Source organism: Diadema antillarum, unplaced genomic scaffold (assembly GCF_040938485.1).
Source record: "Diadema antillarum isolate AM-2024a unplaced genomic scaffold, OU_Dant_1.0 scf00000155, whole genome shotgun sequence".
Classification (NCBI taxonomy): Eukaryota; Metazoa; Echinodermata; class Echinoidea; order Diadematoida; family Diadematidae; genus Diadema; species Diadema antillarum.
Genome location: NW_027271044.1, coordinates 409,015 through 512,695, shown reverse-complemented (window position 1 = coordinate 512,695; position 103,681 = coordinate 409,015). Strand labels below are relative to the sequence as shown.

Sequence of the window (103,681 nt, the reverse complement as noted above, 5' to 3'; positions counted from 1 at the left end):
AACAACAAACATGGAGCATTTCCTTTATAAAAAGAAATAATGACGAACCAATGAACAAAACAAATCATATGTAGGGTACTATAATTCACGTAATAAATGTCAATATTCTTAATATGTACTCTGCTTGAAGGATGAGATTTACATCAAAGATCCATTCAAAAAGGAGTGATAAACATGCACTAGTCCAAGGGGATTACTTCCATAAGTATACCACAGATAGTCACATTAGATCCCCACAGAATGATTTGGGTGTTTTTTGTGGGGTTTTTTGTGTGTTTTTTTTGGGGGGGGGGCGGTGGGGAAACCAAATTTGCATATAACTATAGCAAAGGGCATGCATTGCACAAGGCTTTCATATTACAGCCAGATCAATTATGTTTCGACGATTATCTGTCTGGAGACTTTTCTCATTTTTAATCGTTCAGTATCACAAATCTAATCGTTATGAATTCAATTGGTTGCGTGATAGTCTTGCATCCCACATAACTTACCTCCATGTGGATTACTAGTACGTGTACATCGTTCTGTTGACCTATCATTATTATAAGCCCCTACAAACCTCTTTATTACGTAAGTGCTTAAAAAAATGTAATTTGATATTATGATATCTTGTTATCACTGTTATCATAGTCTTTATGAGGTGTTTATCATTAGAAATGGAGCAACTGTATGTTGATTGATTGATACCAACATGAGGTACAACCGTAACCTCTGATATTCTTTATAAAATAATGGCTTTCAGACCGTTTTGACCTCCAGTAAAAACTCCACCAGGAGTATTTTTGGAAGGAAAACTACCAAGTACCAAGTACCAAGTGAATCCGGACAGAATATGGTCTTTCACTCATGTGATGTAACATGACCTTGTGATGTATTCATACAGGGTTGCCCAGTGCATCTACAACCGTAGACGTAGATGTGGATAGAGCGGCTACAGGGTTGCCCATTGCATCTACAACCATAGACGTAGATGTGGATAGAGCGACTACAGGGTTGCCCAGTCCATCTACAACCGTAGACGTAGACGTGGATAGAGCGACTACAGGGTTGCCCATTGCATCTACAACCATAGACGTAGACGTGGATAGAGCGACTACAGGGTTGCCCAGTCCATCTACAACCGTAGACGTAGACGTGGATAGAGCGACTACAGGGTTGCCCAGTCCATCTACAACCGTAGACGTAGACGTGGATAGAACGACAGAAGCTGCAGAAGGGTCTTCTAATATGTCAAGCTCCGAGAGCCCTAATCACAATATATCGTCATATTCATATTATGACTATATTCCACCAGTCAACGACTCAGCCCTATTCAATTTCACGGGAGATAACTCATGGCAAGAGTTTGACACAGATTATCTTGATGTACCAGGTTTGCATACTGGTTATACCTCTTTGACTGATATTATATAAATATACCGGCTTGAGAGCTGTAGGTTCTGGTTAAAAACGATTTGCATGAGGTGACGTCTAGGGCGCATCCCGGAAAAAAAAAAATAATAATAATTTTTAAAAATCCAAACAAAGAGTGACATCATCTGTCAATAGCTGGTAAAGTAGCTAGGTCCTGACTAACATTTAACATTTTCCCTTTGGCCGAAAATAACATTGGTATTTCCTTGCAATGTCGTTTGTTAATCATAATAAGTAACATGGAAACATGCAAGTTATGTCCATCACACTCTTTATAGGGAAAAGAGCACTCCAGCGATTGCTTGTTTATCATATTAAAGAACATTTGCATTAATTGACAGATAATGCCACTGGCAGATACTTGTTTTGGCAGAGTTTTGTGGGCGTATCCAAATAATCAGAAGAAAAATAGCAGAAAAGTGTGATGAAATATATAACACATGTTCAGATATTCATTTTGCAACATAAGTGATGTTGAGGGTATCATGAATCAACACAAGTCAACATGCATTTGCATTGCAGTGGTCCTTTTTAAGTCGCCGCGATCCCATTGTTTCTTGCGAAAACAGACACTCATCTGTTCCTTAGTTGCCACGTTAAACAAATCAATTGTTTAAACAACTCTATGAAACAGAAATTTGGGTTCGAGGCAGTTCTATATTCTTTACCTAGAAATTGACAAGGTTTACACAGTGTAACATATGTGTCGGGGACGCTGGGATGCTTTTTTAAAAAGGTATTTCATGCTAGTAAAAATTAAGTCTTGAAAGAAAGAGTAAAATATAGCAGGCACAACAGTGACAATGGGAGTAGTACAGTCACGCACTTTGACTTACTTTTTGAAGTTATTCAACAAGCATGACCAGGAATAACATTAAATTTTACACTTTGGAAACAGAAAAATGAATTTTAGCCCCCCCCCCTTTTTTTTTCAAATTGTATGGAAAATGTGAAGAGACGACATCATCAGCTCACTCATTAAAGGGATAGTACAGTTTTGGTGGAGGTGAGAATTGGGCTTTTAACTTTTTGCGAGATACCAGGGAGGGTCACCTCCCTGGAGATACCAAGAAAACACTTATGAAATAGTACAGAGCATACCATTTTAAGAGGAATTCAAAGTTTACTTGATGGAAATCGGGTTTGGAATGACGGAAACATCCAAAAACAAGGTAAAACAAAGCGATCGTGTCAAAGTGTGGGTCCCACACGTTATCAGAATCGCTCTTTTTGGATATCTCAGCTTTTTCAAAACCAATTTTCATCAAATAAACGTTGAATTCCTCATAAAATTACATGCTCTTTCATATTTCATAAGAGGTTTTTCATTATCTCACCAAAAAATGTTAGAAATCTGAAGTTAGGTCTTAACCGAAACTGTACAATCCCGTTAACATATCAATATTGATTGTTCAAGAAATGTTTTGGAAAAGTTAGTGACACTTTATAATTTTATAACTTCTTTAATTTTCATCCGATTTTGTTCAAAATTTCATTGTTTTGCTCGTTATATTTTACTCTTTCTTTCCAGACAAACTATTTACTGGCCTGCATGGAATTATATCCTTTAACAGTTTTCTGAGGAGAGGGTGAGGAGGGGATGTTCGTTGCATTGTATTAATTTCTTTGAATAAAATTATCATTTCTTGTTCTAGCCATGTTCATCTTATTCGTCAACTAGATCTATCTCACAACCCCTGCAAGAAGACATTCTGGCAAGCACATCGCTACTGTCAGGAATCTGGCAAACATCTACCCGTCCCTTACAACGAGTCGTATGTCAAGTCGCTGGTCCAGGAGGCCGCGGATCTGTGGGATCAGTGTGGGAACAGCTCCAGGAAGTTTTTTATCTGGCTGTCCTGCTCCTGCAAAGTCGGGCTTTTCGAAAAGCGGCAAGGTGTTTGGGGATGTGCGAAGAACTACTGGGTGTGTCAATCAGCGCATAGAAAAAGTACGTGCATTCAACACTCTGTACTTAAAGGGAAAGTAAACCCAAAGAGCAATGTGGATTGAGTGAAAGCAATAATATCAGTAGAACACATCAGTGAAAATTTGAGGAAAATTGGGCAATCGATGCAAAAGTTATGAATTTTTAAAGTGTTGGTGTTACAACTGCTGGGTAAGGAGACTACTAGAGGTTATGACGTATGAGTGGACTACAATATAAGAAAATAAAAAGGGAATTCAATGAAAATTCATTTTTCATGAAAATTACACATTCCATCAACTTGATACTGACATATGTTAGGGGTAGCACTTATTCCCCCTGCTTTCTGAAAGCGGTTAGTCAAGAACTCTTTCTTTTTGCTAGAAAAGTGAATTTTTGTGGAATTCCTTTTATATTTTCTTATATTGTGGTCCTCTCATACGTCATAACCTCTAGTAGTCTCCTCATCCAGCGGTTCCAACACCAAAACTTTAAAAATTCGTAACTTTTGCATTGATTGTCCGATTTTCCTCAAACTTTCACTGATGTGTTCTACTAATGTTACTGCTTTTACTCAATCCACATTACTCTTTGGGTTTGTGTTCCCTTTAAGGCCCTATCTTACGGAAGCTGATAAGCACCCCACAGAGGTCGCGATTATTCCTCGCCCTCAATTCAAATCAAAGAGATGGTATAGCGGCAAACGCCTGGGGCTCTTGTTTTACTCTTCTATAGTATGTGTTTTGTTTTCTTTTTGTTAGTGCTTTGATAGGCTAATGATGATCTACTTTAAATGTATATCGACATGTACTCTGCAGACTAAACTAAAATGAATTTCATTGATTCTATGGATATACCTCTGTCATCCCATCGTCCCATTTTATTATTTTTGAATGTGTACTGTAAGATGGTGATGGGAAATATTGCTCGAAATTAGGAGGCATTAAATTGCAATTCCACTCCAAAATTAAGTTAGCTGAAATTATATCGAACATGACATCTTCCATCGTCATTCAAGACATTTCCCTCGCTCTATTACCCTAGTTTTGGGAATTACATTATTTGTTTAGTCCAAGTACAATTAATACATTTTTTCATTATATATTTCATCAAAATTCTTTTTCAATTCAAAGTGGATTTGAGTCTTATACTTCGACAAAACTGCCTCTTTCCCCCTGTACCAACCCCTTCCCACCGTCATGCCCCTGTACACTCCACGTCACGAGCTCAACACCTACGAGTCATACAGCCCACGAGTTACATAGTCTATACGAGTCATACTGCCCACGCGTTATACAGTAAGTGAACAAGCCCATGAGCTCGACTTTAACTAAAATATAGGCCCACGAACTATACAGTTCACGAGCTAGACACTATAGGCAACGAGCTCCACATGAAGTAAAATATACATACGAGCTATAGACACTTGGCAAGGAGCTCGACACGTGGCACAAAAAAAGGCCCACGAGACCGACATCGTACATCATGGAAGTATCGAACTCGTCCCCATGATAGTGGGTTTTATTTGCCTCGTATAGAGTCGAGCTCGTGAGCTCGTTTTACTCGGTGTCTGTAGCGCGTGGGCCTATATTTCAGTTGGTGATTAGGTCGTTGGCTGCAATGATGCATGACCCATAGACCGTTATTAAATGTCTGCCTCATGGGTTGTTTGACTCGTGGGTGTCTAACTCGTGGGATGACTCCCTTACTATTTGATTTTCTGATACTATTTCGGTTTCAGAGTGGGAGAACAAGAACAAGCGCTTTAAATACGGTTGCATGGCAGCGAGGGTGAATAACAAGGGCAAACTGAAGTTCCGTGCATTTTGGTGCAAACTGCGTTGGGTAGGAGCTGCAATGTGCACCAGCGACTGACGACGAGAAACACACGCAATCTACCAGCTAGACCGTCAGCAAAGTCTTTGCGACACATCTATGGTAAACCTTGTGTTCACTGAAGTTATTAAACATTTACCATGCTAATCTCTTGTTAGGAAAGAAAATGACAAAGAAATATCCCCCCTCCGAAAAAAAAAAGTGAATTACAAATTTCAGATTTCTCTGGTACGTTGTACCACGTTTTGGTAACTAGGCAAGCTAGTTAATTGTTTCACTTCTCTTGAAATTTATTAGCAAAACACTCTGTGCTCAAACTTTTCATAGAGGTAGGTTTGGAGACAGACCAAATAATAATCATCACTTAAAATTGCATATGGTATTATAATGTCAAAGGTAAACATGTCAATGGTAAAAATGTCAGAAGTAAAAATGCTAGGAGTTTAAAATGTCAGGGGCAAAATTGTCAGACGTGAAAATGTCAGAGGTAAGAAATGTCAGAGGTAATAACGTCAGGAGTATAATGTCAGAAGTGTAATCAATTATTGTCAGAGATAAAATGTAATGTCAGAGGGTTTCGTACAAATATACGGGATTGTCTCCGTCATGAATATCATTTTCACGCGACATTAAGCAGTGGCGGATAAAACAAAAGAAATAAAAAGAAAACATGGGGGGTGCGAGCGCCCCCTTTAATTTTGCAAAGGCGCCTCCCCTTTACGAAATTCCTGGATCCGCCCCTGTTAAGTGAATGCGATGACTTCCATGTCATTTTCTTTTTCTTTTTTATACGTAACTGGAAATCACCTTTGGGGTTTGGCAGTAGTGATCACCGATCACGACGTCGTTCACGTGATCACGTTCTGCATCAAAAATATTGTAAACTACAAGAGACCCGAACCCTCTACAAAGCACGCACTTCTCTGGAATGTGCGGTTACCCTTTGCGTATCTGTAGCATGTTGGGCTGCTGGTTCCTCGACGCGTTTTGTCACTCGATAGCGTCGAAAATCTCATGGTGATATTATGTTGCTTTGTATGAAAACATAAATATCACAGAAGTAGATAAGTGAAGATTTGTGGAAAAAACTCAGACGTACAGAGAAATTAACAAACATGTCGGAAAAAACAGAAACAATCTACAGATCAGCATTTGCGATCTTAACAATTTCAATTTGTAGAGGGAGACAACGTGAAGAACTCGCACCTGAATCTTCACCCCTCTGAATAATATCTTTCTTTCATTAATACATAAGGTCTTCGTAAGTTTTCTGTCTTCTTCTTTATTCAGGGTAGCCTCTTCAGTGTTGCCACTATTCATACCAGAGGGCCCTGTCATTTTTTACCCTAGCGTTGCCAGGTACCACACCTGGGTTGAGAGGACATTGTGTATAAAGTAAACAGGCAGCTCTGTGTGACGTGGTAGTTAAGCAGCTCTCCGTTCATTTTTTAATTTTTTTTTTTTTACACAGAAATTCACCAATTTTCATCTTTGTCCCTTAAAATGTTTCTTCAGACCTTTTGTTGAAATAGGAGTAAAGCGTCTTTGCATGTCCTCATCAACGAATAAGTACTGTCTATATATCCAAATATTTGAGAGAAATGAAATTAGAGAATTTCTTTGTACAAACCAGAGGGAGAACTGCATAACAACTTCATCACACAGAGTTGTCGATTTAACCTGCTCTCCACACGTAAACAATTCATAAGTAGTTTCTTTGTGTGTTTGATTTTTCCAAAATATTTACTGATTTACTTCTTTGATTTTTCTATGTTCGTGCAATGCAACAAATATGAGAATGGATTTTCCTTGACATGACTTTTTTATGGCTTGCCCCATAATAACCGAACTTCAAAGAAAGAGACAAAAACGGGAGAGGGCGGATGGGCGTATCGCACTCGATACTGTTTGAGGTTTGATCGTATACTCAACCCATGGAAATTCAGCCAGGCATTTTATGGCTAAACTTACAGCTAGAAGTCCGGGTCTGAAATTAATCCACCAAACGTTAGTCCATGAGTAATAAGAACAAGCATTGAACATGATTGGTATCTTTTGCTCTAATGGCCAATGATTTGGGTATTAAGCATAACTTTGCAGTGGAATCAACTCTCACTTTCTTAAAAATATATTCATTGTCATTCTATATACAATAATAAATAGGGGTCATCGCACGAGACCGACACCCACGAGTCATACAGCCCACGAGTTCGACATAGGCCTATAAAAAATGTCCATGAGTCATACAGCCCACGAGTCATACAACCCATGAGTACGACACTATAGGTAGAAACAGCCCACGAGTTCGACAGACACAACACGGGGCTTAACGTGTCGGTCTCGTGGACCTTGTTTGCTCAGTGTCGAACTCATGGGCTGTATGACTCGTGGCCTGTATGACTCATGGGCTGTATGACTCGTGGGCTGTACGATTCGTGGTTGTCAGTCTCGTGACGTGCACCCCATAAATATACGCATTATATGATAGGAATATGTAAAAAGATTGAGAGATGACAGAGCAATTGAGAAACAATTGCGAGGAGCTAGGAACTTTAAATTCTGACTGATTATCAACTTTCCAGGTTATTGTCATTATCATTATTATTATTATCATTATTATCAATGTTATTGTTATTGTTATCATTATCATCATCATTATTATCTCATGCAAGGGAGCGAAATGAGTTAATAAAACACTTTGAGCCTTTTTTTGTGTGAAAAAGGAAAAAAATGAGATATTCCGGCATATTATGTACACAAACCAGTATCCATAAATTCGGACCCCTATTATATAGCTATCATGACGCGGCGGCTTCCGAATACCCCCATTTTCACATGGGATGGATGGGGGAAGGGGTGGCTGCAGCCCCCACCGTCACACACCTCCTCCTTTTCCTATATATTTGTTTTACATCGTATTTTGATCGTATTTCCGGGATCGTATTTCAGTACTAATTTCTTTATTATTTTTTCATACCGGAAACAACGGTGAAGATGATATTACGTAAATAATTATATAGGTAATTAATCATACATGAATGAAAGAATAGATAAATAAATAATAAACAAATCGATAGATAACAGCTTTTTCATTTTTGCCTATGACATTTTTTACCTGGCACCTATTAGGCCAAAACTCTCATGACAATACCTTTTTTTTAATTTATTTTTTTATTTTAAAGAAAGGTATATTGAACCGGGACTTTTTTTTCTCGTTTTCGTCAGCAATATTCATTCATAAGAGCAATTCTAATCCCCCAAAGTTTTTTGGGAAAATATATGTGTATATCCTGTGTTATGTTGTTATCTAAGAATTAACGCCATTCACTGCAATGCAAGGTACTATATTTAACGCTACTATATAGTAATTTAGAATACAAATAATATCTCTATATTATACAATCAATGTTACTTGAGTGAGGTGTGGAGATGTTATAGATGAGCGGATAAGACCACGCACTCTGTCTTCAGGTCCCTGGTTAAAAGAAATTGGTTGCTTCCCTATATGGGTCGTGTAAAACAAATCCAACCAACTGTTAAAAAAGAAGAAGTTTTAATTATGATTTGTTGTCAAACAAAGCTGGTGATGGAAAAGCTAATTCATGTCTATCATTCATCATCCTATAGCCCTCATTACTTGTGCTTTATCTGGAAACATGTACACAAGAATTAGAATAGACATTCTAGTCGCCATTGTTTCATAATTCTAGTTCGGAGCAAGCCCAAATGGTATTCCACCCAGTCTATACACTTTGGCAATAAAAGCACGTTACAAGTCATCAAAATTTGAGTTATTAATGCGTGTATAGATTGAACATAGCAGCTTCTATATATAGATGGGAAGTTTTGAGCAAAACACTCATTTTATGAGGGTAATATAGTCTCAAATATAGGACCTTATAATTTTGCCCTGCTGTCATTTCAAAAGACGGGTACATTTTGCTCATTCATCGGAAAAGGCTCCTTTGTCGCGTCTGCCTCTTAGATATTGTCATTTTGCAGTATAGGGTAGTGCTGAAAATGCAATAACTTACTGACATATTCAGTTTTTCATATGCATGCCTTTCTGACAATGGTTCTTCTTGGCAACCTGAAATCTTGCTCGAGGTTTGCCTGACTATGTATAGCAACAACTAACGTTTTCAAACTGGATTCGAAGTATCAACAAGTACTTTTGAGATGTAAGTTGATGTAACCTGCTTTCCAGTAGAATTGTACATTACATCATTTCTTATTTTTCATTATCATTGTTCCATTTACGTTCATGCACATGTGTGTGTAATGATTTTTGTATTTCATAATTCACTTTTTCTCACTGCGCCTTGTGGAATACATTGGCGCATTAAAGTACCCTGCATTATCATCTATAACCCAGTACTATACGTCAGGACGGTTATATCTATAAATTCAAATATGTTAGTTAACCAGTCGTTCTCAGAAAGTGTATCGTCTCTTCTCGGTGTAATGGTGTGAATATTTGAATTATATTTAGAGAAAACTCTTAAAATCATCGTAGAAAACTTGTAATAAACGACATATAGGAAGGCGTAGGCGTACAATAACCCTATTTTCGAGAGGGGGTCTACTGCATGTGGTATCGTCATGATGTTTCTTCACTATTCTGACGTCTAAACGCAAAGCTATGACAGTCGAATAGTTTTCAAGAGAAATTCACCCCAAACATAACCATTGTGTGTAAATGCTTTTAATTGCTGTTGAAAATCACTGCAACACAATATTGAGGTGGGAGGAAATTTGATTACGAATCCTTCAAAAGTGATGATTTTGTAAAATCTTGGTTAAATCCTTGTGTCGCCATGGCTGGGTGGGAGGACGACAATCAGATATTACAATAATGATGTCACGATAGTAATAGGATACAAAGAAAATAATATATATTATAGAAAATCTCACAAAACTTCATTCTTCATATGACAAGTACATATCCACTCGACTTCTAACGTTAAACTATGTTAAGCGTGATATTATTCCCCCTAACCTTCTGAAGTGTACATGCGCCATTCTAAGTGGTGTCAACTATAGCTATGTGTATATATATGTTTATGTATATTCCACACTAGTCCTTGCCATTCTAATGAGAATAGCAATACAACGGTATACTATGCATTCTTATAACCTATACTGTTCATGCCTGCCAACATATTCAATTTTCTCTCTTTGTTTTAGGCTCAGTCAATGTTTTGCGTATTTTGAGAGACATGTCATCTTCTAAGATAGGCTACTTTAAATTGAATTGAATGTAAGATACTATCACTAAAAAATTCATAACATCTTTTTTTTTTCTGTGTAGGGCAAAATAACCTACTTTTGATTCAACATTTTCGTTTCAAATACTCACAGTGTAATTTGGTTTATACCAAACAATAGTGATATCTACCTACATTCATTAAGTCCTTTTCATCGTGTATTGGTGACTATAGATATCTATAGCAGTGATTACAGTAGTAGCTCATTTTTTTAAAGATTATAATAAATTGTTGACTTTCATTTTGTGTGGAATAAATTAAATTGCACCTGAATGATTTAATGTTCCTATATAATGTGTTTCATATTGCATGTAAGATTAAATTCATTGGTATAGTAAACTTTATCCATAGAACAGATGCATTTCATAATCACGCCAGGTCACACACACACATACACACACACACACACACACACACACACACACACACACACACACATACACACACACACTCACGAACACAAACAAGCACATACATAAAAAGATGTATACCCACTCAATACAATATTTGATGCAAACAAAATCAAGACATACAGGAATAGATGTGCTCATCAAAACTGAGGAAAAGTAAAGGTGTGTAAAGTTGCCACCATAAACGTAAGAAGACAAACAATAGGCCTACACAAAGTATACTCACTTGATACATACGCAACAATATGACATTTAGAAAGTTAACGTTCACACAGTGATAGTGCCTATGCATTATTCGGCGTCTGTGAGCAGACACAACGGTAATGCCTTCGAAGGGGCTCAGCAAAAATATGAAAATAAATAAAATAAAAATGTGTGTGTATATATCAATTATATTATTGAGCCTCGCCTGCTTCTTACACGAAGTTTATTGATGCGGGCGTCAAAATATTCAAATTTGAATATCAAAATCTGTATTCAATATAGATGGATTTCTATAATGGCTGTGCAGTTACTTCATTATCTATGACGGAAACTATCACAGAAATAGTGACGTCACCTTTTTCTGCATCGTATATTTAATGTGTGTATACTATAGGCCTAATTGTATACGTATTGTATATATATATATATAATTATATATTCATTTATATATATATGTATACATAATATATATATAAATAAATAAATAAAAAAATATATATATATATACATTTCTCGTGCTATAAATGATAAGAGTGCCGACATCATCTGTGATCGATGCTTTGCAATTATATGAACATTTTATAGAAGGCCGATGTAAAGGAGTTTTGAACTTAAGACCCATTTTTCCAACAACTTTGTGAATGATGTGTGACACATATTGTGGGAGACAGGTCGTGCCTTTAGATGTTTACAGATAAATGGCGCTATATAAGGTTTCGTCATTTTTTCTTTAAAAAAAAAAGATTCAGTGGCACAACCCTGTTGGGGGAAAGTGAGTGATCAATAAGTGGATGCAATATACTGTTGCATGTGTGGGTGCAGAATGCAGTTGAATGATAAAGAATGAAAATAGAAATAACTACTTTCGTACATCATTCCCATAATTCAATCATTATTTTTTTGTGACTAGTAACTTATTGTAGAAAAGAGCTATGTATCCCCGAAGTATAATCCCCAGTGCAAATTCATTTCAGCCAAAGGAAACTAAGTGATTGGTTTGTGTCCAGGTCCATAAGCGGATCCAGAGGGGGACGCCCCGAGCGCGCCCCTATTTTTTATAAGACAAAAGAAATAAAAAGAAAAAAAATGAAAGGTGGGTGGGCGCCCCCCTTAAATTTTTGAAGAAATCATCTTTGTCAGCCTATTGTAGTGGAAGCAGAAAATTGCCCTGAAGCCTTTTTCTTTTCTTCTTTTTTTTTGATTATCAGCTGATGAAACCCGGAAGTGGCACCAGAAATATTCTTGGCGCCCCCCCCCCCCCCTTTCGGAATTCCTGGATCCGCTCCCGAGGTCCATAAGGATGTACATATTGTATTTGTGAGATGGAGATATGTACGTCCCGTATGAATGATGGCATCCCCCTCGGGTATAGTGCAGTGCCGTATATACGGCACTTGTATATAAATAGTGACCCCAAACCAAGCAGTAACAGCAGGGCTTTTCTGATAATTTCAACCATCCCATATTTCTGACACTATTCGTGTAGAATGACTCAGACGGTGCATGTTTCAGCAAAATATTCATCAACAGGCTATGGGACCGTTGCCTCCTGTATCAGATTTGCTTTCAGTTCGTTATTCAGGTTTGTTTGAATGTGGCTTTTTTTCTATGTGTTTTGGATTGACGAACCTTCTGAATAGTGAAGCTTATTTCATTTTCGTATGAACAAATCTTGGGAATAACAAACCGCATGTCACTTTCGGATATCAAGCAAACTTTCGTTATAGTCCTATATTTATATAACTCCACAAATGTTCATATTAACGAATCCTATTCATTTTTTCTCATATGAACATCGATTAAAAAAAGAATGTATGTTTCTGAGTAGCGAATCTTCCGAATAACCAACGTCACCTTTTGATTCATAGAGGAAATTATTTGTATCCTGTTTGATTCTGGGCCTTACACTCTCTACACAATAGCAGAAGAGATGATGACATCACAGTTCTTTTTTTTTTAAAGTAAGATCCTCAAAGGAATAGTGAGACTCAAACCATTCCATTGAATAACACCCATACTCGAGTCATGGGCATTCCTTTAAGATTTTGAAGGAGAGGACTCGTCTTTTTTTCAAAGAAATGCTTTTCAGCTGCCGAGAAGACAGTGTCTGATTGGAACAGCTTTCCAAAAGAAGTGATTGATTCTTAATTTCTCCATTGATATGTTTAAGATCACTGGTGGCCTGACAAATTATATTTCCCTGATCAAACGTCCAAATCAAACTGTGTCTATGGGGCCACCCTGCTGAGTCCAGGTATTTTGAAGTGAGTGAACCGCTTGTCATAGAGAATAGACCGAGGAACAGAAGGGTGTTTCACAAAAGAATTTAAGTAGAACTTAGAATTTAAGATTGACTAAAAATCATGGTATGCTCTGAGTGTTTTCAATGTTCCTCAACTTTTTGATAAAAATAAAAATGAAAAAATGAAAGTAAATAAAAATGAAGATTTTGCAGACTTTTTTTCATGTAGCCATTGATAATATAAGATAAAATAAATAACAATGCAATTATTCTGTAAACATGAAGTGGGTGGTGATTAGGCTAATAAAATTGAACAGGGAACCCCAGTGCCATACCACAATTTTTAGTCAATCTGAAATTAAGTTCGACTTCATGAAACACCCGGTGATGAACTAGGCCCTAAGAAACTTTCCTCGTGTTACCCAGCAGTCCCGATGCGGAGGATTCAGAGCCTTGTAAGGCTCTGTGAGAAGTGTGATGATAGCGCCACCTCCTGAATGAATTATCATCATGACCTGTACTGAGTAAGCCCACGTCACTGCTGAGGCACGGAATTTGCTAGGCTGCTTGGATTTGACCATTCAGCTGTCGTCTGAGCCGTTACACCCACGTAGGATCCCGTACGTTGTCCCGTCGACGTAATGTTTGTAGACGTAGCACTGTACTGTGCATGCGTAGCTACATGTGTGTGAGAAGATCAAGAAAGCTCGTCTGCTAGCCGTTTTCATGCGTTGTATATTCGTTGGAGACGTCGCTGTTATTTGGGGCCGGGAAGAGTGACCGTAAATTACCTGATTTGTATTTCCCTTCGAAGTATGGTCACTTAGGCAAGTCAACATGACGGCTCTGAGTTGTCTTATCACATGGCTGTTTCTCTACCTCTTTGCTGTGTCCTCGTAAGTGTTGCGTAGAAATTATGTGGTATATCTTGCTGATTGGCGTGACGTTTTTATATGCGTGGATTTGTATGTGGGTGGTGTTGCGTAGTCCCTTACATTAGAATCTGTGATGTGACATTGGTCTGTGTGCATTGCCGTTATAGTGATGTAGGCCCTACTGTTCAGTGATAGCTGATGGTGTGTGATGCTGATATAGAATATTGAGATTGTAGCTAGGACTGTAGACACCGACTCCGAAGTCCAAGACCTAGGCTCTAGCAGGTTAGTATCGGTAATCATGTAGAAATGAAATGCACACCTACCGTTCGCTTTGCCGTTTGTCAATTAAATTTGGTGCAGCTGAGTGTTGGAGATGCTAAATTGAACCGTATCAAAGAGTTTTCATGGAATCAGAAAGCCGAAAAGGGAAGAAAAATGAAAAATCGGATTTGAAAAGTATATCGGTCATGAGCTGTCTCGGCATAGAACTAGTACATGCTGTCGTAGTGCATCGATTTCACACAGAACGATTCTGATAGTCTCTAATTAGCCGCTTATCAACAATATCGAAAATGACTCGTGGAATATGTGTACTTTTTCCCGACACATCTTAGGAATTCTTGTTTTTTCTCATTAATTTCTTCGCCACTATCATGATTATCACTATTCCAATTGATAGAACATATACCAGGATTTAGACGTTCATTTTTTTATTAAATTGTGTCAAGTATTGATTTTATCATGACAAAAGTTGATAATGTTTGTTAATTTGAATAGTGTTGTAGGGAATAGAAGGAGGTTGAAGGAGAAGAAGTGGAAGAAAAGGTAAAGGCTAAGGAGGGAAAGGGGAGGGAGAGAGAAAAGAAGAAAATGAGAATGAAGTTAAAATCAAGGGGATTTGTTTTTTCACTTTTTGCTGCCGTGGTTAATTATTGTGGTTAAACGCCGAACAAGCGGCTGTATCACAGGCTATAACGATCGATTATAATTTTTATATCGCTCTTCTAGATAATTGGTCATCCATCGTGCTACGCTGACACAAGTCGATCAGCGTACTTTTTAGTCAAAATTAGCTACTATTCTTCTTTAATTGGCTATGAAATTTCATAAAACCGTCACATATGGTCCATCTTGACATTTGTGATAGCCGCAAGAAGTTTTCATTTACAAATAAAGGAAGAAAATGGTAGGTGTGCATGATGTGCATTTCTACATGATTACCCTAATATCGATCATATATGGCCATCATGTTGTAATTTAGTATTCAGATAAATTGACATTCAAGGGATGTCTCAAATAGTCATCTCTGATCTTCTTTAAATCTTAAATTCACTAGTCTATGTTCTAACTTCTAGACTAGTTATATCAGCACTCCTTCTTGCGCTTGCAAAATTGAATGAGAACTAGACCTAGACTAGGGCAGCAGCTAGGGTCTATCTAGTATCTGGGTTTACTACTCCAGGTCTTCTACTAAGTGTTTAACTACTAAACCTAGTCAGTAGCCATACACTGTATAGAAAGTCTACTACTCATCGACCACCTATTTTTAGATCGACCACCTTCATGCAATTGCAATGTCATTCTTGCATATACTATGAAATAAAAAATATGCATGAAACAGGGTGCCCGATACATATGTGCTAGAATATTAGAACCCTAATACAAATCAAGAGAAATGAGGAGGGAATAGGTAAATAACCCGAGAAAACAGGACGAAGAGAATTGAAGAAAATCCTCATTAGTCAATATGTATATTTGGGGGGGGGGGGGGTTGATGGATAGCTGCCACTAAAAAGAAAGTCCTCCTCATGGCTGTCCCAAACACATTATTGATGTGTTGCGGTGTCACACTGTACCAGTAGATGCTGACATGTGCTGGTTTGTGTGCATCTTTGATGGTTGCAAAAGAATCAGAACATACAACTTTATTTCCTTTGATTTGAGTTATTGCTCAGCGGCCACAACTGTCTATTAATTCTTGTCTTCCTGTCTATTTCTGTACTATTTCAATATTTTGCAAACTTAGAAATTTTATACTTGCACATTGTAATATAATTTATGCGTTCAATTTCTGTAAAAAGTTTATATGTTTCTGTTAGAAAGGAAAACAAAGGTATGAATGAAAATGAATCTCATGTATAATACCTTTCATCCTCAAGTTAATCTTTTATTAGTGCATTGCTCTCATGTCTTTCTCGATTCATTTTGAATGTTGCTACCCTCTCTGCATCTGACGATTTCTCCCCTCTCCTTCTTTTACTCCTCCCCTCTACCCCTCCCCTTTCACTCTTCATCTCTCACTCATTCAATTTTTTTATTCCCTCACCTTTGAACTCCTCCAGGCTGTCCCTGTGCAGTAACAACGGCAAGCAGCAGGAGGAGTCGGTTGGTGGACGTGCAATCACGCAGGAGCATGCTGAGGTATGATCCAAGCTTTAAAGAAGGCATTGTCCCGATCATTTGTCACACTTTTCATCATCGACATCAGTCATCACACACACACACACACACCTGTGAATAATACACTTTTTTTTTCAATTGCCTTTATTCATTACCATTCAAATAATATTTATGCAATACAACTGGTACCACTGAACAAAATAACAAAAGAATCACATATTTTCGACTCAAGTCATTAAAGTGATTGCATTATATACCTTTCCAGTGTACACATATGTGACCCGCTACAACAAAAGGATCCTAAAGTCGGGGGAGAACAATTTTCTGAAAATTGCATGACGTTATTCCCTTACTCTTCTACTTTAATTTCATATATAGCACAACCCATAAAAGTACTCGGTTGCGGAGATATCGACGATCTTGTTAGCGCATGTCAAGTGGTTGAGGAAATCAGAGTTTCGAGAAAAACGCCTTCAAAGTTTTCCTTCCGACGCTATCATGATCAATGGGAGGCGAGACAGTTTTCACCACTTGACAATAGAAGGCATGCTCCTAGCGACCTCCGCAATGTTCATTCAAGCTTAGCGCCAGCGGTCTACATTGTACGCACGGCCAATCAGTAATCAGGATTCCACGTACTGACCAATGAGATCACTCCCTCGTTGCTAGGGGCGGAGTCTAGCTGCGGCGCTAAATCCAAATCTTTGGACACGTTTCTGTTACATGTTGTACGTTAAAAGTTGGAAAATCATTGCCTAGAAAAATGCTGATTTCTTGCCTTTCCTATTATCATTTAGCTTCGAAATTTCGGCAGATGATAGACAAAACATCAGACTACAGAATTATGCCAAAAACAGAAATCCGATTGTTTTGACCAATTTTGATGATGTGACTTCAAACTCGATTTTCTCTGCTCAGCCGTCAGCGACTTTAGGATCCTTTTGTTGTAGCGGGTCACATATTTGTAGCAATTGTTTTTGCACTCTATCAAGGCTTCCTACAAGAAGGTCATTACTGAATCTGGTAGGTCATTACAGTGGTAGCTTTTCTGTAGGGATGCAAGAAATTATGAATGGTCTGTTGAAACATTGTGAAGGGCTGCCTTTAATCAGCACGATTACTTCAGAAGTATTGTCAGGAACATTTTGGCAGAGATAAAACAAAAGCAAACAAACATGAATTTGTATTCAGTGAGCAGTGCAAAGTAGTGGTCGTAGAATCTAAAAGTTGCATTGATACATTGTTATTGACTCCTGCAGAGAAGAAAGTGAACATAGTTTTGGTTGAGGTCGGGATTCAGACATTAACTTTTTTCGAGAAAATTATGAACTACTTGTGTAATTCTAAGAGCAATTTTGAATGTTTATTTGATGAAAATTGGTTTTGAAATGGTTGAGATATCAAAAAACAAAGTGGAACAAAGTTGTCCTGATAAAAGGTGACACCCACCTTTTATTAGGACCACTTTGTTTCGCTTTGTACTAGAATATCTCTCCCTTTGCAAAACCAATTTTTATCGAATAAACTTTTAATTCCTCTCAGAATTGTATGCTCTTTGATATTTAATGTTTGTGAGTTGTTTCTAATTATCAAGCAAAAAGTTAAAACCTGAATCCCCATCTCAACCAAAACTATACTGACCCAATATAGTGCATATAGTGAGGATAGTAGTCTGGCATACATTGAATTGAGTCATGGAATACAGTTGTTTTTGTTTGAGGAGAAATAATTCAAAGACATGTTCAAAATTGAAACAACAAGTACTGAGATTGAGATTTCATAATGTAGTCACTTGGAAGGATAATTAAGGAAAAATTGTGAGATAGGATGCTATACATTCATTGAGATACACTCTTGACATTCAAATGATAATGGAAATTGTTAAAACCATGCTCAAACTCATCTTTACTCTGTTGCTTTTATATCACGTAACAGATTGGATGACATGGTCTTTAGCTAAAATTTCCAAATAGAATTTGATATAGAAGAGAAATGTTTAAGGCTATATTCACTTTGACATAGATTTACTTTCCTTTTTTTTCATTGATTGCAGAAAAATATTGATGTCAGACAGGGGAGTGCAGAGACCATTGATAGTGCACAGGGCAATAAAGAGGAGCAGTTTATGATACAAGGCCTAGGGAGTCATGGAAAGGTTTGTCTTTTCTTTTGTAGTACATTGAGCTGGAATAAAAGCTCATTCTTGTCTCTTGTGCATTAATATTTTGTGTGAGGATTTTAAAAGCCTCCCCAAACAATACTGAATTTCATACAATGAATGATAACTGCAGATACCATGAACATTATCTTTTGAATGGATGTATTTACCTCTCCACCCCCCCCCCCCCAATCCCCTTTTACCAGAGGCAGAATATTTTTGGTTCATCAATGTCATGTATTGTAATTTAAAATAGAAATATTCTGTGGACTTTTTTTTTTGAAATACCAGGCCCAGGTATGGTATATGAGATGTACAATGTAGATATATGCGCTGCTTCGGTAAGGTCAAAGATCAAAGCTGTGTGTCATCTATAGTGATATTTTCAGCAGTAACTTCATGTAGAAATAAATTTGTGTCAAAGTCATATATTTTGGTAGGAAGCATGGAAATGAAAAGACAATTATTTACACAAAATGAAATTACTTAGTCAAAGGTAAAGGGTTACTGTACTCTTTCCCAAGAAAAAATCATTTCAAATCAGTACTTTGACTAAAAATGCCCAGTGGTGATATTATATGCAGGTAGGCAAGGAAGAAATAACTTGACTGATATTTATCCAATATGTACAGTGTAGGTCTACATGATAATGGTAATAGGGCAAAGGTTGAGGTCAAGGCTTACTGTAATCTGGTGAAAATGTCATTTCCAGAGCTACCAAGTCTCACGCATTCTGCGTGAGACTCAAGCATTTAGAGTACGTCTCACGATCTCACGCATGGCGCCCATTATTCTCACGCACCGGGCGATGTCTGCAACTTGGGCCTATAAAAATGAGCATAGCTCCAAGGATTAAAATGATAGTTGCAATTGGAGGTATATATTTCCCTTTTGTCTTTCAAAATAAGTGAAAAATATAGTCACTTAGGTATGCACCTGATCTAAAAATTGAAAAAGCTCCCTAACGGGCCGTGGGATGGGGGAAAACCCCTCCCACATCCTTGCTGGCGCGCATATTCGCGCGCCGAGATGCCGAGTCATGAAAATCTCACTCGTAAAATTTTTTTGAACTTGGCATCCCTGCATTTCTAACCATTACCTCGGTTAGGAATGTTCAGTGGTGATACAGCATGGTAAAGAGAATAGAAATGATATACCTAGTTGTTCTAAGCATCATGGATGAAAGGTCAAGGGCCAAGGTCAGAGGTCTCCTAGAATTCTATAGTTAATCTTTCATTTGTGGCCATGCTGCGCCTGTGGGTGCCTTTGAATGTTTCTACAACAGATATATGGCGCTACACAAATGCTGTGCATCATCATCATCATCATCATCATCATCATCATCATCATCATCATCATCATCATCATCATACAAAGTATATTCCTCAAGATAGGTCCACTAAATACATCCTCTGTGATGAAAGGTTTAAAGGTCAATCCTCAGTCAGTGAGTCAAGATCAGTGAACTTCATCATAATGTGAATGAAAGGCCATGCGCAGTATGGAAGATTATTGATTGCATGGGATGTGCAGTTGTCAGTTGGAAATACTGAGAATGGTTTATTTGGTTATCCAGAAGTTTTTACTTTTTTGAGTCATTTAGCATTTATTTAACCCTGCACTGTATATTCTCATGGCTTCATATCTGGACACTATTGGGAATTCTAGTAGCACATAGGACAGTGACGCTCAGATTTTTCAAACTGGAAGCATTGTTCGACAACATCTTCAAGGTCCAGAGTATTAAAGTCACTTCATGTGAGTCGCTCAGTCCTGAACTGTCGTCAACTTTCCCAAATGTAGCCAAACACACTGTACACCCAGGATCAGACAACAGACACACATACAGGGGATTACCTCCTTTGTCTGACCTAGGAGGATGAACTTGACATTAGTGAAATAGGGTGTGTTTACGCTCAATTTGCGAAGGCAGAATCAGCGTTTTGAAACGTTGATATAAAAAGCTGATTCAAAACGCCGTTCATGGGAGCACTGTTTATGCTCACTTTCTTCGAGCCTTGGAAAGAGCGTTTGCGATTGCTTCGCTGACCTCAGCAGAGGCAGGTCAAATTGGGGCGGGCGCTGCGATTAATGGCCCGGCCTGGGAGAGCAGCTGGGAAAGACATGCGTATACACAGTACATGGGAAAATTGCACAGGCCAGGGTAGCTGGCTGGCTGGGCGCGCGCTTTTTCACGTGAACCGGAAAGGCGTTTAGATGACGTCACTCTAAACGCTTTTAGAAATGCTGTTGCGTTTATGCTTCCCTGTCAAACGTGATTAGTCAGAAACGCTGATCGTAAACACACCTTTTTGTGCATTTTGGATCGGTGTTTTAAATCAGTGTTTCTATCGAAGTGAGCATGAACGCAACAGCGTTTTGCACTAATCACGTTTCAAAACGCTGATTCTGGCCCGAAAAGGGGAAGCATGAACACGGCCTAAGTCTAGAAGGAACTCACACACACACACACACACACACACACACACACACACACACACACACACACACACAATCATGCCAATTGCTCTCGAGATCATGCTTGCAATTAAAGGAGATGTCTAAACCTCCGATGAGAGAAGTCTGGTGTTGATTACTTGATGCAGCAGCAGCAGGACAACAAATTGATGGCAATGGAGAATTGCTGATCATTTGAATGTTAGTTATAAATGCAGCATACACAGTACTCACATCGTAGGTCTTGAGCACAGCCTTGAGAGGTATGATTTTTGTTTTTTTCTCGCCTACATAGTGGAAGTGAGACATAGCCATCACTTTTTCCGTCATTGGCGTCGGAGTTGTCAACGATTTGGTGTACTCTCTATAACTTTTCACAACTTTGAACTGTGACCACCAAACTCCCACCACAGGTAGATAACCTAAAAATGCCTGTCAAGTTCGAATGTGGGTGAAATCTGGCAAGGTGGAAGGTCAAAAGGTCAATGAACTCAATTAGCCTATAGTGGTGTACTCTCAATGACTTCCCACAGATTGCTACACTGTATGACCACCAAATTCACACCACCTGCTCAAAAACTATGTTTTTCTTGTTTTTTCACCTCATTTGAATTTACAGCTTGCCTTCTCTGTAATGCTGCATGTGGTATTGGTATGATTCACTGACATCAGTAGTGAAAACTTGCATTTAGTACACGATGTGAGAAGACATAACTTGTAGATTTTCTGTTCTGCAGTACTGAGTTACATGGAAGACCAACAACAGTTTGAGTCTGCCTTTATCATCTTTCCCCTTGTTTGAAACATGTTTCAGTACCCCCTATCAAAACATGTTTGCAAACGCCTTTGGGATCATGTTTCCTGAGTTGTTGCATTTATCATCTTTATAATCTCTGTCGTGCTTCTAAACAACTTTACGTTTGTCAGCTCCACAGAAAAGCATTTCTGGGTCAAACACATTTGCATTAGCAGTTTTTTGGTGTTTCTGAAATTATGCATTTCTATTCTAACCCCATAATCAAAACAGCTTTGCGTTAATCAACTGCCCTTCTCCATGAAAGTTGTATGGATGCTAATAATTCTGAACCAGAAGTGAGTTGATAAAGGCTTCCAGAAATAAACATTTCTGCATTCAAATCTGATACCTGACATTGCTTTCAGACAAACTTATGTAGAAAGTGAACATGGCTTGCAGAAGAGGACTTTCAACTATTTCAATAGAGATTCTCCATTTACCAAGGATAGGTAACATTGTCATAGATTTGACCAGTGTAGAGGCAGAAGGGCATTTTAATATCCGTATCACTGATGATTTTAGATGTGCATGCTGTATAGCAGATGACCATGAGTGCCTGCCTGCAGGGAAAGCAATGGAATCATATATTTCCTGTTTCAATTTTTGAACTTAATATGACCTGGAAGTAACCAGTTCCTATTTTGGTCTGTTTGCTTTGTCATTATTTATTCATATTTCTGAGTTCGTCTACATGTACCTCCCCTTTGGCAATCAATATTGGTGTTGTTGTTGGTTTGTTTGTTTTTTGTCTTGAGTGATCTTCTTGACCTTGTTCAAATAAAATCACCCAATTTGTCATGCAAAAATTACCAAGAAACCCTGAAACATTTAAACCAAGTATTCCAATTTATTGATAATCTTGATACTGAGGTAATGCAAATAATGAGATTTATCATGGACTTCTCTCAGTGATCATTATAACTGCATTTTATGAAAAATGAATTTGTGCAGCAAGTAATGTGTGAAATCTCACTTGAGAGACAGTATTGCACAAATCATATTTTGTTTTCAGCTGCAAACTCAAACCTCCAAGATTCAATGAATGTAACCAAGTGCAGAGGTTTTCATGCCAAAGTTTGTGACGACATGTTCTGCTCTGGCTTATCGTTTTATTATTATGGAACTCATGATATTTTGTTGTCATTGTCGTTGAAAATATGGTCACACGAATTGAAATTCGCATAAATGATTTATATTCATACAAAACAAATAATACTTCATGAAGTATTATTTGTTTTGTATTGCCATTAAGAAAACAACTTATAAATGCCTGTATAACAGTATGAAGAAACCACGGGACCAGCAGGGCTGCCTTTAATGAGCTGCATGTATTTTGATGTAATTTCTGAATGCTATCCTATTCTATGATCAGTTGATATCCAATCAATTTACTCTTCACCACAAGCAGAACTTTGGTTTGTACATGTAGAAATACAACTCTAGACTCAGACACTTTGTCGACATATTACAATTACATAATATGAGATAATTTTGTTAAATGTCTGTAAACCAAGGATGGCCAAGGAAACAAAGCAATTTAATGAGACCCCAAAAAGATTTGTTTTATCACAAGTACCAGTACATGTAGACGTACGTACAATCAGGGAGGTGAGACAAAAACCTCCCTGGTACAATGTATGTCATTACATCAAGCCTCTCCATACTCAAAGTTTTTACGGAACATTCATTTCGTACCCTGAGTTGGGAACTTGCTCTTAAGAAGGAGAGCGATCAGGGAAGTGAGAGGCAGTTCGCCTTGATGCCAGCATTCATTTCCTGATCGGGAAGATGTGTCCTCTCTTCCTACGCTTTCTTGTAGGTGTTGGCCGGCACGCCATCCATTTTGTTTTGTTTTGTTTTGTTTTGTTTTGTTTTGTTTTGTTTTTAATATGCCAAGACGCCTGGCAAGCAACTTTATTGGCAAATCTTGAAAAATTCCGACCAAGAGTGTGTCAGCTCTGTCCTTGTGCTAGGCTTTACATAGTTCTATGTAGTACATAGTTTATATACATGTAGAGAAAAACAGAATTAGAATTTTGAAGTAAGCGTTGAGATCTTTTCGTTTGTAAACTTTATCTGTTACTTTTAGCGAGTATTGCAGACTGAGGATATTTTACAAAGTACTTTAAATAACAGTTTGCTACTAAGTAAAGGGATATGACATGCAACAATGCTCTAAATAGTTCCCACAAAGGCATCCTTTCTTTGCTACAAAAATCAAGAATACTATGGAAAAGAGTTTAATTGTCATGCCCACATGTTGCGCTGCTAATGTGGTCATAATCTGTATGACATAAATGAATCCATCCCCCCCCCCAAAAAAAAAAAAAGGAGGGGATAGAACATGGGTCAGAGATTCAATGAACAGACAAATCAAAACATGTTTTAGAATTTAAAAAAAAAAGGAACCTTAACAAATGGAAGAAACTGTGCATTTGCCAGTATTTTTTTATCTGAAAATGCATGAATTTGGTATCATAGACTATAAATCTGTACATATCTTAGGATCTATATGAGGACAAGAGGTTACAGTAATGCAATAACTGTCATTGAGTTACATACATGTGGAGGTGCAATAGGGGTCATGGTAGCAGCTGTTGGAAAGCACCTCAACATTAATGCACCGTGACACGAGATGCTAAAAAAGTAATTTTACCTGATTCCTTCTCCTCCAATGGGGGGGGGGGGGGGGGGGGGGGGAATCACAACAGTGTGCTTGCTGTGCGTAAATGTTCCGAAGAATCTGTTCACACAGATTAGCCGGTAAATGATTATTCAACAGTTCTGTGAGTGAGTTTTCTGTGGGTAATCACTTTGCTTTGATTCTCAAGCAATCTTGCCATTTTTCACCATATAAATCAATCAGTGATCTTTTTTTTGTGTTATGGAGATTAAAATAATTTTATACCCTGTTGCAGTTGTACACCATATCATTTGAGTGACTCCGTGGGCAGGTTTATGTTTGCTGGTGGGCCATACGGCAATGCTGCACATTCGTCACTGGCACTGGTCCAACCATGGAGCTACTGTAGCTCCATGGTCCAACGGTCCAGGACCAGTAAAAATCACTGTCAGACCAGTGACTTTTTCAGGAATGGACCAGTAAAAAATTGAAAAACTGAGTACCTACTGGTCCGACAGAAAGGTCAGACCAGTAGAAAAAATGGGTTATTGTGCAGCCCTGCATACGGGCATGTGGGCTCATCGTGTCCTTTGTTGACATGTTGGGGAAATCAGGTAGTTGGTCGTACTCTATACATAAACTTCCCGATTCATGAGATTACTAAGGTAGACTCCCGTCTGGACAGGATGCAGGAGATTTTGCACTCACAGGTTTCCCAATGCGTACAGGAATGGCAGCACAGATTATGCAATGCTAGCACAAATGTGATTCACTCGAGGCTTTATGTGTGCATGCAGCCCGTCACACGCTGTATTACATTAAGGCTACACCAGGACAAGATTGACAACATAGCACTCATACTCTCTGATGTACACTGTAGACTGGTAGATTAACCTTGCAGATTGCTACTACCAAGTATCTACCAAGTATCTCTTCACTCATTAAGCCACTCTATGTGTGAGGACTACCACTAGTACCAGTGATTGACTGTGAAGGAAGAGAAAGATGAAGACGAGGGACAAAAGAGGGAAGGAACAAAGTGATACATGTAGATGGAGGAGGAAAAGAAGTGAATGAAGGTGGAGATGCAGAATTATATTGCCCCCCTCCACAATGAATGTGATTACATTATGATGTGAAACTGTAATTATTGTTGTTTTTAATGTGGAAATAAATAATACTATTACTGTATATGCTATTATTTTCACGTACAGATATTTTCGCGAATGAGGAGGTCATGGAAATTTTTGTGAGAGGTTTTCGCTTTGACACAGACGCCTTCATATTAAGTGCACTATCACTCTAGCGCGTGGTGACATTTTTGTGTGTTGTGAAATTTGCGGGGCAACTGTGATTCGCGAAATTCACGAAAATTAAACCCTCGCGAAAATAACAGCTCATACAATAACCTGTTGAAGACAGACTGATTTTGCTACAACATGCATTTCCCATAGACACCTGCCCGAATATGCTCGGGACTCGTCCTCAACGGGTTAAATTAATAAAAGGAGATGAAAAAGAGGAGGAAAAGAGAATAGCAAAAACATTTATAGGCCTAGAGTTTAAAGAGGGAGAAAAATTGAATGAATTAAGAAGAATAAATTGAAGAAGATGAATAGAAGGTGAAAGTGGGATAAGAGGGATGAGAAGAGTGAGAGAAAATACCAGGCACTGTTTTTTTTTTTTTAAAGCAATGACAAAACTGCCAAGTACCCCCACCCCCCACCCCCCTCTCCCATTCTACTGATGGAAGCTCCTTGAAAACTTGATCGTGATATGTCTGACATGAAAATGTCACAGCCTCTCAGATTTGGGATTTTTTTTTTTTTTTGCCACTGGTGGAGACCCATGTTCAACACATGTTTCTTCCAGATGGCTCTTTGGATTTCCCTGAATTTGGTGTTTTCTAGAGTGTTGGCAGCCCCATAATGATTAATTGTCATTATCAAGCGTTGTGATGCTTTTGTTTAAAATACATTTTTTAGTACCTTTTGAGTGATTGCCCTTTGAAAACAAAATTGACAGATGAGTTTATCGTACACTTATTTGTTCAGGAAATTATGCACTCTAGTGTCATGTCCTTAAGCCACGATAGGCGTGCACAGGAATATTTGCCTTCCGATAATTCGTGTTCGGGTCCCTGTGCATCGAGGGAAGAAGAGAGGATTTTATTTGGTAGGATGTTACACAAACATAAGGCAGCTGAGTGCTATTTGGCGTAATCAAAAACTTGATGGAATCTGAAAAATAATTATGAAGTTATTGTAGGCCACTGAAATAGGTACATTTTCCACTTGCCCAAATTGTCCTCAGGTTGAAGGTCCCATATTTTTGGCAGGCAGGTACCCATTCATTTTATTTGCCTCACAGCAAAGTGTTAGTTGCCCCTGGGCAAGCGGGCAAGTGAGTTTGTCGTGCCCTGTAGTTTGTGTGTGTGTGCTCTTCCACTTTTCTGTGGCTGGATCCTGATCTATGGATCAAGTCCTGTGCCAAGACACTCACACATTTTGCCAAATCATGTATTCAAGGCTACTATCCATCACAGTTATGTAGACCTGTGTTGGTATGTCATTTACAACAGTGAAATATTGCAACATTGGAAAAATCGTGGCATTTGAGCGAACCCTGCCAGGCGAGTGTGCCAAAAGCCAGTGGGAACATCGCCAGAAAAATTGCACAGCAGAGTATGATTGTCCCCAAACTTAATGCAAAGTTTTCCATCACGATTTCAAGCTCAACCCAGAAAACTTGCAGATTTTGTCCAGTGGTTTCTTCATGCACTCTGCATGACCACACACAAAATGCATAGAGCTCTTCAACCTGACCAGGCTCTTGTTATGAATACCATATGTACGACAGACTGCTGAGACAACTGCATATGGGCGTTAAGGTTGCAAAAAATAACAATTTTTCTCAAATTCCATTTCAACATCACAATACTTCGTTACACTGCAGCATGGAAGCGAATGTTAAAATGGTTCCATGACATTTGCTCAGGACTGCGACAATAGCTCCCATGAAATTTCTGCACGCGAGGCCAATCATAAATTCTACCCACAATCCGTGAATGTCGAACTAAACCTAAGATCCTGTCACAATCCTAACCCAAACCCTGAGTCCTTGGAGAAAATAAGACCGAAGCAATCGTCGCAGGAGCAAATGTCATGTTAAAACATCACAATTTTTTTGATATCACAGTATTCTCCAATGAGAATGGGCCTAGTTCTGTGAGTTACTTGTTGCATCTGTTTCTTGCTATTGCCAAGCTCTCTTCACCTGAGTGAAATAAAACTAGAGCCACATGTTTCTGCTAGGAATCATGCTGAGCCTCTATAAATAGGTTGACATCTTTCACACAGACACTACTGTGGTCGACCCTGTCTAACCTGCAATAGTTCGGTGTCATGGATCCCCTGTGCTCACCAGTTTGTGTGTGAAGCGTGTGTTAAACATAAAGTTTATGTTGTGTATTAAAGCAGGTATGTAGAAATGTAAACCAAAGGATATTGACTCTGTACTCCATTTATACATGTACATGTCAACCACAATCTTATTTCCATGAAACATATCACAATAGAGCACAGACAGATATATTGACAATGAGAAGGCTGGAAGAATAAATATTTGTGAAAAGGAGGATGTCTTTGTTGGTTCATGATACCTGTAACTCTACCTGTTTAACCCTCCTGGAGCCAGCACTACTATGATAATTTCTACATTCTACTAGATTCCTTGTGGTGCTTAGAATTTTAAAGCTAAAACACCAATTCGAATTTGCTTGCAATATACAGTATCGGATCAAAGATCTACCAAGAAACTTGTCTTGCTGATGCGACTTACCAGAATAATGAGTCATTTTTGTGACATTGTGATGTTAAAAGTGTGAAATAAGGAAAGTCAGTATACAGACTTTTATTCCAGAAGAATGATATTTCTGAGCCATTTTTTTTTTCATCATGTAAAGAAGACGCAAGCACTGTATAATCACGAAATATTTCCTGATGAGAAAGGGCCGATGATATTTTTTCTAGGCGGAAGAATGCTCACTTAGAGGTGGAAGCACTTTACTTTTTGCAGGGCATGAGGAGGGGATTTAATTTCATATTATGTTAATTTCAGCTGTAAAGAATGGTTTCTCCAATAGAACATCACTCCGTTTTATTCATATTAATGCGTTGAATGTTTACATGAAGTGCAACAGTGTCTGCAGAGTATGATAAATTGACATTGCAGGTGGTACAAGCTTTCAAAGAAAATGACTGTAAATACAGCAATATTTTGGTGATGCTCTGGTCATTTTTATGCCTCTGCCAGGAAGTGGTGCCAGGAGGCTTTATTTTTCTCATGTTTAATTCCCATTCTGAAATGTGTAAGAATATCGAGTGTTGATAGAAAGAAAAAGAAATTATTAGGGAGGGAGATCTCCAGTCAGATAAAGGAAAGATCATTAATTGATTGATTAATGATCAAACTGAACTTCCTCTGATATTGAGGGGAAATTAATGCAATTTTTATCTTCCTCATGAAGACTTAAATGTTGAAAGGGAAGGTGCTTCCTGATGTCAGAAAGCGACTCGAGATACAGATTCGGAAATATGAGAGAAATAAGAGCATGAAAATCAGACATTATTTGAAGTTGATTGTGTTCTGTTTGATGGCATCCTATGGAACCACCAACTGAGGATAAGTTACTGTCTTTGAGGGGAAACTGTCCATTAACCTTGGGTACTTCCCTTTCACTATCGAGAAAATCCTGTGGAACATTTTGCTGAACTGAGCGAGTCTTCCCTTCTTTCAGGCACAGAAAAGGTCAGAACTACACAGGTAAAACAGATGTCTTCATCTGTGAAAGGGGTGGGGCAGCTTCAGGGTTTGATACCCAACATTCAACAGGTTTCTAGTGTCGAAGTGAAGAAGGTGGAAGGGACAGTGGACCCTTGTAGCATCTTGTTTTCATCCACAGCTAGTCTGCGTAAACAAACCCTTGAATCTGTCGTACTCAACAGTACCAATCGCTCGCCATTCTAGTCACTGATAATCAGAGCATGTAGTCCCATCATGGCGGCAAAAGAGCTGTGAATTGTGTTCCTTGTGGCAGAAACTCATCACAAGAACCAAAGTCCCTCAAGAAAATGGGAACGTCATACTTGGAGGAGGTCTGTAGAAATGCTTGATCACAACTATCCCTTCTACTTAGGGGAGTTATCAACACTATTGACTTGTGAGGCATCCTCATAGAAATCGCTAGCTGTGTGTGTACTCGCTTGAATTACAAAAGGATTGTAAAGAAGACACGTACATGTACATACACGTGCTGTGCTGTACAAGCCACAAGCCAGACTGATGATGCAGGAAAGCAGAGATTACATTGTGTAGCTTTGTACAGTGTTGATAAGGAAGAAAATACACAACTTGAATAATCTGACTGGACATGAACCAGTTGTATTGGTCATTTCTGCTGACCTCTTCACATGCTGATGACTGCATTCAATAACCCTCCTGTACATATATGATATTAGTTTCTGGCACCCCCTTATAATCTCCTTCTAGTTTATTGTAATGCCAGAGGTGTTCTTTTTAGGGAACCACCATCATCAGCTGAAAATTGAGATCATGGCTTGAATAAAGCTATATTTTTCAACCATTTATTTTTTAAGGGGGTGTCAAGTTTCAATCAAAAATCATTGTAAGACCACTGTTCAATCATATCAAATGGGTTTATTTTCGTTTTCTGTGCGAAAAGAACTATCTCGCTCATAAAATGTTATTCCACCTACAAAACTCTGTGCGTTTTTTATTACATGGCCTTTTGTCGAGAAGGCATGTATTGTCAAAGTCTCATGGCTTACCCATACCACTCATGTTCTCTAGCAGATTCATGGATCTGGTACAAAACCCTTTGTTCATGGCAAAGCTCATGTAATTTCCTATCAAGTTCACACTCAGCTGGATATGAAAGGAAATGCCAGAAACTGAACAAAACCATTTATTCTCCTGTGTACTTGGTTCATACATGTGTGCGTTTTGTTACTTATATATAACAGGAAGCAAGCGCACATGCATACATCAGTGGAAACTTTGGAGAAAATCCGAATGAGGCCTAGCTAAGATATTACCTATTAAGATGTCGTGTCTTTATGTTGGTGTCATACTGTATCTAGCCTCGGTACAAACTTAAATTAATTAGCCTCTCCCCCACCCCCTCACCCCCCCCCCCCCCCCCCCACCTCCATCAGTTGCATGATAGAAATGACGCAGTGCATCATAACCGATGTTTTGGGAGAAGATATTACACGCTCAGAGAGCCAGGGTAAACATCATTGACAGAAATCTGTGGGCAATGAACAAACATTAGATGGAGTAAATGAGTCAGGCAGTAGAAGCTCCACCACGTACAGTATACAATAAGCAGTGATGGAGATCTACACTCTGTGCATCCAGGGTTGTGAGATCGACTCGTGATTGGGGGTGGGAGGACTCTCCCAGGCAGGAGTCTGTGGGTCGTGGCATTTATTCATCAGATCAGCGTTATTGCATCATCCCCTCCTCCCCTTGTCTGTTTGTGTGTGTGTGTGTGTGTGTGTGTGCGCTATTTAGTGTTCTTTTTGGAGCTATTTCAGAGGCACAGTAGATTTAGTGGGTCTAGGGTATATAGCAGAAGATGGAGAAAGCATCACATAGCTGTTGCATCTACCTGATTCTGCAGTCCGAGACTCCCAACATGTCCCATGCAAAATCAGAGAACAGAAATAGGAAGGGAATGGAGTGTCAAAGTTCGCTTTAAAATAGTCATCCCACAAACTAAGTTTTGTACACAGTCATGTATTATTGTATGCAGTTTCATTTTCCTATGGAGGACTCATAACTACATTTCCATATGAAATAAATTCATGCAGCAAGTACATCCATTTATTATGCACACCATGTTCTCTTGCCTTCCATATGCCATGTTGGTTGAGTATCAATGTCAATGAAAGTCTATCCCAAGAACCACATGGTCTTGTCATACCATTTTTGATCACATGATTTATAACCAGAGAGTAGGGCTTGGTGAAATGGAGTGGAGATGGATACCCAGTCCACAGTGTTGGAGATAGTTCTAAGTCATTACATTTTTTTTTTAATTTGCTTGCATGAAAAATATCTTATTTTGCAGAGTTTTGACTCCATTCTTGCTGATGTCTTGAAGGGAAGCCCTCTGTAGAGATGTTTTATAAATATCTCTCTGATGACTGGTATCAAAATATCAGGCTATATGTGTTTCATTCATTGATAGAATAGTAAAGTTAATATCTATAATGAATTTTCTAGGAAATTGAGACATGTTGTTTCACCTTGTACTTTAAAACAACAACAACAAAGATTATTTAATATATGCCATGCTATGAACGTATATCTATTTAGTACCATTATTGCCTTGCCGAATATTAAATCAACATCTCGAGTTGAAGGATGTGGTTCGTACCCATTAGAAACCAAGGTACTGCCACGTACTGGTAAGTGAAACAAATTTTCTATAACAGTTCCAATGTGTGTCAAGAACGAGGAAAAGTCACGTTAGTCCTCAATTGTTGTTTTTTTTCCTCTTGTTTTCATTCATTCATCCCAATGCAGAGTGAAGAAGGCACAGATGTGGAAAAGAGGACAGCTTCAGTTTCTGAACTCATGGGAGATGGAGAACAGATGACCTCAAGTGACCCTTCACCTTCCTCTAACAAGAATGAGGCTCAGACAGATAAAAAGAGGTGGGAAAAAAAGAGAGATTTTGGACCATTTCCCTCTCACTCTTGCTACTCTTTTGTTTTTATAGTCAGTGCTGTCAAATCATCGAGACTTTTTCTTTTCAGTCTAAATCCAAACAGAATACCAGCAGATTTCACGCAGAGTATGTCATAATTCATCATAAAACATAAATATTAACTTATCATTATATCATGCTTATTCTCATATTTATGTTTGTACATGTATGTTTGTATGTACACTCAACTCCAAGAAAAGTCAATCTTGATGGGACTTGGGAAAATGCATTACACTTGGCTAATTATTTGGCATATGCACCATCGACTTTAATACACAGAGTTGACTGAATGTGAAATAGGCATCATACATGCACGTGGAAGTTTTGACATGCATTACCTATGACATAGATTCCTCACTAAATATTGTGTAATACTTTGTGACCATATTATCAGTAAATGCTACTCTGAATTTACAATACCATAATTTTTAGTCTCATCAAGATGTTGCCGTTTAACAAAAGAATTGGTTGTTTGTCCATCATACAAGGTCAAAGGTTGGAAGCCAGAATGCAGCTGGGAAGAAGGAAGAAGGCGTAGATGCTGAGAAGGATTCCATGCCCCAGTCAGCATCCAAGACCAGGCAAGTGTTCTGTGTAATTCAGTAACTCATCAAGTTTTGGGAAATTTTGCTGTAGAAATTAAGCATCTTGCCATCATTAAATTGGCAACACTGAATTTCTCTGCACATCTTTCTTTGGAGAAAGGCTAGATGGAACTGGTTAAAATCATTCAATCTGCACACAATCAGAAAAAAAGAGTTCACTAAGATTTACTTATCTGGGAAAGGAATGGGAATTGTAATCTTTTTTTACAAGCATTGCCAATTTTAAGGATCAGTTATCAATTTTAGCGATTTTGAGGCTTTCAACAATTCTTCAATGGACAGTAAAAACAAAAAAGAAAAAACAAACAATGCAATGTTATATGACCAAAAATCATGCTACAATGAAAGAGAAACATCAATTCAGCTATTTAGGAAGTACTTATAGGGTCAATCCACGTCAAATCATCCAATTTTCAGAAAAGTTGTCACCCGACCCCTCCGATTTTCTTTAAAATCGCACCAAATGTTCCCCAAAGTGTCTGACGGAAAATCCAAAAATATTTTGCCCCAAGGTCAATTGGTTGCTAAGATACAGCCTCACATAGCAACCAGTGCACATTCCAAAATATTAGTTAAAAGAAAATTATGCATTTTTGATCGATTGTGGTAGCATGGATATTTATGCAAAAGTGTTCATTATCTGGAAATTGAGAGAACTTTATAGTCTTTGCAAGAAAAAGTGACTGTGACACGAAATTGACTTTTCGTTAACGTGCACGAGGTCACCGAAAATGGTGTTAAATGTTAATTTTGAAAATTTCAAAGCATATTAAGAGGCTAATATCTTCCACATTTCATCACCTCAGGTTCTAAGATATTATGCTGTTGAAGGCTTTGACTTGCTCAGTAATTTTGAAAAAAATCAGCGGATTCGTGCTCATCGTTTTTACGGAGAGCGCCCTCAAAGTTGACAAAAATGAAAAATGTGTCAAATTCAAGGTCACGGATCACCCTTCGTCCCACCTAGGAATGGCATCAATTTTTGTGTATTGATAGACATTTACCTATATTATCGTGGGTTACGAAAGAAATTTTGCTACCGAAATGTTAAATGGTAAATTTACCCCACTGAAAATGGTCGTAAACGGCCAAATTTCCATGTAATATCACATATTGGGTTTAGAGGACATTTCAAATGTCCATGCTTTCAAGATGAAAAGCCGTAGCCCTGTGATATTTGCTGTAGGGGTAGTCTGTAATACATATTTTAGTAATATATACCACAAAACACTTTCATTACATAATCATGACCTTGAAATTTAATCCAAAATTTGATAAAAACAATAAGTCGCTCTATTTTCCTCATTGCACTGCATGTAATATGTGTTTTGAATGACTTTTCACAGAGCAATATTTCAAGAATTATGAAAGCTGACAGCCTGCCATAATATGGTTCTAAACTATTTGTGCTCTTCTTTCTGATTTGGTGTCAATTTGATTATGAATGTTATACCCTTGACCTTGAAGTGCTTCTAAAAATAGCTGTAAATTTGTTAACTACAAATTACACACAAAACAGGTGTTTTATGGCATAACATACTAGTGATTCTTTCACAAACACAAAAGTTTTTATGGTGTAATTAATGTTATATACTGGAATAACTATAGGTTCTTGCAAGATATATCCGATTAATTACTTTGTTCTGACAATGACCCTGAATTTATGACCTTCAAAATCAGGAGAAATGTCTATTCCTGCCCATAAAGACCTGTATTTACACTGTAAGTACATGATATATATGGACATTGTACCCTACACAAGATTCTTATTCTAGCCTGTGAAAAGCAAATTTAAAGCACTGAGAGTCTTCTTTTTTTGGGGGGGGGGGGGGATTTGTTCTGTAACTTATGACAATTCAAAAATCATTTCCATTCCTATATATTTTCTTGTTTTTGGTAAATTTGTTATGTATTTCTTTGTTTTTTATTTTCTACAGCATTTTTTTTTATTGGAAATTGTCACAGTCCACTTTTTCTACCATAATTTAAATAGAATTAATCAATCAAAGTGATAGATAGTGAAAATGGTCAAGTTTTTATGACTGTTACCAAAAAGCACTGTTTTCCATAGGAAATGCACACGAAATCACAAAATATTACTGTACCCTTTTGTGACTGAAATTGAGGGTCATTGTCAGAACAAAGTAATTAATTGTAACATATCTTGCAAGCACATACAGTGTATAGATTAATTCCAGTATATAACATTTACACCATAAAAACTTTTGTGTTTGTGAAAGAATCACTAGTATGTTATGCCATAAAACACCTGTTGTGTGTGTAATTTGTAGTTAACAAATTTACAGCTATTTTTAGAAGCACTTCAAGGTCAAGGGTATAATATTCATGATCAAATTGATACTAAATCTGAAAGAAGAGCACAAATAGTTTAGAACCTTAATATGGTAGGCTGTCAGCTTTCATAGTTCTTGAAATATTGCTCTGTGAAAAGTCATTCAAAACACATATTACATGCAGTGAAACGAGGAAAATAGAGCGACATATTGTTTTTATCAAATTTTGGATTAAATTTCAAGGTCATGATTATGTAATGAAAGTGTTTTGTGGTATATATTACTAAAATATGTATTACAGACTACCCCTACAGCAAATATCACAGGGCTACGGCTTTTCATCTTGAAAGCATGGACATTTGAAATGTCCTCTAAACCCAATATGTGATATTACATGGAAATTTGGTCGTTTACGACCATTTTCAGTGGGGTAAATTTACCATTTAACATTTCGGTAGCAAAATTACTTTGGTAACCCAAGATAATATAGGTAAATGTCTATCAATACACAAAAATTGATGCCATTCCTAGGTGGGACGAAGGGTGATCCGTGACCTTGAATTTGACACATTTTTCATTTTTGTCAACTTTGAGGGCGCTCTCCGTAAAAACGGTGAGCACTAATCCGCTGATTTTTTTCAAAATTACTGAGCAAGTCAAAGCCTTCAACAGCATAATATCTTAGAACTTGAGGTGATGAAATGTGGAAGATATTAGCCTCTAAATATGCTTTAAAATTTTCAAAATTAACATTTAACACCATTTTCGGTGACCTCGTGCACGTTAACGAAAAGTCAATTTCGCGTCACAGTCACTTTTTCTTGCAAAGACTATAAAGTTCTCTCAATTTCTAGATAATGAACACTTTTGCATAAATATCCATGCTACCACAATCGATCAAAAATGCATAATTTTCTTTTAACTAATATTTTGGAATGCGCATTGGTTGCTATGTGAGGCTGTATCTTAGCAACCAATTGACCTTGGGGCAAAATATTTTTGGATTTTCCGTCAGACACTTTGGGGAACATTTGGTGCGATTTTAAAGAAAATCGGAGGGGGTCGGGTGACAAGCACTGGATGATTTGACGTGGATTGACCCTATAGTGAATTGTCCAAATTATGATACCTATACAAAGATTCAGCCATAAACTAGTAAATGGTTTCAGGGACTTGATAGGGTTTAAATCCCCTCTGCCATTGGCTTTGTACACAGGTGTGGTCAGTGTGGGATGGGAGTGAAGGGGTTTCAACAGGATACTTCATGTTCTGGTGACAATGCAGTACGGGTTGCTATGTGGTTGTGTGTATGGTATGTATTTGCATGAGTTTGAATGGAGGAGGGACGGTTGCTGCTCGCGGACTATTTTGTTGTATATCTGAGGAACCTCGGGACAGTGCAGTAGAGGTTTGCTTTTTCTTGTTTCTCGCTCTATACACCATCTTGATTCATTGGATTACTGTAGTGTGACTTCCAACAGAGTCGCTCTCAGAAAGGCAAGCAGTTGTTTAGTGGTGGGATACAGTATGCGTCATATATCATTCTGTGGTTTTCTGTTTTGTGCACTTTACAAGACAGCTGATATTTGCCAAAGGAACAATGCACCAAAATGTTGCCTCATGTTACACAAATGCAAACTTTATTGTCTCCAAGGAGGGAAATCGCAGAACTTTACATCTCAGATGGGGATGGTACAATTCATTATCAATCATTCCATCAATGTGGTTCTTGATTGCAAACTTATATATTCAGAAAATTGTCTAAGCAAGTCGTAAATCACTAGATTTTTCTGCATTGCAGAATGGATGGGATGATTTTATACAGTAATTCCTCTTGTATCCAAGGACATGTAATTATGTAGGCTTTTAACGGTTGTCCTCCTGGGTGTGATTTTGTTAGTGTAAATGAGCATGTGCCTGTATGTGTGCATAATATTGCTTTTTTTGTGTGTAGGTGTGTATTAGTATGTATGTTGTACAGTCATATTAAAGTGTATTTTGAAATGTATGTGAAAATGTGTGTCATTGTTCATGTGTGAGTGTATATACTTGTATCCTTGAGAAGTGTCGCATCTTGGTTTATCTTTTCTTTCTTTCTTTTCTTTTTTTTTTGCTTCTTTTTTTTTCCTTGTTTTCTTTGTTTTGTTTTATTGTCTACACCAGGCAATGTGGGCTGCAAGAAAAGTGTAACTTCAAATTTCGATAATGACCCAACATGATGCTGGTTGAAAATCAAAACTCAAACTGTTCCCACAGTCTAATTTACTACTGAATCAATCTACTACTGAATCAATTTATCAAGGCCATATGCTCAGACCAATGTGCATGCATAACAGGTTCTTTTCATACCCTTGTACAACTGGGTGCTTTTCACAATTTCTTTCAGTATGCATCTTAGGTCCAAGTGAACTTGTATTGAGGTGTTGAGGGAAAAAAAAGAAGTGGGAGTTACAGTGAAGTCTTTCCATTTAGTCATGCTACTTTTAAAGTGGCCATTTTTCTGTGCTCAGATAAAGACTTCCATGCTGAAGCTGTGACTTGGAAAGGTCATTTGTAGAACTTGCTGATTTGTGATGCAATAGCATGAAGGATGTGGTCAGTGGTCACTCTGGTCAGTGGCTGTACAGCATTAGATGGCAGGTCAGGTATTTATTGTGGTGTGTCATTCATATTTATTGTTCAATATTCTTTTCTTTTTTTTTATAGCTGTACTTGCCCGTGATACTGAGCAAAAGTTACAGAGCCCTAAAGCTATTTTTTTTTTTCCGAAGGGGGGGGGGGGGGGCATAGTTATTTTTTCCGGTCCAGGAACTTCTTCACTCTCTTGGGGTGTGTTTATGCTCAATTTGCGAAGGCAGAATCAGCGTTTTGAAATGCTGATTTAAAACGCTGATTCAAAACACCATTCACGGGAGCACTGTTTATGCTCACTTCCTTCGAGCCTTGGAAAGAGCGTTTGCGATTGCTTCGCTGACCTCAGCAGAGGCAGGTCAAATTGGGGCGCGCACTGCGATTAATGGCCTGGCCTGGGAGAGCAGCTGGGAAAGACATGCGTATGCACAGTACATGGGAAAATTGCACAGGCCAGGGTAGCTGGCTGGCCGGGCGCGCGCTTTTTCACGTGAACCAGAAAGGCATTTAGATGACGTCACTCTAAACGCGTATAGAAACGCTGTTGCGTTTATGCTTCCCCGTCAAACGTGATTAGTCAGAAACGCTGATCGTAAACGCACCTTTTTGTGTGTTTTGGATCGGCGTTTTGAATCAGCGTTTCTATGGAAATGGGCATGAACGCAACGGCGTTTTGCACTAATCACGTTTCAAAAGCCTGATTTTGGCCCCCAAAATGGAAGCATAAACGCACCCTTGGTTGGCTGCTCTGTGTATCTTATCTCACTGCATGTATGTAGACGACGGTATTTGCCAGGGGATAAAGCTTTGCCTGATAAGGGGTTTATCGTCATTCATAGATTCCCCCTTTAAAGTTTAAAGTTGCACTCCTTTTTTTATCTCCCCTTAGATGTATTTCAGTCAGTCCGCAGCGTGTGCGATAATGAGGCACGAACGACAATTTTATTCAGAATCACGTTTACGCAGTTTGTGCCCTTGAGACTGACGAGATTTCGCGATACTTTGCGAGAGTTTTTGCAGAGGTCGCAACAACAGCTTTCATAGCTTTCGCAGTGCATTGTTTGACCCAGGATGGTTAGTTAAGTTATAGAGCTGATTATGCTCATTAATTTGATACCTAATTTCCCTATTTTTGATGTCAATATAGTAGTCCATTTTAGCATCAAAGTAAACGATTATTTTGCCAATGTTCAAGAAGCTTTTAGATCATAGTTTGATGTTTTGCTAGTTCCTGACTGGTATTGAAAATAGATCTCCGTAATTTCTTCGATTTCACAATCGTGAAACTTGAGCGAGTATGATCAATTAAAAAACGAAGAGGGGCACCATTTTTAAGGTTGTGAATTTTCCTGTTGAAAACAAGGCAAATTATGTTTTCTTAGGGCGGACGTCCACTTGGGTGCGGACAAGCCCCGGAAGGGTTGCGGAAGCAAATTTTGTTATTTCGGCATCCTGTCCGCGACAGACGCGGAATAACTTTGTGAATCGGCTTGTCCTGGGACATTCCTAGGACTGTCCGCGGACTGTCCGCGGACTGTCCGCGGACTGACTGCGGACATTCCTAGGAATCTCTCCGGAAGAGCGCGAAATACCTCGGAATATGCTAATCGTAGCCGGGCAGCGCGGAAACATCTAGGATTACACCAGGAATGAACGCGGACAATCAGGATGCCTTCCGGACAACACAAGTTAGGCATGCGGACAAACTGCGGACAATACCAGGAAAATGGAAAGGTATAAATTTGGCGCTGACTTTGACTTTTCCTCATTTGACTGCTAGCCGTCGTTGATGCTCCTTGTTGTGCTTCCGCAGTAGCGGCTGATATTATATTAATATGATTGGTCAATATCATTTGATAAATGTGACCACCAAAAGTCGAAGAATAGGATTGTCTGCATGTCGGCTGACGACTCATTTTTTTCTTTTATTTGTCTCATCTGGGAGAACAATTTTTTCTCTGCCTATAGTCACCTGGATGATATTCGCAAACTTTTTGAACCATATATATATATATATATACATAAAGATGTAAATGTATATACATATATATATATATATATATATATATATATATGTATATATAATCATGCTGATAAGGTAGTCCACGTGTGGGCAAGATAAAAAGATAAGTAACAAAACTGCAACAAAGTCCATGCTGTATTCACCAACGATTTATTTCTTCACAAGAAATAAACCGTTGGTGAATACAGCATGAACTTTGTAAAGTTCATGCTGTATTCACCAACGGTTTATTTCTTCACAAGAAATAAACCGTTGGTGAATACAGCATGAACTTTGTTGCAGTTTTGTTACTTATTATATATATATATATATATATTCTTTATTCCCTTTTTTTAAGACATGTGCTTTATCCATCGTGAAGTATACACATGTTTTGTCTGATACTTCTGTAGAGCATGCCAAAATGATCCTAATAATTACATTTTTTTTTCTTTCTCTGATATTTACCCTTGTGCATCTCTAACCCTCTCTTATTTTGATCACTTTTGAACATTTTCAAGTCCGAGAATTTTTTTTTCATGCTTAGAGCTTACTTGCCTATTGTCAATGAAGTGTAAAAATAGGGAAATATTTTTAACCTACTTTAATTTACTTTTTTTTGTGGGGGGGGGGGGGTTCAGCTGGGCTGTCAAATTGGACAATCGAGTTTATTTGCAACTAAAACAAAAAGAGAAGAAAAAATATTAGATAATAACAACTACGAAAATCATTCAGGTAAAGAATATTTCTGAAATGATTTGTGATGCTTAATGTGTACTTAAATATATACACTCAGCAAAAAAAAATAAGACAGAAATTTAACACTTTTTCGAGTTCATGATTTATTGCTTTTTCTCTCATTTCACTTGAATTTTGAAGTGACAGAAAATTCTTCATTTTCCTCAATCATCTTTATCTTTCATTGTTATTTTGGGCTTCAAAGATATTACATTGTAATGAGACCACAGGTATATCTTTGCAACTGAATTCATGCTTTTCAGTGTGATGAATTTGTCTTTTGTTCTAATATGTTGTATCATTAGAAAGCATTTACGTATGAATAACAACTTGTTCATTCAAATTCATGATTTTCTTCCGTCGAGATGTTTTCATTGCAACTGATTGACAAATTGCCCTACATCGACGTATATAATACATTAACATTTGGCCAAAAATTCTATGCTTTTTTTCTGAGTGTACTTCCACCTACTTTTGTGATTTTTCAGCTGGGCTGTCACATGGGACAACCTAGTTTGTTTGCAAATAAGATACGAAAACAACATAAAGGAAAATGTACTATAGTAAGTAATAGGAACCAGGAAAGTCACCCAGATGAAAAATAATGTCTGAAAAGATCAAATCAAAACAAACTTACTAGGAAGTTAGGGGGCTGATTTCACTTCTTTCTGGTTGCTTTTGGCACAGTCTCTACTACCTTATTCTTTGCCTTCTGGGACCGGAAATTCCTTAGATTTAACTGTTCTTCATCACTAGACGAAAGGTGTGCCTGTGATGGGGATATTTGCATGGGGGCCTCGCCTCCCTTCTTACTCATTTTACGTTTCATTGGCATGACGCTCGCGGAAAGTGTCGACATTTTCGAGTCTGGATCACAAAATTTCCGCATCGGTTCCGGACACTTGCATATATAGATCCGCATCGGCTCCGCGCTGTCCTAAAACATTCCTGGTGTCTTCCGCTTTCATTCGGGAAGCTTCCCCACACCGCGGGATTCTTTCCGGAGCGTGTGCGGAAGGAGCGGAAGGGTTCCGGACAAGCGGGACATCCTCAGGACATCGTCAGGACAAGTCGCCGAAGGTGTCAGGAAGTTCATTTCCGCGTCCAAATTTTGGTCTCGATCAAAATTTGGACGCGGAAATTTTTCTCTCTCCCGAAGGTGCGGAAACGCCCGGACATGTTTAGGACAGTGAGCGGACACGTTCAGGAACGTGCGGACAGGTTCCCGAAGGAGTGCGGAATACCAAATTTGCATTCCGGAGCTTGTCCGCGTCTTGTCCGCGCCCTAGTGGACGCCTGGTCTTACTGGAAGTGGGGTAGTGAATGAACGCGCGTGGAGTGTGTTGTTGATACCCAGACAATGGTCGTGGACAATGGCCAGGATTAGAATGTTTCATGAGGAATTCCACTATCGCAGCTAGTCTTTGTTCATTCTGAAATGTGGTGTGTGCAAGCACATGGAAACATGTGCTTACTTCTTTCATGTGCATGCATTTCACCCTGTGTCAAGAATTCAGACTAGCAGTGCTCGGGGCAATCCACATGAATAATTGATTAAGCATTCATGTGCCTTGCAGCAGAGCTCAGGACAGGTGGCAGCCAGGTCCATTGTTCAGGGTCATTGTAAGTGCACACTCACATACACATCATTGGTTCCTGTGTAAAGTTCAAGTTTTGTATAGAGAGTGAAAATTCGATCACGATCTGGAACCTAACATTTAAAACTCACAGCATTGAGTCAGCAGCCAATGGATACTACGCAATGCGACACGCCGCGTCTTGCGACAGATTTCGACCAATCACAGACCCGGAATCCCGGTGCGAATGCGAGGATAATCTTTTTAAACTCGACGCTAGACATGTCTCCGAATTTTGCTAGTTCCTGACCCGTATTGAAATGAAGATGGGAAAACGTGCCCTTATTGTGATACTATATACTTTAGCGGACATAGTCTTCACCATATTTTAGAGGGGCATGAAAGATTTCAGGTTAGTTTTTTGGCGTCAAACGTGAAGGAATATTTTTGAATACAATACCGAACTTCGAGAGGGATTTTGATATTCTATATTCTTCTTTTCCGTTTATTTTGATCATGAGCATATTTGCTTATGTTTTCTCTTTCAGTCGATACTAAAAGTGTCGAAAATTGACGAGAAATACTCGTTCTACACGGATTTATTCATGACCATGTATCTGCTCATTACGTATGCAAGCACCGCTCAGCCGTGCATACGACTTGAATAAATACGTGCGTTTTCGCTCGCGCTGCGGACTGACTGATTTAGTAAACAGGATTTCTGTTGTCTTTTGTACATATGACATTTCCCTTTTACCTTCTCTCATTGCAGAGGTACTTGTATATAGAAGTAACAGTCTGCACGGAGAAAAGATATAAATCAAAATGCACAGTAAAAACAACATTTATCGGGGGGGGGGGGGAGGACGGGATGTAAAGGCACTTACGGAAGAGAAGCAGTGAAGCATTCCTAATGGTAAGCCTTCAGACCGATCACTATTTGATCTGTTTAGATTTCAACTCGTGACCTTTTACGGGCCCTTTTTTAAAAGTCAAGTGCTCAAACCTTTCAACACAGTGGTGCTAGTGGAAAGTCAAGGATGCTGCTATACACATAGATGACAAAGCCCCCTTTCACCCACACCCACCCATTGAACTCAGCCCCTTTGCAGTGGGAGAAACTTTGTCTTGTTCTCAAAAGAAGGAAAGAAAAAAAAACTTCAGTGTGCCCAGACAAACAAAGGTTCAGTTTACTTCAGTAAACTTTCTCATTCGTGGTATCGAGGTGATCTCCCGTACCATTTGAAGATGATGAATTCAAACCCAGGAGAAGTGAAGGTCCGGAGTAAGAATTCACTCTAATGAATCCAGTACACTCAAATAAACAGAAGAGTAGAGGTGTCACTGAAATAAGATATGAAAATAAGATATGCGTATAATAATTGATATCAAAGTTTCAAATATTCTCACAAAACAGTGATATTGTTGGCAGTCATATATGCAAACTAAACAATGTGATGTCATTGTATCACCAGTCTCACATTAACCTGCTCACAGATTTTTACTAGTGTATAATTTCCTTTTTTGAAATGGAATATAAAGATAAATCATTTCCATCCTGTCCAGAGATTTAGAGTTTTATTGACAGCTTTGATGATTCTTGCAGGGTGAGAAGTTTTACCGACAAAAAACCAAAAAATGGCAGTTTTGGTCATAGTGAAGTTCAGTTCAGATTATTCTATAAATCACCGAACATGATTTGAGGATAGACACCCAAGTTATCGTAATCTATTCATATCCTCCACCAGGGAGATTATGTTTTTGTGTTTGTTTGTTTGTTTGTTTCTCTGTCTGTCATATCTTGATAAGTTGTGAATGGATTTGGATGAAACTTACAAGAAAAGTTGATAATGACACAATGAATAGATAAATGGATAATCCTCTGGATCCCAGATACTTTAAAAAAAATATTTTTTGAGGGATTATCATTGACAAATAGGGCCTACAGACGAGGGAGTTCACGTTGCACGTATTTGAAGTGTGCATATGTGCACTGAGTGCGCGTTCGAGATGCAGCATTGTAGTAAGCTGCTAATGAGGTACACAGGTAGATGCAACAGACAGGCTTCTGTACCATTGGGAAATAGGTATTTAAATTTTCAGCATGCGTGTACAAGAGTATGAGTGGAAATGAGCTGCTTGGTGGAGGTCTGCGCTCCCTGAGTACTTTTCTAGTGTATGTCTGTTTTTGGTCTTATTCCAGTGTTTATAAATATCCCCCCTCTTTCTCTTTCTTCTGTCTGTCTGTCTGTCTCCCATTCATGCACACACACACACACACACACATACACATCTCTGTTATCTCCAGATGTATAAATCTCATCAGACTAGGAATATGATTCGAGAATCAATTACTTTTTAAGGATGTGCTGGTTAACAAACTCATCAAGTAGGCTGTTCTTCTTTGTATTTGACTTGACTGTTCCTTTTTATATCCATGGAGGATAGAAAAAGGTATTGATGTCTCAGTAGAAGTAATCAATTACTTTATGTTAAGATTTATCTTTCTTCTTGTTACTGAGATGAAGACATGATATGAGATAAGTGAAAGAAGTGAGGAAGAAACTGATACTTTCTATTTTCGTACCTACCAGTATTATTTTCAGGAAGAGATATATGTGAATATTGAAACTTTTGCTGGTAGGTCTCATAGGAAATATGTTTCCAGTGTGCTTAAAATGATTAAAACACAGAGACACACACATGCATAATTATACACATTCATTACTCTCTCTCTCTCTCTCTCTCTCTCTCTCTCTCTCTCACGTTCTCTCTTTATATACCGTGATATGTGTCTATGTATTATATGTGTGCATATGTATATATATTATTTGCATATATTGACTAAACATGCACATATTTACCTATTACACCTAGAAATGTTACATTCTTTAATTGTAGCACAATCTGTCAAGCAAATTGAGATGTACATGTATGTATATTGGAATTGAATGAAAATGTAACCAATGAAATCAATGAAGCAAGTCAACACTATTAATGTGTTACATTCATGTGCTTTGTGAGCCATCTATGCTGTTCAGCAAGGGCAATTACTTTTCAAAACAGTTATGGCTTTGTGAAATCGTCACTTCATATTCTTTGTGAAGGTGTAGTGTTGTAAATGGGGAAAATTTATGCGAAGGTTGAGTTTTCAGATGAAAGTCTACAAATCATAAAGATACTCTAGTACAATGTACTGTACATCAGTTGCCCGCAGAAATGTGCCATATGGATATTCCATACCATTGGTAAAACAAGCCCCAAAAGTAGATTTCATAGCGAAAAAATTGTCAATATTGCAGCACCTATTTTTCGAGTCATTTTCACCCATTTGGCTTTCTTATTAAAAATCAAGATGAATTTTCAGACAAGATTGCGTTGTGGAATGACTGTGCTTCTCAGATTTCAGTGATGCAGTAAATAAACCAATCAGACAACAACAAAAAAAAAAACATAATTGCAGAGCTTATGGCACCCACAAAAAAAAAAATAGTAATAATAGTAATGAAAACACAAAAGAGAAGAAACAGCTGATCTGTAGCTCCATGTCTGGTTGCGGCAATTACACATGTGGAATGGATTTGAGGGTCTGTCTTTGTGAGCAGCTGGTGAGGAATTTTCAGCCACGCCCACCTGTTGCACTGTTTATATCCGCCATAGGCGGAGTTTCCAGCGAAGGTGTGAAGTGTTCCATTGACATGTGTGCCGACAAGTGGAATGCTCGACAGGTTTCCGGTAAGACCTTCCTGCAGATCCAAAAATAGGTATTCCCATCACTTGGAATTCAACCGTCACTTTGAGCGCTTTCACACTTGCGGAAGAACTTGTGTTTCATGATCCGCAATTCTGAAACGTGTTTCTAACCATGTTTTGAGTTTTGGGATGCTTGGACACTGAAAGGAATCTCCTCACTGACTACTGACTGCATTTGGCATTCCATACGTCGGCTGCATTACCGGGCTCACATGGGTAAACAATTCCCCATAGAGAAGTGTGTTAAAATTCAAATTTCAAAAAAACTATGTAAAATAGCTAGGAGAAATGAGGTGTTTCATCTTCACTAACCTGGATAAGTGAGATATATCCTTTCAGACATCAAATTTCCAGGGTGGGTTCTTCTGCTCAAATTCTGTCCAAGCGTCCGCAAAGCCAGAGTACGAGTTCTTGTCACTCAAAAAATCACCTACATGTATTTTCCGTACACGTACCCAATGAAATATAGTCCCCTCAAATTCCATTAGAAGAGCTTTCATCTTCCAACCAAAATGCAGTTTGTAGAGGAATTCATACTCAATATCTACAGCTATTCGGTTTTTTGCCAAACTACATCATTGACTTTAATCAATTTTTTTCTTCATTTATTTTGGTATCTTTGGTACGAATTTGTGAAGGGGTCTGGGACAGTCCATTTTATTTACAGGTGTGAGCCCTATACCAGTACATCTCCCTGCAAGGGGCCTACATTCTACAAGCTTTGCCTTTTTAGTGGGTCCCTCCATTTTTCAAAGTTTGCATATTGTTATTTCATCTTTGTCAACCTGCAGTTTTCATGACGTGTTATTACTACAAGGTTCCACAATTACATTCTTCTCAGTTTACTTTGTTATGCTTATTTACCTTATTCTCTGTTTAATACCAAAGGAAGTGAAATGTCTATGTTCTTTTCGAAAAAATGAAATGAAATTTGAATTTGAATTGAATTCCTAACCTGTCAATCATTCACACAGCTCTCTATGCATTTATACTTCTGAGGTAATGCCTATACAAGGTCTAGTCAAGCTTCATCCCTTGCATCGTTGTACATGTTGGATGGTTCAGGTTACAAATTTGTGCCCCAAATTGAGCAAAATTAGGTAGGCAAATGCCTCCAAACCACAATTGCACAAATGCAATTTCTAGAATAAGAAATGCACTTGGTAGGAACATGATTTATAAAATGGGTTCAAGAATGTAGCCAATTGGAGGCGCTGAAATGAGTCACGTGTGCGTGCATTATTTTTTACGATCATGCACGGCCTGACGTCACAATGTTTACACTAGCAGTGCGCAATCAATCATTTGTTACAAGTGCATCACGCGCTACTATAAGCGCTGTCAATCCTGTAAACAACTTCTAGTTCGGGCTGCCAGCCAGCCTTTCTTGTGCATAACATGTGGCGTACGTATACTCTTATACGTACAGTACTTATATGTGCGGGATTTCCGAGTGCGACGCGTGTAAATGTTTGGGACGAACATCTTCGGACATCTTGACTTTTGAACGAGTGCTACATGTACTGATGTAGCTGACTGGTATTGACCCACAAAGGTACGTGAAAAATGCTGTTAGTTTTCGACCCATTTTATAAAACAAATGATGCACAGGATTATTTCGTGGCGTTAGTGAATGTGCGGTGCACTCTCGAGTATTGAGCATCATTTGTATATCATTCAACGAGTTTGCTTGCAGACTTAGAAGAAAAACCTGACAAGTGTGAAACGTGGTTCAATATTGTCTATGTGGAAAGATTGGTTTATGCTGTTATGTACCTGGTCCTGGTAAACAAAACAACCACCAAACGAACAAACATACCAAACACACACACACACACACACAATGTTTATAATGTGACCATTACTGCCTTCTAAAGCATACAATTTTTTCATTGTCGCTGTTATTATTTCTCTTCTGCCAAACTTGATATGGAGAGGGATATCTGGTGTGGCAATAGAAAAAAACAAACAAACTTTTAACCAGAGCTCTGTTGCATAAAAGTTGAGATCAAACATAAGTTAGAAGATGAAACGTAAGTCTCTGAATACTTGCTTTTGATCGGCCGACACCTGAGCTATATTTGATTTTCTGACTTATGCTTGATTGCATCTTTTTATGCAACAGGGCCTTGTCACCAGAATTGAGAAAGTAATTCTGTACATTTCCAGCCAACCTGACGATGTTGACACGTAACTCAGCTTTGCCACAGAGACAGAGCCATCACTCTCGGTGCATTAATCATGTCCCATTTGACCCCATTACACTAATTAATTGGCGTCATGCTTCTTTCCCTTTTTTTTTCACTATTGAGTTACCCTGCTCTGTTTGTTTGGTGTTGTTTTATTTTGTTTTGTTTTTTAACACAAGGAGCTACTGTTGATGATGAGCATAATATCAATGAATTGTAACTGATAACATTGGCACCAAGTCAAATATTGGATGTGTAGAAAAATGGTGCGTTTCTAGAGGCAATTCTCAATGTACTTCAACTTTATCCATACCAGTCTTGAAACAAGGAAATGAAAGAGAAAAAAAAAGAAGTAAAGGAAACCATGATTGATGCATTGCATACATAGTAGTTAATGTTAGCTTGTCATCTCAAGCAGCTGTTGTGAAATGGAGGTCTCATGTGTGAGAGATATGCAACTCTGCAGACTTATACAGGATCCTACTCCATTCATTCATCGCAAAGAGCAGGGTGCGTGACCCCGATTAAGTGGTCTCGCCTCACATCATACTGGACCCCATGGAAGACCAGCTAGTGTAGTCGAATATATGCTATCCAACCATCTTGTCAGATGGAAAATGAAACAAAACATTCTTCAGGCCACTAGAAGACAATTTTGAATGTTCCAACCAAAAAATAAAGGACATTTGTCAGTAGTTTATGTCTGTCTTGAAAGCTTATATGCAGAGAAAGAATACCGGTATGCAGAAATTTGTGCATTTAGTCAGTTTGCCTCAAATCATTTTGAGCATACTTCCAACTAAAAAAAAAAGGACCTATGTCATTAGTTTATGTTTATCTTGAAAGATTTTACGCAGAAAAAGAATATGCAGAAATACAACCATTTAGTCAGTTTGCCTCGATATTCTAGTGTTCGCTGTCAACACAACTAATAGCAACAGAAGGAAATAGAGAGTAGCATGTCCATTTCCTTCTGTGAAGATGAGGATATTTAAGCCAAAGCCTGACAGAAACTATCCTGATGCTCCCTAACTAATCAAGTATGTTTCGATGGATTTGTGTGAGGCATAGATGCTTTGGCATACATCCTGATCCACAAGCGGTGATGTCTCCATAGTATAATGTTGGCTCTTCAGATTTCAGCGAAAGCATAATAGTAGCAGCAGTGGAAAGTGCCATCAGAAGCTCGTAGATATGCCTTTACCAAAATAGTCTGCATTGGCTAGGGTGGAAAGGTGAGACGATGATTGTCACAATGGAATGCCTGTGAAGTGTCGAGGGGGAAACTCAAGACCCGGGGTCCCCTTAACCCTTCCAGTGCCAAGAATGGTATCTAATTCTCCCTTGGAGGTGAGCTGGAGGATGGGTGTGTGGCATTGTTGTAGTTAGTGCCGAGATAACCTGGCTGCCATCGTTGATGGCATCAACGGAACTTAAAGCGGAGCTGCCAAGTCTCCCTGATTCTGTAGGAGTCTCCCTGAAAATGTCTCAAAATCTGTGCACGTGTTAATAAGAGAATATCAAAATCTCCCTGATTTGGGAATTATTTTCGCCCATTGAAATGCATGTAACACACAGATATCTCCCTGATTGTGGTACGGAATCTCCCTGATTTGGATGTGGGAATGTTGGCAGACCTGCTTAAAGCAGGCTGTCTAGCTCCAAATAATATTTGTTTGTTGTTGATTTTTTTCGGGGGGGGGGGGGGAAGGTTGGTTGTTGGCAAGTTTTCTTCATCCCAGCAAAGTAATCTTTGGATGCCATGTTTCCTGTGTATGCGAGGAACACTCTGGGTATGATCAATAATCAGTGTTTTAAGATCTCGATCATAAACTTTTTTTTTCTAAATTTCTTTTAAAGTCGTGTCTGGATTGCCCATGAAAAGATTCAAACCTCTGCATAGATATTATAATAATCTTTTGATAATGTACTGTTCCTGATCTGAGTAGACACCTGAAGTTAACATGCTATACAGGCGAGTAATTTTTGTCTCGCCCACCGGAGGTGAAGGCGAGACTAAGGGATCCAAATGGCGTCCGTCCGTCGTCCGTCTGTCGTCCGTCACAAATGTTAAAGTTTACCTGCAAGACTCTCTTATGATGCATAACTTGGCAACTGTTACAGCAATGGCAGCCACACTTGGGTGATAGAAGCACTAGGGGTACCTTCATGTTATGGTGTTGTCAGAGGTCATGTGATGATGTCAAAGGTCATTTGAGGTCATATATTAAAGAGTATGTGCAAGACTCTCTTTTCTATGTTAAAGTTTACCTGCAAGACTCTCTTTTGACAAATAACTTCACATAAGTTGCTTGGATTACAACCTAACTTGGGTCATAGATGCACTGGGGGTACCTTCATGTTATGGTGCCGTTGGAGGTCACAGGATAAGGTCAAAGGTCATTTGAGGTCATACGTTAAAGTTTACTTGCAAGACTCTCTTATCACATGTAACTCGACACATGTTGCTACAATGGCAATCAAACTTGGATGATGGATGCACTGGGGGTACCTTCATGTTATAGTGCCGTAAGAGGTCACATGATAAGGTCAAAGGTCATTTGATGTCATACATTAAAGTTTACTTGCAAGACTCTCTTATCACACGTAACTCAGCACATGTTGCTACAATGGCAATCAAACTTGGGTGATGGTAGATGTCTCTTGGGAAATTGAAGGTAACCACAAGGTCAACGGTTACAGACAGGGGTCAACGAACTTTTAGGGCCCAATGTTAAGTTTTTAGGGCGCATTTCGTTTATGGCTCAAAACTTTTGATCCCTTTGTCCGTTTGTGACCAAACTTGGATGGAAGATGTCCCTTGGGGAGGTGAAGGTCGTCACAAGGTCAAAGGTCACAGACAGGGGTCAACAAACTTTTAGGGCCCAATGTTATGTTTTTATGGTGCGTTTTGATTGTGGCTCATAACTTTTGATCCCTATGTCCGCTTGTGACCAAACTTGGACGGTAGATGTCCCTTGGGGAGTTAAAGGTCATCACAAGGTCAAAGGTCACAGAAAGGGGTCAACAAATTTTAAAGGCCCAATGTTAAGTTTTTATGGCGCGTTTCGATTATGGCTCATTACTTTTGATCCCTTTGTCCGTTTGTGACCAAACTTGGATGGTAAATGTCCCTTAGGGTGTTGAAGGTCACCACAAGGTCAAAGGTCATTAGCAGGTCAATTAACTTCTGGGAGTTATAAAAGATAATAATTCCTTGTACGCGAATGGGCGAGACACAATTTGGCGATTGCCTTGTTAATCTTCTGTTTCTTTTCTCACTTTTTTGTGTGTCTGTACAAAAATATGAATATTTTTCATATAATGTTCTGAGCATCATGGTTTGTATTTGTAAAGTTTTGGCACAAATTGTTTGCTAGTGTGAGAAGCAAAAGCTGAAGCCTATCCCAGAAGAGAACGTATTGCACGTCCAGCCAAGAACTCTAATTATGTACTGGTATGTTCGACATGAAAATAGTTAGTTTGTTCTTTTTGCCCCACGTGATGGCATGCTGTTAAAAGAATGTGATAAGTGTCTATGAGTGCAGTTTTGTCCTTAGATGTGTGTCTTGCATGCTGAGTGTTGAAGTGAGCTATTGGAAAGCAAAGAGTTGTCCTACGAAGTGTCAGAGTGCTGAGACATGGAACAGCTGTCTCCTCACATTAAAGGACAAGTCCACCTTCATAAACATAAGGATTGAGAGAATGCAGCAACGTTAGTGGAACACATCAGTGAAATTTTGAGGAAAATCAGACAATCTGTTCAAAAGTTATGAATTCTTCAAGTATCTGCGCAGTCACTGCTGGATGAGAAGACTACTACAGTGTATGATGTCACATGAGTAGAACGATATGAGGAAAATATAAAGAGAATTCCACAAATTGTCTTTTTTGTTAAAGTACACATTCCCTTGACTCGCTACTGACATATGTTAAGGGTCTGAAAGAGGCAAGTCAAGTGCTCTATTATTATGCAAGAAAAGTTAAAATATGTTTTCATCCAGCATTGACTGAGCAGAAGCTTCAAAATTCATAACTTTTGAATGGATTGTGTGATTTCCCCCAAAATTTCACTGATGTGTTCTACTGATATTGCTGCAGACTCTCTATCCACATGTTTATGAAGGTGGACTTGTCCTTTAAGTTATGGATAAGAGCTGAGGTACATAATTAGCCTTTGATGCCGTGGCTTTGCCCCGTGTATATACGGATTGGTTCGTTGTCGCAGCATTCTGATTGTGCCAGTCACGACCATCGCCAGGAGGGCAGGTAATGTCTCATTATGTTCGCATTACGGGGTGCAGACGATGAAGTATGTGCCGCCGCCATCACCGCTGCTGTCCCCGCCACTGCCGCTGCCTCCCTGCATAGGTTTCAGCACGTGGGTTATGCTCTCATTAGCACCAATGTCACGTTTCCGTGTCTGGCCTGGGAGTGAGGGAGATTAACCACCCCACCCCTCCCCTCCCCCCCCCCCCCCCCCCCCACATGCAGTATTCATGTTCACTGTGTAAAAGGAATGTGCACTTTTTATGGGGGCATTTACATTTAAAGGGGGCAACCTGGATGAGGATGAAGGGATATTACAGTACATGAGTGTTGATAAAATAGTAATGATGTTGCTGCTTAATATACCCTAGAATTAAAATGATGGTAGTGATTGATTATGGATAAAATGGTAGTGATAATGATATTCAGGCCAGTAATGATAGTAATGCTGATGATTTCTGTGATCTAATCATAATGATGGTGATGTTGATGACGGTGATGGTAATGATCATCAGCAATAAAGTTTGTTGATTAATGATGATAAGGATCATGATGACAATAGTAGTGATGATAACGATGATGTAGAAAATTATTGTTTTGTTATAATGATGCCCTATGATAGTATGAATAGTAGTGGTGATGATGATGCAAAGTAGTAAAAGACTTTGTTGTGCTTGTGCCCATGTATAGTGTGAGTTTGCAGACAATTGTTGATTATTATGGGAGATTTGGACTCAGCCATCATTTTTGCCAGACAAATTAGAATATCAAGTGCACTACCAGCATAGCATTTAGTGCCATCCACTGTTGCTAAATTTACAAATTAATCATTAATGGCTTATATAATGTATGCATACAAAGAATTCAGTGTTTCCTTATTAACTTATATTCATTCATATATTTTTTATTTATTTTTATTTATTTATTTCTAATCTTTTGTCAGGGTAGTCCATTCACCAATAAATAGTGGTCTTCCATGGAGCCCTGAATAATATTGATAATATTAATAATATTAATAATATTGACCATATTAAAAGTTATAAGCATCGTTATCATATTAATATTATTAATATTTTTAATATTAATAATATTGATAATATTGATATATCTCTTTATCAAACCATGTATTCATATTAATCTCATATTGCAAGTACCTTTTTATAAAGAAAACTGCAGATACACTACCGGTACTTCTCTCATTTTGGTGTGTGAACAACAAACAAGATATTCAATAACATGAAATGACAGATTGACTAATGCAAATGGTATTTCTTTTTCTACCTAATGTGATAATATCAACAAATGTTATGATACAACACACAATTCCATATGGTCATTAGTGAGTGAAGAAACGCAAGTATAAAGAGGAACAAGAAATTTGATAATGTGAGGATGTTCATATCTTTCTGGAGGATAAAATGTTTATAGAGTGGGGGAAAAGTAAAAATATGATATAAAAGGTAGAAGGAAGCAACATAGGGAAGTATCCCAAAAGTTTTCACTTCTCATGTGTGTATTTATGTGAGAGTGTTTGTGTTCCTGTGTACACGTCTGTGCTTGTGCAAATGTGTTTGAATGTTATTTGTATGTATTTTTCTATCTTCATGTGCATCATACATGTGTGTGTAAGTGTGTATTATATATGTCAGTGTGAATGCCACTGATTCCCAGCATGTAGTATATAAGTGACGTCGTATTTCACTGCAACATATGGTATCATGCTGTATAGGTTATTCCCATCAACCCCTCTCTCTTCATGTCAACTCTTCTTTCCCTCTCTCTCTCTCGCCTTTTCTCCTTCTCTCTCCTTCCTCTCGTACAGACATATATACATTCTCTCTTCTACCGCACATAGGATGCATAAAAATCAACTCACTTCTGGCATGGAATTAAGGTTTCCAAACAACTCTCAGGAAAATATGGGCATTTATGGGGTTAGAAACACTTTTCTGAAATGCCCCAAAAAGTGCAATTGCAAAAGTGCAATTGCAAACGTGTTTGAGCCAGAACTGTATTTCGCTGCTCCTCGGGTCAAACTGCGCAATAAAGCTGTGCAGTGACAAGACCTCCCTCTCGACTTACAATAGAGATGATAAACTCAGCAACTTGAGAAATACAATCCGAAAGGCCTTCGCAATCGCGTTTTTGATAGTGGGTATTAAAACGTGTTTCAAGCATTGGAAAGATGATAAGACCAGCCATATACTGTATACACCATATATCTAGTGAGTCTTAGGGTGTGTTTATGCTCAATTTGCGAAGGCAGAATCAGCGTTGATCAACGCTGATTCAAAACGCTGACTCAAAACGCCATTCACGGGAGCACTGTTTATGCTCACTTTCTTCAAGCCTTGGAAAGAGTGTTTGCGATTGCTTCGCTGACCTCAGCAGAGTCAGGTCAAATAGGGGCACGCGCTGCGATCGGTGGCCTGGCCTGAGAGAGCAGCTGGGAAAGACATGCGTATGCACAGTACATGGGAAAACTGCACAGGCCAGGGTAGCTGGCTGGCCAGGCGCGCGCTTTTTCACGTGAACCGGAAAGGCGTTTAGATTACGTCACTCTAAACGCGTTTAGAAACGCTGTTGCGTTTATGCTTCCCCGTCAAACGTGATTATTCAGAAATGCCGATTGTAAACACACCTTTTTGTGCATTTTGGATCGGCGTTTTGAATCAGCGTTTCTGTCGAAGTGAGCATGAACGCAACAGCGTTTTGCACTAATCACGTTTCAAAATGCTGATTCTGGCCCGAAAAAGGGAAGCACAAACAGGGCCTAATTCTTCGCAAATCGAGACTTCCCGACAATTTCGCAAGTGGTTAAATTCGCAATAGTGGAGTACAGCACTGAATGGAAAAATTATACACTTCACCACATTCATGTCGGGATCAGAGTTAATAGAATTCGCATATTTTTGAATTTGCAAATAGCACCTGACTCACGAAATTTGCGAAAATAAAAACCTCGCGAAATATTCGGCGTATACAGCACACATGTACTCTTCTCGTCCTGTGTGCAACAGGGCCTCTCCCTCTAACACATTTCTCTCTCTCTTTCTCCCTGTTTCTGTCTCTGCTTGCAGGGGTGGTGAGACAGACCCCAGGGATGCAGTCCAGGGTGGGGCTCGGTCCAAATCAACCTCCAGCAGCGACCTCACACTCTCGAAGGTCGATGGTGAGAAGGAGGTGGAGGAGGAGGAGGAGGAGGAGAAGGAGGAGAAGGAAGAGGAGGACAAAAAGGACGAGAGGTCACCAGAGGTCAATGCCGATGTTTCACTGGATGCGGCATCTGGGTAGGCCCTATTTATCGAAGTTCTAATGTTCTACTTTTTCTCTCAATACCTGTCGTCCTCTCTTTCATGAGAAAAAGAGCAATCTTTAAGTTTGTATGTCTGCATAGATGTCCATCTGTCTTGTATATCAGCTTTCTGTGTGTGCATCTGTCCTTGTAATCATAAGAGGAAACTCTACCCCACATTCAAGATGTGTATGTATGATAGAAGTGCCATAGTCAAAACTAAAGGGATAATGTAAGTTTCCTCATGAAAGCTATTTTGCATGCTGCATATTTAATACAAAATAGTTAACTTGGACACAGTTACATATATGCAAATTAGATTTGGCAATGATGTAAGTGCAAAGAGATTCTACGGTCTACCCATCATGACCTTCTTTACCCAGATGTGTAAATGGGTACCTGTCTCTGCTGGGGGTAGTAAAAGTTGCACGAGTATGTGAGGAAAATTGTACACTTCACAGGGTGCCTCAGGTAAATAACTTTTAAGTAATATTATTAGTGGTAATATGTTAAATGCTGCTTGAACTTTTCAAACTTTCATTGTGTATGTGTGTGCTTGTTTTTTTTATCAATATTGCAGAAAAATAATGAATAATACCAGGCCAAGTTTGAAGAAAGGAAAAAACCTGTCCAAACACCCAGAGATGAAGGATGTTGGAGATCCGGAAGACATAAATGATAAACAGGGTAAAGAAAGAACTAAAAGGGAATCGAGTTCCGTGAGAGATGCGTCGATCTCACCGCCTCCACCAGAGGAAGATGGCAAAGATGACAAACTGGGGCGAGTAAATGTTGAGGGTGAGGGGGAGATTAAGGTACCAGTAGGAAATATTAAGGAGGAGAATGATACCAAAGATGAAGACTCCCATGACATCATCAAGACGGGAGGGGCAAGCGATGCTGATGGCAGTGTCAGCTCAGACGGGGATAATGCTGGAGGAGCGCGAGAACATCCGACAAAAGAAGATGCAGAGAGAATTTCCCCGCAGGCAGATAGAACCGAAAGGAAAGATGAAGTCCAGAGACCAGAGACGGGAGAGGCTACCGGTGGAAGCGTGGTAGAGAGGATAGATGACACACGGGATGTTGAGAAGGAGGTCGCAAGCATCCCAGGAGCGACAGAACCTCGGGAGGAGAAGGCAGTGGAACAGAAGGAAGGCAAAGGTTCTGATCAGGCAAGGGATGGAGTGGATGGACCGGCAAAAGAAGGAGAACAAAAGAAGGAAGAGGAGCAGAAGAAAGAAGATGAGGCGAAGAAAGCGGTGGAGGAAGATGAGCCAAAGAAGATTAAGGAGACCAACGAGACAGTGCCCACGGATGTCGCGGCAGTTCCCACGGATATCACGGCAGAAGATGGCGCCAGGCTCGAGAAGAAAGATGAGGAAAAGGCTGCTGAGAGCGTTGAGGGGCAAGTTCCCAAGCCGGAGGAGGAGGTGGATGATGAAGAGGGGAAGGGGGAGGAGAAGATGCCCTCCTTTGACGAGTGGAAGAAGAAGAAGCTGGAGGAAACTCAAAGTCTTGACAAAGAACTAAGTGAGTATTCGTACCAATTTTGTAGGCACAGTTGTATCTTCTCTCAATCTTTCCTTCTCTATCCGACCATTCCTCTTTTATTCTCTCCCTTTTCTCCATCCTTTTCACTCTCCTTCTTTCTCTCCATTTGCTCTGTCTCTCTCATTTCCTGTGTCTCTTTCACTTCCTGTGCTTCTCTCTTGCCCTCCCTCTCTCTGTTCCCGTTTTCCTTGTCCTTTCCTCTCAGTATGTAAGTTTGTAGCCACGTTTATCCACAACCAAATCATGAACTGCACTGGTCCACTACTTTGTAGGTCACAGTGGGCAGAGCACGCAGCAGAAGTTCAACCTGAATGAGAACAGCAAGAACCATGCCTCGGCAGATTGCGGGGCCAAGATCCTAGGCACCAACCCCGAGGCCCAGAGCGCCTCGGCCATCCTCAACATTAACCGGGACCTCTACATGCTGAATCCATGCCATGCGAGCAGCATCTGGTCAGTACTTTCTTGTAATAATTTTTCTCATGTTGCTGCATTCACTCAATCCACATATATTTTTTTTTGATATCATTCCCTTTAAACTTCACATGAGTCAAAGTCACATGAGACCAAAATTGACTCATTCAAAGCCCCCCTTCCACCCCCCCCCCCCCCACAAAAAAGGTCCTGATCTTCTGAAATGCATTCATGTTCACTAAATTCCCGCTGAGTCAAAGTCACAGAGATGAATGTCAGAAAAGTTGAAGGAAAAATCCAGCCTTGCAGTGATGGCATGAACTGTTGTTGTCTTCTCATCCAACAATGGCAACATCAAAATATTAAAAATCATAACTTTTGGACGGATTGTCCAATTTTCCTCAAACTTCACTGATATGTTTTACTAATATTGTAGCACTTACTCAATCCATATGTGTATTTGGTTATCATTTTCCCTTTAACTGTATTTAAGTTATTCATATATTCAGCTATTTACAAAATAATATTGGGCCTTTTTGGAAGATCTCCAAAAGTCCTGCCAGATCTTTCTGGATGTATGTTGTGCATTAACTGTATGTACCAGTCCTGAATTGTGAGCATGTTCAAGACGAGTTAAGTGAATGGATAAAATTATCATAGAAGCTGAAGGAGAAGTGAGAAGGGGTTGAAAGAGTCGTGTGAACACACTCCTGTTTTGATACTGAATAGTTGACTATTGTTAGATTATGACTGATTCAGACCAGGATCACAATAGAATGATGTCTTTCTGTTTTCATTGTTTGATGGGGAGATCTTTTGGGGAAAAGTAGCAACCAAATAATGTTGCTAGCCACTGTCAGTGAAATGACGCACTTGGTGTGAAATGGTGAAATGACTGCTGACTTTTGATGCGATCTGAATACATCATCTTTCTTTACAAATTTTGTTTTGTTTTGTCTGACCTACAGGTTTGTTGTGGAGCTGTGTGAACCCATCCAGGTTAAGCTACTTGAGCTGGCCAACTTTGAGCTGTTCTCAAACGTGCCAGAGAGTTTCAAGGTTTCCATCAGCGACAGGTCAGTGACTCCATCCAGGATGGAGAAAATCAAACAGCTTTTGTGCACTGGGGCATAGAATAAGAATTGAAGTTGAATATGATATATTCTCTCATCTGTAAAGAGGTGCATAGCAGGAGACATACTTGTACTTGTAATGCCTCACTAAAAACAACAACAACAAAAATTGTTTGAAAAGAAAGAGCATTATTTTTTAGAACTAATATTGTGTTTTGGAGTAGAATGGTCTCCATTGTACAAATATCAATATTTCTGTGCACTAATGCATTGAGGTTGTGGTTTATTGTCAAGTGGTTAATGATTTGTGGATATTGATACTTTAGTTTACAAATGCTGACTCAGCCCGCAAGCGCCAGCTGAACAAAAAAGAAAATGAAATGAAGTACATATATGGCAGTAGAAGCATCTCATTTTTAATGCACTTGATGGAACATATGTCACAAACAGGTCTAATACATAGAGTGTAGCTCATTTTATAATAGAATCATATATAATCTCATGGATGTCAAGGAACCTGTGTTATTGGACATTAATGTCTCTGCCATTCATACCTAGGAGCTGTGTGAATGAGATAGAGTCATTATATAAGTACACAATATATAATCGGCATGTTATATTATACCAATAATATTCTCTGTCCTTCTCTTTCCCCCCTCTCTCTCTCATTATTACCTCCAAGGAAGGAGGTTATGTTTTCACTGGTGTTGGTTTGTTTGTTTATTTGTCTGTCTGTCTGTGTGCAAAATACTGGTAATTCAACAAGTTATGGACGGATTTAAATGAAACTTGCAGGAAAAATTGATAATTACACAAAGAACGGATGTTTCAGTTTTGGTAGTGATCCAGGGATTTCTATGGAATTTTAAAGGATTTTTTTTTTCATTTTTTCAGATAGGTACAGTGAATTGGGGAGTTCAAGCTGTGCGTATTTGAGGTTTGCATACATGTCAGGCGAGCACTGCACAGCTGGAAACAAAAGATTTCTATATTGGGAAATTGGACGATTTTCAGCATGTGTGTATGGGTGGAAATGAGCTGTTTGGTGGAGGTCTGCGCTCTACAAGTGCTTTTCTAGTTGTCTGTCTATCCCTGTCTATCTCTCTCTGTCTGATTTTTCTCTGCACGCAGTGTATCTCTGGCAATGATTTTTTCTTCTCTCTCCCTCATTTTGTGTCCTGCTAGGTACCCAGTGAGGGAGTGGCATCTCCTTGGGACGTTCCTGGCTAGGGATGAGCGAGCCCTCCAGAGTTTCCCCATCAGCGAGGAGATCATGTTTGCCAAGTACATGAAGGTTGAGATGCTGACCTTCTTCGGCTCGGAGCACTTTTGTCCCCTCAGCGTTCTCAGGTGAGAACCCTGTCGTTTGAAGTGTCCTAGAAGGCTGTACTGTGTCACCCCTTTCACACTGTGTCACACTCTTGTCACGCAGTATGTATCCCACTTCTTGATACTGGATTCCATTTCTTTCACACTGTGTCTTACTCTGCATAGCGTGTGCTTTACTTTACTGTTTATCTGTCTTGCCTCCGTCACATAATTTTACTTCTTTCATGTTCTACCCTTTTCGTGTGTCCAACTTTATTTAAAGTGTGTCGCAGTCCTGTCCCACTTTGTTCCACACCTTTCACCCTGTGTCCCACTCCATTCACACTGTGTCCAACTCCATCACACTGTGTCCTACTCCATTCACCCTGTGTCCCACTCCATTCACACTGTGTCCCACTCCGTTCACACTGTGTCCCACTCCTTTCACACTGTGTCCCACTCCTTTCACACTGTGTCCCATTCCTTTCACGCTGTGTCTCGCTCCTTTCATACTGTGTCCCACTCCATTCACACTGTGTCCAACTCCATCACACTGTGTCCTACTCCTTTCACCCTGTGTCCCACTCCGTTCACACTGTGTCCCACTCCTTTCACACTGTGTGTCCCCACTCTGATATCTGACATACTGTACTTTAGATCAAACATTTGCATTTGCACTGTGCAGTTAGCACTAAAATTATGTAATGCTGTCAAGTCATTGAAATCATATAAAAGTTTTCAGCACACTACATATGCACCCACTTGGGAGTGTAAATCCACAAGATTTAACCTCCCATTTGCTGCTGGCATCCATGTTTTGTCTTTATTTGACATCTGCCTGTTTTGTGTCCCTCCATGGGCCTTCTAACAGAGTCTTTGGTACGAGCATGGTGGAGGAGATTGATGAGGCAGAGGGAGACAACAGCAACCATGGTGCTGCATCACTAGAACAAGGTGAGAAGCCCAAATAAATTTGTATATTTGGGGGGTCTAGGGCAATTACCCCCTGGGCAATTACCCCAGACCCTTCCCCTGACCCTAACCCTAACCCTAATCCTAATCCTGAAGCTTATCCTAACCTTAACCCAAACTCTAACCCGAAAACCTAACCCTAAGCTTTACTCTAACCTCATCACTAACCAGTATTTAGCCGGGGGGTAATAGTCCTTAGGGGGTAATTGCCCTGACACGATGTTTAGCACAAAGTCTAACCTGTCTTTCACCTAGCAGGGTTTTTGTTGCTGTTGTTGTTGTTATCTTTGTTTCTCTGAAATGCAGCAAAGACCAAGGCTTTTATGACGAGTATACACAGTAACTCGACAAACGATGTAGAGATAATGAAATAAAAGAAGCAGTGGATATTATTCTCAAATTGACAAATATTCACTAAAATGAGACTAAAGTGTGGAAATTCACTTCAGTTAAAAAGAAGATATTCCTAGTTTTGTGTTGGATTCACAAAATTGTCAGATATACAAAGTAAAAATCCGTAAATTCCTTAAGGTTTTAAGTTTGAAAACTTCATCCTGTGTGGTGCCAATAGACGTACTCCCTGTTCACCCGACGCCACTGGCTGAGGACATCAAGGGGAATGGAATACTGGACCATGCCAAGGATGCTGTCTTTAAGCTGGTGGAGAAGGCTGCCAAGGTGTTCACAGGCACCCAGACAGATGAGGAGACGTTCGTGGACAATGTCACAAAAGAAGACGCCACAGCTGTCCCTGGGTAAGGCTCCTCCCCCTTTGATAAAGTCATGGGCAAGGTCAAAGTTGAAGGAAGCTGGATGAAACCTTTGGTGGTTTTTTAGCTCACCTGAGACAAAGGCTCAAGTGAGCTATTGCGATCGCTCTTCGTCCGGCGTGCGTCGTGCGTAAACTTTTTACATTTTCATCTTCTTCTTGAGAACCCCAAGACCGATTTTCACCGAACTTGGCAGGTAGCATCCCTAGGGGGATAGGATGTCAATTTGTACAAATGGGCACCATGGCCCACCTGGGGGGCCCCAGGGGGGCCCAAACACCCTAAAATTAAGGAATCTTTAAAAATCTTCTTCTCTAGAACCAGAAGTGGTAGGGCTTAGTTGATACTATGAGTAAGTACATTGATGACTGTAGTTTCAAGTTTGTTCATGGGGAATCAGGGGTGCCCCCCTTGGGACCCAGGGGAGGGGGGGGTGGGGAGGAGTCCTAATGGGGCCTAAATTGTACATTTTCATCTTCACTTTGAGATTGCCATGTCTGATTTTCACCAAACTTGGTAGGTAGCATCCCTAGGGGGACAGGATCTCAATTTGTTCAAATGGGCACCATGGCCCGCCTGGGGGACCCCCAGGGGGGCCCAAACCCCCTAAAATTAAAGAATCTTTAAAAATCTTCTCCAGAACCAGAAGTGATAAGGCTTAGATAATACTATGAGTTAGTACATTGATTACTGAAGTTTCAAGTTTGTTCACGGGGTTAGTGGAATCAGGGGTGCCCCCTCCCCCCCCCCCCCCCCCCCCCCCCCTTGGGACCCAGGAGAGGTAATGGGGCCTGAATTGTACATGTTCACCTTCTTTTTGAAAACCTCATGATGAATTTTGACCAAACTTAGCAGGTAGCATCCCGAGAGGGATAGAATCTCAATTCCTTCAAATGGGCACCATGTCCCTTTTGGGGGGCCCCTAGGGCCCCCCCCCCCCCACCACATTAAGGAACATTTAAAATCTTCTACTCTAGAACCAGAAATGATAAAGCAAAGTTAATACCATGAGTTTGTACACTGATGACTTTAGTTCCAAGTTTGTTCATTGCAGATCCAGGGCTGCCTGCCCCCCCCCCCCCCCCCCCCCCCCCCCCCCCCGGAGTTGAAGGGGGGGGGGGGATCCATATGCAGACCTAAATTTCCAATGTTCTCAGGTAAGAGTGTGCAAGAATGCATGGAAGGTGAAATTGCGATACTCAGGTGAGCGCGTGACCCCCGGGTCTCTTGTTTGTTTTGTTTTTCGTAAATTTGTATGCAATTTTGTGATTGTTGCGCAGTCATGTTAACTGAATATGATGAAGAAGCTGATAAATCTTGCTGAAGGCTGTAACTGTTCCTGCACAGATTATGGGGTGTGTGGGACCAGTGCGCACATCATCTGGTTAAAAGTAGACACATAGTTTTCATGTCAGTTGTGCAATAATCCGGGATCATTCGACAATACATATTTTGCATGATATGTTGCACATATGGTCTGCAAAATTGCGAAATATTCCAAGTTATTCCACTTATTTGACATAGGACTTCTAGTCCACATTTTTTTGAGGACATTAGCTTTGCCTGTCAATAATAAAGTACCACTACTGTAAGCCATATATGATTTTGTTCAATGAAAAATTATCTGATTTAATTTGATAAGTAGTTTTAACTTCTAAAGAATGTGTTTGTGAGGTAGTGAATATGTGAAAATTTTTATGTTACTTTGTTGTCCTGTATATTCAATTTACACAATTGTCACATGGATTAGTTCAAGCTCCATTGGGATGTTTATATTGAATTCATTGCCACACAAAGCTGAAAATAGACCTTGTGATGCGTCTACAAGCAGTCCAATTCCAATATTCTTTCATCTCTCCTTATCGCTCCAATATCTCTCCTTGACCACAGTGATCTCCCAAAAGAGGAGTCATCAGGAAAAGCAGCAACCCGTTCGAGGAGTTTGAAGATGCCTTCTCTGCTGGTGGCAATGATAGCTTCAAGGAGACACGCGATGGGTGCAACGGACAGGGCCGTCTGCTTTCAGGAGAACTACTCCACCCACTTCCAGCACTGCTGTCTCAGCCTGTTTGCCCACACCGCCGGGTCCATCCTCATCTGCTGCAAGGCCATACGGAGGGCTACAAAGCCGCTGGAAGAAGGCGAGGAGTCAGTGGAGGGGAAGAGCAAGCTCGTGTTGCCGGGGGAACCCGGGGAGATGCCCTCGTCCATCCGCGCCCACGGCAACGACAATGATGCGCACAGAGACCGATACTGAGATGCGCTTACCACCATCGGTGGTCCTAGAGCCGACGCCCTACGACAGCCTCATGGGAGGGGGAATGGTGGACAAGATGGAAATAAGCTCTCCTCCATCTCTCACCCCTCTATACGAAAACATCATCCACAAGCAAGACGGTGGAAGATACTGCTCCTCGGGATGTACTGGCCACAAGCTCGGATTCGCACGGGATGTTAAAGACGGCAGCACCCTTACAGGATGTCGAGAAGGGGATACCAATCAGAAGGATGCAGCAGGGGATAAACCCATTGCATCATTGCAGTCTTCCAGTGAGGGAAATATGGATACCAGTCATGATCCCGACATCAAAGTTCTACCCATCCCACCTCCTCCAACAGAGGATCTTGGAGGAAAGGCAGTGTCAGCTGACGAGGATGCTATTGTGGTTTCTAAGGAAGAAGAATTCAAGATAGAAGACCCGGGTCAGAAAAAGGAAACCAAAGTTAGTAAGCCACAGGGGGACTCCTCTGCTCCCTTGAGTGAAAAATCAGATTCATCCACTTCCTCAGATAAACTCATCCCACCAACTGAGTCAACCAGAATAGCAGAGAAAGACTCCAGCTCACCTCAAGTAGATGCCAAGAGCAAGGGATGCAACTGGCAAGAACAAGGATGCAGCTCCCAAGAAGTTCTCAATAGCTGAAAATGCGAGTGACCAATCGGACAAGAGACGGTGGACAAGGCATCTCAGGATGACTCGACAGTAGCCAAAGACAAAACCCCTCCAACTCAGACTGCCTCAAACAAAACCATCTCACCAAAGACCCAGAAAGAGGAGGAGGTGGCGGCCGACCCGCCAAAGTCCTCCACCCGCCTCGGGGTCGACAGCCACGCTGGCAACGGCAGCATCAACAACAAGTCCGCGGCGGAGGCCGGCAACGAGCGGCACTCAGCGGGAGTGCATCTGGATCTTTCTCCCCCAGCGCTTCTAGCCTCTCGGTCCCCCATGGGGCCCAGAAGGAGTCTGTGCTGATGAGGCTTAACAACCGCATCAAGACCCTGGAGATCAACATGTCGCTAAGCAGTCTATACCTGGAAGAACTGAGCCAGAGGTAGGCAGATCCTGCTTACAAGTACAGGCAAAATTTGGTTATATTAGCACAGATGGAATTAACCCAAATTATAACACACGCAATTGTTTTTCTTTTCTTTTCGTTAACACAAAGAAATTGGGATATGAGAATATGATCATCTCTGCTCACATTTCCTCTAGTCAAGGAATTCAGCCCAAAGGTCCCATTATTGTGGGGAGGTTCCTCACAGTAACTTTTCAGAAATTGCTCTAAATTCTACATGATTCCATAGCATATCCATGCAACAACCTCAAATTATCAGTGTGTAGAAACTGCTGACAAGTTCAATAGTATATTAGTAACATAGTACATCATTAGTTTAATCAGAGCACTCTGTGTATCTCACAAGTGTATGCTCAAGTGCAAGCAAATGCACACATGGAGGTCATGTGAAAAAGTCAAATAAACATAGTCATTAAGGAGAAACACAAGCAGATCTACTCGCGTATTTATCAACCAAATTATGATTTGTTTATATTGGGAATTATGTTGGAATGTTGGTGTATTACAAAAAATTCTCAGTCATACTATCCAAATCCGCCTCTTCAATTTACTTGGTAGGTGGTTCAACCACTGCACTGATTTTGTATGTTGATCAGAATGTGAGTCTGAACGCTCTTAATGTGAATTGTATGCTTTGCTGATTTTCAAAATATTGAAACATGGATGGACGGGAGAATGATTATGGTCAAAATAAGCTGAAATGGTAATGATGATCAGAAAAAAAGAAGAAGAAAGAAATGGTGTAGGCAGGGAACGTCATTGTGTGAAACAAGGAGAAAACTCCTTACCTCGGACAACATCTTCAAGAGATAATGGCGGAATTTCATGTCTTCTCTCTCCCAACCCCACCCCCAAACCAGGTATCGCAAACAGATGGATGAGATGCAGAAGGCATTCAACAAGAAAGTCAAGACCGTCCAGGAAGGGGCGCAGAAGGCCCAGGAAGTGGTAAGTAGGACTGAGAGCCACACCCATCTCCCCCCATCCCACCCCCATCCCCATTCTCCCCCTCCCCTCCCAAACCCAGACGAGGGACGGTTGTGATTGCACTACAAGTCTGGTAACTACTCCAATGCATTAAGGAATCAGATCCACAGGTTTAATTGATCCATATGAAACTACTACTGTAAGTCTGTATACCAGGTATTTATAATATGTGGGATTGACCTGGCATGGTTGGACTGGTTGACACATAATTTGTCATGAAAAGATTGCCCAACTGACTTTCAGGATCAGATTTTTTTGTTTCCGTGCTTTAACTTCCATCTTTACATAGAGAGCGGCAGGTGAGACTTCATGTGGCTGTTAGTTACATTGAATTCTTGGTGACCAAATTCGGAATAAACAAATATCTTCAGTGCCATTTCTTATCAATGACATATAATAGCACTGATATTGTGGCCTCATGCACCAATGTAATTTGTGTTTACAGCACTAAAAGTACCCTCATGTATGGTCTTTACAAGTTTTGTCATTTAAGCTCACTTCTCACCGATTTACTAAATACTGCACAGTCTTGAAATTCATTTTATTTGCATAACTAATCACTTCAATCAAGACTGCAACTCTTTCTCCCAAAAGTACACCTCTCTAGCAAAACTATACTAGTGATTTTAGACCACATCAAATTGTATGGGATCATTGCAGTATTTGGGTGGGATGGATTCCAAAACACGTGACTCCCACGGAGATTAGGGGTATTCGAGCAGAATGTGATGTATGCACATATCGTTTAAGGTGAATGAAACCTGAATGTGTAGCTTTGGATCGAGTGAATGCAGAAATATTAGTAGAACACTTCAGTTAAGTCCAAGAGAAATCAGACAGTCAGTTCAAAAGTTGTGGAAATGTAAATGAAGTTTGATTTTTGAACTACAGAGACAGCAGCAGGCGGACCATATAGAGCGGCTGGAAGCGGAACTGAAGAACCTGACGGTGGCGATGAAGAATATGACCTCGAGGATGGATGGCATCCTAAGAGAGGTAAATGGTCTATGATGCCCCTCACACTTTTCTCCCTTTGCACTTTTCATGCAATGCATCAGGGCAAACATACAGGGACATCTTTGTCTGCACTACTACTGTAGCAAGCAATTGGGTTGTATATATTTCTCTTTGTCTGCCATAGATTGTCATTGCAATATTGATTGCAGAACCATGCCAGAATTGCATGATGGGTAAATTTTTTTAAGTGTTTTCATCACACGTGGCTGGCAATTAGTTTGTGCGATATACATGAGTTTTGTGGATTCTGTAGGAAAAAGAAAGAAAGGTCCTTGCTGACCCTTCTCTAAAAGAGAAATGAGAAAAATATCGACATGGTATTGAGTATGGTGATAATGTAGTGTTGATGTGCACAGCATCCTTTTCTGAGTAGGCACTACTTTCGTTACTCAGCTGAAATTGTATTATCACAGCATTATTTTGCACATTTCTTATGCATATGTCTCCATTTTAGAGCTAAAACAACAAATTCTTCAGTTGTTTGGAAACATTTTTACCTTAATTTCCTCCTCGATCCCACAGGTTGTGGAGCGCCACTTCTTCCTCATGGTGTGTGAGGTGGTCGTCATGCTCCTTCTCTTCACCTACTGCCTCAAGCGGACGAGGAGAGGCGGTGGTGCCGTTGGCATGGAGACCGTCTCCAGCCGCGCCCACAAGCCGGTGGAGGCCGGGGAGTCCGGCCGTGGCGCTGCTGCCGCGGCGAGCAGCAGTCAGAAGCGGCCGGTGGAAGAGGTGGGCAGGAGAAACTCGGACGGCCTGCTGCACGTCCCCGTGAGGGACCGGCTGGGGCTGAGTCCGGGGCTAAGCGCTGGACTGGGCATGCTGAAGACGGACCCAAACATCAAGACAGGTACGGTTCATTGTCACTGATGATAGTAACTACCCTGTTGCACCATGCCTTGTGAGGATTGTCAGCATTCTCTCTCAAGCTCTCTCTGAAAAGATCAGAGCAAATTCTCTTGGTGCTTAAAGGGATGATATAGTATTGGTTGAGATGGGGCTTCGGGTTTGGTTTGTCTGTTTGCAAAATAACTCAAAAAATTGTGAACAGATTTGAACAAAACTTGCAGGAAAAGTCGATAATGACACAAGGAACACATGAATAAATTTTGGCAGTGATCCGGGAATGTCTATGGATTTTTTGAAGGATTTTTGATATTTTGGTGTGTAAGGTCAATAAACTTGAGAGTTCTAGCTGCGCATACTGGAGGTTTACATACGCGCACTAAAGCGCCTACTCTGCTGATGACATAAACAAAAGGCTTCTATATTGGGAAATTGCATGCATGTCGGTGTATGGGTGGAAATGAGTTGCTGGCTTGGTGGAGGTTTGCACTGTCCGAGTGCTTTTCTAGTTTTACTTTGTTTTACCGTACCAAAATACCCTTAACCTAACCCCAAACCCGAAACTCTAACCCCTTAAAAAAAAATCATAAAACCCTAAGTGAGCCTTTGCCAAACCGTGAACCCTGAGCCTAATCCAGAAGTCATATCGTGATGGCTACGAAAATGCACTAGTGCCGCAGAATTTGCCCAGGACTTGATGGCTAAAGCACTGATTTCCCTTTTCATACACACACAGGCAGCTTGGATGATCTTCTCATCATTGGACCCACCACACCCCTGAGAGAGGCCCTTCGACAGGTGAGCTAGTTTGAGTTAGTCACGTGACCAAGGTAGAGTTTAGTAGTCACGTGACCAAGTTAGAGTTAGTCCTGTGACCAAATTAGAGTTAGTCACATGGCCAAGCTAGATGTAGTTACATGACCAAGTTTGACTTAGTTACGTGACCAAGTTAGAGTTAGTCATGTGACAAAGCTAGAGTTGGTCATGTGATTGATTGTAGAGCAAGAGCAAGTGGCTCAGGGAGGTTTTAAGTCCCAGAGGCAGACAGAAAAGGTCCTCGGTTCCAAACTCAGTGGGAGCCATCAATGTTACATGAATGTGAGGGCAGGTGTTCCTCTTCTCACAAAACTCTCTTTCCCTTGGGGTAAGAACATGTTATTAATGGAGAGGTCCTCCCCCCCCCCCCCCCTTCCTCCCGTTCCATCAGGTAGCACTAGAAAGGGATGGAAGAAAGAATGAGATTTACCTGTACTACATATACGTATATAGCATAAAGCACTGCCTCTTAACCCTCTGTGTGCTTTGAGTGGTGAATGACACAGAAAACCCCATAACATTGTACACACTGTCCAAAGTCTATGACACAGAAAGGGTTACCAGTAAAGAGGAGATTCTTGATTAAAAACCTTTGCCTACTGTAAAAGTGGAAATTTTCGCGCATTTCGCACAACCAGAAACTAGCGCGAAAACTAAAGCGCGCGAAATTTTTGATTACCATAATATGTTCCAGTAGTTGATGTCTTGATTCTGCGGAATTAAGAGCAACGCGAAACTCTTCTTACCCTATCGAATGCGAAAAATTAGTCATTCGAATATATTCAGTTTTACAGTATTACACCAATACTGGTTTGTTCAATGATTGCATTGCAGGCATCAGAGCCATCCAAGCAGAAACATAAAAACAAGAACAAAGGGCGGCATAAAAACAACCAGCAGTCTCAACAACGACCAGCATCGGCGTCCTCAGCATATGACCACCAGCCCTCCGGTGCCTTGGCCACATCGGCTTCATCGTCGTCATCATTATCGTCCAGTTCATCCCTCGCATCTCTCTTCTCACTGTCATCGTCCTCCTCGTCATTGGCGAAGACGGGTGCGGCAGCGGCAAAGCATTCCACCGCGGGGCTTCTCTTCCGCGGACCAGCGGGAACAAAGAAGAAGGGGCAGGGAGGAGGAGAGGGCGTGTCCAAACAGGGTACCGGCGGTGGAGCAGAGGGGCGGAAGCGCCCCCCAGAGGTGCTGGGGGAGATGAATGGGGCTCAGCAGGGGAGCAGAGGCACAAAGGTCAATGGCTGGAATGGAGGAGGCAATGGTGGCAGTGGCAGTGGTGGTGGCAGGCAGAGTGGTGGCAACATGGCTGGTGGCAGCGGCGCCAGTGGTGGAGGAGCCGGTAAAAAACAAAACCAACATGTGAACGGATACAGTAGAAGATGATTGTTATATAAACTATGACATTATACAGTATTTCTGCTCACCTTGCACCTCTTTCTATTCCTCCGGTTTTCGTCAAAAGCGGGACAATGTACCGTCCTTTGTATATAGCCCACTTTGTTGCAAGAACAGTAACGAGCATCTGCAATTATTAGTCCTGCTACTTTGTTTTAAAATATTTTCATGTGATTGATGTACACCATTAAATCATGCCAGCACATTGACAAATGCATGCGATATGTGCAAGTGGAGTGTGTATGTTCCCGGAACGTGATTTGTGTGATGGTAGATGAGGGCCAAGAAAATGAAATTGCTACTCACCAAACTTTCTCACACCCTGATGCCATGCTCTCGCTACATCAACCTTTCCCAACCGGTAGCCTTGTGAGATTGCCAAATTGTTAGAAAGAGATGGACATGTTTCGTGGTGATACCCTACTGAAAGCAGACCAAAGTTTACAATTGAGAATAAATTTTGTTTTGCTTGACTGCTACTTATAAGCAGGTAATTGTGGGACTGACGACTTTGAGTCCCATCAGAAGCACTAGGCGTTGAGAATAGAGTACCTTGCATAGGGGCACAACTGCTGCAACCATGGGATACAAACCAGATACGTGATGATTGATAATCAGTGGTCTTATCCACTAATCTACATTGTAAATCACCTCCTCGACAGTGTGTGTATGTCTACAGCATATATGTCATGGATACAAAGCCTTATTGTGGCGGTGTGGCATTATGTTGTTTGCAATAAAGTGTAGTCACGCCCTAGATTCCATAGCAACGGATATGGGGACTGCTCTTGTTAAGCAAGCTGTTTGCATTTATTGCAAATTGCAAATAGTAGTATTTTCTGTGGCAACGATTAAAATATTCATGACAATGATTAAGATATTTATGACTTGAGTAGTCATAACAGGGTAAACTCTCCAGTTGAGAGAATTATACACTGTATGATCTTTCGAAAAGTGCATATAATTTGTAGTTGTCTCTTTTTTTTTTTGCTTTTCCAAATCTAACTCTCTGACATCTATTAGAGAAACCCTATTGTATGCAGTCGCATTTGTCTTTTGATCACACATAATCAGACCTTCAGGGCTTATTTCATATCTGCAAATCACTGTGTCCCGGGCGCAGATTGTTTGAGAATAGTCGCTTAAACAGTTGATTTAATTTCTGCTGATAGCACTGTGTGATATATCTTATAGTATGTCCTTATGATGCACTCAAGTTATGATATGACGCATAATCAGCAACTGTTTGAGAAGTGTCCTTGTGCTATTCCTATTGGATGTATTCTTGTCATCGGTGAATGGCTGAATGTGCATACTGTAAAAGTGGAAATTTGTGCGGTGTTGAATTTTCGCCCATTTCGCGCAAACAGAAACAAGCGCGAAAATAAAAACACGCAAATATTTTTGCTTGCCATATGTACCATCAGTTGATGTCTTGATTTCACGGAATTAAAAACATGTGAAAGTCATTTTACCTGGCGGAGCGCGAACTCACTTAAAAATATCCACTTTTACAGTACTTGTGCAGACACTGATACATTTGTCAGTGGAAGAATCCCAAACCTCTCTAAACCGTAGTTATCTTGTCTGGACTGGCCCTTTAAATATAGTTTCCTTATGCAAAACTTAACACTAAAAGACTAAATGTATGACAACATAGAAACAGAAGACCAGTGAAAATCAGTACTACTTTATGGAAATTGATGAATGTGCCATGTGATACACTCTTACATGTATCATTTTCAGTTGTGATGTGGATACCATTTGCTCAGTACTCACCCTTAAGCAATGACAATCACTTACTGTATACGCCAAGTATTTCGCGAGGTTTTTATTTTCGCGAATTTCGCAAGTCAGGTACTATTCGCGAAATTAAGGACACGCGAAAATAATGACTCTGAGCCCGATGTGAATGTGATGTATGCGTGTGCACTTCTCCGTTCAGTACAGGACTCCACGATCGCGAATTTAACCACTCTTGAAATCGTTGGGAATTCCTGATTCGTGAAAATTTAGACTCGCGAAATATATGGCGTATGCAGTATCATAGTATCATATTTGTACATGTGTGCCCCAACCAATTGTGAATGTGGGATGGAGAGGGCGAGGGGGGCAAATGAAGATTCAACCTAGCCTGTTTAAAAAAAAAAAAAAAATTATGTATGATTATTGTTAAGAGTAAGAGCATATCCAGGGGAGAATAGACATTACATATCATATTAAGCAGCTGCTTTGCCAAATTTTCTTGTAGGCTATGAATGTAGCTCACTTTTGTTCTGCTTTGAAGTCAGAGTATGATTGTACCAAAAAAAAAAAAAATAATAAGGCTGCAAATTAACTCAAATACTCTCTTGTGGTGCTTTACATTGCCTCAGATTGAGTCGAGAGGAGAGTATTTTATTTGGACAAAAACTGACTGTAATTGCTGTATTGTAAGTTAGTGTATTCAATAAAATGTTGAATGATAACCTCTGGACATTGTTAAATAAGAATATCGGCACTAAAATCTCCTTACGCAGATATGAGTATGCTGGACAGTGTATTGTGATGGATGCCTTTTTTTTTCATGAATTAATAAAAATTGATGTGATGACTGAACTGAATCTTGAAACAGTTCTGTGAATTTTAGTCTCTTACAAGTGTTCTTTATTGTCTTGTGTCGGTCGGTTATGAGGTCAAACAGAAATATTTTTCTTCCCTTCACCTCTTTTTCTTTGTCTTTTATTCTTTCTTTTTCTTTGAGGGGGATAAAAGTAAGGGAGAGAGGGCTGTGTACTTGTTTCTTTGTTTTGTTTTTATTCCATCAGCTCTAAATGGTGTCAGACGATATGTTCTACAGATGGTGTGTTTGTCTGTTCGCCCAAGATCTGGTTGATTCAGAAGACCCTTCACAGGAGTTTCTTAATATGAGGTCCAGTTTCCCATACAAGATGTAGATGCGTCAATCAGATTTGGGCAATAAGCCCTCAAGGTCAAAGGTCAAAGGTCAAAGGGCAGTGTCTTTAAACTGGGTACAAGTTCAATTCTACTGCTATAACTCCAGCAAGACCTGTCAAATGGTAGTACAATATTCCAAGAAGGATAGGTGTATTTAGGTAAATATTTGCATGAAATGACACAGGTCAAGGTCAAAGGTCAAATGTCACTGTACTTTGGCTTGTCCTTTTGCATTTGGGTCTTAACTTCAGTAAGGATTTCCACCTGTCTGAGGACAAAGAGAAATGAATTAACAATTATCCTAATAAAAGGATGAAAGGTCAAAGGTCAGTGTCTGTAGTCACTGAAGCTAAGCTAAAACTGTGAGTGCAAAGCCATAACTTCAGCAGTGGAAGTCCAGTGGGAATGTAATTTGGTGTGATGAAAATAGACTGGGAAACAAACAAATAAACAGACCAATTTTTATTGTGCATTCATTTTTTATGGAAAGTGAACCAAAAGGTCAATCTGTCAGGTCAGTGGTCAAGATCAGCAAAATTTCAGCATAACATAAATTAAAGGGATAGTATAGTGTTGGGGGAAATGAGGATAGGGCTTTAAACTTTTTGCAAGATACCAAGAAACCACTAATAAAGTACTGTACTGTAATACAGAGCATACCATTCTAAGGGGAATTCAAATTTTATTTGAGGAAAATTGCTTTTTGAGTGGCTGAGACATCCGAAAACAAAGTAAAACAAAGCGATCCTAATATAAGGTGGGTCCCACCTTTATAGTAGAATTACTCTATTTTGGATGTCTCAGCCATTTTTCAAAACCAATTTTCATCAAATAAACATTGAATCCCTCTTGGATTTACATGCTCTTTCATATTTCATAAGAGGTTTCTCTCACTATCTCACTAAAAATGATGGAAACTTGAAGTTAGGTCTCAACCGAAACTATACAAACCCTTTAAGGTCTGTTACCTGTGGCAGAATATAGCACCTGGGTGAGAAAGGAGTGCCAAGTTTCCTGGAATTCTACAGGAATGACTTGTAAGTTTACATACTGTATCTCATTATCCTGACAAGGGAATTAAAAAACAAAAACAAAAACAAGTCGACCTTCATATGCATGTGAAATGAGTGAACGCAGCAATATTATTAGAACACATCAGTGAAAGTTTGGGGGAAATCGGACAATCAATTCACAAGTTATGAATTTTTAAAGTGTCTGCGCAGTCACTGCTGGATGAGAAGACTACTAAAGCGTATGATGTCACATGCGTACAACGATATAAGGAAAATATAAAGAGAATTTCCCAAATTTTTATCTTTTTTTAAAACTTGACTTGTCGCTGACGTATATTAAGGGTAATATCCCTCCTGCCTTCTGAAAGAGGAAAGTCAAGCATTCTTTTCTGATGCGAGAAAAGTGAAAATTGAAAATATGTTGAATTTTCTTTATGTTTTCTTTATAATTATTGTTGTACACATATGACATCACAAGCTGTAGTAGTCTTCTCGTCCAGCAGTGACTGAGTAGAAACTTCAAAAATTCATAACTTTTGAACGGGATGTCCAATTTTCCTCAAACCCTTACTGATGTGTTCTACTGATATTGCTGCTTCACTCAATCTACATGTCTATGACGGTGGACTTGTCCATTAACCCTAAAAAGGCCGGGGGGGGGGTTGAATCAACCCCTCCCCCTCGACATTTTTCGCGAATACTCCGCCGCGCGAAATTTGTTGACCGCGCCGTTCGCTGACTTTTTACTTTCAAGTCTCGCGCATCTTTTGACACCATTTTCGCGAAAATCGTGCATACCGTTACGACGCTGCATAACGTTTTATACATGCCTGTCAGACCGAAAATGGCTCAAAAACGTGATTTTGTGTATAAAGTCTATGCAAATGGAGTTTTCTCTTCTTATTCATAAAGATATGATTATTTTCACTTTTATAGGCTGAAACTAATTAATTTTAGCATAATTATGCTTGATATAGGTTCTGTCATAAATTTCGCGGAAAAAAATGATAAAACAAAAGGTCGAAAAAACAATGAAATACATAAGAAATTCATAAAACAATAAAATGCATAAGAAATTGATTTTGATATCAAATTTTTTTTTGAAGTACATTGTTACGAATGCTACAAAGAATGTTTTCACCAAAAATTAGGATTCTAGGAGCTTTAATTTCTGATTTACAGCAAAATGTATGATTTTATGCATATATTAGCATAATTAATCATTATGACGAAAATTTCCATTTCTTTTTGAATAGCTTGGTAGATTACGCCACAGGTAATGCACGTGCCAAATTTCATGGCGATTGCGCGATCGACGGCCGAGATCTCAGGGGGGGGGGGGGGGGGGGGTTGAATCAACCCCTCCCTGGCCACAGAACACCCAAAAAAGCCCGGCCTGGTTAGGGTTAAAGGACAAGTTCACCTTCATAGACAGTGGGTTGAGTGAATGCAGCAATATTAGTAGAACACATCAGTGAGAGTTTGAGCAAAATCGGACAATCCGTTAAAAAGTTATGAATTTTTGAAGTTTCTGCTCAGTCACGGCTGGATGAAAAGACTACTATAGCTTGTGATGTCACATGAGTACAACGATATAAATAAAGAATAAAGAAAATTCAACATATTTCCATTTTTCTCGCATAACAAAAGAACACTCGACTTCTCTCTTTCAGAAGGCAGGGGGAATAATATTACCCTTAACATACGTCAGTAGCAAGTCGAAGAAATGTGCACTTTATTCAAAAAGTAAAGTTTTGTGAAATTCTCTTTTTATTTTCCTTACTAGTATATAGTTGTACGCATGTGACATCATACACTGTAGTAGTCTTCTCTTCCAGCAGTGACTGCGCAGATACTTAAAATATTCGTAACTTTTGAACGGATTGTCCAATTTTCCTCAAACTTTCACTGATGTGTTCTACTAATATTGCTGCGTTCACTCAATCCACATGTCTATGAAGGTGGACTTGTCCTTTAAAAAACATTCCTGACAGGAATTATTTGTGCATGTAGAGATCCACACATAAAGACACGAGCATTTTCCAGATTCCTCTCTTGACTCTCCTTGATTTTGTTGTGTGAATGTTTACCATTTGTTAACCATTCCCGAGTATAGTCAGACAGGCGTCTTTGGGAAATGTGTGCTACAGCAAGATAAGCTCGCCCTCAATGGGTTAAAGGACAATTTCACCTTCATAGACATGTGAATTGAGAAAATGTAGCAATGTTGATAGAACACATCACTGAAAGTTTGAGGATAATTAGACAATCCATTAAAAAGTTAGGCATTTTTGAAGTTTCAGTGCCGCCATCACTGGATGAGAAGACTACTACAGCTTGTGATACGTCACATGTGCAGAACAACATAAAGAAAACATAGAAAATTCAACATATTTTCACTTTTCTGGCATATTAAAAGAACACTTGACACACCTTTTGTAGAAGACAGGGGAGATAATATTACCTTTAACTTATGTCAGTGGCAAGTCAAGGGAATGTGTACTTCTTTCAACAACAAAAAAGAAAGGAAATTTTGTGAAATTCTCTTTATATTTTCATTATATCATTCACTGCATGGAACATCGTCAATTGTAGTAGTCTTCTCATCCAGCAATGACTGTGCAGAAACTAAAGAGATTAATAACTTTTGAACGGATTGTCTGATTTTCCTCAAACTTTCACTGATGTATTCTACTAACATTGCTGCATTCACTCAGTCCACACGTATTTATAAAGGTGAGCTTGTCCTTTAAGTGACTCTGAAGAAGGCAGAGGGACATCCCAATTGACTTGCCAGAAGTCCTTCCTCTCCACTTCCCTGAACTTCACCCCAATTTTATGTCATCGACATGCTCACAAACTTCCTGTAATCAGATCGAACATAGTTTTTGATTTGATGGCGCAATCAGCCATGCAGTGGTCTGCACTGACTTTGAAACTTCAGACTTTTCAAAACATTTGTTAATCTTTCAATAAGAAGAGCAGGAAAAAACAAAACAAAAAACAGCCAAGCAGAACTAGCTTATTTGGATAGCACGTTCATGCCAGCACAAAATTTATATGAACCTTCCATGATACCGGTGGGTCCCATGCCGTCGTATCAGTCAAAAATAGAGGCAGAACATGTGACAATACATGGAATCCTCAGAATCGTTTTCTCACACAGGCTCATCCTTGACAAACCTTGCCGTATGTTCTCTCGGGGGTCAAAATAATGTGAATTTCCAGTACGTGGCAAGTGTTTCGTGAAAGAAGAATCCTTTGTCAGTCTGAATCTTAATTTTGGAAGTCTAAAAACTATACTGTTGTTTTTCGGCTTTACTGTTTTGCAAGACCCATATTGTTTTGGTCAATGAATTCCCCCCTTTTTTGTGTATGAGGCAATAAAGTATGAGTGTTCAATGCATATGCTTAAATTCCTCCCCCATCCCCACCCCCCCCCCCCCCCCCAAAAAAGGCAACAACTTTATAATACAGTCAGCAGTACCTATGTATAGCACTTAATTCTTTTGAAAGGAGTATGCAAAAATTTAGAACAACCATTTAAATTCCTTCGATGCAGCTGTTGCCACAGAGTTTAAAGTTTGTATGTGTGTGTGTGTGTGTGTGTGTGTGTGTGAGCGTGTGTGTGTGTGTGTACATATCACAGCAAAAAGTGAGAGGTGCACGTCACGAGACCGACACCCACGAGTTAAGACCCCGTTTACAGTGCGGGGCTGGGCCGAGCCGCGGCCGAGCCGCGGCCGAGCCCAGCCTCAATTGCGAGACCGAGCCCCGCAATTTTGTCCGTTTACATTGCCGGGCTCGGCCGCGCTTTTGATTCAAACCTTTCAATATTTTGTCGAGTGGCGCTCTGCTTGTAAACAAATGCAATTTGGTATTGTCTGGTTTTCAGACCCTTTGCCAAATGAATTCCGTGGCGACGAAGTCGCCGTTCGGGCAAATGCCTTTGCCAAAGGAAAAAATCCTTTGCAGGACAAAGCCACCTTAAACTAAACTAGTTTTCGACGTTGAGGGGGTTAGTATCTTGAACAGCGAAATAGTACAGGCAGAGGGTTTGGAAGCCAGACTAAAATTGGCCGCGCATTTGGCCCAGTTTACGTTTACACTGAGAAAAGGCCGGGCTCGGCCGCGGCTCGGCCGCGGCCGAGACCACCTCCAGAGCGAGGCCAAATGTGAGGCCAATTTTGGCCCCGCATTTGGCCTTTTGCGCGTTTACACTGAAGCGGGGCTGGGCCGAGCCGCGGCCGAGCCCAACCTTGGTTGCGAGGCCGAGCCCCGCTATTTTGTCCGTTAACACTGCCGGGCTCGGCCGCGCTTTTGATTCAAACCTTTCAATATTTTGTCGTAGTGGCGCTCTACTTGTAAACAAACGCACTTTGGTATTGTCTGGTTTTCAGACCCTTTGCCAACTGAATTCCGTGGCGACGAAGTCGCCGTTCGGCCAAAGGACTTTGCCGAAGGGAAAATCCTTTGCAGGACAAAACCACCTTAAAGTATACTAGTTTTCGACGTTGAGGGGGTTAATATCCTGAATAGCGAAATAGTACAGGCAAAGGGTTTGGAAGCCGGACTAAAATTGGCCGCGCATTTGGCCCAGTTTGCGTTTACACTGAGAAAAGGCCGAGACCACCTCCAGAGCGTGGCCAAATGTGTGAGGCCAATTTGGGCCTCGCATTTGGCCTTTTGCGTTTTGCCCTATTCAGGATATCAACCCCCTCAACGTCGAAAACTAGTAAAGTTTAAGGTAGTTTTGTCCTGCAAAGGATTTTTTTCCTTCGGCAAAGGCCTTTGCCCGAACGGCGACTTCGTCGCCAGGGAATTCAGTTGGCAAAGGGTCTGAAAACCAGACAATACCAAATTGCGTTTGCTTCCAAGCAGAGCGCCACTATGACAAAATATTGAAAGGTTTGAATCAAAAGCGCGGCCGAGCCAGCCCGGCAGTGTAAACGGACAAAATTGCGGGGCTCGGCCTCGCAATCGAGGCTGGGCGGCTCGGCCCAACCCCGCACTGTAAACGGGGTCTTACAGCCTACAAGTTATAGCCCACGAGTCATACAGCCCATGAGTTCGACACTAAGGTGCGATCACACATCGCCGGTTTAGATGGCGGTTCATGGCGGTTCTCAAACCGCCGTGAACCGTGTCCCAATGATGGCGGAAAGCACTTAAACGCGATGTGACTACGTTCTCAACACGTTTTGAACACGGAGCAAACGCAGATTGACGCGGTAGTAACACGGATCTCCCTGGAAGGTGGAGGAGTCCATACAACCCCATGTAGTTGGATGCAATCAGAGCCCTTTCACTTGTACTCAATGAGTTTCAACAAGGAGCGTTTTGCTTTGTTTGGTAAACACAATTTTAAAGAAATTATGAAACGTTGTAGCCCCCTGTGTTTTACAGATTGATGTAAGTGATGCAACAAGCAAATATCTTCAAGTTTCAACGTGCTTTTTCTCTTTCTCTTAATTTTTTAAATATCTGTATTAACTGTCATTAAAAAGGCATACATATCAAAGCAGAATCTAACATAGTTTCCAAAGTTTCCTGTTCATTTGCAGGTTTATCTATCAAGTGATGTACAAGTACTTGCTTGTTTCAACATCTCTTTATTTTTTACTAAGTTTTCACATTATCGTTTCGCGTACTGAATTTAAGCTCTTGTTGCTTGTTTATCCACGTTTTCACAAAATTGCTCCTTCTTACCTTTCAGAACTCCTTGTGAAATACGAGCCTATGAGAGTTTCTAAATCGTAAGGGGGATCTGTATGTGATATCCTCGATCCATTACAACAAACTACTATGGCAAGCGTAGTTTATGCCGCCCCAGAACTGTGGAACAGAAGCCCAAGTGATAAAACATGCAAGTTCCATCAATAAGTCCAAAATGTTTTTAAAAACTTATCTGTTAAAATAGTAACGTAGTGATTGTAGATGATAATTTATGCAGCATGTTGCTGTTTCTGAAATTACCTTTTCCTGTTTATCTTTTTGTTCCCCCTCTAAAGCTCATAGAGACCTTGCCAAAGGTATTATGCGCTATAAGAACGGCAATGATGATATAATAATATAATAATGATATCTTTAACAACAGTCAATAAAAAGACATATGTACATTATACATTATAAAAGAAGCATACAGTATGTGTGCATAGTTCCCTCTTTACTTACAGGTTCACGTAACATAATAATGGTGTGTTTTTTTCAAGTTTCAACATTGCTTTTCCCTCCACTCTCTTAAGTTTCAACATGTATCTGTATCAACATGCAGTCTTACAAAAAGTCATACATAATCACGAAAGCAGAACCCAACATATTTACATAAGTCTTCTGTGTATCACTTACCAGGTTCACGTTGCTGGCCATCTTAAAAGCTGTTAAGCTTTAATAAAATTATGAACTTACCTTTTAATGTAAATGATGTACTATTCAACATACCTAACAACTTTTTGAACATTAAACTTTATTTGTTACTGTATATGACAAGTTAAAGAAGTAAGGAAACTATAGCATTCAATATATCTATCCGATCTTGTATTATGGGTTCATCTTTGCTTTTTTTCTCCATTTTTTATTGCTCCGCCACGAAGTGTCGCCGGAGCTATATTATTCTCTTTTAAGTTCATTGTTTCTTTTCTCTTGAAAATTACGGCGGTGTTAACACGGTATTATCACGGATCTTGCAGTGCAAACACGGAGGATGCCGTTCTTTACACGGTGAACGGCGATGTGAACACGGTTCATTTCAAACCGCCAAGACCGGTACGAAAAATTAAACATGTTTAATTTTCCTGGCGGTTCCCCGCGGTTCCCCGCGATTCTCGGGGTTCATGGCGGATGAGTGACGGATGTCCACGGTTTGTGTACGGTGTAAACACGGTCTTTGGCGGAGCACGGCGATTTGCTGAACCGCCATGAACCGCCATCTAAACCGGCGATGTGTGATTGCACCTTTAAGGGGCGATCACACATTGCCGGTGTGAAGATGGCGGTTCATGGCGGTTCGGTAATTCGCCGTGCTCCGCCAAAGACAGTGTTCACATCGTACACAAACCCTGGTCATCCGTCACTCATCCGCCATAAACCCCGAGAACCGCAGGGAACCGCCAGAAAAATTAAACATGTTTAATTTTTCGTGGCGGTCTTGGCGGTTTGAAATGGACCGTGTAAAGAACGGAATCCTCCGTGTTTGCATCGCAAGATCCGTGATATATACCGTGTTAACACCGTCATTATCTTTTCATGCTAAAACAAATGTTGAACTTAAAACGGAATAATGCCCCCGGCGACACTTCGTGGCGGAGCAATAAAAAGAATGGGGGAAAAGAGCAAAGATGAACCCATAAAACAAGATTGGGTAAAATGAATGCTAAAGTTTCATTATTATTTTTTTTATTTCCACACATAGAGTAACAAAGTTTAATGTTCAAAAAGTTTGTAGGTATGTTGAATAGTGCATTAGTTACATTAAAATGTGTGTTCATAATTTTGTTAAAGCTTAACAGCTTTAAAAGATGGCCAGCGACGTGAACCTGTGAGTTATACACAGAAGATTTAGGTAAATATGATGGGTTCTGCTTTCGTGAATACGTATGCCTTTTTGTAAGACTGCATGCTGGTACATCCAATATCTCTAAAGTTTCAACATATTATATTGAAAAACCTGTGAATAAACACAAAACTTCTGTATTCTTTTTTGATATTTATGTCTTTTTATTGACTGTTGTTAGAGATATGTGGAAACTTAATTAAGAAAGAAAAAAAAGAGATGTTGAAACAAGCAAGTACTTGTAAATCACTTGATATATAAACCTACAAATGAACAGGAAACTTTGTAAACCATGATGGATTCTGCTTTGACATGTATGTCTTTTTAATGACAGTTAATACCGATGTTTTAAAAGTTAAGAGAGAGAGAGAGAGAGAGAGAGAGAAAAAGTATGTTGAAATTGAAGATAATAGCTTATTCGCATCATTTATCTCAATCTGTAAATACACAGGGGGTTACAACGTTTCGCAGTTTCTTTTAAATTGTGTTATACCTAACAAAGCAATACGCACTTTCTTGTGACCCATTGAGACGAGTTCTTTATTGGTGTTTTTTTTTTTTTGTGAACTAATGAAATTCGCTTTTATTAGAGATTTACCAATCAGATGAACCTCTTCCAGAGTGAAAGAGCTCTGATTGCATCCAACTACAGGGGCTTAGTATGGCCTCCTCCGCCTTTCGGGGAGATCCGTGTTACTATACCGCGCCAGTCCGCGTTAGCGACGTGTTCAAAACGTGCTGAGAACGTATAAAGTCACATCGCGGTTTGAGTGTTTTCCGCCATCGTTGGGACACGGTTCACGGCGGTTTGAGAACCGCCATCTAAACCGGCGATGTGTGAGCAAACAAGGCCTACGAGACCGACACAGTAAACCCCGTGCTTATCTGTCGAACTCATGGGCTGTTTTTACCTAGTGTCGGTCTCATGGGCTTTATTTGCCTAGTGTCGAACTTGTGGGCTGTATGACTCATGGGTGTCGGTCTTGTGGGATGACCCCAAGGTGCCCTGTGATAGATCCTATAGACATCAAAGCTCCCTTTTCTCAACTGTATACTAATTATCGTCCTACAGGTGACATTTCAGTCGCTTATTTCAGTTGGAGAGGAGCAGCGTTGATGGGTTGGCACATCACTTCAGAACAACTGTCCAGGAATTCTGGTGGGCATTAGGTGTGCCCCTGTATGTGTATGTGTGTGGATTACATGCAGTATGATTTTTATGTCAATATAGGCGTGCCTTTGTCTGGTTCATATCATCCGTGTATCCACTGCACGGTATGATATACAATGAAAATTGATCTGTTTGTGAATACTAAGTTAATTCATCAGAGCCCTGCTATTAATGTAGTGTGACTTTTTTTTTCTTTTTCGCTTCCCATAAACGTGAGTGAAGGTTAGCAGAGCTACCTGAAACCTTGAGGTGTTGGAAAATCGAGGGTTGGTACTCATGATACGCTATTAAGTATTGTGTAGATTATGACAACGTAGAACCAACAAATACACCCACGGTTAGAAAATGATCAATTTGCGTGCCCATGTACTACCTGCATGTTTCTCCATGCCTCGTGTTATCTTGCAAGTCACTTTTGGTGTTTTTTGTTTGTTTGTTTGTTTGTTTGTTTGTTTGTTTATTTGTTTGTTTGTTTGTGTTGCCAGACTGCCTTAATTCAGATGTGATCATTAGAAGTATAGGGTCCGTTTTCTTGTGGTCAGCGATGCGTTTTGAGTTATCTGAGGATTGGTTGGGACCAATCGGACACAAACCACGGACCATATTAACCGGGACCTACGCTCAACAAGCTCGCTTTTTAAGTAGGTTCCTTCATATTTCTTTAGCATTCCTTCATAGATTCCAAACTGAACAGATCGACCACTATTATGTTTTACATATTTGCAATATTCTATGTATGTCATGTATTTCATTTAATTTTGTTATATTTGATGTAATTTTTCATCGAGAAATATGAAAATAAATTGAAATTGAAATTGAAATATTACTTGTCTGATTTCCCTGATGAATCCTGTCTGGTTTTACCTGACCATGTCCTCTGAGTGCTCAACATTTATGGTGAGAAATCTGTGATCTGTACACTTTAATAGGGGTCTAGGGCAATTACCCAACTGGGCAATTACCCCGGACCCTTCCCCTGGCCCTAATCCTAATCCGAATCCTGAACCTAATCCTAACCCTACGGTAAACCCAAACTCCAAACCCTAAACCTAACCCTAACCTTAATCATTACTCTAACCTTAATCATTACTCTAACCTTACCACTAACCAGTATTTACCCGGGGGTAATTGCCCTCTGGGGGTAATTGCCCGGATACGCTTTGATTGTGCATTGTTGCAAATTTGTGATTTGGATGGTATATCAACGCGAGTGATTTTCGTTATAATAAGAGGTGCCCCGATTTTCCATTTGCGGTACAAATAATTATGTTTAAATAATATGTGCCTTGTGCATCACCATGTTGATTAGTTTGTATTTCGTTTTCAACTTTCTTTTCATAATTGCCTTGATTTCATGGGTTATTTCGCTGTTCGTGATTCTGTAATGATATTAACAAGATCTTAATCTTGTGCAGCAATTAGATATTTCGCTCAATCTCTCTTTTTCTTTCCAGTTAGTTCCTTTCACATATAAGAGTCCTTAGCTCTTCAGTCTCACACATCAATCCATGCATTCTTTCCTCGTTCAGCAGAGCCTCGTTGTAATGAGAACCTTAAAACTATGACAATAAAGTGTCCTTTTTAAATCAGGTTTTTCAATACTGAGTATCTCAGCGTACAACCGCAAAAAAAAAAAAAAATGTAAAGAGTCGGAGCCTGCAAAATCGGCTTGTTATAAGAGGGCTTTGTCATAGACATTGTGAGGTTCCACTTATGAGTACTTTATGTGTAACGTATTCATCTTCTATTTCTTCTTCTTTTCCTTGTCCTTTATTGTTTTTTCTCTTGAACTTCTTTGTCCATCTTCCTTTTGTTTTCACTATTATTGTTCTCTCTCTCTCTCTCTCTCTCTCTCTCTCTCTCATTTCCCATATCCGGTGATTGTTTCTTGATCTTTGGTTTCCTTGTGTAATGATAAAGATTCTCCAAAGAGAGTTTGGGGTCATGAGGTCAAGGGTCAAATAAAAATGTCAAAATTCAATTTTTTTCTTTATATCTCGCAAATTGTTCAAGGTATCTTACTGACTGGTAGTAATTATCGAGGGAATTTGGGTATCATTGGTCAAAGGTCAGGGGTTCAAAGGTTAAGGTCAACTCCTCAAAATTTTACTTTTCCCCTCATAATTAGGCCTATGCAATGCCTGCAGGATTTTTCTTGAAACGTAAGATGTACATATATTACCCAATAAAGATTCTCTGACCCGGGAGGTTTCTTGGCTAAAGGTCAAAGGTCAAGTGAAAGTGCTAATTTCACTTCTTCCTCCATATCTCGAAAGTGACTTAAGGTATCATCATGAACTTAGAGTACATATTTATGCATGTTCTACCCGATAGCGATTCTCTTTGGAATTTTAAGGCCATAGGGTCAAAGGTCAAGGGTCAAAGGCCAGGTTAAGATGCTAAAATTTTACTATTCAAAACTGCAATTGCCCTTTTTCTCTAAACCTTGAAAATCACTCAATGCATAAACTTATAAAAGGGTCAAAAGTCAAGTAAAAATCCTCAAATCCCAAAATACCTGCACTTAGACAGTATAGCTGTTCATCCAATTAAACCTAGTTCAAGAAAAGTAAACATTCAACACATTTGTGACGGACCTGTCACTTTAATAGTTTGCCAGTTATGTGAAACTGACATCACATATTGTCAGGGCAATGTACTATAGACCTATTATGAGAACCATGCATTATGGCGGAGGCATACCAGTCGCCATAGCGACATTTCTAGTTTTAGTTTTAGTTTTGTTTGCTATATGAGCATGCTCACACTTTTCTCAATAATTTGTTTGTGATTATGTTTTGTAAGATGTTTCTGGATATATGTTCACAGTTGCTGAGTGTCCACATGCAAAAATGATTCTCTTCCCATTGGCCACTTATTGTAATTGCAAACAACGATGCTCAGTATGCAACTACACTAGTACCTACTTATGGGAAAGGGAAAGGTACGTATACATGTAACCCAACACTGCATTTATATTGATAGTCTTATACATTTACTGGCACCCCCAGAAGGTGACCGGTCATAAACATTGAATTGTCTGATGGCATGGAAAGTATTCACACACACACACACACAGACACACACACACACACACACACACACACACACACACACACACACACATGTTCGTATACAGAGACACACCTTTGAAGAATGCCGTATAAGTCCTATCTTTAATAAGCATGAAGGGGTATTAAGGCAGGACATTATATAGGCCTAATCATGCATGCATGCAATTTCACGGGTTGTAAAATTTTTGATTGAGAAGTGTTCTTACTTTCCGATTAAGGAGCATCTTGACCGTGTTCTCACCTTGTAAGATGATATACTGTACATTCCATTTGTGTGGTTACAGGAGGCAGTGTACTCAGAGGTGTCATTAATTTTGAGATTATCATGGTTGACTCACAAAGATGTTGCGCCAAAGATAACCACTTATAAAATATATGCCACATTATACATGATCCTAAATTATCAACTGTTAAGCAAAAAATCTTGTTTTAGGTAAGAGCTCCACTTTGAAGCATACACGGATGTGCATTATTTGATCCTGCTTTATAAAGAACACACACAAAAAGGTGAAATCGTACTCAGAGTTCAAATTGGAGCTGCAAGTAAGTATATATTAGCAAAATCTTACAGATACAATATACGACAGTTTGCTAGGCGTAGGTGATAAAATGAGTTTTTGCTGTGTTTGACTTGTATCAACATTTTCCCCATTACATCAACCAAATATCATGTCTTTAGCAAAGTCCATATAAGTTCATGATATATATGTATATATATATATATATATATATATATATATATATATATATATATATATATATGCCGGCCGGTGGAAGCTTTCTACCCTGGGTCTTCTTCAGCTTCAGAGCATACTTGGCAACATATTCAGCAATTGCAAAACATTCAACAGTGTATTACTGTAAGTAATGGGTTACATAAAAGCATGTCATACCATAAAGAAATATCAAACAAAACTACACCACATATCATAACTAAACTTGATAGTTTATAATTGTGGTTTTTTTTTAGTATCTCGCAAAAAGTTAAAAGTTCAATCCTCATCTCAATCAATACGATACCGTTATTTCAATATCTTCAAACTTTTACGGAGTGTTTCACTGACTTTTCTGCATTCATTAAATCCCCTTGTATGGCATTGGGGAAACACCCAACTTTTCTTCCTTCACTGAATCTACTGCTTCTAAGACGTCAAAACGTGTGAGAATCTGCAGAAGAGAATGTATTCATGTTAGAGAGTAGGGTGTCATCGTCTCGTGAGTTTCTAAAACATTCCTTGAAGAGTCTATAATACCCGTTCTTCGTTGGCAGCGAATGAAAAAGGCCAGCAGTTCCGTAACACTTTGCAGTCATCCGTTTAGTGTTATGGCAAGTCACGCGGGTAGGTCAGGGGATTTAGTAAAGGATCAAAGGAGGGTGATAAACAACAACGAAAACAACAGAAATTGCCGAACGAACGACTCGGGAACGACTGTCGCTTTTAATCACAAAATACCAGTATAATTTTGTATATCACGCATTTTATGGGGCCAAACTGAAGAACGCCTGCGTGTGCATGAAATTGATTGCCTTCCTTTATTTCGCGTGCCAGCATCTTCTGGAGGATCGGGACGTGGGCGAGTTAAAAGTACAGAATCCTGTAATCTGCATTCATTTAGAGAACAACTGGGAGTGAGGTATACCCTGCATCGCTGTTTTACGTCACTGCCTCTGGTCGCACGTTACGAACATAAAATTCCTGCTTTCCTCGTGTGAGTAAGTATTTTTGAATTCTCCGTAATTTTGCAAATAAGCAATATATCTATCATTATCACATCTGTATGATATTTGCAAGTTTGTAAAAGTATTTTTCCACATTTCCTCTAATTAATTCTAAATCGACGCGCGTACTTTTATTTTGTTGTTTTTCACATTTTGTTTCGTTATCAAAGCTAATTATGAAATACATGTAGCGAGATTGATTTTGTGTACATACACGTGTAATTATTTAAGCTTTATTTTTCGTTCACGATATCACACATCGGGATTTCATACCGTCGTGATAATGTGTGCGCCATTGTTTTTGTAACGTGAAAATATGTTCCATATCTATTGGCATACTTTTTAATGGGGGCCTGTACAAATCAACATCCGTCCCATGTCCCTTATGTACAGTTTCACCAGAATTCAGGACTACTGTGGATTGGAGGACGCTCCATAATCATTTAAACCAAAAGGTAGGCCTACAAAGCGTCATTAATGCTATGGCTGGGGCTTTGAACTCACAACCTTCCAAAACCTTGAGCGCTCTGTATCCATTATGATCATACACTTCATATGGATATACTGTGGAACGATCCTTTCACGATGGGCAATCATATAACGCAAGCTTGACAAGTTCTATCAACTGTCGACAAACCTCGATTTTCTTTGTCGTCTTCTTCTGTACCTCCTTATTTTTTCTTCTTCTTCTTCTTCTTTTCCTCCGGCTTCCTTTTTCCACACTCCTCCTCCACTTCCTCCTCCTCCTTTTCTGTCTTCTCCTTATTCTTTTTTTCCTCTTGCTTCCGTTTTCTATTTTCCTCCTTTTCTTTATTTTTTCTTATTCTTTCATTCTTCTTTTTCATCATCATCTCTTCTTCTTCTTCTTCTTCTTCTTCTTCTTCTTATTCTTCTTCTTCGTTTTCTTCTTCTTCATGCCGACTGTAAGCACAGTCACCGATTGTTTGATTTGACGGCCACATAGAGCCAGTTCATTTGTACTTACCATTGACTGAAACCTCGAATTTACTGCATGTAGAAACGGCAAGCCACCCGTGATGTACTAAATACACGTTGTACAAAAAAGAGAAAAATGTCGAGGGCTAATATTTACCCTTTTTTTAATAATTTGTATGTAAGCACTATATGCACCAATGTGAATAGTATGCAAGTGCAAGGGCGTACCGAGGGGGGTGTTTTGGGTGTTCAAACACCCCCCTTCGCCAAAAGGGGGGTGTTTAAGGTGTTCAAACACCCCCCTTGGGCAAAAGGGAGGTGTTTGAGCTATTCAACACCCCTCTTCAGCAATGCTTAGATGTTGACAAATGAAACAAAAGCTGTCTTTACCGCTTTTATTTCCGTTTTGAATTCCGCCTTTCCTTTCTTTTGCGTTCATTTTCTCTCTCTCTCTCTCTTCCTTGTTTTTATGTTTGTGTGGATGATGATACATTATGGAGTTACATAATATTATACACACTAAAGAACTCGTGTACAGTACGTGTTAATACTACGTTACTGCACCGCGCGCGAAGCTGACGCGCAAACAGTAGACATTCCCGATCCCTGCTTTGCTTTCTGACCGAATCGCGAAGATACATTGCGATAATGTTCACCGTTTACCGGTATTATACTGTACTCGGTACCGTAAATTGTGTATGATGCATAATATTATGTGTGTACAATGCATGCTGCGCTGCAGCCTATTATAGGCACATTGCATGCTAAGTCAGTAGTATCAACTACCAACAGTGGCGTATCTAGGGGGGGGGGGGGGGCAAGGGGGCACGTGAAAAAAAAAAACCTCGCCCGGACGGGGGGAAGGAGAATGGGGGGGGGGGGGCAGAAAACCAAATCAAACAAGATAAAAACAAAACATGAATTCCATGTTTTGTAACGCTGAAATATAAAAATTTTCGGCTCGCTCGCTGCGCCCGCTCGCCAAAATTTATCCCCCCCAAAAAAGTAAGAAGAGCAAAACGTAATGATGACGTGGAAATATAAAAATTTCGGCTCACTCACTCGTAGTAATTCAGAGTATTTTTCCAAGTCCTTAGTTTGTTGGCATAAATCGTTATCTATGAAGCTGTCACTATATCTTGATTAGAATTGTAAGATTTAACAACCAAAAAATGACAAGAATTCCAGGTTTTGTAAGGTGAAATACAAAAATTGTCGGCTCGCTCGCTGCGCTCGCTCGCCAAAATTTATCAAAATTTATCAGATTTTATATCACCCTCAAAAAAACCCTTTTAAGTGCTCGAAAAAGCATATCAAGTGGACTTTTTTTAAGTCCCTACCGGGATGGGATTGGGGTTGAACACTGTTGGTATAAATCGTTATCTATAAGACCGTCACTATATCTTGATTAGAATGGTCATTCGAAGATTTAATAACCAAAAATGACAAGAATTCCATGTTTTGTAAGCTGAAATACAAAAATTTTCGGCTCGCTCGCTGCACTCGCTCGCCAAAATTCTTCAATATCTATTACATTTAAAACACCCTCATAAGACCCCTTCTATAAGTGCTTGAAAAAGCACATCATGTGAACTTTTTTTAAGTCCCTACCGGGATGGGGTTGGACACTGTTGGTACAAATCGTTATCTATAAGGCCGTCACTATGATTAGAATTGTAATTCGAAGATTTGATAACCAAAAATGACAAGAATTCCATGTTATGCATAAAGCTGAAATATAAAAATTTTCGGCTCGCTTGCTGCGCTCGCTCGCCAAAACACATCAAAATTTAGGGTTGCCTATTTATATTTAAATCACCCTCAAAAGACCCCTCTTAAGTGCTTCAAAAAGCATATCATGAGGACTTTTTTTAAGTCCCTACCGGGATGGGGTTGGGGTTGAACACTTTTTCAGAAATTAGGGGCGCAATTTTCGCGCTTGCCACGGGCGCCGTTTTCCCTAGATACGCCACTGACTACCAAGTAAAGTCAGTATAATGGCCTACTGGAAGCAGCAAGCTCTGGAAGCTCTGGGAGTAGCAAGTTACTTGCTACTCAATGTAATTAGTAATAGCACATGGACTTGGTAATCTTTAGTAATAGTAGATATGAATTTTTTCAATGACTGAAAGTTAAAACTGAAAAATAACTGAGTGTGAGTCTACAAATTGTGGTTGGATTACTTTATTGCGTCTAAAATTCATTAGATATCTAGGTCTAGGAACAGTGGCGTAACTACGGGGGCATGGAGGGGGGCACGTGCCCCCCCCCCCCCCCATCCGCTGATTTAAAAAAAAAAGAAAAAAGAGAAGAAAAAAGGAAAAAAAAGAAGAAAAAAAACCTACGAAAATGGTAATTCAAAGGTTAGTAAACTGCTTTTGAAATCGACATGAAAGGATGATCAAGAAAAAAAGATATTTTTCTAAGATTTCTTTTAACCATATTATAATTAAAGAGGTATAACATTGTTCAAAAAGCCCGGAGACGACAAAAGATTGTGATTCAGCGTGATTCCTGGTTGGCATTTTGAATACAAGCAGGATGTGCGCAGTGTACTCAGAATATCGGAATGACAAAAAGAGTCGCTGCAATGTTGCGCAATGTTTGATAGGTTGTACACATTTGCTATCAAAGCTTGATCATTGATTTTGCAGTGTTGCTTTACATACTAGTCTATATTAAAATGCCTTGCATTGCCAATAATAAGACTTGACCTTGGCTATTTCCTAACTTTTCCATCTATATGAAACACACACACTCACAAACACAAACAAATTAGGGGATGCTCTGTATAAAGTGCAGATTTTGGACATCCTTCTCCCGCTTGGTCACTTCGACGCCCCCTCGCTGGTCATACCTCCCCCAATCATGAACATAAACCGACACCCTTGACTATACCAGTGGCGGATCCAGGGGGCGCACCGGGCGCCCCCTCCCTCCAATGCGAAAAAAATATACATGTAGCTACAAACGACAGTTTTTGGACGGTAAAATGTCAAAATTTTCAAGCTCGCTCGCTTCGCTCGCTCGCATATAACCGTTATATGCCATTCTCCTGATGTTACTGCCAGTAATTGCCAGCAGTTGCGCCCGGTGCGCCCCCCCCCCCCCCGAATTTCCAAAGCGACAAAATATAGCTACAAACGGCAGTTTGGGGACTGTAAAATGCCAAAATTTTCAAGCTCGCTCGCTTCGCTCGCTCGCATTTAACCGTTATATGCCATTCTCCTGATGTTACTGCCAGTAATTGCCAGCAGTTGCGCCCGGTGCGCCCCCCCCCCCCGAATTTCCAAAGCGAAAAAATATAGCTACAAACGGCAGTTTGGGGACTGTACAATGCCAAAATTTTCAAGCTCGCTCGCTTCGCTCGCTCGCATTTAACCGTTATATGCCATTCTCCTGATGTTGCTGTCAGTAATTGCCAGCAGTTGCGCCCGGTGCGCCCCCTCCCCTTAATTTCCAAATCGAAAAAATACAGCTACAAACGGCAGTTTTGGGACTGTAAAATGTCAAAATTTTCAAGCTCGCTTGCTTCGCTCGCTCGCATTTAATCGTTATGCAATTCTCGTGATGTTGCTGTCAGTAATTGCCAGCAGTTGCGCCCGGTGCGCCCCCTCCCCTTAATTTCTAAAGCGGCAAAATATAGCTACAAACGGCAGTTTGAGGACTGTAAAATGTCAAAATTTTCAAGCTCGCTCACTTCGCTCGCTCGCATTTAATCGTTATATGCAATTCTCCTAATGTTGCTGTCAGTAATTGCCAGCAGTAGCGCCCGGTGCGCCCCCTCCCCTTAATTTCTAAAGCGACAAAATATAGCTACAAACGGCAGTTTGAGGACTGTAAAATGTCAAAATTTTCAAGCTCGCTCGCTTCGCTCGCTCGCATTTAATCGTTATATGCAATTCTCCTAATGTTGCTGTCAGTAATTGCCAGCAGTAGCGCCCGGTGCGCCCCCTCCCCTTAATTTCTAAAGCGAAAAAAATTAGCTACAAACGGCAGTTTGGGGACTGTAAAATGTCAAAATTTTCAAGCTCGCTCGCTTTGCTCGCTCGCATTTTATCGTTATGCAATTCTCCTGATGTTGCTGTCAGTAATTGCCAGCAGTTGCACCCGGTGCGCCCCCTCCCCTTAATTTCTAAGGCGAAAAAATATAGCTACAAACGGTAGTTTGGGGACTGTAAAATGTCAAAATTTTCAAGCTCGCTCACTTCGCTCGCTCGCATTTAATCGTTATGCAATTGTCCTGATGTTGCTGTCAGTAATTACCAGCAGTTGCGCCCGGTGCGCCCCCTCCCCTTAATTTCTAAAGCGAAAAAATATAGCTGCCAACGGCAGTTTGGGGACTTAAAATGTCAAAATTTTCAAGCTCGCTCGCTTTGCTCGCTCGCATTTAATCGTTATGCCATTCTCCTGATGTTACTGCCAGCAACTGCCAGCAGTTGCACCCGGTGCAACCCCCTTAATTTCCAAAGCAAATACATATATTATTATATATAGCTACAAACGGCAGTTTGGGGCTGTAAAATGTCAAAATTTTCAAGCTCGCTTGCTCCGCTTGCTCGCATTTAATTGTACAGTTATGCAATTCTGATGTTGCTTCCATGAGGTGCGCCCCCCCCCCCCCCAATGTCTTGACCCACGGTACGCCACTGAACACCCCCCTCCAAAAAATCCTGGGTACGCCTATGTGCAAGTGTGATGTAAGTGTGTACGATTTTGAAAAGTCAAAAAGTCTTCTTCCTCTTCTTCTTCTTCTCTTTCTCCTTCTTCGTTTTCTTCTTCTTCAACTTGACAGCTAGGAATCATTAAAGGTAGCTCGCCATGCCGTGCATCGAAATGTACACCAACCTTCCGGCAGAGAGAGTGCCGCCCAATTTCTTTGACGAACTGACCGAGTTTTTCTGCGATCTGCTAAACAAGAATCCCCGGGTAAGTACACTTGATTACAAAGACAAAAAACAAATACATGAATTCACGCCCCCCCCCCCCCAAGAAAAAAAAAAAATAAGTCGCATATTCAGGTTGACTATTGTTATTAGATCAAAATCGTAACGAACCGAACAGTAAAACAGTGTACTACTAATCAGGCCATCAGAAAGTAGTAACTGCGTGTAATTCCGTAAATGTATGTAATTATACGTTTTCACCAACAGTATCAGACAAAACCACATAATGAAAATTGAAATTTTCTCTGACGTTGACGACACCTGTCCTATACCCCTCATCTTGAAAGACACGTTAAAATGATGAATAGTGATGTCAGATAAATCGCTTATACATGTTACATGTTACATACATACATACACTGTACAAAGAATGTTGTATGTATTGCTAGTGTTTTCTACGTGCTGCCTTTCTTTAATCATTTCGCTTTTGAACCCGTCATTGTTAAACATTTTTCCAATAAAGAGTTTTCGCGTATTCATGGATATCTCGCGTCAAAAAAACACACACAAAAAAAAAACAACAACAAAAACGAACAACAGACTATTCGCCTTCTTGTTTGGATACACCATATTTAATACGCTTAGAATTTTTCTTTTGATATAGTAATAATGTTTATTGAGCTTTCGTCTATGTATTATGTTGTAGAAGTATTTATAGCATCTTTCGTAACGAACGCAAATCGACTCTTGTTCACGTTTTATTTTGTTTTCTTGAGATTCGATGTAGCAAAACCATGTTTGTTTAATCATTGATTTGATGTGCTTCACGAGGAAAGTCATATATTTCTTCCATCAAGATATATTTCTTTTTGCATGTTTTTATAACAGATTTGACATTGCTGTATTAACGTTTCCCTTAGGCAGGAAACAACAAAATGTTCAATTAACTTTACAAGAGATATCTTAATCTTAGAAATCTGTTAAGTAATTTAAGAAGACTTTACTATGACGGACAATCTGGATGCGGACCTCGTACTAGTTTTGAAGTTCCCGTAAAAAAGAAGAAGAAATGATAGTAAGATGTAGGCCCTATGATATATCCATTGAGATGAGAATTCACGAGGCGTTATTGATTGAAGAATTAAAACAACCACAACAATAAAACACTTGTAATCATTATCATGCTTACCAATACCACTTACTCTTTGAGTCCTGCACTATGTATAGGCTAGTAAATAAGTTCTGGTATTTCATTTGATATCAACGCATCAATTCCCAATACATTTCTGTTATAATAATGACTTGTATACTGCGCACGCGCAGAGGAAGCAGCAAAGCTGAGATTTTTATTTTCTTTTCGACGACTTTGGAGACGAGTATTTTGATGGGTTCAACACCGTAAGATGGCGAATTACGTTATTGTTTCATGAACTGGCATGTATCCGCAAGGCTATCAGCACCTACACATTATAGTACTTCACGTCATAGTAGGCCCTACTTTGATAACTGACCGCCCATTTCACCGAGAATTGTACGAAGATATAGCACATGATGTGATTACTGGATTAGGACATTATACTGATGCGCTTTTTTGTCAGCACATCACAATCTAAACACAATTACTTATATGTACAGTATAAAAAATGAATAAGACACAGTTTTCTTCTGACAACGAATGACTCAACAGAGGTATAGTGAAAACTTTGAGTGATTTACCATTCGTTTCTGGTCAGTTTCCCTTTGTTTTCATCATATATTAATATATATATATATATATATATATATATATATATATATATATATATATATATTATATATGAAGAGCTTGCTTCAAAAAGGCGCTAAATCCATAGCGCCTTTTGGAAGCAAGCTGTTCATATGCTGTTATTAAGTCTGTTGTTATCAGCTTGGCTTACTTATGATATATACACTGTACAAGTAAACCAAGAAGACCCGTTTTGTTTTGTTAGTAAATGAATCGTACCCATCGAAAAAAAGGTGACAGAAAATGTGAGAGAATGAATTGATACTTGTGTACTAGACGAGAATCTGTGTACATGTATTACATTACAAAAAGCTTGACGGGGTGATAAGGTCAACATTGACGAGGAGCGAAGATCAGAGCTTAAGTGAACTCGCTCTGAACATCCTCAAACCCGCCTTTGCGTCCACTGTTTCAAGACTAGGACAGAACATTTGAATGGTGCCTGCAATACTAACGTGGGTCCGACCCGACACTCGCATACTTGTACTTATAATCTCGTCAAAATCAAAGGGGAGGGGAGGGGAGCGGGAGGGGGAGGAGGAGGGGGAGGGGGAGGGGAGCCGGGAGGACAGGGTGTATGTTAAAGCATTGTATGCTAGAGCACCGTTCCGCGGCCCCTGATAAATGATACATTATGTTCGGTTCTAATACTGCATACTCATCGCTAGCAACATCGAGTGTGAAAGTCCTGTGAAATTATTTAGTTAAGTTTCCTTGTTTGAAGTATCGAAGCAATGCAAGACAGTACTTTTTTATTAGTAGATAGATATCAAGCGTACTAAAAAAAAAGAATAAAAAGATAAAAAATTAAACATTGAAATATAAAAGAAAAATTAACAACGATCTGTGTTTCTACAGTAAATTTGGCAAGGGTCAAATAGTGTGTGCATTCTTTATCATAAAAACCAACGAGAATTTTCATACTTCTTTCATGTTTTGTCATAGATATATTAAACAATTTCCACAGCACGTAATGCTTCGAAAAAGTGCGAAATGGCATGAATGCAATGTTACTATGTTACTTTTTCTACCTGTTTCTTCTTTTTTTCTTCTTTGTTTTATTATCATTTTCATTATCATCATTATTTCCATTGTTATTATAGTTCTCATCAATATCATTGCTGTAATTATTGTTATGATTGTGATTATTATTATCATTATCATCATTATTACTACTACTACTATCATCATAATCATTATTATCATCATCATCACCATACCGGTTATCAACATTTTTCTCATATAGCCCTGACGCAGGGCTCCCTCGTAAAGCAGGCTTATATTATGTGGCTTTGAATAGGACTACCCTGCATGAATAAATAAATAAATAAATAAATAAATAAATAAATACATAAACGAATAAATAAATAAGTAAATAAATAAATAAATAAATAAATAAATAAATAAATAAATAAATAAATAAATATACAGTATATATATATATATATATATATAACACATATAATATATATATATATGCGACCAGGAGCAGACGTATACCCTTGTGTGTATGTCTGCTTCAGAAACGGATTTTAATCTAACATCACATCGCATCCTGGTCGCTGATGAAGAATGCGATGACTAACCTGTTTGGTGTCCTGTTTCTAAATCATGCGCTTTCCTCGCCCGGATAAAGCGTTTTCAGTCTAATGCCATTTTAGGTTTTTATCACATATAAATAGACTTGTAATCATTCAGTAACTAGTGTATTGTTCAGGTTTTTGTTGTTGTTTTGTTGCTGTACAACTTAGAAATTCTTTTCTTCACCATACGGTATACCAGTCGAAATCTCAGATCCGGAAATGAAGTCGAAGATTGTCACCCTCCCCAGCCCCCCCCCCCCCCCCCTTCAACAACACCCCCACCCCTCTAAATAAAACAAAAACAAAAACAAAAAAACAGCACGAATGGTTACATAGAGATATACGAATCATAACTATGAAATATAGCAGCCATGAGTGTTATATTTTTATGGGTCCATCGAGAAATGGAACGATATGGCACAAGGAATCTAATAACTCCAGCATCTGGAGGTTGTATACTTTTGTAGCCTTAAATGTGTCATGGTCGTTCGCTGAACGGCAAGAAATGCGACAGAGTAAAAAAAAAAAGACACAAGTAGTCTACTGACAAATTAGGGGAGAAATTTAGGCATTATATGCAATGTACCCTCAGCCCATTGATTAAAAAAGATTCTTCCAACACTACGAGGTGCGGTGTTTTTCTTCATTTTACGACACAAACCTTCTTTTTTCGAAATTCCTTTCTTGTCATTCTAAGACTTTACAGGTCAGAACCCCCCCCCCCCACACACACACACACACACACTCTCTTTAAATGGGTTACATTTCGTTATTCTGATGGTCCGGTACTTCGAACAAGGTTCGTTATTCCGAAAATGAAATAAGGTTCGTTATTTCAGTGGTTCGTTAATCCAAACACAAAATAAAGTTCGTCTTTGCGGAGGTTCGTCAATCCGAAAATTAATTAAATAAGGTTCATAATTACGAAGGTTGGTTAATACGTACCTTCTTTTCGTTTTCGTATCAACGAAATTAATTTCATTTTTTGGATTAACGAACCTCAAGAATACGGAACATCTCCCCTTTAATAAATGTGCTTCCACAAAGTGTTTGAGCGCAGACATGTAGGCTTACATGTGTGTGGGGAGGGTGTCCATAAAGCGTAATCGATATTACCGATAACGACCCCAAATTGTGACATTTTTACATGGTACATGTCGATGGCATGAGGAAAATGAAGGGAATGGAAAATGCGTTACCAATGCCTGATTATGATATACATTCCTGGTACCTTCATTTATTACCTTCAAAATTTCAGGGTGTGGTCCTGAACCTGTACACGGACCAGCGGATCCACACGGGAACGGACCTGCACAAACCCATGTTGATGGTCCAGATCTACAATGCAGAGGCCTGGCTCGATCGCGACGCCAACCGCGAGGCCATCAAAAAAGTCACGGCTAAGATCACGGGACTGCTCGACTTGCCACCAGAGAGGTAAACGATACGAGAGCGCGGACCAGTCGAAGTTCTCTCGTCCTATTGGTGATTGGTTGAAAGTTTGATGACGTACAATGTACGGTTAGGGGACGAGTGTGTAATTTACACTCCATTAAAGAATGACCGCTTAGCCACTAATTGCACCACTGTATAAGTGTCTATTAATAGGCAATACATATTATTATTATCATTTTCATCGACTTCGATAATTTCATGATGTAGACTACAACAGAGCTACCAAGTCTCACGCATTCTGCGTGAGACTCAAGCATTTAGGGCCTGTCTCACGATCTCACGCAGGGCACCAATTTTTCTCACGCATCGGGTGAAGTCTGCAATTTGTGCCAAAAATAAGGAGCATAGCTCAAAGGATTCAAGTGATATAGTTGCAATTGAAGGTATATTGCCCTTTTGTCTTTCAAAATTAGTAAAAAATAGTCACTTAAGTATGCACCAGATCGCATCATTAAGAGCTAATAATTCAAAGAAGCTCCCTACCATGGGAGGGGTGACACCCTCCTCGTTCGCGAGCGCCGAAACGCCGAGTCATGAAAATCTCATTCATAAAAGTTTTATGAACTTGGCATCTCTGCTACAAATCAAATATGTCATGCACTTTTTCGAGGTACATGTGTACCAGGTAAACTTATGGATTCTGAGATGACAGTCATTGCACTATTTCTTCGAGGCTGCGCCCCGCAGAAAATAGTGCAATGTCAGTCATTTCACAATCCACGATTTAAACTGGAACGTGTCGGTGCATCGTATATTTTGATCACTATAGTGTCGGCATGTTTGTGTTGTAAGCATACCTTCACATTTTACGAAGTCATGAATCAATTTCATAAACTTGAATCGAAGCCATTAGTCTCCTTCTTAGTTGGGGATTCCCATGAATTGAGAGCGCAAATTTTACGGCATCCGTGTCTTCCAAGCCCTCTCCTTCCTTTCAAACCACCACCGCTTGACCACCTTGACCGATAAAAACTGTACCCTATCTTACTTTGCAAAGGATACGTAGACCGATTACTAAGTCATAGCTAGTTATTGAAGGAAGGGGGTATAAATCCTTTCTGCGTCAGGGACTTAAACAGAGTGGATAAAATGCTATGGGATTTGCTGAGCCAGTCTGCACTCTAACCACACAAAGTCAAGGATGGCATAGTTTTGGGTCGAGATATGGGGTTTCAGGTTTCCAACTCTTCTCTGTGAGATAGTGAGAAACCTCTTACACAATACACTGTATATGAAATAAGAAAGAGCATACACTTCTAAGCATAGGCGCCGGAAGTGAGGGGGGGGGGGTGCGGCCGCCCCCCCCCCAATCCAAAAAGTGGGGGGAGGGGGGCAAAACGCATTTTTGCCCCCCCCCCCCCCCCAAAAAAAAAAAAGCCCCCCCCCCCAAAAAAAAAATGATAATAATAATAAAAATAAATGAATAAACAAAGAAAATAAAATAAATATGTATATATATGAATAAAAGGGAAAAAATATGGCTACAAACGGCAGCTTTTGGACTGTAAAATGTCAAAATTTTCAAGCTCGCTCGCTTCGCTCGCTCGCATCCAGCAGTTATTATTATTATTATTATTTTATTTGGCTTTCAATCACAAATACATTTTTCAAAATCAGAAAATTGTACATTGGAGTGGTAAGGGGGCACCAGGTTGGGTAGCCCGGGTCTGGAAAGAGCCAACTAAATGACTTGTTGAGTTGAGACCGGTGCGCCTCCCCCTTAATTTCTAAAGCGAAAAACATAGCTACGACGGCAGTTGTTGGACTCTAGAATGTCAAAATTTTCAAGCTCGCTCGCTTCGCTCGCTCGCATTGATTCGTTATGCCATTCTCCTAATGTTGCTGACAGTAATTGCCAGTAGTTGCGCCCGATGCCCCCACCCCTTAATTTCCAAAGCGAAAGATAAATATAGCTACAAACGGGAGTTTTGGGACTGTAAAATGTCAACAATTTTTAAGCTCGCTCGCTTCGCTCGCTCGCATTGAATCGTTATGCCACTCTCCTAATGTTGCTGCCAGTAATTGCCAGTAGTTTCGCCCGATGCCCCCCCTTAATTTCCAAAGCGAAAGGTATAGTTAAAAACGGGAGTTTTTGAACTGTAACCTGTCAAAATTTTCAAGCTCGCTCGCTTCGATCGCTCGCATTGAATCGTTATGCCACTCTCCTAACGTTGCTGCCAGTAATTGCCAGCAGTTGCGCCCAATGCCCACCCCCCTTATTTCCAAAGCGAAAGATATAGCTACAAACGGGAGTTTTTGGACTGTAACATGTCAAAATTCTCAAGCTCGCTCGCTTTGCTCGCTCGCATTGAATCGTTATGCCATTCTCCTAATGTTGCTGCCAGTAATTGCCAGCAGTTGCGCCCTATGCGCCGCCCCATTAATTTCCAAAGTGAAAGATATAGCTACAAACCCCAGTTTTGGGACAGTAGAATGTCAAAATTTTCAAGCTTGCTCGCTTCGCTCGCTCGCATTGAATCGCTATGTCATTCTCCTAATGTTGCTGCCAATTATTGCCAGCAGTTGCGCCCGATGCGCCCCCATTTATTTCCAAAGCGAAAATATAGCTACAATTTTGGAACTGTAGAATATCAAAATTTTCAAGCTCGCTCGCTTCGCTCGCTCACATTTTATTGTTATGCCATTCACCTTATGTTGCCGACAGTATTTAATTTGTCGATCGTTTCACACCGGCATTCCATAATCCATGTAAGGAAAACTTACAATGTTCCTCAATGACAATGATTGTTGAATGTATCACATTTCGTAATGTATTGTAGTCCCATTATTGCTCACGCACACACGCACAAGCATACAGACCGTCAAAATTACTTTATGGTTCCCCCCATGTTTCGACCCACCGTATGCCACTTTATATATATATATATATATAATAGATGTGTGTGCGTGTGTGTGTGTGTGTGTGTGTATGTGTATATTGTGTAACATATGCATGGTCTAATCTTGAGCCCCCTCCAATGTTTGCCCCCCCCCCCCCCCCCCCCCCAATCCAAAACTGCTTCCGGCGCGCCTGCTTCTAAGAGGAATTCAAAGTTTATTTGTTGAAAATTGGTTTTGAAATATGGCTGAGATATCCTAAAACGCAGAGGTCCTAATAAAAGGTGGGACCCACCATTAATTAGGACTACTTTGTTTTACCTTGTTTTAAATATCTCAGCCGTTTCAAAAACCGATTTTTATCAAATAAACTTTTAATTCCTCTTAGAATTGTATGCTCTTTAAATATCTAATAGGTGGTTTCTAATCATCTCGCATAAAGTTAGAATATGAATCTCCGCACCCTAACAAACTATACCATCCCTTAGTGGAAGTCAATGGGCGAACGGGGAAGGAAGGGGACCTACGGTTATCCTAATGAGTCTATATCGTTGTCGTTTTGTTTTTCTGTCCGGGGTAGGTCGACGGTGCTTCTTATCACTGTACCTGCGCATCAGGTTGGAACGCCTGGGGGCGCCCTACTGGCTGATCGTGACGAATTCAAATGGCGACTGGAATACGTGGAGAAACTGAACGGCCTCTCAACAAAGCAGCAGACTTTGGTTCAAAATTAGCTTGTCTCCCTCTCCATTTCCTTCTCCCATCCCCACCGGGTCCCATCCCCAGAAATAAAGTTACTACAGTCAAACCTGTCTATAGCAGCCACCCAAAGGGAGACAAAAAGTGGCAGTTATAGACAGGTGGCCGCTGTAGATAGGTGGTCGCTAAGACAGGTTTGACTGTAGTTTGAAATAATCTCTATCGTGAAAGTAATAACAATCATATGAATGAATCAGAAAATCAAACACTGCAAATGCATTTCAAGCTAGTTGGTGAGTTAACTTTCCCCTGTCAAAATTTCTTCCCACACTATAAAGCAGAACACCTCAAGGATTTTATTCGTTAATAAATGGTACTAATTCAATCATGAATAAATAGGATTGTCGACTTGAATGTATACATGATGCAAAATTGGATTTGCCCCCCCTGATTTGTTCTTTTTTGTTGTTGTTGATGAACAATACCTGAAATAGATTGCTAAAACAGCTAGTGTAAAATACAATGAAAGTTGCGTGGTACATTTTAGTAGTCTGCCCCTTTCTCCAGTCTTCTTGCATTGACATCATATATTTGCATTTATGCATACACGCTGGAAAATAACATGCAGCAATTTCCTGGAAATCAATCATAACATTTTATGTATCATTCAGTCTAATCTTGTCAACCATGTATTACCATGAAAATCCACCTGGAAAAAAAAAACCCAGTATTCTGGGCACAACTCGACAGGTGGATTATGTACTCTGTAATCAACAAAACTTCATGTTAAACTGTATGTATGCATATTTCTTGTAGTTTTTTTTTATTTGTTATTTTTTAGTGTAAATTGTCTTTGTACTGTACAGTACAGGGAAACCTCGTTATAACGAGTTGCTGGGAACCACTGAAATTTCCTTGTTATATCGGGTATCTTGTAATATCAAGGATGAAATCAAAAGAAACATAAAGGAAGTGGGACCTGCACAAATTACGGTACCTCGTTGTATAAGGTACAATGTACCATGGTACTTTGCTATTTATATCCTGCCTCGTTACATAACGAGGTGCCACTGTATATATTCTTCAGAGTGATGAATGCACATATTATACAGTTACATGGAGAGATACTGTAAAAGTGGAAATTTTCGCGGTGTTGAAATTTTCGCGCATTTCGCGCAACGAGAAGCTAGCGCGAAAATAAAAGCATGCAAATATTTCTGCGTGCCATACATTGTATGTTCCAGTACTTGATGTCTTGATTCCGCGGAATTAAAAACACGCGAAAGTCTTCTGGCACGGTCAAGCGCGAAAAATTAGTCACGCGAAAATATCCACTTTTACAGCAGTGGATATGTTTTGATTTGTCTATGCGAATCAGGTAAAAGGTGACACTTGTTATACTCAGGTCCTCAGGACTGGCATTACTTCTATTATATCAAAATTCCATTATAAGCAAATCTGCATCCTGCATGCCTGAACTCAACAACAGATTATAGAAATCGATGACGCAAGTCAAATTTGGTGTACATGCTTTTATTTCTTTTGCAATAAATATACACTATTTACACAGTATATTTTCTATGTAGATTATTCATCAACAGCAGGATCACAAATAAATCTTACTATGTACAAATATTAAAGGCGTCGTTCACTGTGCATTCTATGTCATGATTGATGTCACTGACAGAATCTGTATGAGAATAAAGCATTTGTCGGTGACTATTACTGGAAGTGTTAGAAGGAGCACTCAATCATGAAAAGATCCC

At 39.7% G+C, this 103,681-nt stretch overlaps 1 protein-coding gene and 1 pseudogene across 1 annotated transcript; both read left to right on the top strand.

The window, feature by feature from the left end:
* The first annotated feature begins 13,897 nt into the window (after positions 1 to 13,897).
* On the top strand, positions 13,898 to 70,405 carry LOC139722022 (uncharacterized; annotated as a pseudogene).
* Positions 70,406 to 93,510: 23,105 nt separating this feature from the next.
* LOC139722021 (uncharacterized) lies at positions 93,511 to 101,950 on the top strand. The gene is made up of 3 exons (XM_071633348.1): positions 93,511 to 93,618; positions 98,182 to 98,360; positions 101,797 to 101,950. The coding sequence occupies exons 1-3, from the start codon at positions 93,511 to 93,513 to the stop codon at positions 101,948 to 101,950; spliced, it is 441 nt and encodes a 146-aa protein (XP_071489449.1).
* Positions 101,951 to 103,681: the final 1,731 nt, after the last annotated feature.

Bases quoted from the DNA above. Each gene is read 5' to 3' on its own strand.
- LOC139722021 (XM_071633348.1), top strand. From the start codon at position 93,511: ATGCCGTGCATCGAAATGTACACCAACCTTCCGGCAGAGAGAGTGCCG. The intron at 93,619-98,181 runs GTAAGTACACTT...TCAAAATTTCAG, and splicing joins TGCTAAACAAGAATCCCCGG to GGTGTGGTCCTGAACCTGTA. The intron at 98,361-101,796 runs GTAAACGATACG...TGTCCGGGGTAG, and splicing joins CTCGACTTGCCACCAGAGAG to GTCGACGGTGCTTCTTATCA.